The sequence below is a fragment of the Crassostrea angulata genome, chromosome 4 (genome assembly GCF_025612915.1).
Source record: "Crassostrea angulata isolate pt1a10 chromosome 4, ASM2561291v2, whole genome shotgun sequence".
In the NCBI taxonomy this organism is placed as follows: domain Eukaryota; kingdom Metazoa; phylum Mollusca; class Bivalvia; order Ostreida; family Ostreidae; genus Magallana; species Magallana angulata.
Window position 1 is genome coordinate 34,863,974 of NC_069114.1, and position 121,896 is coordinate 34,985,869.

The following is a 121,896-nucleotide window of genomic DNA, read 5'->3' on the forward strand; positions in this document are numbered from 1 at the left end:
GCTCAATTTTTGTGGTATTTGTGGGTAGCCCTCCCCCTGGAATTTACACCCTCAATGAAAGCAAATTTAGAAAGAGTTATCTTTGTTGCTGAAATTGAAAACCAACGCATCCACGAAATTATATATCCCCACGAATAAGCAAAAAACCAACAATCGATGAAAATTGGCCCACACAAATGATTCCACAGTACTCTAATTTAAAAAGAATGTCAAAGGGCAACTACTCTCAATAGTTTAAGAACTTACCATATGCAGCTTCTGTATTAAATGATATGAAATGTCGAAATAAGTAGGCAAAGCATCGGCCAATGACAACCATATTGCAGAATATTATTTCTCACCAATGCATATATGAGGCAGTCATGTGCTATGTTTAAACCAATGAAAGTGTGACATTTCAGTCCAATGGCAAATAAATGGTTAAAGCAAGTATTCATGAAAATTGAGGTAAAGATTTGCATTTTCAACTAGCAGAGTTTACCAAATTTAGAAAAGTACAAGAACTTAAAGAAATGTACCTGGTATATAAGATTTTTTGAAATATGCATTCAACTTTTAATTAAACTCCAGTACTGAGTATCTGTATATAAAGAGACAGTACAGCTGAAAACACGTGTGTGAATAACTTCAGATTTACCCATTGTATCGTTAGGAAATAAGAAATAACGTTTATTGTAATAGTTGAAATACATAAAAATCCCTTTTGCATACCTAATTATACCCCCGCAAACGAAGTTTAGGGGGGTATATTGGTTTCACCCTGTCCGTCTGTCCGTCTGTCTGTCCGTCTGTCTGTCCGTCTGTCCGTCTGTCTGTAGACGCAACTTTGTCCCCCCTATAGAATTTTTTATTACTGCATGGAACAGTTTGAAAATTTGTACATATGTTGAACACCATCTGAAGATGTGCACCTGCAATTTTTTTTAAGATCAGACAAGATTTAATGATTTTATGACAGTTTTCATTTTCCTTATTCTATATATTGTACACTAATGTTGAAAAGTAAGGGAGGTAATCCTTACAGATTTTATTAATTAATTAATAGAAAACACTCTAAAATATATTTATATAAATACATCCAGATGAAGTTTTTTGTCTTTATGTCTTAATTAATAAAAAAAAATTATTTTTTATTAGTATTCTATGAACTGACAATGCAAAGTTTTTGTTTGTCAATGATAAATTCTTAGGAGCTAATAAGAACATCAAAGACAAGTGTGGCTGAATTCATCTGTCCCAAGGGAGCCATTATCTGAGCCATGGTTCAGATGGAGCATGTGTTTAGGGGAAATTGATAATCTGTAAAGTGGGTGATGGTTTTGGGGCTATTTTAAAACTGTTTCATGTAAACCAAAAGGTCTATCATTATAAGGAAATAAATAATTTAATTATTAGTAAAGAAGTTAAACTATTTTTAGAGGTTGTTCAAATTTATTTGTCAAGTAAATTGATGAAGTGACCCTATTGGGCATTAATTTAAATGAAATTCAAAATTACTGATATGATTGTAGTGTTTTGGCAATTTTAAAATTGTTTGTAATATTAAATTTTCTTTTTTTTACATATTTTTACATAGTATGGTAATTATGGTAATGTTTTGGGAGTTTATTAAATTTAACAAGTTCATCAAAGAAAATCATAGTCCTATGGGATCAATTTTCTGATATGGAGTGCCATTGTGCCATAGGAGAAAGTGAGGAAAATTTGAAACAACTAATTGCATCTGTCAAGACTCTTATTAGTAAGATTAATTGAAAGTTTTATCAACAGAAGAGCATTGCTTGGCTACCGGTATTTCTATTCACTGCAAAGGGAGGGGTTATTGTCATTTTGTTGGTTTTTCTTTAAATCAATTAAATTAAGAAAATATATCATCAAATACACACATTTGTAAATGTATTACTGTTATAGATATGTATTTACAGTGAAATTCTGACAATTTTGATTTTATTTTTTCTTTGTTAACTAATTTTTTTTTTTTTTACAATTCTAGAAATTTTTTTTTGTATGTGTTCCAAACCTTTATTATTCAATTCAATTATTTGTCCCATTTGAAATTAGCCTAGCGGGGGTATTAGTCCCATTAGGACAGTTCTAGTTAACATAGTTATATGCTTACGGAAATTTAAGGGTTGTACAAACCGGAATAATATGAAATCGTTAACTTGTACCATGTGGACTTTGATTGACAGTAATTGACACGTGATGAAAACTACAAGATCTTCGTCCGACTACGGTCATCATGGTCTACGAGGTTAAAGGGACTTTCTAAACAGAACACATCATCAATTTCATGATAATTTATTGATGGTTTACCAATTTCGATTCATTTTAAAATGAACAGACATAGATATGTCAAATAACCTCTCAAGGGGCCTCATTTAATTACAATAAATACGCATGCGTATTAGTATAGAAGGCTGAACCCTGGAACACGTTGCGATGTAAATATGTGAAAGGTTATACGTAATTACTAAATTTAATGAAATTATTAGATTTATTTCATGGAGAACTTTGTAATTTTCTGAAAGTTTATACATTCATGAGTAGTACAAAAATACCGAACCCGATCGGAAAATTTTTTCAAGTCAGTTTTTTGATACGATGCACAGTACTGTCTCTTTAAGTGACATAAAGGAAAATCTATAAGGAAGGGTCTGATGTTTTGAAAACTATTGAAATACAACCTAGAAACAATTTATTAATATTTTCATCCTGTATGTTATTCACATTTGACAACCACATTCATCATAGGCGTCGGAACCGGGGGGGCTAGGGGGGGCTTAGCCCCCCCACTTTTTTTTGCAAAGTTATACCTAACCATTAGAAACATAGCATGATAGAGGGTTCAGCCCCCCCCCCCCCCACTTTTTCTCGCAGGAAAGATTATTGTTCCTAAAATTACCTTGAAAGTTTGAGAAGTTGGATTCAGAAGCATACTAGCGCCCCCCCCCCCCCCCCCCCCCCACACACACGGATTAGGAAATTCATGTTTGTGAAAAAAATTTGGGTAAGTAAGTTAATTGGAAGTATAGGTATACTTCCCCCACCCCCCCCCCCCCCCCCACCCCCCGCGGATTAGGATTTCCATAATTTTGGGAATTACTTTTTTCTCAATATTTCTGAGGATTAGTCTAGCCCCCCCACTTTCAATTTGCTTCCGACGCCAGTGTTCATGGAGTGATGCATTAGGCAGAATGTCCCCAGGGTCATATCTTTCCCTTACCCTAACTGCTCTTTATCTTGAATGATCAATCATCTTGATAACCTTGGTTATTTTCTTAGCTTGATTTTCGATCAAAATTCAATGAATGCATGTCTTCTCATGCACATCATTAAGAATAGAAACCATAAGAAAGAAATGATTCAGGCAAATTTGCTTATCCTCTTTTATAAGAATATTCAGTAAGAATGCAGTACTTCATTTTCTGCTATGTTCTTCTTCAATGTATACTCAAAGAGCATAAAAACGATACAATCATGATGTACTAGGTAATTAAAACACAGAAAAAATGGTTTTTATAAGGACAATACAAAAATTTTTTTGTGAAGGGTTAACTCCAATTCTTTAACTCCAATTCTTGAACCTAACAGTTGTTGTACCCCCGCTTAGAAGGAGAAGGGGAGTTTACTGTTTTACCCTTGTGTGTGTGTCTGTCTGTATCAAAAATTTCTGTTTCAATTTTCTCAGCAACTATTTCGCAAATGCTTGAAATTTTAACACTCTTTTTGTCTAGGTATGCCATATGGTGGGATATATTTTTAGCTTACCTGAACTGAAGGTTCAAGTGAGCTTTTCTGATCACCTGTTGTCTGTCCGTCCGTCTGTAAACTTTTCACATTTGAAATAAAGGGCACAGCCCTTTTGTAAAGGGAGATAATTGCGAAACAGTGAGTATAGGGTGCGCGTCTTTAAATTTTTTTTTCTCAAGAACCACTGCACCAGAAATGCCAATATTAACACAAAAGGTTGTATACATAGTGAAGATTCTAAATTGTGAAAATATTGACCCTCGGACCAAAACTGGGGCCCCAGGCGGAGTTCAAATTTTAACATAGAAATACATAGGAAAAATGTTTACATGACTTTTGTTCCATCTATTCAAATAAATTGCGCACCAAAAAAACCCAACTGTGTCTCCCTGATTATTGACAACTCATTGCATAAGTATATAAAGTTGTGAAATCAAGAAATGACGGATAAATACGAAAAGGTGTAAAATTCACTATATATTATTTTAGTTTATTGCTTAATACATTTTATTGGGATACCATGCCCGATAAAAATTAAATTTAATATGTAAATTTATATGTTATCAGACACGGTCTCCAAAATAAATGTAAGTGATAAATTTATCTTGTGATTTTGTTGCAATATTGCAGCTAGTTTGGTTGAGCATTATATACGGCAGATCAATGCACGTGTTACGGATTTATTTGTAAACAACCATACCATAGATAATCTTGTTTCACTCGGGAATTAAATTTAAAAAAGTATGTTTTATTATAATTAGGGAAACACTGTTAATGTGTTATCCTCGTATACAAATGATGAACCCGTGAAATTTGTACAAAGACTGTATAAAGCAGAAAGAAGATAATTATTTTTGAACTTTGAAATTTCTTTGATTTTTGTAACCATGATGAGTTATGATACATTGTATTACAAATGCATCACTACGTATTTTGTATTTGTATGTTGTCTGCTTGGCAATAAATACTATAATATGTACGAATTTAGTTACACAAAACATTTTTTTTCTGAATTAGATATTATTTGATATACGACTATTGGTACAGAAATTTAAATTAATGATACCTATATTAAAGAAAATGTCAGCTCGAGGCCTTTGTGGGCATTCTGGCCTTTGATATGTATAGTGAAGATTCTAAATTGTAGAAATCGTGTCCCTCGGACCAAACCTGGAGGCCCAGGCGGGGTTCAAAGTTGAACTTAGAAATACATAGGAAATTTTTTAAAAAATTTTCTTCTCAAGAACTACTGCACCAAAAATGCCAATATTTACACAAAAGGTTGTATATATAGTGAAGATTCTAAAGTCTAGATTCTTAAAATCTTCCTCTGGAGAACTACAATTCTTCAATTTGTCAGATAACTACGTAAGCATCCTCAAATAGTTTAGATTCGAAATAATAAAAGTCGTGACCCTCGATCTAATACTGGGGCCCTAAGAGGTGTTCAAAGTTTAACATAGAAATATAGAGGGAAAATGTTTAAAAACTTTTTCTAGAGAACTATAATGCTTAATTAGCTTGTGAGATTACTATGCAAGCATCCTTAAATATGTTGGATTCCAAATTAATAAAGTTTTGGCACTTGACTAATACTGGGGCCCCAAGAGAGGTTCAAAGTTTAACATAGAAAGATATATTGAAAGTGTTTTTAAGAAGTTTTCCTTGAGAACTATAATGCTACAGTTTGTGAGATTACTATGCAAGGATCCTCAAATTGTATAAACTCTAATGTAGTGGAACCAAGAGGTATCTTTCTTAATGTTGTTCTGTACAGTCTGAGAGTTATTCCTCTTGATGTGGAACTCTTCTACGTTCAGTTTTTCAGGCTATGTAGGTGCGGTCCTGCCGCAGTGCTACACATTTTCATTCCAGACCTATGCTACTATATATGTTGTTAAAGCCAACCAAAAACCTTAGACCAATACTTGGGCCCCAGAAAGGGGTTCAATGTTTAAAATAGAAAAAGCATATGCTACGAAATAGAATGTTACAAGGAACTGCTGTTCAGGTGAGCGATGTGGCCCATGGGCCTCTTGCTGTACATGCACTAATTGGATGTTAACTTCCTGTTCAATGAGGACTTTGTTTATTTTTAGCCTAAATTTTCATACAATTTTTTGTCAAAAATTTCTCAGCAACTATGTAATGCAGATGCTTGAAATTTTAACTTACTATTTGTTTAGGCATGCCATATGGTGGGATATGTTTTTGTACCAATCGAACTTCATCTTCCTGTTAAATGACGACTTTGTTTATTTGAAGCCTAAATTTTCATACAAATTTTCGTCAAAGATTTTCTCAGCAACTATTAAGGCTGTCACAGGTACCCGAAATAACCTACATGTAAAACAGCGGAACAATTTGTTCGGGTTCAGTTTCAGTTATGTTTTTCCGGATTTTGGTTCGGTTTTGATTTGTGTAATAGAATTCGTATTCTACTCAAAATCGGTTATACTGAATCATGCCTGCCGAGGCTTGCCTGGGAAAACACGCCTGCCGAAAGAAAACCACACGCCTGCTGTATACTTGATGGATTTTTAAAATATTTTCTTTGATATTTTATTTAACTTAATGAAAAATGGTTTCGAAATTGAAAGGCTCAGTAGTTTGGACTTGTCGTTTTTAATAAACATTGACATGTAACAACTGGCCATGTATACAGATGATATTTCACTCATCCTAAATAAAAGTATCACGCAATATTTACCTGTGTATAAAGGAGAAGTACTAGCTAGTTCAATAAACAAAGATGGCAGCTTATGATTCGGACATCGAACATGTTAATATTTGTTAATAGAAAGGTTTTGGGTAAGAGTTTTCTGGATTTAATAATAGTGAGATTGAATTAGGAAAGCCAGATGTCAAATCCATGCAAAATAGTGTGGGGAAAGGACTATATATATGGTTTGAGCCTAAAATGGCCCCCTTAAATGAACATCGTCATTTTACTGTAATTCTTTGTTTTATTTGTACAGATATACATTTGTAGTTTTTTCATAATTTTAATTTTGATTTTAATGCCGCCAATTTAAAAATATGACATCATAAAGTTTACCTTTTCCCGCTATTTTTAGTATAAAACAGCTTGTTTTGAAGCAGTTTTTCTTTAAGGAAACATTGAGCGACTGATTGAACAAGTACCTATAAGTGACCAAAAGTTTGTTCTTGTTCAAAGAGTCGCTCTGTATTTCCCATTCGAAAAAAGATAAGAAAAATGTCAATTTTGTACTGATTTTGATTGAATTATAAAAATAGCATCACTTCTGACGTCATATAATGCCAGTGAGTGCATATAAATCAAATGAATAGGTGAAAAACATATTTTATGTCAACTCTTTTATAAAATAACACAACAAATTGATGTATCTGAATCACTTTAAAAATAGCGAATTATGGGGGCCAAATTTGACTAATATCATATATAGTTCTTTGCGTGGTTACAAAAAACATAACACACGATATGCATTACCTGCAAGTCGAAAAATACACGAACATATCATTAAGTCTTTACTCTTTCAAAATCATAAATAATATATACTTTGTTTACTTAACATATTTGATTTATCAAATTTCCTGTAACCATTTTTTGAAAAAAGCATCTATATATATCTTTAAACGAAAGACATGTATTGAAAAATCGGTCACAGGTAAACTTATTTTTTATAACCGTCAAGAAAGGCACTTCATAATGAAAACATTAAGAAAAAATAAACTTTTGCAGTTACAAAAAATGAATTTAATTTGAAAGTTGACCCGAACCGAAAAACCTGAAACCAATCCGAAAATTTTATGACCCAACCTGACCCGAAAATTTTTGGAACTGTGACAGCCCTAGCAACTATTTATTGTAGATGCTTGAAATTTTAAAGCACTTATTATTTTAGCATGCCATATGGTGGGATATGTTTTTGTACCAATCGGACATCAACTTCCTGTTAAATGACAACCTTGTTTATTTTGCTTATTCATGTCAGAGCGGGGATATTACTAGTGAGCATAGGCTCACAGATATCTTGTTTTGCTTTGCAGTTATGTGTCTTAATCCAGTGGCAAAGAATAATTACTCTTTAAATGCAGAGAACACAATGGTGCCACCAAATGTAGAGGTATATAACAGTTTATTTACTGTATTTATTATTTTCATTATTATGATGATGATTTGAAGATAAATTGACTTTAGGTGTCCCACACCTCAATGTGGTAAACTTGTACTATCAAGAATTTTCTTTTAGAAGTATATCAATGAAATCTGTGCCCAAAACATACTTTAAAATACAGAGAAAAAGGATCACTCTCAGACCAGGTCAGCTTTCATCCCTTTGAGTTAGAGCACATTTTATTCGACCTTTCTGCACAAAAATGCAGTTTATATGTTATATTAACAATTGTTGCCTGTGTTTTTTTAGGTCACCGTTTGTGCATCATCCGTTGTGCATTAACAATTTTACATTTTTAACTACATGGCCAATTGTCACCATTTTTGGTGTAGAGCATTCTATGGTAAGAGGAATCTAAATTGTGAAATTCATTGCTCTACCAGCCCCAGGGCACCACAGGCAGGGCCAAATATGCTAAAAAAAAGCAAAATTTTTAAAGATCTGCTTCTCTTCTCCCACACGTGAGGAAGAAACTGAATGCAATAAATATGTTTATGATCTCCATGAAGCCTTCTACCAGTTCAGGCTCTAGGGTGGGGCCAATATGGCTATATAGTAAAAGTGTATTGACTCTTAGAAAATCTTCATCTCTACTCCCATATATATTTGACAAAAGCTGAATGCATGGCTAGGTGTCCATGAAGTTTTCTACCTTAATTGTGAAATTCATGACCCCTGGGTAAAGGGTTTAGGCCCTAGGGTGGGGCCAATATAGCCATATAGTGAAAATGTATTAAATCTTTGAAAATATTCTTCTTTACTCCCACAAATTTGTGGAAAAAAGTAAATGCATGGTTATGATGTCCACTAACTCTTCTACCTAAATTATGAAATTCATGTCCCCTGGGTCAGGGGTTTGCGCCAAAAGAGGGGGGGGGGGGGGGGTATGGCTCTATACTATTAATGAATATTATTTAAAGAAAAAAATTCTTCAGTCTCACACACCTATAAGTAAAACTGAATTCATAATTTTGTAGACCAGGAATCCCTCTACCAATATCAAATATTATAGATTTCATGTCCCCCGAGGTAGGGGTTATGACTCTAGGGCTGGGTCAAAATAGTCATTTAGTGTTATTGCATTTAAATTTAACGTTTAAAAAAATCACCCTCGTTAGATCTGCTAGCTGATACTGAATAAAAACTGACTGCATATAAAGAAAGATTATAAAGCCATCTATCAAAATTTTAAATTGCATGTATCCTAATGTAGGGATTTGAATCTAAGATGTGGCCAAAACACTCATGTAATGTAAAGGGTAAGGGTTCTTAATGCAGGGTGTGGCCAAAATGGTCATTTCGTGTTAATGTACAGTCAAAACTGCCGAAGCGGCCACCCCTATTAAGCAGTCATCTTTCGTATGCGGTCATTTTATTTCCTCCCAATGAAAAATCGTATATAATTGCCCTCTAAAGAGCGGTCATCTGTCTAATGCGGTCAGCGGTCATCATATTTTGATCTAAAACTGTACAGTCGACATGCATTAAGCGGCCATTTTGGCCAGTCACATGATTTAATCCCGGGGATTTTAAACATGGCTTCCGAACGGGTAATAAATGTAAACAATAATTATATGCTTGAGGCGAGAGAAACCAAATCAATCGATGTATTTATAATACATAATTGGCAGACCAGATACGAATGAGAATCAAGTGAATTGTTTAAACATGTAATAACAATGTTTGATTTATAAACATGAATGAAATTGGTGTCAAAAATGTCCGCGGCGAGGCAAGAGAAAATTGCTTGACTTTATAATACGATTTTGAGTTCAGATATGGTCAGTTAAAAACTTAATTGTTGATTTGTATTAAAAGTGTTTGTTTACTATATATACTTAACTCATGAAAATAGTTAGTGTTATAATTGTGAAAATGTCAGCGACAAGGTTTTACCACGTAATGACTTTTTTCAATAATTAAAAAAAAACCATAAAAATTACATGCACAATTATGCATTGTTATGTATTTGTAAATATGATAGATACTATAAAAACATTTGATCAATTACTTTATCTATCATTTTGATACATTATTGTGTTATTGTGATAATTGTTTTAATAAGGAATTTGATGTTGGCAAATTCACAAGTCTCTATTCAAAGGTCACCTCTGTTAAGAGGTCACTTTTGGTGCCTCCCGCAGGTGACTGCTTAATACAAGTTTGACTGTACTTTATGTTTAAACAACATCTACTGACACTATATATGGTTAGAGGAATCAAAATTGTGAAATTCATGGCTCTTCCACCCCCTGGGGGGCCACATGTGAGCAATATATGGAAATAAAGCCAAATTTTCAAAAATCTTCTTTTCTACTCCCACACATGTGAGGAAAAAACCGAATGCATGGTTATGATCTCCATGAAAGTCTCTTCTAAAATTGTAAAATTCATGGCCCCTGGGCCAGGGGTTCAGGCTATTGGGTGTGGCCACTTTGGCTGTATAGTGAAAACGTACAGTTGCACCTGTTTTAAGCGGCCACCTGTTGGACATTGACAAACTGGCTGCTAAAGACAGGTGGGCTCTTATTCCAGGTTTCAAATTAATGAAAATTTAAAAAAAAACACCGAGTATTTTCATTTTGGATCTATTGCACAGATTTATTAATGGCGGCGTACACAGAGATGGTGAATGCACAGCTTGGATTGCTAAATAAACAGTTTATATTAATTTTAAATGGCCGTTTTAATTCTATTTATCTATCCAGGGATTAAGAGCAAAACATTTTTGGCTAAATTCACCCAAATAATAATTTTTAAGTGATTAAATGGGGTAAACAAACAGAAGTAGAGTTTCTGTACAAAGGGTATATGCTGAACTACGATAGCCAATGTTTTACCTCTTGAAAAAAGTATCAAAATTCCATTGGGAAAAATAATAAGCACCCCTTTTATTATCTCAAAGAAATTTTCTAGAAAAAAGGTGCGTATAACCGGCTAATTGCTGTACATGTTAAGCTGTTTAGCGCAAGACTGGCCATTTAATAACTTTGTAATGAAGTATATAAGTACGTGTAGATATATATATATATAACACAATACAGGTGTTATGATAATCAATTATCGCATTAAATCTCAGCAGACTTCAAACTACACACCCAATTATTTGTCATTAACTCATTGTCAGCTTTCGAAGTTTGGCTTCTTTCGATACCGGGTCACATGTCAGAGTCAAAAGTCATGTGACAAAACAGACAAAATGGCTGTTGAAAACAGGCATGTTGAAACCACGATTCCTAAAACAGTGGCAGCTGGCCGCATTATACAGGTGGCCGCTTAAATCAGTTAAAATATAGTGAAAAATTAAACGGGCAGGATTGAAACTGGCCGCTCATGGCGAGTGGCCGCTGAATAAAGGTGGCCATAACAGCAGGTGCGACTGTATAAGGTAAAACTTGAAAACTCTTCTTCTCTACTCACATAATATATTTTTGAATAAAACTGAATGCTTGGTAATGATGTCCACAGACTCTTCTACCTAAATTGTGAAATTTATGACCCCTGGGACAAGGGTTTAGGCCCTAGGGTGGGGCCAGTTTAGCCATATACTGTATACAAGGAAACATTCGCCCCCGTTTTATTTTGCCCCTTTGTCCTTGTTGTCAGAGGGCAAATTTAAGATTGGGCGAACTCTGTATTACAAATAATATCTCTGCTAACACAACTGCATCTGGGCAAATTCAAGATGGGGCGAAACCGTTTGCAAGTGTAAAGGGGCGAAAATAACATGGAGCAAAAATAACCCTGTATCATACAGTAGTGAAAATGTATCAAATCTTAGAAAATATTCTTCTTTATTCTCACACATTTGGGAAAAAAACTGAATGATCAATGGTTATGATGTCCAAGAACTCCTCTACCTAAATTGTGAAATTCATGGCCCCTGGGTGAGGGGTTCAGGTCGTAGAGGTGAGGGTGGGGGTGGGGAACAATATGGCCATATAGTGTTGATGCATATAATGTTTAAAAATCTTCTTCTGTACAGACACAGAACACAGAATAAAAACTGACTGCAAACTTAGAAAAAAATTATCCTGTCATCTTTAATAAAATTTTATGTCATATCTGCTTGCAAGGCAAGGGTTATGGCTGGGAGGGGGGTATGTATTTGTCTTATTATTTTATTCTGCTTATGAATTTCATTGAAAGAAATGAGTTAATTTCCATGTTTAGAAAAGAAAAAAAATGAAGCTGTCTATCCAAGTTCTCGATAAGATATTGTGAAAGCATTTGAAAAAAGTTCTTGGAAGTTAATGGAGTTATCTTTCCTTGCTTCTTCATAATAGAATCAAGAAGTTGTATGATCAAAATGGTTTTGCAAGTATTTTTATCATTTGAAACAATTTTTTTTTTAAAGATAAACAAGTAGACTAGTTTAGTAAAGTAATTAGCAGTATACAAGCCACCTTGTTTTAGTTTATTTATGAAAACATATAAACACAAACCTACTTTGATAGGCAACATGCATGGAAAAAATATTTTCTGTGAAAGTGGTGCACCTTTTCAGTAGTAGGACGTACATTCTACTACGAGCTCTAAGTCTTTTGCTAACTTCTAGGATTAAGAGTCAGTTCAGGCAGGGAGGTGGTTGTCATTACAATATGATGTTCTACTCCAGAATGAAACTCATTTAAATGCATTTATGAGACTCCTTGACAATTTTGTATATGGGTATGGTACTCAGGTGACCGTTAAGGTGTATTGTCCTCTTGTTTGCAAAAGTTTAGAATTTTTATATACTGTAAAATTTGTTATTAACCGTGGTGGTTAAGTACACGTTTTCTATAGTTCAAACAATATGCATGGGTATTAAATACGCAAATGCTTGATTTACCACACTAAAGATTTGATTTTATTACCATAGGTGTGGGGGTATTTTATGCAGATTTAAGTATACAGTGTAACTAGTGTAAAATTTCCCCACGTGTAAATAACCACGTTTACAGTCAATTTCCATGGTTTTATGCTGAAAGTCAATCAAATTCTTAAGTACATGTATTGGTTTCTAGATGTAAAGCAGGGCCTGCAGAATATGTTTCAAACATATCACAAATTTAAAGCTAGCATGCAATTTGGTATACAGGATTATCATGATAATGTCTAGGTTAAGTACGATGTTGGGTATAATTGAGCAATTTTCGACAGAGTTATGCCCCTTGGACATAGAAAAATTCCAATTTTTTGTAGAATTCTGTTCATTTTCTTTGCAGAGGATGAAAGGACTAAGTGCGGTTTTATGCATTTTTTGCCCCCCAAAATCAAAGTTTTAGAAAGAGCTTTAAAATAAGGGGAAAGATAGTTAAAATCATATTAGAATTAGGGGTGTAAAAGGTTATCACCACAGTGACGTCATAATGTAGAAATGACGTCATGAATATTGCATTATTTTGATTAATTGGTGTTTTGTAACAAAATATGGGTGTTTTCCAATGGTTAATCGACTGGGAAACATCAAGCGCAGGCTTGCTCAAGTACCATTTTTTAGTATAATATGTATAACTATCTGAAGAAAAACATATGTTAAAATCGCACTTGAGCAGACCTGCGCTCTATACTTCCGAATGCAAAATATAGAGCAAAATTGAGAATATCTTCATTTGTTTGCAAATTTGTGGGAATTAGGTCATTTAAGTGACGTCATAGATAAACAGGGAGTGAGCAATGATGACTAAAATCAAGATTAAAGTTATAGGCATCCTCTTTACAATAATTTGTGAAGATTTCATTTTTATACGATACTATTTAAAAATTGGTTGAAATCGGGGGCAGATATTTGCCCATACCGCTGAAAGCTCAAGTGAGCTACCGGTATTCTGATCACATTTTGTCTGTTGTCCGTCTCTTCATCTGTCTGTCTGTTCGTCTGTCTGTCTGTCTGTAAACTTTTCACATTTTCAACATCTTTTCAAGAACCATTGGGCCAATTTCAACCAAACTTTGCACAAAGCATTCTTAGCCTAAGGGCATTCAAAGTTGTGAAAATTAAGGACCTCGCCTTTTTGCAAAGGGATATAATAAGGATTTATGAAAATTTTCGTGAAATTGTCAAAAATCTTTTTCTCACGAACCATAAGACCAGGTAAGCTGAAATTTGTGTGGAAGCATCCTCCAGTAGTGTATATTCAAAGTTGTGAAAATCATGACCCTCCGGGGTAGGGATGGGGCCACAATGGGGGGGGGGTCGAAGTTTTACATCGGAATATATAGAGTAAATATGAAAAAATCTTCTTCTCAAAAACTAATCAACCAGGAAAGCTGAAACTTGTGTGGAAGCATCCTTAGGTAGTGTAGATTTAAAGATGTGAAAATCATGATCTCCGGAGGTAGGTTAGAGCCACAATGGGGGGGGGGGGGGGTCAAAGTTTAACAAAGGATCTTTAAAAACCTCCTTCTCAGAAACTGATCAGCCAGGAAAGCTGAAACTTGTATGGAAGTATCCTCAGGTATTGTTGAGTCAAAATTGTGAAAATCATGATCCCCAGGGGTAGGGTGGGGTCACAATGGTGGGGGGGGGGGTCAAAGTTAAACATGGGAACATATAGAGAAAATCCTTAAAAATCTTCTTCTCAAAAACTAATCAGCCAGGAAAGCTGAAACTTGTGTTGAAGTATCCTCAAGTAGTGTAGATTGAAAGTTGTGAAAATCATGATCCCCGGGGGTAGGGTGGGGCCACAATTGGGGTCAAAGTTTAACAAAGGAATATATAGAGTAAATCTTTAAAATCTTCTTCTCAGAAACTAATCAGCCAGGAAAGCTGAAACTTGTGTGAAAGTATTCTCAGGTAGTGTAGATCAAAGTTGTGAAAATCATGATCCCCAGGGGTTGGGTGGGGCCACATTGGGGGGGGGGTCAAAGTTTAACATCGGAATATATAGAGTTAATCTTTAAAAATCTTCTTCTCAGAAAATGATCAGCCAGGAAAGCTAAAACTTGTGTGGAAGCATCCTCAGGTAGTGTAGATTCAAATTTGTTAAAATCATGATCCCCAGGGGTAGGGTGGGGCCACAGTGGGGGGGGGGGGATCAAAGTTAAAACAGGCATATATAGAGTAAATCTTTAAAAACCTTCTTCTCAGAAACTAATCAGCAAGGAAAGCTGAAACTTGTGTGGAAACATCCTCAGGTAATGTAAATTCAAATTGTGAAAATCATGATCCCTGGTAGTAAAGTGGGGCCACACTGGGGGGGGGGGTGTTAAAGTTTTACATAGGAACATATGGAGTAAATCTTTAAAAATTATCTTCTCAAAAACTAATCAGCCAGGAAAGCTGTAACTTGTGTTGAAGCATCCTCAGGTAGTGTAGATTCAAAGTTGTGAAAATTTTGACAACCCCGGGAGTAGGGTGGGGCCACAATGGATGGGGTGGGGGTCAAAGTTTTACATAGGAATATGTAGAGTAAATCTTTAAAAATCTTCTTCTAAGAAACTAATCAGCCAGATGATTCTTTATGATTGTTAAGACTTTGGCCCCAGGACAATTCTTCGGCCTCACAAGAAGGTTCAGAGTTTGATGTAGGTTTATATCCCATATATAAACAATTGTTAAGGATCTTTTTGAGAACTGCAATACTCAACATGTGATATGACTATAAAATCATCCTGGTAGAAAAGGGACTAATGATTATAAACATAAGAATATCCAGGGGGAAAAATGGATTTTATTTATACAGGATCTACATGTATTATTGTACATTGTCCAGATAGTTTGTATTATGATTCCATTAAGCTGATTTTATCATACCTATTGTTCCTCAGGTGAGCGATGTGGCCCATGGGCTTCTTGTCTTCACAGATGTTTCCAAAGGAGGGGGCATAAGTGTTTTGCAAATATCTCTTATTCTTTTTACACCATCTGATTTTTTGATACATTTGCCAATAATTTCTACCCCTTATAAATATACATTCATTCCCTTTGTAATGTAATTGCAAAATCATAACATTTTTTACAAGAGTGAAGAAGAGCAGAATCAAAACTGGATATTTCAAACCTTATGTAAAAGTTGCACCAAACTTGTAAAATTTGTATCGTTATATTAGAGATAAATATTATCAAATTAAAGAAATGGACAGGTTTGCAACTTTAATTGATTTTCTAGGTATTTTTCTGGTCAATTAAGGAGCACAAAATTTACTAATACATGTACATGTATTGATGTCAAATATAACTATCCCTTTATCTTGGGGCCTGAGTATGAATAATATATATATTATGACAACTACTTATAATATTTATTGTTTTGCATTGTAGCAGACCCTTGATGAAAGAGTGAAACATTTAGAAGATCTAAAAAAAGAGTTGGAGGAGAGATTGTACCTTGTTTTAGTAGGAGACAATTGGTTTCTTGATTACAAAGTTAGAAGCACAAAACAAAAAATGCAAAACATGAAAAGGAATTCTTGTGGAGGCATTCAAAAGCCTAACATTACACTTGCTCAATTAAAAAAAAACCGTGATAGCCATCGTAAAAAAGTTGGAATGTTAGAGGAAATTCTAAAGAAAATGTTTCAAGCAGCAGATGGTAAAGTTTGTTTTTTGCCTTTTAATATTTTTGGATTGAATTAGGCTTAAGGCACTAATAAACTTTCTATTAACCTTTCCCATTTTGAGCTCACCGAAACGACGTCGGGGGGAGCTTATGCTATACCCCCGGTGTTGACGTCGATGTCTGCGTCCAGACCTGGTTAAGGTTTTAGAGCAGGTATCTAAGCTATAACTTGTCCTATCTCAATCCAAATTTGCATGGATGGTGTATCTGGGTCTACTTATGGACCTGAAAGACTCGGGTGCTGAATCTAAGCCATGGATTTCAGATGATGAAGAAGGTAAGGGTGTTGTTTTGAGCAGGTTAAAGTCAATTGGGCAAGTGCCATTTGATGGCAATATCTAAGTTACTTCTGGTCCTATCTTCATCAAACTTGCATGAATGGAGTGTCTTATTAAACTTATGCATTTGTAAGCTTAAATGCTCAATCTGAGCCATGGTTTTCGGATGCTGGAGGAGGATAAGGTTTTTGGAACACCAGGTTTAAGTTTTTGGAGCAGGTGCCCTTTGAAAGACAAATCGTCATTATTTTTGGTTCAGTCTTTACCAAATTTGAATAGATGATGCATATTGTAATACTGATGCACTTCACAGGTTTGGATGCTGAATCTCAGCCATAAGTTTTGAATGTTGGAGGTGGTTAAGGTTTTTAGAACTGGTCATATGTTCATGTAAATAATAATACTTATTCAAACTTGCATGGTTGAATTAATTATGTAAATGAATCACAGATACTGAGAGTGATCTTGATTATCTAGATGCTAAGGAGGTTTAGAAATTTAGAATCACACAAAATTTTGTTAGGGTCTTGGAGCTGGTTGCAAAAGGAAGTAAATTTTGTTCATACCTAGTCAGACTTAGTTGATATGGTTGTGTAAATCGAGAAAGCTTCAGATACAGAGCTTGTTCTTGATTATCTTGCTGGGGCAGATGTAAGTTTTTGAGTTAATTAAATACAGGTTTGATTGTTGGAAAAAAGATTGTCTCGACTAACTTTCATGGTACATTTAACTTTGGTTTTGAAACAGAAGGCCAGCCCCAGATACATGGGCTGATCTCCAACATCAAGGATGCCATTGAGAAAACCTTGTCCTACGTTACTCAAACTAGCTTGATAGATGTGATTTTTGATATCTGATATATATTATCAAGAATCTATTCCTTTTGTACTAAATCATATGATATGATATTTTATCATATGTTAATATTGATATTTAATATGATATTGAATCATGTGATATGATATTGCGAAAAATATGATGCAATATGATATTGTATCATATTGGGTATAAAACCATGTGATCTGATATTGTATCAAATTAGGCCAGCATTTTTAGCTCACCGAGACGAAGTCAGAGGGAGCTTATGCTATATTCCTGGCATTGGTGTTGGCGTCTGGACCTGGTTAAAGTTTTTCTTGCATGTCCTGAATCTAAGTTGTTACTTGTCCTATCTTCACCAAACTTGCATTGGTGATGCATCTGGACCTACTAATGAACTTGAAGGACTTGGATCCTGAATCTAAATCCTGAATTTCAGATGCTGGAGGAGGTGAAGGTTTTTGGAGCAGGTTAAAGATTTTGTTGCAGGTGCCCTTTGATAGCAATTTCTAAGTTACTGCTGGTCCGTACTTCACCAAACTTGCATGGATGGTTTGTCTTATGATACTGATGCAGCTGACAGGCTTGAATGCTGAGTCTGGGCCATACGTTTCAGATGCTGGAGGAGGTTAAGGTTTTTAGAGCTGGTTAAAATTTTTGGAGCAAGTGCCCTCTGATGAATACTGTAGAAGCAGAAATATTCGTTGAGGATTTCATTTTGTTATTTTCGTTGGCAGTAGAAATCAATTAAATAAAATCCATGACAAATTTTGAACCAAAGTAATAATGAATTCAAAGATATTATGACGTGACGAAATTAAATGCCAACGAATTTTATTTGTTTCAAAAACAACAAAATTTTGACCTAACGAAAATATGTGCTTCTACAGTATATCTTAGTTATTACTGGTCCTTACGTCACCAAACTTGCATGAATGGTGCATCTTATGATACTGATGCACCTGACAGAATTGAATGCTGAATATGAGCCATAGGTTTTTGATGCTGAAGGAGGTTAAGGTTTTTAGAGCTGATTAAAGTTTTAGAAGCAGGTGCCCTCTAATAAATATTTTTTAGTTACTACTGGTCCTAACTTCACCAGACTTGCATGGAGGGTGTGTCTTATGATACTGATGCACCAGACAGGCTTGAATGCTGAATCTGAGCCATAGGTTTCAGATGCTGGAGGAGGTTAAGGTTTTAAGAGCTGGTTAACTTTTTTGAAATAGGTGCCCTCTGGTGTTGATATCTTAGTTAGGGCCCCGCAAGGATTTGCGGGTGCCCTATAGTAATCACTCTGTCCGTCCGTCCTTCTGTCCGTCCGTCCGTCTGTCACTCTTCCGTTCACAAATTTCCTGTTTTTTTCTAATAACTTTTTTTATGGTTGCCCAATCAAGTTCAAATTTGGTATGGTAGTTCAGTAGGCAGAAATACATATTTTGATGCTAAGTTTGGTTCTCTATGTCTTCTGGTTTGGAGCTGGGGTGGTGGCTATGCATAAGAAGAATGGGCAAAGAGAGATAACTGCTGAGAATGAATGGGCAAAGAGAGATAACTGCTGAGAATGTTACCATTGTATACATGGAAGGCTGTACAATATTTGTCCTTTGGGATTAATTAACCTTCCACAGGAAGAAAATCCTAAGCTTTATATTTATCTGTCACATTGAGATTAATAACTGCACTGCCTGTGTCTGCAAATGAACTTTGCTTTGAAGTTAAGGTCAATTTTGAATGATGTGTAGTATTGTGTACATTCTTTGAAATATGGATTTGAAATATAATATATTTTTTTTGGTTAAAATACCGTACACAATGATTTATGATAGTTTTATTGAATAGAGGCAAAGCCTAGGTATCATTGCATTGGTATCAATTCTTTGTTTTTTTAACAAATTTTATTTCATCCCATGTTAACCCACTTTTCCCGTGGATATGACTCATTGGATATTTTTTTGATATTCCACAGTTGTGACTTTCCAATGGGATTTCCCTAGGCATAATGAAGTAAAAATAATGTAGAGTTTTATAAACAGTGTAAACATTGATTGCGGTGTATAAAATATGGGATAAATAGAATCTCATGATTTGTAGTATAATATGATTTTTATCCAACTTGTGTGTTTTATCCCCTCACTAAGGCTCAAGAAAAAAACACTTTAATTGTTGGATGAAAATCATATCCAACTACAAATCACGAGATCCTATATATTCCAGTTCTTTACATCTTCTGCCGGGCATTTATTTTTCAGCATTGTTAATATAAAGAGGATGGAATTCAAAGTTTTTTTCACTTCTCTATATTAATTGTCATAGCGGGGCCCTTCCTGACTGGTCAGTTTTCTAGTTATTACTGGTTCTAACTTCACTAAACTTGCATGGATGATAAGTCTTATGATCCTTATGCACCTGACAGGCTTAAAAGCTGAATCTGAGCCATATGTTTTGGATGCTGGATAAGATTAAGTATTTTGAACAGGTCACATGTTTTATAGATAATAGGTTGCATAGCTGATTTAACTATAATATAAATGATTCGTAGAGGCTGCTTCAGATGCAGAACCTGATCTCCATTATCAAGGATGCTAAAAAAAATCTCAAACATCACTCAAACCTGCTTGATAGATGTGTTTGTTGTTAAATGATATAACATGATTCCTATGATATAGTATTGCATGATATGATACACTATTGTTTAATATGATACAATATTATATCATATGATATATTGTATAAAGTTATATGATACAATATGCTATTGTATCAATTTTTTAAATATTTTATGATATATTTTCATGATATTGTTATGTAGTATTGTATATTATGATACAATGTTGTATGATATGATATTGTATCATTTATATATTATTTTATCACGTGATACAGTTCCATGTGATATTGCAATGTATAAAATTGTATCATATGATATGGTTATTATATATCATATAATATTGTATCATACGATATTGTATAATATGTTATTGGTTTATATGATATAGTATTATATCACATGAAATTGTATTATATGATATTGAAATATATATTATTTTATCACATGATACAATATGTATAATTTGATATTGTATTATAATTTTTTTTGCTCTATCACATGATATTGTATCATATGATATGAAATATATATTCAAATAGAGTTATCCTCCGTAATTGCTATGAATGAGAGAACAAAATACTACACAGAGAATATTTAATTTGTGTTCTTTTCCATTAATTATTTAATAAATAAATAAAGTAGTGACTTGCCATTATGCAAAGAAGTTGCAATGCTAACAAACACAGTCAATACAATGAAGTGTAACGGTGTACACTACGTGCCCCCAGGCTGTGTCTAAGTCTAGGTTTCACACCTTTGTTTTTACACACAACACCAGAATACCATTATTTCATCAAACAGCAAATTGATTTAAAAAAACAGAACAAGGCATTTGATTAATTCTACACTCAAGACCATTGATTCCCACAAACGCAGCCATAAAAAATTCACAAAAATTCCATCATACGAAAATTACATTCTCATCTTCACAACGTCAAGGTATTGTGATTACGGAACTTGACGTTGTGAAGATGATTAGATTCTATACACGGTTTCGTTTTCTTTATTTCGTTTTTCATTTTTCTAAAGCAATAATAGTTATCAGGGCTCATACACGAACGCTTGGATTTTCTTTTGACTTGGATTGTAAAGAAAAACATCGTACATTTTATTACTCATGATATCATTTCAAAAATTATAAACAGGAAATAGTTCAAACAGGTGAAAAAAAATCAAACCTCATGATAAAGAGCTACAATGAATAAAAACAGTGGATTTTGTATTTTACTGTTTCATTTTTCAACTTTGAGCCTACGATAAGCTGATCACGGGAGATAATTAAGCTGAGGCTCGTGCATTGGAGAGAAAAAATACCGGCCTATGCCCCGAAAAATACTAGGTGTAGAAATAGGAAAAGGCAGTCTTTCCATTTATGCCCCCTCTAAGAGATAAAATTATAAAAAAAAAAAACAAAGAAATTCTTTATTTAAGGATTAAGGAAAATTAATATTCCAAAACAGTCAAATGACATGATACAAATAATTTAGTACTGTAAAAACTGTTTCATATTATGATACAGTTTAAATGTCTATTTCATATCATATGATGGATTAAATCATTGGAGCACATGTTCATGCATATAGTACATATTTTTACAATTTAATTGCATGAATCATTCCAGTACTTGATTCAAAGGTAATATTAATAAAATTGCTACTTTTAGAGTTAAAAGGGGCCTATGGCAATCTTGAAAACTTCATCACCAAACCTAAGCAAAAGAAATCAGCTATCAACTATAATGTCAAAGGTATACAGTTTTCATCTTTTTAAAGATATAAAGGTAACTTATTTTGGTGTGTCTCTGTGCATGGGAAAGTGAGTGCTGCATTCTTAAGGTAATTTCTATTTGCGTTGCAGGGATCAATTTTGTAAAGTATGTATTCTTGATGGATTATTAGAATTTAATTCCAAAGTAAGCAGGTACACATCTTGTTTTTTTTTTTTGAAATGAATAAAAATGCCATGTTTTTTTTCTCATATACCACAAACATGTTGTGCCTTCATGTTATATTCAAGTAATGTCAGAAGTAACAAATTTAACTTAAAGGTTAACCTATTTCATGCCATACAAGGCTAAATTTATTGCTCACTGAGACAAAGCCTGCACATTTAGACAAAAAAGCAATATTTAAAGCTCTTTAAAGGGACATGGTCACGATTTTGGTAAAATTTTATTTTTCTGTTTTTAATATTAACAATGATTGAGGAATGCATTTCTTATGATCAAATGAAATTTGGGTGCCAGTAGATGAGTTTTAAGGAAGATACAGGGCTCACAATTCTTCGTCATGTAAACAAGGCTTGTGCCCTGTTTTTGTTTACGTATGTTAAATATACTAGTAAAAATCTTTTTCAAGCTGATTTGTCTATCGTTTTATTCATTTTAGGCATAAATAAACAGTTACTAACGATTAACACATTCATTTAAGGTCTAAAACTGGAATTTTCACTTCAACATTCAAAATGTAAACAAAAGCTTTGTTTACATAGTGAAGAATTGTAAGCTCTGTAACTCGCTTATAACTCAAGAAATGACAATCAAATTTTGGTTGCCTATTAAAAATGCCTTACTGAAGCATTGTAAACATTAATATCGAAAAAATAATTTTTGACCAAAATTGTGACCTTGCTCCTTTAAATCAACTTTGATTAAAACAGCATCAAATTATGAAATTATTTTGGCAGTACATGTGTAGTATAATATTTCTCTAACTTTATTATATATTTAGCTCACAAAGTCTCATTATAGTGTATCGCGTAATATTTGTCTTCTTAAAATTTGTGGCATATTTTCAACTCATCATATGCAAAGAAAAAAAAATACTTTAAAAATCAAGTACACGTAAATGCATGATTTGCGTGACACATTGCTATGTTTTGGGCTCTTGGGGATCACTGCGATGACAATACCGCGACGCTGTATCGCGGAAAGGATTAAAACAGCATCACGGTGTCACGGGAAAATACGGGATCTGCGTTGGCCTTAGTGTAGGTTGTGTTTATCAATTCAGGGTTGACATGGATTATGGATACAATTCACATAAAAGAAAACCCAGTTTGCTGTCACATTGATAGATTTTCACTTGTTGGATAAAAAACATAAACCCTCGCAAAGCAAGAAGGATCCTATATCTCATTTATTGTATTCATTTTTGGAAGTAAACATTTAAAATTTAATTCTCTCCATTCTTATTTTTTTGTTAACAAAACTTGAGTTATTGCCTTCCAAAACTTCATGTACATGTTTTACTCCCGTTGACATCAGTTGATGTTTTATAAGTACTTGTAGATCAAGTCCCTGCGTTTTCATTTTAGTTTAACTATTAGTCAAAAAGAAAAAAAGAAGCTATTGAACCATTTCAGAAGTACAGTTTTTGTTTCAGCAGTTTCTTAGACTGATGTTATGTTTGATTGAGATTCTGACTAATTTCATATATATTCGCTGTGCCGCCTTGACGTCACAATTCAATATGCCAGCGTAGTCAGATATCTATTGCTTGGTAAATATACTTATACCGTATTTCAAACACAAGTACAATTTGCATAAAGGTTATTAACAATAAAGAGCAACATGAGCATATATTAGTTGATTTATTTTATTATCAACTTTAGTTCTACAGACACTTAAGTAGAAAATAAAGTTTCTTAATTTCCGATGTTATGTCCGCAAAAGGGAACCCCTATTATCAACTAGATTATATACCCTAAATTTGTTTTGTTTGCAACAGTTCTAAAAAATGAGTAAAGATAGAGGGCTGAAATTTTCAGCATTTATTGTATTCATTTTAGGAAGTAATCATTAACATTTTAATCATGTTAATTCTCTCCATTCTTATTTTTTGATGATAGAGGAAGTGTTTTCTGTTGCAACTCTGTCAAGAGAATTAATTTCTGCTGTTACTTTCCGGTCGTAACCGGACGGAAATTAAAAGACTGAAGATTCTTAATTGCAAAGGCAGTAACCTCAGACCAACACTAGGGTCCCAGAAAGAGCTCAAAGTTTTACATAGCAGTATATAGGGAAATTGTTTAAAATTTTCTCTTCCAAAAAAATAAAAAGGCAACAGTTTGTAAGATTACTATGCAGATATCCTCAAATTATGAAGATTCTAAATTTTAGGTCATCCATATGTTTAGGCAGCCATTAAAATATTTTAAAATTTTTGTTATACCAAGCCCAATTTTCTTCCCAAATTTTTTTGTTGTTATACCAAGCCCAATTTTTTTTCCCAAATTTTTTTTTGTTATACCAAGCCCAATTTTTTTTCCCCAATTTTTTTTCCACACAATTTTTTGGGTAAGATTAGATAAAATGCATTTGGACAGGCCATTTTCAGAGGGGTGGGCAGGGATGAGAATATATAAATTAATTATATGTTGCGTAAAGCTTTTTTTTACTGTCAGCCTAATTGTGTACAAACATATGGAAAAGACAAAAGACCCGTTATACATTAATTTAGAAAACTCCTGTGAAAATAAGAAGTTTCTACAACATTAGGCTAGTACTTCAAAAGTAAAAATGTATGAAAATTTTAAGGTTTTCCGATAGCAAGCGAGAGCCATATTACATGTGTGACCCATGTTGAACTTATGTATGAAATAAATTATTTCAAACAATCATGTGGGTTCTATACAGGTAGACGTTTGTCAAATGTCCTCACTGTATAACACTGGCACGTTTCATTTAAATCGTTTTTTATCGATCGACTATGTATGATCAGTAATGTTTGTTTGATCACTATGCTAATATGCAACTTCAAATTTTTATTCGATTTTTTTCCAGACATGAAATAACGCATAAAGTATAATTCAGCAAACGCACCAATTGATCCAGAATAATGGTTCAGTACAATTTTTCCGGATTTAGATATCTATAGGCATTTTAAAATACTCAATTGTTTAAAATGTAAGCTTATTTGGTGAAGTTAAGCATGCATTTAAATCATAAGTATCCATCAGTGCTTAAATATTACTGAACAAGGCTATTTGATGAATATTTTCTACAAAAAAAACGACACTGAAAAACAGCCCATCTTTATAGCTTAAGTGCACTCTTATTATTACTTTACATATTACCGATTCTTCATTTATTAACAATTTTTCAATCCTGTTGAAATAAAGCAGTGAAACATAACATAAAATGACATGAACAAAATCTATAAGCTGAAATTTCTTCTAAAATCGATCCTCGCTTTCTTATGATTTTAAGCTTTAAAGTCATGAAGTGAGAGTCCAAGTAGCTCAATCGTTATAGTCTTGGACATGTGCGCAGGCAACCCAGGTTCAAACATTGAGTGCCAAATATTTTTCCTTCTTAATTGTCTTCGGATTAATGAGTACATCTTTGAAATGATAGATTTTACCTATTTTATCCTTGAAATAATGGATTTTGCTGATATCCCATTTTATTTTATCAAAAATTACAAAAATAGTGCCTTAAGATTTTTGATTGATTAGTGTAATGATTTGTTTATTGTAATCCTAATAGAGGGTAAACTGGAATTTAATGAAGTGTATAAAAAAATGATAGAAAAGAACAATTTTCCTGATATCCTATTTAATGGTGAATTCAAACAGAAGACCTCTCGAGATCGCATCTAGTTTTATAAGATTTTATTGTTGAACTCTTGAATAAGAAATTGTTGAAATTTGTAATTCACAGATAAAGAAAATGCAGTAAAATCTGAAAACAAGTTGGCTGCAAGTAATGTAATTAATTGGATTGACAATGATGCTCAAGGTGACACTGAACACCAGAAAGGCAAGTTTAGTTTGATATTTGTACCTTAACCAGAGTAAGTAAAATAAAGGGCTAACTACACTGTAAGTTATGAGGTTTTTAGCTCACCTGAGCTTTTCCGATTACATTTTGTCTGTCTTCCGTTTGTCTGTCTGTCTGTCCGTCTGAAAACTTTTCAATCACATTTTCAACATCCTCTCCAGAACTACTACGACCATTTCAACCAAATTTGGCACAAAGCACCATTAGGGGATTCAAAGTTATAAAAATTAAGATCCACCTCCTTTTTCAAGGGGAGATAATTTGGAATTTTCAAAAATCTTCTCAAAAACCATTCGGCCAGGAAAGCATCCTTAGGAGGTGTAAATTCAAAGTTGTGGAAATTAGTGCTGAAACGAATGTTCGAATATTCGCTAATGAATAGTTAATTTGAATGCATATTTAGCATTCTGGTCACATGATTAACACCCATATTAAGCGTTATAAACTATGCAGCATCGTGTTATTTCGTTACAATGGAAAAGAGAAGCTGAATGAAAGTTAAGACAAAGCCATTTGCAAACTCTGATCTTTTAACACTCTTTACAAGCAAAAAATCAAAATTTTTATGTATTTTCAAATGTTTCATACCCAGGGTAGTGACCAAGGTAATATTTGATTAAATAATTGCCTCTAATACTCTATACATGTATATACGGTATATTCAGTGTATATTTCCCCTTATGTTTGCATTGGAAATCTGCGATGTTCAATTTTCTATGAAAACACTTTGTTTATTCATGCGCCATTAGCAGATATATAAACATCTTCACGTGTTTTGAGTATATTTTTTTTGTAAGATTGAATGAAACTTTCAATCTTACATAACCAATTTGATATGTACTTTTGAAAAACTATCATTAATACCGGTATATATCTACTCCTTAATAAAAAAGAATTTTCCTCAGAAAGTTTCTGGCACTATATTTTTTGTCACGGAAGCTAACTAAATAACATGTTAATATGGCTGTTCTATGTATGTTTCATATCCCTGACTAAGAGCGTAAAATAGCTTTTTAGTGGCGATATACAATGTTTCATACAAAAAGACAGCAGTATGAAAATGTAAATACAGTAAAACTTGTTTAGTATGAACACAGATATAGCGAAATCTTGGATATAGCGAAGTTTTTTGGAGTCCCTGGTAAATTTTTTAACCTATCTTTGCAAAGTTTAATGGCAGTAACAAATTCGGATATCACGAATTTTTGGATATAGCGAACTGATTTTGAGGCCTTAAAGGTAAATAATGATGAAATTTAACACTTTTAGAACGAATTTCCTTAGAGTTTAAAAAGTTTATTCTTCAAATTAACACAATAGTTTCAATGAATTTACTTTCTAATGAATTGTTCAATTTACAATCTAATTATTGAAGTTTTAAAAGAAATTATTTTCATTCTTTTAAAGCCTCAAATAACAAAATTTGTAGTCAGGTGAAAGAAAACATGTATATACATGTACATATAGTGAATTCGCTATAGATATTATTACAAATTTGTTGTACGGATATAACGAATTATGGATATAACAAAGTAAATACATTGATCCCTAGGACTTCGTTATAACCAAGTTTTACGGTATAAGCATTGAATGCTTATCTTTGGATGTCGTCGGTCCTATGACACACCAAGCGGTGCAGACAAATTATCAAAGCGCGGTATTTAATTTGTCTGCACTGCTTGGTGTGTCATAGGACCGACGACATCCAAAAATAAGCATTCAATGCTTGAATACATGTAGCTAGTGTACTTAATCTTTTTAGGTCCTTCTGCTTGATTAAAGTTCATACTGTTTTCTGTTCATGCATTCTTAAAGATTACAATACTCATGCGAAAGAAGAAGAAATGCCCATAAGGATGCCATTATTTCAACCACCCATGAATCCAAATAAAAAGGCAAAAGAAACTGTCTTCCGGATGCCAGATGATGACAATGGAGCCTCTGTTGTAAAAGAAAACCTATCTGCAAAAGATGTACTATTTTTTTTTAAATGTTTATTGACCTGAATTTTTTTTTTTTTTTTTTATTAAAGATTTCCTTTCTGTAATTTGCATAACTGTTTTACCTTATAATTTTGTGGAGCAATTTTAAGACACCATTTATCATATATTCCTGAAAGATCTTTTAAAACCGACCTAATCTAAATGTTAGTGGATTAAAGCTGACATGAAGTCATATGACAACTTTAGTTTTTTTTTTTAGCCTAAATTTTCAAACGAATTTTACTCATTCATTTCTCAGCAACTATGTATTGCGGATATTTGAAATTTTAACACACTCTTTGTTTAGGCTTGCAATTTGGTGGGATCCATTTTTGTACTTATCAGATGTTAACTTCCTGTAAAATGACGACTTTGTTTATTTATAACCTAAATTTTCAATCAAATTTTTGTCGAAGATTTCTCAGCAACTAACAATCCCAGGTGCTTGAAATTTTAACACACTCTTTGTTTAGACATGTCATATGGTTTGATTTATTTTTAACCAATCGGATGTCAATCCTGTTATATGACGACTTTGTTCATTTTAACCCTAAAGGGCTATGTGCAGTATTATGCATTTTTTGCACCAAAAATATAAGTTTTATTAAGAGCTTAAAAAATAAGTGGAAGATATTTAAAATCATGTTGAAAATAAGGGTGTAAAAGGTTATCACCACAGTGACATCATAATGTAGAAATGACGCCATGAAGATTACCTTATTTTGATAAGTTAATTTTTTATTGCAAAATATTGGTGTTTCCCAACGGTTTTTGACTTGGAAACACCGAGGACAGGCTTGCCATTTTTTAGTATAATGTGTATAACTCTCTGAAGAAAAACATGTTAAAATCATACTTGAGCAGACCTGCGCTCTATATTTCCGAATGCAAAATATAAAGCAAAAATGAGAAAGTTTTCATTTGAATGCAATTAAGTGATTTAAGTGACGTCATAGATAAACAGCGAACAAGCAATAATTACTAAAATCAAGAGTAAAGTGTTAGTCGTCCACTATACAATGATTTATGAAGATTTCATTTTTATTAATATACAATTCTATTTAAAAATTGGTTAAAATCGGGGGCATATATTTGACCATACCGCTTAAGTCCTTTTCAAACAAATTTTAGCTAAACATTTCTCAGCTTATTGCAGATGTTTGAAATTTTAACACACTCTTTGTTAGGCATGCAATTTGGTGGGATCTATTTTTATACTATCGGACGCCAACTTTCTGTCAAGTGTCAACTTTGCATACTTTGTACATTCACAATAGAGCATGGGTATTACTAGTGAGCATTGGCTCACAGATATCTTGTTTCTAGCTTATTTACATTAAACACAAAGTGTACTTTTGTCTATGCAACCTGAATGCCCCAGTCGGAAAGCAACTAGCTGCCCATAACGTTCTCGAACAGAATATATACACTAGCAACACCAGCAGCACTTGAGGGAGGAACGAAAAACATGTGGCGACCAATGCTTCTATGATTTCATGTCAGCTTTAACACATTGTAATAAAAGCTAAGAGATGATGATTATTTATATAATTGATTTTAGCTTCATATAGTAGAATTGTTAAAAATGTCCTTTTTAGGTTCTTCACAGTCCAAACCTTTTGGGAGAATTCTGCATACAAGCTTGAACTTTTAAAATTTTACCGCTATTCATGAAAACAAAAGTTGCTGCATAACTGCGAATCTACACTCATTAAGCTACTGAGCACTAAAATCTATAAGCTGTTTATAATGGCTTTAAAATCGCCATGTTGTAACTTACTTTTATAAAAAAAAAAATAGAAGTTTTAAAGTGTTGAGGATCCATAAAGAACAATTTTAGAATTATTGGAGTGAAAAATTGAACTCTTTCTTTAAAAAATTGTCATGTCATTGTTCTTTATTTGTTTATTAGTTTTTTTATGAAAAAAAAGAAATTTTGATATAAAAGCTTAATTATTATATCAAAGGAATGTATAAATTTGATAACATGTCTATCGGTATTTTTTTCTTCAGAGAACTAGGGAATTGATGATAAATTTTGAAAATTGGAGATCGGCAATTCAAGAGGGTCGCTCTGGAATAGATAACATGGAGGAGACGTTGTTGGAGATTGAAGCTGATATTGTTATTCTTAACAGGTTATTTGAATTTGAAATTCCTGGACTTGAAAATAAAACTGAAGAAGAAGGTCAACAGAAGGCGAGTAATGTAAATAACATGGAACAAACATTTGAAGAATTAAATGAAATGTTTGATGAATTGGAAAAAAATTACAAATGAATGAAGTCAGAGGATCTGATGAACTGATCGATATTTTAAGTGTATATCAGTATGGTAGTACAACGTACATGTACATAAGCATCTTCGGATTGTGAAGAAGCAGAGTGGATCATAAACCCTTGGCTTATAGCAAAGATGCGTGAGAAATAGCTTGAGCTTGTGTTCAATATTTTCTCAGTTTTACAGCTGGAGAGAGTATTTAATTTATTAAGAAGTATTATTTTTTAATCATAATTATATTATCTTTCATGAAATGTTGGAATGTTGAATAAGTATTTTGTTTCTTTGCTTGATACATTTTACCTAATCTTAATTTGATTTCTAATATACATAAAACAAAAGTGGAATATCTAATATTAACATTTGCAAAAATTAATTTTTGAAACAGCATATGAACCTTCTTGTTAAATTGAACCATAAATGTAATTATATGTAAACATGTATTATGTTTTCAAACATAATACATGGTGTCTATTTTTGATCAAACTGTGTTTTTTCTAAATCTATATTTCTTGTACTTTTAACATGCATATGTAATTATCAACTTTCATTGATAAAATATTATTTTATTATTCTTACAATAATAAAACTACCATATACAAGATTATCCCCCCCCCCCAGGTAATTTTTGGTTTTTTAGCTCACCTGAGCTGAATGCTCAAATGAGCAATTGTGATCACCTTTTGTATGGCATCCGTCTGTAAACTTTTTTTTAGGTCACCTGAGCTGAAAGCTCAAGTGAGCTATTCTGATCACCTTTTGTCCGTCGTCCGTCTGTCTGTCCGTTTGTAAACTTTTCACATTTTGAACTACTTCTCTAAAACCACTTAACCAAATTCAACCAAATTTGACTCAAAGCATTCTTATGGAAAGATTAATATAAATTGCATAAATGAAAGAAAAATTTTCATTGAAAGCGGAGAAAACCTCAAAACTGTAAAAAAAGGGGGGTGCATTTTAAAAAATCTTCTTCTCAAGAACTACTGAGGCAAATTCAACGTAATTCAGCATGAATAATCCTTATGGGAAGGAAAATATAAATTGCAAAAATTATGGGCTAATTCTCTTTCAAATCTGAGTTATTACGAAAATAATAAGAAAGAAAAGGCGTGTTTCAAGCAATTTATAGCATCCATGAGTCTTGGTAAAATGGGTAGTCATGACCGGGCCAGGGCAAAACAAAAGATTGACATTTATTAATCTGCCAATTTCATTAAAATTTCAAGATATTTACTGACCAGTTTATTTGTATTCGCTGTAAATATTGCTGCAAAATAATGCGTAATTGGAATTGACGATTGCCCATATGTCCCGGCTTTTGTTTTGCCCCGGCCCGGGTTTGCTTACCCATTTTACCAAGACTCGTATTCCATAATTCTAAAACGAGGTTCTTTGTTTAAAGTAGCCATGACACTATATGATAAACGGGTCGATCTGGCAATGATGAATTTGTTTGTTGTGCAACAGTTCGTGTACGAAGGGAATCTTTGAAACATGCAAAATACATTGGTGCCGATTTTGTGAAGTAAATTGAGGCTAAATATTTCAATGCGTTGACAGTTTTCACATATGACGGTGTTGTTAGCTTGTTGTGATTTTCGTTTCGTTTTCATTTATGCTTTGCGTTAACCTGGTCACTGTCGCTTGTATTTCCTGATTTTTTACGTATCAAATCAAACAGACACTTTGGTAAATCAAACAGTTTACTGTTTACCTTAAGCAACATCTGATGTATTAAGAAAGAACTAAAATGCAATTCATTCAGGCTATCGGTAATTCGGTATCATCTTTTGCGTAATGGTAGAATAATGCAATATGTTTTGTTGAGATGCTCGGCATTTTCTCGAGTCTATTCAGTTTAAATAGAGTTTAATATCGCTGACGGAAATATGTAGGTATATACATGTATATGATTCATTTTGAAAAATAAATTGTGTTCTTTTTTTGTTATAGTGCATGTTTCTTGTGTTTAATTGTTTACAATTTCTATTTACTAACTATATTTGAGTGTTCGGCTTCGAATTATAAGCAAGATACAGAGATTTGCTAACAACTCTATGTTTGTACACAGATTTGAGGCCATTCATTTTTGTCCAATTTAAATGCCGAATAGGAAATACCAAGTTAAAAATCTTAAGCTGAATGTAATAAACTCATGTGAACAAAATATGACTAAAACCTAGCAAAATTTTGAGCTCATCTTGCTTAATATAATTCTACGATTGACGCTGAAATTTTGGAAATTCTATATGAAGTTATTTAGAGTAAGTTAAATACTTGTACACAAACAAAATTAAAGAATGATATGCTGTATATAACTACTTTCTTGGGCCCCCTCTTTATACAATGAATAATGTAAAATGTGAGTAAATAAAAACGACATCGTTAAAACAGTTTCCATAGTTCTGACACATTTCTGTTGCGGGGATAAAAGAATTATCGCTATTCCTAAGAAAATATTACAGCGGAAAATTATCCTGGTTTGTAGCCATTTGTTATTTTTGAATAAAAATGAAAATAATGGGTGGGCCATAGTAAATTAGAGTGATGTGCCTGTCAATACGGTAAGCTCTTTAACATGTCACGTGACAACATTTTTCATTCCAGTGTATTCATCAATCAAGTGTGAGTAAAGTTATAAAAGTCCCGAGTTTACGCGAGGTAAACAACAGTAATTTAACTATAATGGAGAAAACAAATTAAATTGTTGAATATTTTAAATTTGAGAAATTGAGCGCATTGAGATGCACGTTTCTTCTTCACATATATACATGTAGGATTTTTTTTGATAAAATACAATAACTATTATATTTTTTAAAAAAATACAATAACTAGTAAGTAGTTGAGGAATAAAATGTACCTATATGCTCTCATATATTTTGATCGCTTTTTTAAGTGGGGGAGGGGGACAGAACGAAAATACAGGGAATTAGAAGTTATATTACAGTGTACCCCTACCAAATATTGAGTTCTATATCTTGCGTAGGATTTTCTTATTCTGTGTAAAAACAGTATTTCATGAAGGTACAATGTCAAAGATTTCGTGTATGCAAAAATAAGTGTAAAATTCGAATACTTTACAATATTTACATATTTACACATTTTGTCCGTCCGTCTGTCCGTAAACTTTTCACATTTTCAACATCTTCTCAAGAACTACTAGGCCAATTTCAACCAAACTTGGCACAAATCATCCTTAGACAAAGGGGATTCAAAGTTGTGAAAATTAGGGGCACACCCGTTTTCAAGGGGAGATAATTAGAAATTAATGAAAAATTTCGAGAAATTTTCAGAATCTTCTTCTCAAGAACCAGAAAGCCAGGAAAGCTGAAACTTGTGTGGAAGCATCCTCAGGTAGTGTAGATTCAAAGTTGTGAAATACATGACCCCCGGGGTAGGGTGGGGTCACAATGGGGGGTCGAAGTTTTACATAGGAATATATAGAGTAAATCTTTAAAAATCTTCTGCCCAGAAACTAAACAGCCAGGAAAGCTGAAACTTGTGTGGAAGCATCCTCAGGTAGTGTAGATTCAAAGTTGTGAAATTCATGACCCCTGCGGTAGGGTGGGGTCACAATGGGGGGTCGAAGTTTTACATAGGAATATATAGAGTAAATCTTTAAAAATCTTCTGCCCAGATACTAAACAGCCAGGAAAGCTGAAACTTGTGTGGAAGCATCCTCAGGTAGTGTAGATTCAAAGTTGTGAAATTCATGACCCCTGCGGTAGGGTGGGGTCACAATGGGGGGTCGAAGTTTTACATAGGAATATATAGAGTAAATCTTTAAAAATTTTCTGCTCAGAAACTAAACAGCCAGGAAAGCTGAAACTTGTGGGGAGGCATCCTCAGGTAGTGTAGATTCAAAGTTGTGAAAATCATGATCCCTGGTGGTAGGGTGGGGCGCAATGGGGGGTCGAAGTTTTACATAGGAATATAAAGAGTAAATCTTCAAAAATCTTCTTCTCAGAAACTAATCAGCCAGGAGAGCTGAAACTTGTGTGGAAGTATCCTCAGGTAGTGTAGATTCAAAGTTGTGAAAATCATGATCCCTGGTGGTAGGGTGAGGCCACATGGGAGGGGGGTGTTAAAGTTTTACATAGGAATATATAAAGTTAATCTTTAAAAATCTTCCTCTCAGAAACTAATCAGCAAGATGATTCTTTATAATTGTTAAAACTTTGGCTCCAGGACAATTCTTTGGCCTCACAAGAAGGTTCAGAGTTTGATGTAGCTAAATACCCCATATATAAACAATTGTAAAGGATCTTTTTGAGAACTGCAATACTCAACATGTGATATGACTATAAAATTGAAGCAGGCAGCTATTTTTTCATTAGAATCTTTTGTATTACTGTATTGAGTTATTGCCCTTGATTTATTGATTCTTGATTATTTTAATTAATGCATCCACTGTTAACCAATTATTGTGATGATTATTTTTATACAATAATAAATATTCAATGTATATAAGTTGTTCTGCATAAAAAGTTTTGGGGTAAGCCGGATTAGTGTGTTTATTTTTGATTTCCAATTTTTAGATACTATGAATTATTTTAGGCCGGCACATATATAGGGACAGTGTCTATTGCATATGAAAAAGCAACTGTCTGGGGTTAAACTTGAACAGGTATGGAATGATTGAGTGTGTGAACATTCCTGCTCTATCTAATCTACGTGTTTTCTAACCTTTGATACAAAGTGTGCGGTCATTCCTGCCTTGTATTGCATTAAAACAAGTGTGCAGTCATACCTGCTTGTATTGGTGGTGGTTGCGGCGGAGCACTAATGTATGGTCATCCCTGCTGGTGTTCAGGCCTCTCTAGCGCATGTGTGCGACACTCCCTGCTTGCGTTAGGTTGAGCTGTTGGCGCAAGTGTGCGGTCATCCCTGCTTGCGTAAACGTTGGTACCTGTTGAGTTGCGTAGGTGTGCGGTCATCCCTGCCTGCGTAATGTTGAGTCCATATATATGTGCAGGAGCGGTGATTAAAGTCTGCTCTTGTAAATATTGGCAGCAATCAGGGCTATCCGAGTTACAAGGGGGAAAAAGGGATTTTATTAATACAGGATCTACATGTATTATTGTACATTGTTCAGATTGTTTGTATTATGACTCCATTAAGCTGACTTTATCATACCTATTGTTCCTCAGGTGAGCGATGTGGCCCATGGGCCTCTTGTTTGTTATTCTACCGAGGGCCATATGGCACAATATCTTTTGAACGCCCATTGTTGCTCAGGTGAGCGATGTGGCCCCATGGGCCTCTTGTTTGTATTTTGAAAGTCACAATTTGTTGTTTTCTCTTAAATATATAGATCATGGTTTGCCATGTAAAATAAGTCAGAAATAAAATTTGATGGAAGTACCTTTGCGATTTTTAAATGTAGTAAATGTTAATAGCTTTATCACAATTTTTATGCCCCTTCAAAGAAGAAGGGAGGGCATATTGCGTTCCTGATGTCTGTTGGTTGGTCCACCGACAGTTTTGGTTCATTTTCTTTGCAGAGGTTGCACGTACTCCAATGAAATTTGATAAACATATTTAATGTCATAATAATATCTAGGTCAAGTTCAATTTTGTGTTCGATCGAGCAATTTTTGACAAAGTTAAATTATTTAACAATTTTATCCAAATGATTGCTCTCTCTCTCCCTCTCTCTCTCTCTCTCTCTCTCTCTCTCTCTCTCTCTCTCTCTCTCTGTTCATGAGCATAGCTATTTATTTTAGATAGACTCACATAAAGTGTTTGAATGTGTTGGTCCGATCTTTTTAATGAAAAAACATGATTTTTTTTACAAATAAAATCCACTGTCAATATAATGGTCCATTAGTGAGGAGATACGTATTCCCTGTAACTAATACCGGTATGTTAACAATATAAGCCAATAACAATAATCATAAATTACATGTACCTCTATAGTCTTTACGATAAATTGTTACGCAAGTCATGAAGTGGTGAAAAAAGTGTTGCATATTAAGAACAAACAAAATATACAGACTCATGTTACAGACTGTGAGATGAATTAAAATTTACGATGTATTTTTATAAGTTTTACTTAAATGAATTAATTAAGTACCTAAAGATGAAAAATTTACTATCTTTTCCTGTGGATTATCTTATGGATTAATATATCAAATATTATATAGTTCTCACTGGCTTAAGCCATAGAACCAAAGAGTTATATATATAAGGGGTCAACAAAGAGACACTGAAATCCATTTTGTAAAACGATTGAAAAGCATTGTATTTCAAATAGCGTGCAAAAATGTATCCATATTAAAAAAAATAAACTGGTCTGTTGCTATAAAATGGAGATTTAAAAATACAAAACTTTTGTGCCTGTAATACTAATGTCAGGTTAAAACAACTGATTGTAGATGAATTTGTATTGGCAGAAATTAAAAAAAAAAGAATTGAGTGTGCAAAATTGAGGGTTTGTTATGAATTTAAGTATGTCTAAGAGTGTACATAATTTTCAGATGAGGAAAAATAAAACGGAACCCCCTTCGCTGCTAAAAAAGACACGAAATCTTAATTGATATGAGTTACCTATTAAAAGAAATATTCTGAATTCCCCAGTATTATTAGTATTTCCTATCAGAAAATTTATTAAATTAAATTGATCGTCAAATTGATATTTTACACACTTGTATCAGAAATTTACATGAAATTTTAGAAATATGTATTCGTTACCAATAAAAGCATCGTTTTCCTCACATGTGTAAAGTGTTATTTCCCGCGTTTGTGCGAGATATGATCTAGTTGTCCATATAACCAACAGTTTACGGTTTTTGTGCTCAGTTACCATCTGATTCTCATTCACTGAAACAATCATGACAAACATAAAGGTGATAATCATGTCCATATAAATATATTAAATAACAAGTATATACTTATTTTAAAATAACAGTTTGTGATCAAATTATAACATGTTGCTCATGCTTTTATATTGCTGTTCTATAATAGTAGATATTTACATTTTCCAGTGTCTTTGCCTGTGATAACACTACATATCAATTTTGTACTATATAACCCATAACTCTTGCCAAATTGAGGCCCCAGCGGGGTTGGCTTATTTATGTTTAAATATTAAATCGTACGATGGCTTAAAATTATATAAATATAAGGAATCATTCTTCATAATATTCAAAGAATGATTCCTTATTCCTTAAATATGTACTGTTTTGGCGACCAATGTCATAACCAAAACGTCAGTCAATAAAGGTTTATTAATATATGGCTTTACTTTATCTATCATGCTTTAAAATATGTTATTATACTTTCATGTTAAATACTGAAATCTGATTGGACAAGACGCAGTTGATAACCCGTTCTATTACCCTCAGCGTTAGCAACAGACCTGACAACGGGTAACACAACGAATTGTTACATGCGCGTACGGGTTGACGTAGAAATCACGTCATTTCTACATAAAAGCAACTGAGTTTTCTTTTAAAATAAGGACCTACGCTTCGCGTCAGTTGACAACGGTTTTCTCGGGGTGTCAGATTCAACTGTTACCCTTCCAAACAGGCACTATTTTAATGTTTCTTGTATGACCCTTTCGAATGTGTTGCATTTTGAGCAGCATGAACTATAGTTCATTTTTGACACAGGCGTCGGAACTGGGGGCTAGAGGAGTTGCTCCTCCCCCCCCCACTTCTTTTGCAGAGTAGACATAACCTTATCATAATCTTTTAAAAAAAATATTTTTTGCTTGTCAAGATTTCTAATGTCTAGCCGCCCTTTCCATTCGACGCCACTGTTTTATATCTTATGCCTGCAACTTGCAAGTCGTTTCAACTAAACACACATATCAATGAAATTGAATATCATATTCTTGTGCACTTTTTTATACCCATTCATATGATAAATGTACAAAAACAGTAAAATAAATTTTACAAAATTAATTCATGTTGAGATTGCTAGTCCAGTCTAGATTAAACTACTTTTAATTCATTATCATAAATAAATGTAGCTACATATATATCGAGTGCCAGATCTACATGTAGTATATGACCTATAACTCAATTTTTTTTCCAAAAGATCTATTGGTAGTAGTTAATGCTGTGTTGTTTTTTTTTGGGGGGGGGGGGGGGGGGGGAGAGAGACTGTAGGCATTCGGGTACATTTTATTAGTGAAAAGTTGACAAAACTCCGAAATTTGTTTCTTATTTCCTTCATATTTCTTTGAAAAGAAGTTTAAAACATGATTTTACCTTTGGTTCACCAACATTTTTAGCCCTGTTTCACCATACCAAACAAAGTTATTGTTATGAGGCATCGTTGAAAGGATTTATATCTTAAAGAAGATGGGTGGATAAGGCTTGTAAAATGCCCATACGCGGTCGGACAGGCTACTAAAAAATTAAAGTATCAACAAATCTGATAGGTTTTTTTTAAAATCATTTAAAACAATATGTATTTAACGAATCATTGATTTGTAACCTGTAGGTATGTTCAATACTTGGAATATGTTGACTCAAACAGGCGTATACGTATCAAAACCTGCAAATATTGTCATTTTTTAGAATTTCAAGTCATTTTCTTTTATAGAGTGGGTCTGTGCTCCATATTTTTCTCATAGTATAATTAAGGTCCAACGGAAAACAAACCGATTTCAATCAACAAAAACGTGGAGAGATGACCCACTATACATTAAAAATATCCCAACAACTGAACGTATTGAAGAAATAATACAAGTCCGGTAATTCGTGACCTTAGTCACACATAATATTTAAAAATCCGCGTTTGTTGTGTCTGAAATGGCTCAGTGGTTAGAGTACCTGACATAAGCTAACCGTATATATCTAGGGTTTTTATGTTACGGGTTCGATACCACCAACATTTTCGACAATATTTTTTTTTCTTATTATTTGTTAAATATATTAAAAACTGACATTTAGAAATTTTGCTTTTGCAAAGTTGTATTATAATATATTTGAATAGATTTAATTGAGGAAAAATAAATTTAAAATTGTATTTCACTACTAAACCGAATGGGCATTTGCGCCATCTTATTCCCCCATCTTCTTTTATAAATCTGCAGGCACCTTTCATTTACTAGATCTTGACCTTAAAAGAAAAGACATTTAGGTTCTAAAAAGTGGCACTATTTTGAGTTTTGATATGCATACGCCAGTTTAGATCATTCGGCGTAACACGCCAAGCGGTGCAGACAAATTGAATACTGAGCGTTAGATGGTTATTTTTCAAAAGTACATATTAAATTGGTTAAGTAAGATTGAAATTTTCATTTAATCTTACAAAAATGAACATACTCAAAACACATGAAGACGTTTATATTTGTGCTCATGAATTAACAAAGTGTATTCATAGAAAAATATTTACGTCTATCAAGTATCATTCCCTCTATTTCTTACGAAAACTTATAGTTAATTCATAGCTCTATAGAAACAGCCAAACTGAAATCTACACACCCCATTTATTGATTGGTCGACCCTCACTGCTCAATGCCCCCCCCCCCTCCCCCCCCCCCCAAATGCCAAGTTTTGGTCTCCAAGTGTTGGCGTCTCCATATGAGTGAAAATGTTTGAGAGGGTTATTAAAGAATAAACAAACAACAATAAACTATAAAAATCATTAGCCCCTCATCCTAACACTGGAACTCCTGACCCAGGGGCCATGAAATTTATACTTTTAGATGAAGCATCCTTGCTCATCAAAACTATGAACGTATTTCATCTTCATAAGTCTCAGGAGCAGAGGAGAAGACTTTCAAAGTATCAATGCATTTATTTTGAAACCATTAGAGCCCCGGACCCAGGGGACATGAACTTCACAATTTTGGAAAGGCACCTGTGCCCATCATAACTATGCATTTATAGTTTGATTGCTATATAACCAGATGCAGAGATTTTCCAAGAATTAATACATGTTTACTACATAATCAGTGGAAGCATGCCCTGATATTAGAAACAATGACCCAGGGGCCTGAATTTCACAATTTTGGAAGAGGACTCAGTGCTTATTACAATCTTTCCAACAGTCTGACTGCTTGATATCCAGGAGTAAAAAAGAAAGATTTTTAAAGATTGCATTAAGGTGGCTCTATACACCACTTTTTGATGACGCAGTACGCAAAAAGTAAATCTGGAAGCATGCAATGCCGGTACTGTCTAATTTAAACTGAGGCGAATTGTATGGGGACCGCTCTTTTGAATAATTTGTTAAATGAATAGATTTAATTTGTTAATTGGAAAATTCATAACTTACAAGTAATGTGGTATGTGACACCTTCACATTGTGTGGTATTATTTATCAAAATAAACAATAAAATTAAGTATGAATTTTTAAATAGTTTCCTTCCCATTACCAATATGTTACACCGTAGCGCAGTGGGTTCACTACAAACCTGTAGGTCATGAGTTCGATTCCCGTTGAGAACCATACATTTTTTAACTTTCCTAAATTTTCTAAAACGTATTTTTTGGTTCAATACTGTGAAAGAAAATTCTAGACCAGTGAAAGTGTTTCAATTATAATATACTTTAATGCACATTAATATCGAAAGATGTTCCTTACCACCTTAAGGGGATGGGAGGGTTGCTTTGAATTTCTCTCAGGTTGGGATACATAAATCCTATTAGCCTTGTCAATTTTCCCCTTTATTTAGTTGACTTAGTTTTGCATTAAAGGGAATATATTTACTTTTACAGGCCTTTAATGAAATACGTATGTATTTATCATTCCAACATTATATTTAGGAAATTTTCTTCAACTCAAAAATGAAAAGTCCGCAAGGTGTTTGGGCCTTGGAACTTAGGAACGATAATCCTTACCTAAGGAACTTTCATACCAAATAAAATATAAAATATTTTTTGTGTTTATTTGCAATGATTTTCATTCAATTTTTTATGTCACAGTTATCAAAATACATTTTCTTACAACATCAAGCAATTTTTTTCAGATGATTTGTCAACAGAGTAAGAAAATATGAAAAATTATGTTTTGGGGAAATACTAAAAAAAATTGTAATAATAACATTTTTAAATGTTAAGTAGTGTTATATTTTTTTAAGTGTCCGAAGGAAATAACCATTATATGACAAAAAAATTCTCTCAATATGTCAATAGCTATCTTTTTAAAAAATATTTTACAAAAACAAAAAAAAACATTTAAAAATTCATTAAAAATACCTAGAGTATCCCTATCATCACTTTAATATTTGATAAATATATGTTTTGTGGTCTTCTATTGAAAATTGGAATAAACTGTGGGTGTATAGAGCCACTTTAATATAGATGATAATAGCACAGAAAAAAAGCTTAAAATGTTAACGCACTACACACAATAACATACAAAAGCAGATTGTAGTAGATCACCTGAGTTTACTCTGGTGACCTAATAAAATGTATAACAAAACATTTATTGATTCTTTGAGAAGTTTTATTCATTGAGCATAGTGATACATGTATGAATAAGTATTCAGAGATTCAAACTCTGCTATATATCTTTTTTTTGCTTTCCTACATTTTTAGCTCACCGAGACGAAGTCAGGGGGAGCTTATGCTATACCCTCGGCGTCGGCGTCGGCGTCCGGACCTGGTTAAAGTTTTTGTTGCATGTCCTGTATCTAAGCTATTACTTGTCCTATCTTCACCAAACTTGCATGGATGATGCATCTGGACCTACTTATGGACTTGAAAGACTAGGATGCTGAATCTGAGTCCTAAATTTCAGATGCTGGAGGAGGTTAAGGTTGTTGGACCAGGTTAAAGTTTTTGTTGCAGGTGCCCTTTGATAGCAATATCTAAGTTACTGCAGGTCCGTACTTCACCAAACTTGCATGGATGGTGTGTCTTATGATACTGATGCACCAGACAGGCTTGAGTGCTGAATCTGAGCTATAGGTTTCGGATGCTGGAGGAGGTTAAGGTTTTTCGAGCAGGTTAAAGTTTTTGTTGCAGGTGCCCTTTGATAGCAATATCTAAGTTACTGCTGGTCCGTACTTCACCAAACTTGCATGGATGGTGTGTCTTATGATACTGATGCACCAGGCAGGCTTGGGTGCTGAATCTGAGCTATAGGTTACAGATGCTGAAGGAGGTTAAGGTTTTTAGAGCAGGTTAAAGTTTTTGTTGCAGGTGCCCTCTGATGATGATATCTTAGTTACTACTGGTCCTAACTTCACCAGACTGCTATGGATGGTGCGTCTTATGATACTGATGCACCAGACAGGCTTGAATGCTGAATCTGAGCTATAGGTTACAGATGCTGAAGGAGGTTAAGGTTTTTAGAGCTGGTTAAAGTTTTTGTTGCAGGTGCCCTCTGATGATGATATCTTAGTTACTACTGGTCCTAACTTCACCAGACTGCTATGGATGGTGCGTCTTATGATACTGATGCACCTGACAGGCTTGAATGCTGAGTCTGAGCCATAGGTTTCAGATGCTGGATATGGTTAAGTTTTTTGGAACAGGTCACATGTTTAATTGATGATAGTACTATTTCAACTTGCATAGTGTAATATGAATGAATCACAGAGGAAGCTTCAGATGCAGAGCTTGATCTCCATTATCAAGGATGCTAAAAAATATATCTTAGTTATTACAGGTCCTAACTTCACCAAACTTGAATGGATTGTGTGTCTTATGATACAGATGCACCTGACAGGCATGGATGTTGAGTCTGAGCCATAGGTTGCGGATGCTGGAGCAGGTTAAGTTTTAATTGCTAGTGCCCTCTGATGATGATATCTTAGTTATTACTGGTCTGAACTTCACCAAACTTGCATGGAGATGCATCTTATGTATACTGATGCACCTGACAGGCTTGAATGCTGAATCTGAGCCTTAGGTTTCGGATGCTGGATGAGGTTTAGATTTTTTTGAACAGGTCACATGTTTTATAGATGATAGCTTGCATAGTTGATTTAACTATATTATAAATGAAACGCAGAGGTTGCTTCAGATGCAGAGCCTGATCTCCATTATCAAGGATGCTAAAGAAATCTCCTACCTCACTTAAACCTGCTTGATAGAAAGATGAGGTTGTTGTTAAATGATATAACATGATTCCTATGATAAAGTATTGTATGATATGAAACACTTTTGTTTAATATGATACATTATAATATCAAATGTTATATTGTAAAAAGTTATATGATACGATATGATATTGTATCAATTTTTTTAATATTTTATGATATTGTATCATGATATTGTTTTGTATAGTATTGTATATTATGATCCAATATTATATTATATCATACGATATTGTATAATATGATATTGGTTTCTGTAATTTACAATTATATCACGCGAAACTGTATTATATGATATTGTAATATTATATATTATCGTATCATACAATATTATATAATATGATATTGGTTTATATGATATATTATTGTATCATATGATACAATATGTATCTATGATATTGTATTATATAATATTTTACTTTATCACATAATATTGTATCATTTGATATGATACAATGTTATATCAAATTATATTGTATCATATAATACAATATCATATTATGTATCAAATATTATACAATATCATACAATACAATATATCATACTATATTATACAATATAATATCATGTGTTTCAATGTTATGATGTATTATGTAATATGATATTGTATCATATAATACAATATTGTATTATATATAATAATGTTTTATTATGTGATCAAATACAATAAGGTTTAACACAATACAATGTCATTTCATATTAACAATATCATCTTTGTTTATTGCAGTATTTTATTGTATTATATGATATATATTGTTAGTATGATAGGATGCAATATTTAATTTTATATATTATTATATTGATTAATATATGAACATATGATTATCATACAATTTTTTAACAGATGATATATGATTTTGTGTCAAAACAGAATCCATGAATATCCAAGATCATAAAGTATGATTTTCATACAATATGATAAAGGTGGTCTCATAGGGGTGATGCCTCGTCTCGGTGAGCTTTGTAATCTGTGATTACCTATGTTTATTAAAGGGGTGGGAATGAGGGGATGTTCCAAGTATAACCCCGTAGAGCTCAGTAGATCTAAGGAAATAAGGCTGACAGTGCTTTAATTCAGCTACTGTTTTCTCAAGATGGAATTCTGAATGAAAATGTCACCTAATACATCACAAGTAAGTCTGCCCAATCCTTCATTTTGTAAAAGTTTGCATTTTAAAAGTCATCTGACTCAAAGTCTAGTGTTTTGCCACACTGAATTAATTCACTTATTGGCCACTTTTTTACTGAAGGGAAAGCAGGAGCACAGCTCTTTAAGGATTTTGAATAGATATCCCATTTACTTGCAACAAGTTGCCTAAAATTTGATTTACATCTTTCAAGTAAATAAGGCTTTGCCTTATTTAATCCAGTACAAAATATTCTGTAGTGTAAAACCTTCCAAATAATAACAACAGTCTCATCAATGAGAGTTCTATTTTCTCGGAGGTCTAAATTGAATAAAAGAATTGGATTGCTGCAGAGTAAAACATAATTATCTGCATCATACATCATAATTTCAAGCTTATCAGGGGAAATAACAATATTTGAAATCATGTGGTGTAAAACATCAGGGTGTTTCTGCTTTCGAACTAGGGAAAACACAATTGTTTTTGCTATAACTGCTTGTGACAGAGTATATGTTCTGGTAATGCTTGCTTGACCTCTTCTATTGTTTTAATCTTGTCTGGAGAATTATCATTGTTTGTTTCTGAAATTTCAAAGAGAGGAAAGTATTTCATTGAAATAAAAGTACACACCTAACAAATGGTTACAGAGAGGACACCAATGAACCCCCTTCATATTTTTAGATCTTCAAAATAAGTCAGTAGCTGAGCAGTTCAACAGCTGTTTGAAGTGATTAAAAAGGCATTGTCCTGTTCTTGTATGCATAATTTGCATACAAAATAACATATGGAATCTCATATTAATTGCTTTTATATCTTTTGGCAACAGTTTTTTTCAGTTTCGAGCAGAAAGAAGCCATTTCAAGAAATGTTTACATTCATATTCTCAAATGTACAAGATGGCAGCACATCCCACTAAAAAAGTTAAACGAAATTTTTTTTTACTATCCAATTTTTATTGAGCCATCTAACCATTATGTGGGCCAGTAAAGCTTGAAAAGGCAAGGCGTACATGGCCCTTAAGGTGTTAACTGTTAACCACGACCCTGTACCACAGACATCTTCAATGAATTAGGTAATACCTGTCCTTTAGGAGCAATTAATTATCAACCTTGATCAACCCCAGATAATATTTGTAAAGTTTTGCATACATGTACATGATTTGTTTCTTGTGTTTTTGTCAATGTGTAAGACAAAAAAAATTGAAATGGAATTAAAAATTTTTTTATGATCCTTACCATCCTGTACATCAATTTTTCTTTTTTGAAATATTTTCTTCAATATCCAACGCAGTATTTGCCATGGCAGGAATTCTCAGATGTGAGGAGAAGACAATATCAATAAATCCATGCCAAACTTGTTCATGACCTAAAAGTGATTGCAATTATTTAGTTTTGTATAACAGGTGGCCGAAGGACCTAACAGTCACCTGTGTATAACACAATTCTGTACAGAAACCATGGGAAGGTAAATAAATTTATTATCTACCCATCAATTTTCCCTTTTCTTGTTGCTGTTGAATTTGCAGAGTGTGATCCAATTTTTCAGATCATCACAACGTGGTTTTCTGAATTCATGTCATGCTATGTGAAACAGATGACATATTACAAAAAAATTTCTTTTGTATCAAAAAGTCCCTTTAAAATGCTTTGTTTAATAAATGAAGGGTATATACTTGATCATAAAACTTTTCTTTCATTAGATTTGCTAATTGCAGATGGTTATATAATAAATGTATCATCATAACGGTAACTTGATCCAAAGAGCTGTCCGTATCATGTCCCGATGACTTGAGCGGATCATCAGCTCTAACTTGCTCTGCATCTGCTTTGATCTGATTATCCATGCCTGACAACAAGACACGATATGGTTCTTCCGATCACGTGACTGTTATAATAACAAAAACTATCACAAAAAGCTGCATGGTTTACACGAAAGGCTGCATAAAATGCTTTTGACATGTTTCTCACATGCTTTGTACATGATTCTCCTAGTATTCAGAGCCTCATAGACATTTTTTAAAGTCAATACAGATTATCGATAGGTTACAGTAGTTAAGAAAGAAATCTTTCAAAATAAATTTAATAAAAACTTGCTGCAACGTAAAGTATTATAACAATAGGCCCAAGGGCCACATCCCTAACCTGAGCACACTGGCTAGTAAAATGTAAAAATGAGTTTAGTTTTAAAAAGGTTGGTTATGTATGCAATCACACCTACCCCCTCCCCCTGTGACAGAGGGGCCAAACAATGTTTTCCTGAAAAAATGTCCATACATGAGGAATTTTGTTGAATGGGCAGCACGAGGCATGCTTCCCATCATTTAAGCTACTTATATTTTTTTTTATCTAAATTTATACTGAAATTAAAACTATGATGAGTTATAGTAATTCAGTTATTTTTAAGCATTGAGCACAACCCAAAGCGCTTACTGTCAGCATAAAACTACTTCTGTTCACAATTCAGCACCACTAAGGGAAGTAGATAACTCTACCGTATCGATCTTCTTAAAATATGCAACTGGAAATCCCTGATTCTCTTTCGGCGCAGTTCTATCAATTGGAGAATAGTTTGTTTCTTTAACACCCAGGAGCAGAGGAGGAGATTTTCAAAGAATAAATGTTATTTTCACAATGTAATCATTAGAACCACTCCTTAACACCAAAACCCAACCCGCTTTGGTGATTTAGTTCCTCCAGTAAACATTCCAGCTGTACAAATATATAGTTGTTTTAATCCAAACTGATGACTCTCTTGTAATAATGATAATCCAACACCAACTATTACTTTGTTGAATCGAAATAGGCAATATGTTACAACTTATTGCGATGACCCCCTCCCCCCTTTTTCACCGTTCAAATATGGTGGAATGCTGATCTGTTTTTAAATCAGGATTATACACGTGCACAGCATGGTGAACATCTCTTTTACTTGAAAACTCTTGCTCGCTGTTGTTATATTACATCCAATATAACATTTTCATCAATTGTGAATGTAAATGCTGACACATTAAACATGCAACGGTTAATCTTTTTTTGTGGAATATTATGATATTGCTTGATCCCATTGTCTGCACTTTTTCGGAGAATGTAACTTTTAAACCTTAGATATGCCCGACGTCATGACGCCTGTAATAACAGCATACTTTTAAAAACCCGTTAGTAATAAAGCATTTACGTTTTAACATGTTATAGATGTATTCTAAATCTATGTGATAACAATTCAATAGTAACAACATTCCGTCATATGAAAATCTTTGTTTTATACCCAAATGTGTTTGATTATTTCAAAAGTGCTTCAAAATTTTGTTTAATGTTATCAGAAATTTCAAAAATCAACCTACAACCTGTTTATATTTTGTTCTAAGTTCTTCCAGATATTTTGAATTTATTTTTTTTAAGTATTTAGAAATTCTGTTTTAATATTTACAATAGAATAAGATTCCAGAGCTGCTAGATCATTATATAAACAAATCACAAGACTATGAAACAGGTTTTAAATCAAATAAAACAATTGAAAATGGCACGAGGAAATAAAACCTTTAATCCAAGGATGAGATCACATAGTAGCTAACACGGACTGGCCAAACCTCAGATTACTCCCTTTTTGATATTGGCACATCATATATAAATAAATATACTTTTACTTTTTTCGCTGTAATCCGGATAGTGGTAAAACCGTGATTACGGGCTATTTTTTTTACAGTTTTGAACTAGTGGCATTATAGTTTTTTAAAAAGAATCCGTAATCTACTAAATAACAGTTATATCAGGAACAAAGATTTTTTTTAAAAATTTCCTGAAAATCATGTTATTGAAAAAGATATTCGTATCCAAGCCATCTTCTAATCAGGAAAAATGAAATCGAGCAAAGCTTTTTCTTGCATTCAGTAGTGTCAAAGAAAAATTGTTTAAGAGAAAACTCCTATTATTGTGTAAATATCTGATTGAGTCGTCTCCCTTACAGATTTGGCACTTTTGGTTTTCCAGACATGAGCAATAAAAGAAACGTAGTACTTCTTTTCACTTTTGTGTAATTTTGGACGACCATAGTGTTATTCGCCAAACCTTTATTTTTCATATTTTTTGAAAGGGGAGAGTCTGTTAAGATAATGCTGTATTTATAATGGATTTCAAAGCTTCACAAATATCCTTCCAAACAAAGTTAAAATTATATAGCAGAATCCAGTAAATATGCTACCAAGCCTCTTTCTTTACTCTTTGCTGAAATTCTTACAGTAGTGAAGGAGAACTTCAAGAGCACTGTACAACAATATATTCCAAAAACGTTATGAATCAGATGTAAATACAATAAATATACTGGTTAATTCGGTAAATCCCAGTGAGCTTGAAAGAAAAGGTACCACAGATTCTGAGACATCTGTTTCATATTTGAATATTTTACAAGAAAAAGACCTTAATGGTAACCTAACAACAAAATTATATAAAAACGTGATGATTTTAATTTTTCCATCGTCAAATTCCCTTACTTATGCAGCAATATATCATCATCAACTGCTTATGGGGTTTCTGTCTCTCAGCTTATTCGTTGTGCAAGAGCATGCTCTACGTACGAACAATTTCATAAAAGAGGCCATCTACTATCAAAATATTGGAAAAAGAATATAAAAAACCTCAATTAAAATCATCTTTATGCAATTTCTATGGTCGATACAATGACTTTGTCAGCAAGTACAATGTTTCATTAGGACGCATGCTGACTGACGTTTTTCATACTTAATAGACCATGATTATTTATACACCAAACTGACTACGGTTTCTTCCATTTTTCATGATCTTAACACACAGCGGGTGCGATTGGTCGGCAGTAGATGCTTACTCCTCCTAGGCACCTGATCTCACCTGTATCTTAATAGAGGTCCGTGTTCCTCTATTCGCTATATGGATTTTTGTGATGATAGTTTTTGTTTTGTCATTTTTAATTTCATCAAATAAACATAGTAGAATATATGTGAGAGAGCTTGGTTTAATCATTTATTTTTTCAACAGAAAAGGTAAATGAATTTGCAAAAGAAAACCATGAGCTTGGGATTTGCAATTGCACTTCAGAATAAGATAAAAAAGTTAAAACAATTAGTTATGCAACATAAACTTATAATGTGAACTATTCAAAGTGTGTTAGGTTTGAAAAGTTTCTTTTATGGCTGTCTACATGCGTTTGGTAGTAGTTCTCTTTTACTCAGTTACTTTCTCTCTGTTTGTGTCAGACATTTCAGCCGAAATCGGGTACCTGTTGCCATGTTGAGAAAATACATTAGGTCATAGGAACATATGTAGCCGATGAGAACTCGGCCCCAGGATCACAGCAGGTGCTATTCGTCGGTGAAGCAACAACCTCAATGTACTTTGGCCATGTTTTGTTCTGTTCCGATCCCTCTTCCGCCTGTAAATTAACGTTGATGTTTGATTGACACGGATGTGGATCAATTAGTTTGTTAGAGGCATGAACATGATAATTATCAACAACAGTATAAAGAGAATCCGTGTTTCGAAGATTGATGTTTACCTGAGGCAAAATTTCTGACTCCAACGATTGGTCTGCATTGTAAAGGTTATACGGTTTTAAATATACTCCATAACTGCTTTGAGATGTTGAATTGTTTCTCTTAAAGCATTTGTTTCGAATCTGTGTTCCAACAAAAACAGCAAACAATACGACGAACAAACCACAGAGCATCAATATTCCAACCAATATTGAAGTATCTATGTAGGAGGTATCATTATGTAAATTACTGGTTTCCATGAACTTCTGATTTTGCAGACTTGAGGTAAAGATTATGTCAATGGCTACATTTGCTGTAACTGTTGTTTCTCTTGTAACAAACGCTGCTTTAATTCCAGATTTTGTTGTTCCGGTATTTCTTGTATTTTCTATGTTTTCTAATAAATGATAAAGCATTAAATGTAAGTAAAATCTAAGAATTTTCTAAGAATTGTTTGAAACAGTCCATGTATAGACTTCGTAGAACTTCTACACGACATGTGTGCATCACTAGTGTACATAGTTACCTTCAATTGTTGTTTTAACAGAGGTAGCTGTTGTTGATAATCTTATTGTTGTTGTCGGTAAGACGCAACCGAATGATGGGTGACATGTTTCAGCTCCTTTGCAAGTACATGTAAACTGACATCTTTTTCCGTAATGTGGAGGACTACACACTTTGGCGCATTTTGGACCCAAATATCCTATTTGGCAACCTGGATTTTTCAAAATCAGAATGTACTAGCAGTAAGTGGCTGGAAATTGGCCTTATTTAAAATTAGATTCAACATTCTGTATACCAAATATTTTGTTGTTATCATGCAAATTGATCTCAAAACTCTATTTCAATGAGTTTAAAGTTTTGAAACGGCATTTCAAAATATTGCGATTTTTGCTAGACAAGTGTTCACATAGAAATAGTTTGTACCCACCGACACACTTGTTTTGCTCATTGTCCCAAACAGAATCTGGACAACACCTTAAGCGGGGGTAACTGAAAAAGTTATGAAACATAGATGATAAGAGAAAGAAAGTTGGTCAAGTAATTGACCTGGGTTTTTATTTCCACAATAAATTGTTTGCGATTCTGGTTTTCATCTGTTTTTCATTTCTAGGTTGATATCAAAAGAATTTGAAACCGACATTTGATCTCTAGATGTATACTTAAGACTTTAATTTGTATACCATAAATTTGCTACTAGTATCACGTATAACTATACACACATATTTACATAAATCACGAAATGCGTTCTCTGGAGGCTCACTGATGGATATTTAAGAAATAAAGTACGAGTTTTCGTGAATGTTGCAGAATAACCTCCGAGGTCGAGATATGTTGTTTTGAAATATAAAAGCCGAGGCGTTAGCCGAGGCTTTTATATTTCAAACAACATTTCGAGACCGAGGAGGTTATCCTGCAACATTCACGATAACAAGAACTTTATTTCTATTCTACTAACAGCCCAGTATTTCTACAGATCGTTTCTCCTATAGAGAGACAATCTAGGTCATTTTGACGGCTGTTCCGTGTAACCCCAACGGTTTTGTTAGTAATGTTTACATGTGTATCGATCAAAGGAATCACATGCAGACGACAGAATTTTTCTTTGGATTTTTAATGCTCTTCACTTATTTATAAAATATCTTTGAATCATGTTCCTAATATTTTAAGGGCAATTTAATAGGATTATTACTACTACACGTTCTATATTTTATGTAAAAACACGCAGTGAAAATGTGGTGGGGAGGTCCTAGAAACAGCCGCATTGATCTCTTAAAAATAAACAGTTGAGGCAATACACATCGTTTTGACTGGAACTAACACGTGAAATTGACACGGTTTAAAAAAAATTACGGTTTGAAGTTGTACTTTCATGATCAGTGCGAAACAAACAGGTATTTCTGATTTGATAATTTACTGATGACGTTCGTGGTATATTGGAGAATAATGTCCGCGGCATCTCTTTGATCTCGGCAATAACTGTAGTAGAATGATTTATAAAAATAATGTAGAACATATTTTTGATAGCGCCAGTGGATTATATTTTGCAATTTTTACTTCTTTTATATCCTGATTGATTGATATAGACTGAGAAAAAATATACTGTTTATGTTTACATCTCTCTCAAAATCGTTTTCTATGTATTAAGTTATTTTATTTAAACTGAGAAAAAGGACGATAAACGTCGTTATTGTCAACAAGTACGTTATACTGAGGAAATGCCAGCTCTAGATCTTTTATATAAGGAAGGTTGCTACACCTTTTTGGGGCTGATGTTAATCCAGTCCGTGTGTGCTTTAAAAATAGCTTAAAAAATTATCAATTATTAAATCGTCCACGCATATATAGTCAACCGCAATACAAAATCGGACACTCTTTAATAAAATATACATTATTAACCATAGATTTAGATTTCTTATAAGATTTCCACGAATGAGTTGGACACTTTTGATAATGTTTCGAAGGCAGTTAAAAAATGCTAAGATTCATAGACAGATAATTATATTTATTTGAACTGGAAACAGGAGCTATACAAAACATAACGAATTTTAAAAAGAAATGTGAAATAAAATGGGAATGTAAAATTTCTGAGTCGGCTTGCTCAATCATTGCATTAAATCCCCCAAAACTTAAAAAAAAAACATCTACAGTACCATTCTCGGCAAAGGACAAAGACATACTTGTACAGCCACAACTCATGTCGTAACACGTTTAGTAATGTTATACACTTACCTTTGGCATAGGGAGTTTACAAGGCGGATTTGGAGCAAAATCACAAGAAGATAGATACAATGGTTCTTAACAAGTTCATGGCAATTTCTCATGATTATCATTATGTAACAATATTTTTCCTTTTATGAGCCTATTTTGTCGACGGCTATAATACTATTATATACCCGATTAGATAATGTCATCAGAATGTTATAAAAAATATTAAATACACTATCTTAATCCAAATTCCAGGAAATAAAACGAAACGCAAAAAATTAAATATACTTATAATATTGATATAAATTTAAATATATTAATTATTAAAGCATGCCTCCTATTTTTGAACGTTGTTCACAATCTCACAGTTGTTTCTACTTGATTATAAAGCAACAAACTGATCTTAGATAAACGGATATTAAAAACTTTTCAAGATCTTATATCCAGAAAGTCAAGTATGTTCGGTTAGAGGAGCACACGTATTTTTTAAATGAAGCTACACTATATAGAATATACGAATTTCTTATAGGATGAGATACGATACTCCAATTCAACTTCAACATTACTGAAAGAAAGGTAAATCCCTTCAGATCAATACTAGATGAAGACGCTGGAAACCATATTATTAGAACATAATTTTGCTATTTTGTTTATAAAAAAGAATAGGAGGAATGTTCTTAAAAGTTACAGAATTACCCATGGGCACTTTTAATATCTATGTCATTATTATCTATGAGACTCTTCTCATAGTTTTGATTTAGAACAAACTGATGTTGATCATGGTGATATATTAAATCCATTGTTAAAGCCCCTTTCACAATTGGCGCACGAGAAGAAACGACCAAATATTCGTGCGACCGAGAAAATTGGATATGAATCGTTAATTGTTGCTGAAATAATCGCATATGAAAAAAGTATTCGTACGAATTTCGCACGATCTAAGCAAGCGTTGTACGATGTAAACGCATTGAATCTTACGATATATCTTGCGTCTGTATGCGACTGTTGTACAATGAAAGCAACTGTTGAAAGATAATACGATAGGAACGCGCGAGAGACTAGATGATCGGACGATTGAACGTGCGCCAATGGGATTGGACGTGCGATTATGCGTTCCATGGAACGAATGATCGTGCGAGTCAGAGGGGGTATATACACCGCTCATATTCAGTAGACATAAATGATGCCGCCCAAGAAGATACAGGTACACTGTATGCAGCAGCATTTATTATTAAACCTCAATACGAATATTATATTATATCTGATTGGTCTAGAAAGTCACGTGACAGGGCGATGTCATAGGAATGAAAAAGCCGATATGAGCATACGATGTAGACAAATATGATTAAATCAAAAACATTAAATCATTATGATTCTCCTTATGTCTCAGAACCAACTTGACTATCTATGATTTATGAAAGAAAAGTGAGACAGTTACATGGGAAATCAAACAATCACGACGTTAATGTTGCGACTGTTGAAAAGTCAAACATTATTAGAAATCAACGTGTTTTGTGTAATCATATGTTGCTTGGTATAATAAAACGTTTATTGCATTAATGTTCAGGGAATATGAAGATTTATTCCATAGAAAAAACAAATTTCACTCGGGAAATATGATTTTTCTTGAGAGAATAAATCTTCATTCTTGTATTTCCTCACCATCATGCAATAAATGTATTTGTTATACTTTCATGTTAAATACTGAAATCTGATTGGTTAAGAAGCAGTTAATAATATTTACTATTACCCTCAGCGTTAGCAACGCACTTGGCAACGGGTAACATTAAAAAATGTTACATGCGCGAAAATTATGCGCGTACGGTTCGCTGTAGAATTCACGTTATTCCTATATAAAAGCAGTAAAATTTTCTTAAAAATTTTAAAAAAGACATTCAGTATAACAAAATAAATAGTGCCTGTTTGGGAGGATAACAGTTGAAATTGACACCCCTCGAAAACCATTGTCAACCTCCGCTTCGCGTCGGTTGACAATGGTTTTCTCGGGGTGTCAATTTCAACTGTTACCCTCCCAAACAGGCACTATTTATATAATTGTAAATTTTGTTCTGAAACAGAGATACTTGTACAGGGTATATATACTAGTAGCAAAGCATGGCATATGAGGCTGATAATTCGTGCAATGATAGTAAAACGTTGCAAGATTACATGAGACACGTTGAGCAACAGTCTCACGGTCGCAAAACAGACGCATAAACAACAGCGATTTATCTTACGCTCTTTATAAATCGTGTATCACTCTTGCGAGTACACAAAACGTTGTAAAACGTTCGTACTAATGTTCGTGCGTTGCACTGCGATAATTTGGATCGCATTCGGTCGCGTCTGAATAGTGTGCATGTCCACTATTCAGAGGAGACTTGATGCGACCAGTAAAACGTATGAAACGATTGCGAGAGCTCGTGCAGCGTAAGCGAGGGCTTGTGCAACGTATGCGAGATCTCGTGTGAATCTCAAAAATTTCGATCGCAAAGTGGTGTAAAGTGGTCGTGCGCCAATTGTGAAAGGGGCTTAAGAAACATCGAAATTAATTTACTTCATATACAACATTAAAAAAATACGAAGTTCTCTTGGCAAATAATTAAATGCGTTATCACCAAAAAAGGAGCACCACTAAGTACTTCACGTATAATAAATTATATCTGACACCTGAAATTTATTTATTTTACAACAATTAATAAACAAGTTCTACAACTTATATTGATATACATGTATCTCGTTTGCACGGATGTTAGCGCGGGGGGGGGGGGGGGGGGTCATTGATGTGGGAGGAAGCCGGAGTACCCACAGAAATCCCACGTGTCCATCAAATGAAAGACGCAATACTAGTAGTCTAGACAAGGCCAGGTCGTTTGTGGTCTGCCATGACATCAATAAATCAAGAAGGGAGCATGCTAGAGTTAAGAGACATATTCGGCAGCAAATTCACAGGCAGCAAACGAGTTGGAGTGTCAGACCTTTAGCAGTGGGCAAAGACTGACAAGACAGAGAGATAGAGTATGGTTCAAAGATAGATAAGAAGAGAGGTTTAAGAAGTCAGAAGATCACAGGCCGCAGAACATGGCGAGCAGGCAGCCCAGCTTCTACAAAGCATTATTTCATGGCCGAAACTATGGAAAAGTACCAATACAGGACTGTATTTCTTTTACAATCAGCATTTCTTTTACGACTATTGTATAATACCCTGCAATCAACAGTTAATCTTCAACAGTGAGGGTTAACCGATGAGCCTGCGTGTAAGCTGTGTGGAAAAACGGCGCCAAGACGAATATCTTATATTGGTAACACAATGACGATACAGGTTAATACACTACAAAAGGAGAGCTGGCACACGGAGTGGCAATAGACAAAAATTGCAAGAAAGAAGAATTCAAATAGCAGTAAGAAAACAAATGGTATCTACTTTAAGGAGAACAGGAAACCTTAAAATAGGAAGAAATACAAAAGGAAGAGTTAAACACATTGGTGACCAGGAACTGAGGGTGGACTTAGACAAAAACCCCGTCTTTCAGACCTCGTAGAAAAAACCTGGTGATCAAATATAGTTCTGTGGTCCTAATACGCACCAAAAGCACGCGGACCTGATCGCAGATGAAGCGGGATGATGTGTTGAAATACAAAAAATAACTACCGGTACATTATTTTCTATATTAATGTAAACATTGTAAATATTAGGTTTTTAGTTATTGAAGTATTACATATTTTGTCACTTTAAGAATTTGAATATACAGAGGGCTCAATTGGCTTACATTGGACAAGATGTGACTAAAAACTGATGTGACGGTTTATAATCAGAAGTAATACCAGAAGCTTCCAAAAACAAAAGTATTATTGAACTTGAATTAATCTTATTTTGATGTTTTCTGTCACTCTAGGGCTATCAAAACAAAGGGAAATACTCCCAAATATGGGCTTATCTTTCACTCCACATTCATTGGTCGGCCTGGAGCCAAAAATAAGGGAAGGATATCTAGATACCTAGCCAATAAGTGTTTCATTGCCTCTCGTATTGACTGCTTCTCAGGTAGTTTTGCTTAATTCAATGATTTATCACAGTGACTGTAACCCTATTTTTAATAAAAGTATTCACACGGTCATTGCGTTATTATGTCTCCCTTTTCCTATTCGAGGGCATATTGCTTTGCTGCTGTCTGTCAGTCGGTCGGTCTGTCCACCAATAGTTTCCGTTCATTTTCTTCGCAGAGGATGAACATATTGAAATGAAATTTGGTATACAGGTTTATCATGATAATATCAGGTCAAGGTCGATATTGGGCACTGGCGTCGGAAGCAAATTGAAAGGGGGGGGTGCTAGACTTATCCTCAGAAATATTGAGAGAGAAAAACCTAATTCCCAAAATCAAAAAAATCCTAATTCATAGGGGGGGGGGGGGGGGATAATCCTATACTTCTAAAACAAAAAATCTTTCTGGCCATAACTTTTTTCTAAAATCCTAATCCGCGGGGGGGGGGGGGGGGGGGGGGGAATATATATAGTTCCAATAATCAAAAAATCTTACCTACCAAATTTTCTTCTTTTCAAAAATAACGAAATTCCTAACCGGGGGGGGGGGGGGGGGGGGGGGGGTAGTATGCCTTTAACTCCAACTTCTCAATCTTTTTAACGTACATTACGGAACTGCGAAAAAAATGGAGGGGTGGGGGGGGCTGAACCTTCTATTATGCTATGTGCTTAATGGTTAGGTTTAACTTCTCAAAAAAAGTGGGGGAGGGGGGCTACTTAGCCCCCTAGCCCCCCCCCCCCCCCCCCTCCTGGTTCCAACGCCTATGTTGGGTACAATCGAGCAATTTTCGATAGAGTGATGGCCCTTGGACGTAGAAAAATTCCAGCTATTTGCAGTTTCTGCTCATTTTCTTTGCAGAGAGTGCACATATTGAAATGAAATTTGGTATACAGGTTTATCATGATAATATCCAGTCCAGTTCAATATAATGGGTATGATGGAGCAATTTTCGACAGAGTTATGGCTCTTGGACTTGGACAAATTCTAGTAATTTGCTCATTTTCTTGGCAGAGGATGAACATATAGAAATGAAATTTGGTTTACAGGTTTATCATGATAATATTTAGGTCAAGGTAAATATTGGGAACGATCAAGCAATTTTCGACAGAGTTATGGCCGTTGGACGTAGAAATATTCCAATTATTTGCAGTTTCTGCTCATTTTCTTGGCAGAGGATGAACATATTGAAATGAAATTTGGTATACAGATTTATCATGATAATATCTAGGTCAAGTTCGATATTGGGTACGATCAAGCAATTTTCGAAAGAGTTATGGCTCTTGGACGCAGAAAAATTCCAGTTATTTGCGGTTTCTACGCAGAGGGTACACATTTTGAAATGAAATTTGGTATACAGGTTTATGTAAATTATATCTAAGTCGAGTTCGATTTTAGGTATGATAAAGCAATTTTCGACAGAGTTATGCCCCTTGGACTTAGAAAAATTCCAAATATTTGCAGTTTCGTTCATTTTCTGTGTGGATGTTTCCAAGGGAGGGGGCATAATGTTTCACAAACATCTCTTGTTTTCTTTCGGCATTTTTCCCTGGTATTTATATACATGCAACAGTCTTGCTTAGATTGAGTGTTATTCTTATACATGTATCAATTGCTATATTTAGTTTAAACAAAATGTCATACTTAATATATCAATTGCTGTATAAATTAAATATTTAAGATAAATGATATTATTTGAAAACAATTCCGTGTAGAAACTACATATACTGTTGATGAATACAAAAAGAAATGTATATGGGGTCATAAAGGTAGTTGCAAACAGTGTATGATTCATATATTTTATATTGTGAAGAAATTCCAACAAGAAGTGTTTGGGGACCATCTGAAACAACAAGTGGAGGACCGTCTGAAATTCCTTGACACGTACTGGGGAAGTACCACAGAAAAATATTGATGTCATGAAGGAGGCAGTGCAGGAGGCAAGTATTAGACAGGGTTGATCAAAAAAAAAATTGAGGTTTTCACCATCTCAACAGCATTTGGTTATTAATTGAAATACAGGCCGCAGACATGGATGAACATTTGATTTTGATGTACATTTGACTTTGATGAATATTTGTTTTGTCAATCGACTCAACAATGAAATCCATGAAAATTGGTGCTATTAGTGAGTACATGTATAAATGATGAAAACGCTGTTACTTCAAATAATGTTTAGTGAAGACATATTTGTTTTATTTTATTACAGGCAACTGTTGTTCAAGCCAAAGTGGCCAAGAAAGAGAAAAAGAAGAAGAAGAAAGAAAAGAAAATTTCCTCTGCCAATGATGATACCCTGGATACTACACAGGAAGCAGACACCACTCAAGAAATGGATGTCTCACAGACAGAGGAGCCAAAGAAGAAGAAGAAGAAAGCGAAGAGAAAATCAGAGGGAGAGGGTATGGACACCACCCAGGAGATGGATACCACCCAGGAAGAGGAGCCTCCCAAGAAGAAGAAGAAGAAGACTAAGGTGGAGGCTGAGGAGGTTGATGAACCTGAAGAAGACCTGTCAAAGAAGAAGAAAAAGAAGAAGAAGAATAAGGAGTAATGGTTGAAGGGGAATGCAAAATTATCTGAAAATTTGCCACATACAATAAGAATCCCCCACACACATGTACAGTGTACAAGTATTTACTAGTGTTTCATTTATAACAAATTTTAATGTAATTCGTAAATAAGTGAACAACTGGTATCAATTCTCAGTTTATTGCAAAATATTTTACACAAACATGGAATTCTCTTCTGTTAAAATGCTGGAATGAAAAACAGATACATTTATTGCATATAATAGAGTAATATTTTAATAAAACTGACAGAAAATCATCAGTAGAGTTTTGTTTGTCTTATTGTAATGTTAAAAGATGTGTTCTTTTAACTGTCTGGTGTCTTCCATACAGAGTAAGCATTGATTTATCACTGCATGCTGGTCTGATTAAGGTTTTGTATATTCGAGTTTTAGTTGAAATTCATTTATTCCCCAAAGCCATTGTATGACATACTAGTATATAAATGGATTCACACACACACACACATACACAGAGGGAGATATAGATATATATATATATATATATATATATATATATATATATATATATATATATATATATATATATATATATATATATATATATATATATTTATCTCTGAGAAGAGACATGATAATTTTCAAAATATATATAGTTATCTCTGAGAAGAGACATGATAATTTTCAAAATTTTCCAAAATGTCAAAGTGATCAGAAGTTGCAAGAATATCAGGTCATAAAATGCTTACTTTTTGTTTTTCAAAGATAGAAATTGATAAATTGAAAATTTGTGTTTGAATTCAAACTAAATCGGGTGAAAGTTGCATTCCAGTCTGCTTTCCGTCTGATTTTGACAGACTACCGTTACAATTTCATTATGAGATAACTATAAATATAAATAAATATAGATAAATATAAATAAATCTAAAATGGAGCAATTCCTATCTAGCAATTTTTGGGAGTTGATTTTAATCAACTCCCCTATGCAGTCACTCTGGCAAACCGAAAGTGAAACAGTGTTTGGACCTAAGCACAAATCATCACCGCTGACAAGACTTAGTTCTTGAAAATAATAGAAAAAATCAAATTAATGTATGCTGAAGCATTGTTTTTCAAGGAAACTTATCAATAAACACTTTGAAAATAGTCAGATTTTATAAAATACGAACAACTAAGATATATCTCATGTATTCCTACGCCAGAGTTTAATATAGCCTCGTTCAACCAGACGCTCGGCTGTCTCTGTAAATCTCCGACAAGCAGAAAGGCTCTCTTGCTTGTCGGAGATTAACGGAGACAGTCGAGCGTCTGGTTGAACGAGACTAGAGTTCGATATCAATTAGTGCTTGGATCCATAAAATTTTTAGAATTGCTTAGATTACTTAATATACATAGTTTGTAATCTAGCTTTAAATATTACACAACATGATTCATATGATGATTCTCGGAATTCTTGTCGAAAAAGTCTAAAATTCATATAATAAAAAAGTGCGTAATTCAAATACAGACTAGAATCTAATTGCCATGCAAAATAAGTTGATTTCAAAATAAATGATAATCGATAAAATCAACTTCCGTCAGTACTTCAGTACTTTGATTCATATTTGAAATAGATCGAAATTAATGATTAGCATTTTTAGTGACAAAGTCTATTGTGATATTTTTCTAACAGGAAATTGTAACTACATGTAATTTCATTCCTAAAGTCAATAGGAAATTAAAATAAGCACTTGAAACTTTTCGGATTATCAAGCTATCTTCTAATCAGGAAACACTCATTTAGGGAGTGTTGGTTAAGTAGAAAATGCATCATTTTTGTCTATATTGAGAAACATTTCGGATAAATATGTACCGTGGATAAAGCCAAAAATGTACTCACGAGATGATACAAGTATAAAAAAAACCTTTACACGAAAATAGTTTGCTCTTTAGAAATTGTTTTAGGAACTTTATCTTTTAAGATGGTATATGGAACACCTTGAGATATCAATATGGATGAACGTTTATCAGTCATCATATTAAAAAATATGATATAGTATTGCACACGAGCATATCTCTCTCTCTCTCTCTCTCTCTCTCTCTCTCTCTCTCTTTCTCTCTCTCTCTCTCTCTCTCTCTCTCTCTCTCTCAAACTGCTGACAGGTACAGCTGCTTGGAATAAGTACGTTCACTCATCGTTAAAAACTCATTCCCAGGGTCTTGTGTACTATTCTTGGGGGATCCAACAATCTCAACGTACTTTGGCAGGGTTCTGTCCTGTGTCATCGCATCTTCCGCCTGTAAATGAACGTTGATGTTTGATTGACACGGAAGTGGATCATTGTTTTTCATGTGGATATGTTCAGTATAATTATCAATTTCAGTGTAATGGGAATCTCTCTGTCCAGGTTTTGTGTTTACCTGAGACAAGTCGTCTACCCCCGGGGGCTGGTCTGCATTGATGACGTCATATGAATTCAAATTTACTCCCGTGGTGCTTTGGGTTCTAAGTGTGTTTTTGTTGAAACATTTCGATCGAATCTGTGTTCCAACAAAGACAGCGAACAATACAATGAACAAACCACAGAGCACAAATATTCCGATCAGCGTGATCTTTTGTAAGGTGGCCGTGTCATTTTGTGAATCACTGTTTGCAAGGGACTTCCGATTTCCCGTACTTGTTGGTAAGGTTACGCCAACAGCTACGTTTTCTGTTTTGGTTGTTACGCTTGAACCAAATTTTGTAACGTCAATTTCTGTTGTCCTGATACCACCTGCATTAGTTGAAATTGAATGGGTTAACTTACAACATAGAAAATTTATAAATGAACGAGGTTTTTGGATGTATATAACAATTATCTACGTATCAAAGTAACAAAACCTTCAGTTGTTGACATTTTTGTTGTTATTTCTATTGTTGTTGTTGTTGTCAGTAGGACACAACCAAAAGATGGGTGACAGGTTTCACCTCCTTTGCAAGCACATGTTAACTGACATTCTTTTCCGTAGTAAGGAGGAACACAAGATACAGCACAGTTTGGACCCTGAGAGCCTGCTGGGCAACCTGAAAGTATTGAATTACCAGTATAATCTGTAACTTAAATAAACAATGGTTAATATTATTTTTGATTAGGTGAATATTTTCTTAAAACATTGAGATAAATTTCAGTCTTCATTCAAGGCTGAATTTGAGTCTCTTATAGAATCAATTGTACGCATTAATATTTCTGCCGAGGTTCACCGTTCAAACATGAACCTCTCTGGTTAAGTCCTGTAACTTGTACTTAACTTGTACTTACCGACGCAACTGTTCTGTTCATCGTTCCATACAGAGTCTGGACAACAAATTAAGCTGGGGAAACTGAAGAACAGCGAAGAACAATGAGAGACAAAGAGACGAGGTGGGGGAGGGGTGTCAAGGCATAACAATTCTTTGAAATAACAATCTTTGCATAAATTGGCAATGTTTAAAATGAAAACCGACATAGTTGATTATCTTTTTCCGTGGTTACGACGTATTATTGCGTTCAGTTTCAATTTTAAGATGACGAAGGACCACTAGTACATGTAGTGTATTTAAGTTTAGTTTAGCTAGCTTACTTTATAGTTTTGCTTTTGCTATGAGTTTGCTTTTTACTTGTCATGTTTTTGTGCATATGTTGGGGTTGAAATACATTAATTGTAATATTGTAAGAAGACGCGATCAATGCCATACTTAAAAACAAGACATTTCGGGAAACAATGTCAAGTTTTATCCGTTTAACGATCTGAATTTTTTAACACATTCCCATCATATCTTGGCCCCGTTTCACATATTCTTCTTTAATGCATTCAGCATAAACAGTTCATTTTCATGGCTGGTCTGCATTTCTTTGTTTCAATACAAGTTTCATTTTATAAACAAACATTTGAACATACATTGTCATCAGTAGTTTCCACCGAGACAAAGCTCTAATGAGAACAAGAAAATTTATATACTTATTAATTATATGATACATGTATTATTATGCAATTTACTGAAGGACAAACACAACTCTGGTCTGCTCCCCTCGGTTGATTTTAAAACAGAATTAGATTCTGTGTCATGGTCTTTTATTCAGAAATCATGTACCAACACATTTTAATTTGGGTGAATCCATTAGAAAGTGGGTTAGTTTATTTCATTTAAACATAACATCAGCTGTGAATCAGGAAGGAAACACATCAGCAACTTTTTGCTTGTATTGTGGATGTCGCCAAGATGATCTATTATCAGTTATCACCGTATCTGTTTTAATCTGTGCTGAAATCCTGGCTATTAAAAAATTGTAAAAACACGGATGTCAAAGGTATCATTTTATTGATGGCATAAAAATCTCAGTGCTTGCTGATGAAACCTCAGTGATATTGGATAGCAGTGAAAAATCTTTACAATCAAGTTTGAATATTTGAGATTTTGCAAAAACATCAGACCTATCAGCCTTCATATAAACTAATATAAAACAAAAGTTTTGTTTGGATAGAATGCAAAAAACATTGTTATGATATTAAATGTACAAATGAAGCTCTGGAGTGGGGCAAAAACACTTTTAAAATTGCTTGGCGTAGATAATATGACAATAATCTGCAAAATATTTTTGATCTGAATTTTAGATTAAAGTTCGACAATATTAAAAAAAAAACCACAATGAGACATTGGAAACGTAGAAACCGCACACCATTGGGTTGTTTAACATTTTTGAAAACTGCCAACCTTAAACCACATTTTTGCATGCCACACTTTCTAATCCGTCTGATTCATAGCTGAAAGATTTAGATTTTAAATTCTATCCATTCGTAATGGGAAGTAACCACATTCGATCAAAAAAAGGGTATCTTTCCTAAGGATTTTAAAGAATAATGATAGTTTTAAGATTATTAGCATCAAAGCATGTATTGAGTCATCGAAACTAAAAACTTCTGCACTTACCTTGGGCATTCTGTGTTAACTCCATAGGTAAAAATTAAAAATATTAAACCGTTTATACAAGATTTATCAATCATTTTAGTCTGGATTCTTATTATTCTTCCGCATTTCAACATCCCATTGTTGGGTGGATACATGTATTAAGCCAAGCGACCGTCGATTTTAAAGAATTTGAAGTGATTTCAAGTTCGAAGTGCATGCAAATTGATAGGCCAAATCCAGGAAATATAAACACCGGAATATATAAATTAAAAATAATTGATTTAAAAAGTGTTACTACATGTACTGGAAATACATAGTTCGTAAAGCCAAACAAAATTAATTTTCAAACTCTTTTCCAGGAATTGTATTCTGTCACCTTAACAAAGCATGCGTCAAGCTTAACAAATAAAGAAAATGCACTTTTACCTGCTCCCATAGGCGATTTGGCTGTTTCTTTTAGCTAAAGTACTGATGTACTTTAACAGTATTTTAATGAATTTTACTCACTTTGTACAATCAATACATTAATTTGCGAACATTGAAGAAAAAATTACACAATTGTATTTTTCTGCAATGTCGCCACCTTCATATCCCGCATGAACCACCAAAGAAAGCATTTTATTGTTTAAATATTTACATCCTCCAAGTATTATTCCCTCTATTTCTTGCGGAAACTTATAGTTAGTTCATAGCTCTATAGAAACAGCCAGACTGAAATCTACACGCCCTCTTCGTCGATCTACAGCGGCTGAAACTGACAAGAAACTAACAGGACTGAAATTGGCACACCTTGTTTATGGTCAAAATTAAACCTACAGCGACCTAAGAAAAATCATGGACTGCACGAAATAATCATGATTATGTCAGACTCAGAGTATCCCAGGAGACGATTTGGCTGTTTCTTTTAGCTAACGTACTTAATTACGCACATTAACAGTTATTAAGTGGATTTTATTTACTTTTTAAATTCAACTTATTAATTAGTTAAAAGAAAGATGTTAATGTAAACAATAAAATGCTTTCTAAAGTCTGATTGTTTAAGTCTGTACCGTTTTTGAGATCTCATGGAAACAAGAGTTTTTTTTGTCACGGGACAGGAAATGGAAAAACGGAAGTGCTCAATGAAAAGAAAGTTAGTATTTACTTTAAATTTGCCAAGCTAAATAAAAATGTCAAAGAATAGCAGTTAAACTCATTAACAATTTGATTTATTTGAACTCTTCCAGTGAGGACCAGAAGTAACGGTCGACAAAATGAAGCTGTTGAACACATCTTCATTCCAATGTCTATCATCCATGAAAGTTTCGTGTTTTAATCACTTATAATTTTTGAGATCTCATGGGAACAAAATTTGTTAAAAAAGCTATCTGAGATAATTGAGATATCCCACCGGATGTAGAATGTTTTAGTTTATTTAACATCGCATATATAGATAACATATGTCAGGATTTATACTATCATATTCATTTTATGTAAAATAAATTAGATACTTAAATAAATAATTTTGAAGTACTTCCGGTAACGACGGAAGTTACGACGAACAAAACAGAATAGTTTAAACACATCTACAACTATAGGTCTATCATCTATAGTGTGGATGTCCAAGTGTTTGTCGTTTCTGAGATCTCGACCTGCCCCCCCCCCCCCCCCCCCCCCCCCCCGATGCTACGTGCCTGTAAACAGATGCTGTACAATGATAATTTCTACATTATCCTGTTTACAATGACAATCTGTGCAATAACATATATTAACCTTCAATAAACTTATAAATATGGCACGCCAAATTCACAAAAATGAACAAAACGTAGTTTCACATTTGAATAAATTAGGTTTATCGACCGTTAACCGCAAACCATAGTAAACGATTTGTTAACTATAGCTTTCATCTGTAAAACTATATTTAACGGTTGTAAACTATAGTTTACGAATGATACAATCTATTAGATTTTGCTGGTAAATATAGATTCACATCTGTAAACTATAATTTACATTCGTTTAGTATAGTTAAGGGCATCGTCGGTGACCCACGTGTGATTCACATCGATTCTCTCCATCATCACAGGAAACTTGTGGAATCAAAACCGTGGTTTGCGACGATGAGTTAAGAGTTTTTCATCCTAGTTTCACAATCGTAAAACTATATTTATCAGGTAAACGTTGAAAACGAAAGACCTTAATGAGACGCATGTTCTCAAGAACCACTTGGCTAATTTCAACCAAACTTGGCACAAAGCATCATTAGGCAAGCAATCTAATTAAAATTAGACTCTTTAGGGGATTCAAATTTGTGAAAATTAAGGATCACGCCCTTTTACAAGGGGAAATAATTAGGAATTATTGAAAATTTTTGAGAATTTTTCAAAACTTTTCTTCTCAAGAACCACAAGACAAGGAAAGCTTAAACTTGTGAGGAAGCATCCTCAGGTAGTGTAGATTCAAAATCATGACCCTCGGGGGTAGTATGGGGCCACAATGGGGGGTCGAATTTATACCTAGGAATATATAGGGTAAATCTTTAAAAAATCTTCTTCTCAGACTCTGTTAGGCCAGGAAAGCTGAAACTTATGTGGAAGCATCTTCAGGTAGAGTAGATTTAAAGTTGGGAAAATCCTGACCCTCGGGGGAAGGTTGGGGCCACAATGGGGGTCGATTTTTACATAGAAATATATAGGGTAAATCTTTAAAAATCTTCTCAAGAACCATTTGGCTAGGAAAGCTGAAACTTATGTGAAAGCATTCTCAGGTAGTGTAGATTCAAAGTTGGGAAAATCATGACCCCTGGGGTTAGGATGGGGCCACAATGGGGGATTGAGTTTTAACATAGTTATATATAGAGTAAATCTTCAAAAATCTTCTTCTCAGAAACCTTTAGGCCAGGAAAACTGAAACTTGTCTGGAAGCATCCTCAGGTACTGTAGATTCAAAGTTGTGAAAACCATGACCCCCGGGGGTAGGGTGGGGCCACAATGGGGGTCGAGTTTTTACATAGGAATATATAGAGTAAATCTTTAATACCCTTTAATTTAAAAAAAAATTGTGTAGAAAAGCTGTAACTTTAGTGAAAGCAACTTCAAAAAGTGTAGATTTAAATTTGTTCAAATCAAAATATTTAGGAGTAGGGTGGGGCCACATTGGGGATCCAGTTGTACAAAGGAAAACATTTCAATTATTCACAAAAACTGAAATGTTATTATATATGCTTTTACTTATATGCAAGCATTTTTACATATTGTCGATTCTTTAAAATGGTTTAAACTTTGGCCCTAGACGATTATTGGGCCTCACAAGGGGTTCAGAGTTTGATTTAACGTTAAAATATAAGAATTTTTGTTAAGAAGCGTTACCGTCGGGATTTTTTAAATTTCTAGACACCCGTGACGTACATGTAACAATAAAGTAAAAGCACGAGCTACTAAAAACGAATTTACCAAAACAGCAGCATTTTTGAAAGGTCGTAACATTTGTTATATAAAGTTTTTATCTAAATGCATATATTCGATCATCGATCATAACACACACACAGAACACACACAGATAGATATATATATATATATATATATATATATATATATATATATATATATATATATATATATATATATATATATATATATATATATATATATATATATATAATACAATGCCTGTTACCTGCTTTATTTCACAAAGATACAAATAAGTTATTTCTTTCAGGCACGAACATCGTTTTTGAAACGGGCAAACTCATCTAAAAAAATCTTGAGAAGCCAAAAAAAAAATGTTAAACCCCCAAAATCTTGAAAATTCTAATCCGTGGGTTGGAGGTTGGAGGGCTGGGGGCTGGGGGCTGGGGGAGGTATATATGCAGTATTCCTTTACCTACCTTTAATTTCTCTCTTGATTTCTTTAATATTTTCTCTTCCATTTCTTATATGCTCCCCAAAAACTTCACTCTGATTCAATTCTTTAAAAAAAAAAAAAGTTTGCTGCGATAAAAGGGGGAAGGCTCCCCTCCCCACACGATGCTACATTCATGTCTTAATCGGCAGAGTGTTTTTCATTTTCTATATAGGAAAAAACAAATTTTGGTAATAATTTCTTGTACAATGATTTATAAGCAATTTATTATACATGAGTTTATTGATATTGAACGAAATATTTGGTCAGGGTGTATGTGCGGATCTAGAGGAGAGGGGGATGGGTCCGGATCCCACCTGAAAAATTAAATTTGCATAATAAATTTATCTATCGAAAATAGGCCTGGAACCCCCCCCCCCCCCAGCAAACATAGATATCTCCAGGACCCTCCCCCATCCTCCAAAAAAGTTCTGGACCCGCTCATGTTCGTTTTAAATGTAATGAAGACTAATCCAGTAATAATTGAGATTGAAAACGTCATATAAATTCGTCTGTAATATTTGCATTCCTAAAGGGTAAATTCTATAATATGAATATTCGTAAAGCAGTAAAGTGAACCTGATTTAATTAAACAGGAATTTCTTATTTTTCTCGAAGGTACTTTATACAGTGGAAATACAACCGCCGATATCGGGAAGAAAAATTGTAAATTTGAAATTAAAATTTTTCTGCAATGATCGCTACATGTACCTTCAGAACCCGCATGAATCATCAAAAAAAGCATTTTATTGTTTATATTTAAAACATCTTTCTTTTAACTAATTAATAAATGAATTATGAAAAGTTAGTAAAATTCGCTTAATTACTGCCAATGTACATAGGTACGTTAGCTAAAAGAAACAGCCAAATCGTCTCCTGTGAGACTGAGTCTTACATCATGATTATTTCGTGCAGTGGTCTGGCTGTTTCAGTAGAGCTATGAATTAACTATAAATTTCCGTAAGAAATAGATCGAGGGAATAATACTTGGTAGATGTAAATATAGAAAATTGAACGTCGCAGATTTCCAATGCAAATATAATGGGAAATAAACACTGAATGTAAATATTTTCGAATTAATCTTTTAAATGTTTAATTAACAAACTGAACGATATCCTTTAAATTCAAAGATATTTCAGGCTGCCTAATCAGGCATATATGTACATGAATTCGCTTTTAAGAGGCAAGCATATATTTATCAAATTAAAGTATTATCATTAAAAGACTTTGAAATGGGAATTTAAAAAGTGTCGATATAAGCGCCTCAATTTCCATGCGTGCTGCACCTTCACTATTTTTGCAGTTTTATCATGATCAAAATCCTTGCTTGTCAAGGTTTTATTAATAAACGTCTTTATAATTTGAAATTTATATATTGATGGGATAAAGCACTGCTTTTATAAGATTAACATCCGTTACTGTGATTTCAACCCCCCCCCCCCCCCATGCAAAGAATCTGCGGTAGATTTGTAAATACAAAAGGTATGTGGGAATAATTTTCATGAAAAGTATCTTAAATGATGTTCTTTTGGAAAACCAAATTATTAAAACAATCTGGCAAACTTAATTTTTTAACAACGTAACCAGTGTAATGGAGTAGGAGATCTGAAAATGACCGAGAATCATTAGCCTATATATGATACAGGAAGTCTGTACTTTCGTTTTTGATATTTTTTTCTGCCATCAGCATGGTCTCATGATGATGATCGTGATGATGGTCGCTGTGGCCTGGAATATCTTACTCCCGCTTTTGTTAATGTTCGTAATTATCTGGCCAAAGGTATGTTATGCAATCATAATATTAATAAATAACAATTATTTTTATTGGGTTTAATTTAAACAAACTGATCGCCGAAATGGCGATGTAGATCTATACTCTGTCCCGAGTTTTTGCTTCCTCCACTTTTTGCTTGATATTTCAATAATAGTAAATACCTTTGTGCTCAAACTAAGTTCATCCACTAATATAAAAATGTCCAGATTATCTGTTTTGAAACGCCCCCTCTACCACTTCAGGTTTCAATACACATCCCGAAATTGAAAGTCTACGGAGATTTTGTATTGCAACAGCCATTAATAAGCCCGGATGATAATGCTAAAAAATTGTGCGATGTATTCCGAGTGTATTCCGAATGGAGAAAAGATGTAAACATTCCCCATTATAAATCTCCGTAAGGAATCGATCTGTTTTCGTTCCTGTGAATTTTTCTGAGTGGAAAGGGATAATTGTTCAATGAAGATATCTTAGACGTACATGTGGAAAAAGGTCGATAACTTGTGTTGTGTATAAGCTATCACCATTCAGTTTTATGAATATAGGGTAGGGCTATCAAAATATATAAAAAATATATTTGATAATGAAATGTTTTATATGCAAAACCTTTGCCAGAATAAGCTATGGTCATAAAAATCAGGTGCCGGAATGAGGTAGTCATCTTCATAAAACGCTTTTTTAAAAATATCTCAAAAAGTTTTTAACCTTTTTTCATTCAGACAGATTCTTTTAAATTTAACATACTGACATTGTTGGTGGTTTTCAAAATTAATAAAGTCAAAATATCATTCAATATAATCAATTATCTAAAATTGCTTTGTCTAAGTTAGTAGGACAGTACCAATATTCAAAGGGCAACTACTCTAATCTAAAGAATTTTAAAGGGTAACTACTCCAAATATTTTAAGAACTTACGGCATGCGATTTCTGTGTTAGATAATACAAAATGTTGAAATGAGTAGAAAAAACATCGCCCAATGACGTCCATATTGCCTAATATTAATTCTCACTGTACAAACATAGACAATACTAGAATATATGTTCCTCTGTGACAGGAAGGCCATGGAGTGTTACGTTGCCCTCTGCCTTCGGGTGACTTAAAACACTTCAGAGCTTTCCTGTCACCTTGGGGCAAATTTTCTGGTTTGTCACTCTCAATGCCATTATTTACAGTACCAACCAGACCCAACCTAACACCAAAGCAGAACCCAACTAAACCCTGGATTTGGGTCAACTCGGGATTTACTTTGGTATTTTTTTGGGGTCCACTCTATGCATTGAAGTGTGAAGCAGACCCTCTTTTATCTTACCATCTTACTGCCGGTAAGTCCCTCCCCTTGTATATTCAAAATACACATGTCGTGTCTGCTTTCATGTGTATACTTCTGATCAGGGTTACTCTCTGTGTCCACTCTGGGTCTACTCTGCGCTTACTTTGAGCAAACCTGGAGTAAACCCTGAGAAGACCCCAAAAGTAAACCCAGGGTTTAGTTGGGGTCTAACTTTCTGTTAGGTTGGGTCTGATCAGTACTGTTTGTATAATTTTAATGTATTGCTTCAATATAATACACAGGTGCCTATAATCAAAATATGTACTCCCACTTTCAGGGACTTTCAAATGCCCAAATTTGTTCAAAGTCAGCAGAGACAGTATGTCGTGTTCAAAAATGTCCAGCAAACCAAATAGAGTGGGATAAGGCAGCACGAAGAAAGGACTGTTCAGAGATACAGAAGTATAACAACTGTGCAAAAGTGGAATACCATTGTTTGGTGAATGAATTTAGGAATGAAACCATTGAGGTGTGCACAGTATTGAGGCATTTACAAGGTATATACAGTCAAAACAAATTATACAAATTAAATCCGCAATGTTCAATTTCCCGTGAATACACTTAGCCAGTTCATGCGCCATGAGCACAAATATAAACATCATCAAGTGTTTTGAGTATATTTATTATTGTAAGATAAAACATTCAAACTTTCATTACCAATTTAATATGTACATGTACTTATAAATAATAATCGTTAAATTATATTTTTGCGTTAATAAAAAAAATGATTTTTCTCTGCAAAGCTTTAGGGACTATATTTTTGGTTCCGAAAGTGAACTAAATATAATGTTAATATGGCTGTTCCATGTATGTTTCTTATCACTGACTAAGAGTCTGTATAATGGCTTTAAAGCGATGATGCACAAATACTTCATACAAATAAAATAAACAGCAATGTGAATATAAATATGAATATAAACATGCAACGAATGTTTATGAGGGCCCTGCTCTGCAGGCGCCTTATAGTGATCAGTCTGTCCATCTGTCTGTTCATTAGCCCCTCCATCTTTCTATCCCTCTGCCCATCTATCCATCCAAGATGTCTTGTCCAGAGCATATTTTCTCACCCCTTGGTTTAATCTTGCTCATTTTCACCCACAGAGTGCCATTGGGTGAGGGATGTGCAGTGACCTTGAACCATGTTTTTTGGTCTAAGGTTAACGTCATAGCAGAATTATATATAAAATCCTTGTCCAGGGCATATCTTTTCTCCCCTTGGCCCAATCTGGCTTATACTTCACTCACAGAGTGTCTATGGTTAAAGGGTGAGCAGTGATCTTGAATGAAGTTTGTAGGTCAGGGGTCAAGGTAATATCGGTACACGCAATTATCCTTATTTTCATAGCATATATACTTTCCACTTAGCCCTGTTTGGCTTATACTTCACATAAACAGAGCTTTTGAGTGAAAGGTGTGTTGTGATTTTGAACCAATTTTCAAGGTCAAATGTGAAGGTCATAGCAGAATTAAATGAAAAATCCTTGTCCTGAGCATATCTTCTCTCCCTTTGCACCCACATAGTGCCTTTGATCAAAGGTTATGCAGTGACCTTGAATGATGTTTGTATGTCAAGTGTCAAGGTCATATCAGATTACTAAAAAATCAGAGCATATATATATATATATATATATATATATATATATATATATATATATATATATATATATATATATATATATATATATAATATACACACAAACACACATACACACACACACACACACACTCTCCACTATTCCTTATTTGGCTAATACTTTACTAAAACAGAGATTTTTGGTTAATGACATGCAGTGACCTTGAACCAAGCCAATGTGAATGTCTTAGTAGATCTCTTTATAATCAGTTCCAACAGTAGATTATTTCCCATTTGCTTAATCTTGCTCAGATTGAACAAAAATGCCTGTATGTGAGGGGTAATGAGATTGAATAACTGTAAAAGTGGTTATTTATGCATGGGGGAATTTACACTATTTACGTGGTGACTTTAAAAACGCGTAAAATACCCCCCGTGTGTATGGTAAAAAAAAATAAATTTTAGAGTTGAAATAATGCAAACACTTATTTAATACCCACGCTTATTGTATGAGTATTGAAAATTAAAAATGTGTACTTTACCACCAGTGGAAATATCCATCTTTATAGTAGAAGTTCTATGCCAGCTGGAAAATTTCTAAGTATTAGGTCAAGGTCAAAGCAAAATTCTCTGAAATTCTTTTCATCCTACTGTCCACTATTTAAGTGGGGCCCTTTGAGATGGTCACCATCTCAATGTTGTATACTGGCACTGTACCAGTTATCGGCTAAAATTTAACGTTTTCTTTTCATATTCCTTATTTCTTAATATTTTTTAATAAAACTTGAATACTTTAAATAGTGAACTCCTTATTTATCAATTTATTAGATTATATCATTATGTAGAACCCAAAACATCTTGTTTTGTGCGTTTTAGCACGCCACAAATTTGCCTAGTTTTCACGATTTACTGTACCAGTGATCGGCTTCGTGATAATAACATATTAATCCCTGTACATGTTGATTTTATACTCTTTGAAATGTAATTTGAATTATACCCCTTGTGGGGTCAGACTAAAGTCGTCGGGGTTATGATACATTATAAACAAAACTCATTAACTTATATGTTTATTATCATACGGTAATACACAAAATCGTAGACTATTCAATATACTCAATTGTGCAATCAGGCGTTCAACTGCGCTACGAATCTCTTCGAAATAAGTGAATTCCTTTTGTTTATACATGTTATATGAATTGATATTATATGTCAAGTCAAAGAAGGGATATACCCCGGTAATAACGTATCACAAAGAGGTAATGTTCTTTTTTAGCTCACCTGTCGTCCGTCCGTCTGTCCGTCCGTCCGTCTGTCCGTCTGTCTGTAAACTTTTCACATTTTCAACATCTTCTCAAGAACCACTGGGCCAATTTCAACCAAACTTGGCACAAAGCATTCTTAGCCTAAGGGGATTTAAAGTTGTGAAAATAAAGGACCACGCCCTTTTGCAAAGGGAGATAATTAGGAATTTATGAAAATTTTCGAGAAATTTTCAAAAATCTTCTTCTCATGAACCATAAGACCAGGAAAGCTGAAACTTGTGTGGAAGCATCTTCAGGTAGTGTAGATTCTAATTTGTGAAATTCATGACCCACGGGGGTAGGGTGGGGCCACAATAGGGGGGGTCAAATTTTTACATAGGAATATACAGAGTAAATCTTTAAAAATCTTCTTCTCATGAACCATAAGACCAGGAAAGCTGAAACTTGTGTGGAAGCATCTTCAGGTAGTGTAGATTCTAATTTGTGAAATTCATGACCCCCGGGGGTAGGGTGGGGCCACAATAGGGGGGGTCAAATTTTTACATAGGAATATACAGAGTAAATCTTTAAAAATCTTCTTCTCATGAACCATAAGACCAGGAAAGCTGAAACTTGTGTGGAAGCATCTTCAGGTAGTGTAGATTCTAATTTGTGAAATTCATGACCCCCGGGGGTAGGGTGGGGCCACAATAGGGGGGGTCAAATTTTTACATAGGAATATACAGAGTAAATCTTTAAAAATCTTCTTCTCATGAACCATAAGACCAGGAAAGCTGAAACTTGTGTGGAAGCATCCTCAGGTAGTGTAGATTCTAATTTGTGAAATTCATGACCCCCGGGGGTAGGGTGGGGCCACAATGGGGGGTCGAAATTTAACATAGGAATATATAGAGTAAATCTTTAAAAATCTTCTTCTCATGAACCATAAGACCAGGAAATCTGAAACTTGTGTGGCAGCATCCTCAGGTAGTGTAAATTCTAATTTGTGAAATTCATGACTCCCGGGGGTAGGGTGGGGCCACAATGGAAGGTCGAAGTTTTACATAGGAATATACAGAGTAAATCTTTAAAAATCTTCTTCTCATGAACCATAAGACCAGGAAAGCTGAAACTTGTGTGGAAGCATCCTCAGGTAGTGTAGATTCATTGTTGTGGAAATCATGACCCCGGGGGGTAGGGTGGGGCCACAATTGGGGGTCGAAATTTAACATAGGAATATATAGAGTAATCTTTAAAAATCTCCTTCTCATGAACCATAAGACCAGGAAAGCTGAAACTTGTGTGGAAGCATCCTCAGGTAGTGTAGATTCTAATTTGTGAAATTCATGACCCCCGGGGGTAGGGTGGGGCCACAATGGGGGGTCGAAATTTAACATAGGAATATATAGAGTAAATCTTTAAAAATCTTCTTCTCATGAACCATAAGACCAGGAAATCTGAAACTTGTGTGGCAGCATCCTCAGGTAGTGTAAATTCTAATTTGTGAAATTCATGACTCCCGGGGGTAGGGTGGGGCCACAATGGAAGGTCGAAGTTTTACATAGGAATATACAGAGTAAATCTTTAAAAATCTTCTTCTCATGAACCATAAGACCAGGAAAGCTGAAACTTGTGTGGAAGCATCCTCAGGTAGTGTAGATTCATTGTTGTGGAAATCATGACCCCGGGGGGTAGGGTGGGGCCACAATTGGGGGTCGAAATTTAACATAGGAATATATAGAGTAATCTTTAAAAATCTCCTTCTCATGAACCATAAGACCAGGAAAGCTGAAACTTGTGTGGAAGCATCCTCAGGTAGTGTAGATTCATAGTTGTGAAAATCATGATCCCTGGGAGTAGGGTTGGGCCACAATGGGGTGTCAAAGTTTAACATAGGAATATATAAAGTAAATCTTTAAAAATCTTCTTCTCAGAAACTAATCAGCCAGGAAAGCTGAAACTTGTGTGGAAGCATCATCAGGTAGTGTAGATTCATTGTTGTGAAAATCATGATCCCCGGGGGTAGGGTGGGGCCACAATGGAAGGTCGAAGTTTTACGTAGGAATATATAGAGTAAATCTTTAAAAATCTTCTTCTCAGAAACTAATCAGCCAGATGATTCTTTATAATTGTTAAGACTTTGGCCCCAGGACAATTCTTTGGCCTCACAAGAAGGTTCAGAGTTTGATGTACGTTTATATCCCATATATAAACAATTGTTAAGGATCTTTTTGAGAACTGCAATACTCAACATATGATATGACTATAAAATCATCCTGTTAGAAAAGGGACTAATGATTATAAACATAAGAATATCCAGGGGAAAAATGGATTTTATTTATACAGGATCAACATGTATTATTGTACATTGTCCAGATAGTTTGTATTATGACTCCATTAATCTGATTTTATCATACCTATTGTTCCTCATGTGAGCGATGTGGCCCATGGGCCTCTTGTTTAACTTATTACGTCACTTCCCCCACAGCTGAAAGTGCAAAGATGTAAATTAGCGGTAAACAATGATCGTTAAAGCTCATGTTTAAAACATATTTAAGAAAGTTTCAAGCAAACTTACTTTTCTTTATTCGAAAAAGATGACTGAATTAAAAACTCTTGGGTTGCCGCGTGCTATAAACCCGAACTCTCAGTTTAGCCGATAACTGGTCTTAGCCGATAATTGGTACAGTACCAGTAGTATTTAGATATTGTTGCAGGTCCTTTAACATACCAAGGCTGTGCAGACAAATTATCATACCCTGCTAATGTGTGGTATTCAATTTGTCTGCTTACAGGACCAACAACATCCAAAATAAGCATTCAATGCTTCAGTGAATTCAATGTAGATCTATTGATGATTTAAAACACTGTCATATAAGGACATACCATTTTTACAGGTCATTCTATTAGTTAAGCTTTCTGAATGATGAAACTGTTCCTGGGGTCAGTATTGTTGTCTTTAAATAATACTAGACTTTGACCCGTGCATGAATGCCCGGGTTGACATTGCGTATGATATCGGAAGTTTACGAAGTAGACACACCGATACACCGTATTATTGACATGTACAAAACCAAGCTTTAAGCCTACAATAATGCTATTGATTTCACTACACTCTGCTTAGTTAGAATATTCTAATTGTGTATGGGACAGGCCTTCACCACATTTAAAATGCCTCCCATATACCCGTAATGTAACAAAAAATTGCAGAACAGTCAAATTATTCATAACAAACCATTTTGAGGTTCTAAATACCTTTCATCTAAAAATTTAATTCATATTGATGAAGAATTAAACACTTTTCAGCAACATTTTTTGCTCGCTTCAAATTTACACACCATGTTGACATTCGGAACTCTCAGGATTTTTGATATTAAATGCAATGAGTTAGAGTTATCTCTCGTATTTTCTTTGATGAACAGAATATATAGCAAATTTTTAATGAAAATTTACAAGTATTTATATTATCCTTTCTGAGTTTATCCATGCAAATGTGATATTGTGGAAACAAACTAAAGAGTCTCCCGTGATTTAGTGTGAATGTAATGCGCAAGCGCAAGATTGTAAAATAAAAAAACCCCAGATGATTTCTAGATTTTTAAAAGAAATATTCATTGATTATTAATTAGTGGAGCTTGATTGAGAAAAAATAAAAACAAATCGGTAATAATGTTTAAAATACATGTATATATAAAAAAGACAGTATTCTTCCGATTTCTTGGTGTTAAAGCCCAAAAATTCGAGTCTATTATTTTCATATAGTATAGATAAAGTCAATTATATGGATGTGACACCTTGGATAGTAAATATGCATGATGTCTGACATTGCTGTAAAATAGTTTTTCAATCTAATTAAAATTAGACATTCTAAATTTTAAATTAGATTGATAGTTTTTTGGCTTAAATGAAAGAACAATTTATATTCATTTTGTAACTGTATACATAAAGACAGTTTGTCTGACATTTTGATGAACATGCAGAAAATACATGGAGGAATATTTATAAGAGCATACTGACAATACCTTACTGTAGATTGTGGCTTAGTGCATGATTATGTTTTATTTTGATATTAAAAGGTTCATGCATTCTTCTTTTTTAGGATATTGCCCAATATATGCAGAGAATAAAGCAAAAAACGACTATAAAAAGAAATGTGCGAATCAAACACCTTGCAATTGCTCAAGTGGATATCTTTCAACAGAAGCCTATAAATGTTAGAATTTGCTGACTAGTTTGTAAATGATATATATTTACATGCAATTTTTTTATATAAAGCATTTGAAATATATGATTCTGTAAAACTGATAAAGTACTGTAATTATATATTTGAGTTTGAAATAGATGAATTAAAGGAACCCATTTAAAATCAATTTAGTTTCAATATTTCAAGAATATTTTTTGTCTTATGATTGATGTTTTACTAAATCTTTAACGTAATTTTGTTTTGATGCTTATATAAGTAAACCAATTTGATTTTTTCTTAATACCCTGAAACTAACTTTAAATTTGTATACATCTAATTATGTTTTAGGGCAGTGCTGTTATAGCGGAATAAATAATGATCAAGACGTCAAGCTCTTCCCTAACAATTATTGCAGAGGGAAAACGATTACCGCACACTCGGACAAGGACCAGAGCAAGTAATGCCTATGAGTTTTAAAGTAGTCCGAGCATCGCAGTTTGTCACAATCTGGATTTTACAATATTAATTTGACTTTTACATAGCGTTTAATATATCCAGAGTTGATTTTGCGCTATATCACTCTTGTAAACAATGTCAATGATAAGTAATTAGAATGGCGTATGCACTAAATGAGAAATAGAAATGATTGAAGTTAAGAAACTCAATTATGAAAACAGAAAAATGAAAAAAGACATTTCTTGGGATTAAAAAGCACTGAAATCAGAAATCAGAACAATTCTATTGTTATATACAAGTGTACCTTTTTCCCATTTACTGTGGAATCATTAGATTTCGTGGTGGCTCAATTTTCGTGGAATTCATGGGTATCTCTCATCCATAAATTAACATCCTCCATGAATTAATAAATTAGGGTTTTAAAGTCATACTTCTGTTCGTAGGTAAAAGAATATACAGGAAATTACGTCTTCAGTGGGGACTCCCCACGAACCTGTAAATTTTAAGCAATCCTCGAAAATTGACCCCCACAAATTTTAATGATTTCACAGTATGCATGTTGGCTTGTCTCGAAATGACTTACGAGTCTATAGATATTTTTTTTTTTTTTAATTTGAATTGTAGCAATTTACGTGTAGAAGTATGGTTACCACCACTGTTAATAGCAGCACTTGTAGTATTGGTGGGCTGCAGCTGTGTGTGCTATAGAATGAAGCGTCAGAACAAAACTTTTCTTGAAGGTAGACCATAGTAAGAACTGGGTACGCTAAGTATAACATATCGGCCCTGTCAAAATGTGAAAAATCAAACACATGATATCTTTAAAATGTTCGCCGGGATAATTCATGTAGGACACCCCATGCATGAAAGTAACTTTCGTTTGCTAAAATTCATGTGCGTTTGGTAATTGTAAACTCCGAAACCGGACCTTGTTTACGGATTTTGTAAAATATATGGGTTGTTGTAATGTTTGATCTGATATTTCTATAAGGCCGCATTCGAGTACATTCACCAATATTTCAGAATAGCACAATTTTAGACTGCTTATTAACATAGAAACGGAAAAAAATATGTACAAGACTGCGGCCACTTTCGTTTTTTATTTTTTTCTATTTTCAAGATGCACAAAAAATGAATGTTTTCATTGGTTAGCTAAGACGTAAGATGAGTTTCTTTTTTATGACAATGCCTAAATAAATACTTAACTGTAAAAATAGACTTATGTTGACAATTGACTTAATTATAAAAGAAAAATAAAACCGTTCCATGAAAAAATTGGAGTATTTTTATTAGTTTATTAGTCCTTAGACACAGTGTATTTGAATTACAATTACATACCGTGTATTGCAGATAAAATCATTTTTATGGTCAATATTGTTGTGTAGTAAAAACAAATATACAATATTGATTTCAGGATTGATATAAGAAGAAATATTTTTTTTAAAAAACCTCAACATTTCTTATAATTTGCTATTTAATGAATATATTGTTATCAAAGTTATCTGTGTGTCGTTGTACTCTACATAAATGACGTAACAAGTGTAAACAAATGACGTCATAAAGTAGCTGAGAAAGAAAGAAAGAGAGAGAGAGAGAGAGAAAAGTTTTTACAGATATATTTAAAATTTCAAAACAGTTTTATCATCAAATTAGAAGTCAGATTCAAAACATTATATTTGTGTAGATTTATATATTTGGTACAAAGTTCTAGTAAATCAGACACTGAATGTTTGCCGATCCTGTTGAAGTAATTAAATCAAACTTAAAAAAAATATTTTCACAAGAAAATATAATAGTGATCATATTCCTATATGATTGCACTTTAAGCGCCCAGTATATTTACTAGTACATGGATGTCATTAGTCTCTGTAACGGGACATGTGTCTAGGTGTTAGTCGCGTACATATTCTACATTTTGCGTAAGAATGTAGGAATTCAAAACTAATGATGGATCTAGCTGTGTTTAGCTCTTTAAATGACAACTTTAATTCTAGAAAATACATTGAATACTTTTTTTACATCGTTCACGGATGTCTTGCGTTAATTATTTCTTGATCGATCTAAACTATCTATTACGGTAGAATGTTGGTAATAATTGGTGTTGGGTTATCATTATTAACAAAAAATAATCAGTTCAGATTAAAACATTGTCAAATATATATTCATGTCGCTGGAATATTTACTGGAGGAATTAAATCGCCGAACAGGGGTATGTCCCGATTTTTGATCAATTGATCGATTTCATTCATCTTGAAAATATATAACTTCCGTGTCTTACTAAATGTACATTAATCAATTAGTAGTCAAGTGTGCATAGTGTTTCTTCGATAAATTTCTTTTAAACATTCAATCTAAAGTATAATATATATAGTTGTTACAAAACAAATGTAAAAAAAAAAATCATTTGACCCCCTCCCAATGGATTTATTCAAAACATTGGAGATCTAAACCTTTGAGTGTTAGGTAATTTAAAAGCAGGTCTTCGCGCGATAACTTCACATGAATTCATAATGTTTGCGTGCCGATTAGTGGACGGGATCATGAGAGTACCCCAGAGCTCACTGTGTGTACACATGCAGCTTTATAAATATTTGAATAACAAAAACTGTTTCTATTACTTTCCTATCGTTGGAAATGTGAAAAAGGCCTTTGATTTTCCATCTTAATATAATTATAACAAAATAATACAATTTAACTGCTTTATCTTTCAAGCTTATATGCAATTATTTGATACATGTACACTTCAAAACAATTTGAAATAATGAAATAAATTAATTTCAAATAATATACATGTACATGCTCCAGCTATTATGGTGTTCCGATGGGGCCACTTCGACTTTCGCCTTGAGGGCGAAGATGCGAGAGTGTGAAGTTGCGAAGGCGAAATTGCGAAGGTGCGAAGGCGAAAGTGCGAAGATGCGAAGGCGAAGGAGCGATACTACTATCGCTCTTTCGCCCATGCAACTTCGCACTCTCGCCTTCGCAACTTCGCACTTTCGCCTTCGTCTTTTTTTTCATTGCATTCGGCATGAGGTATCGGTCGATTCCAATGGAATCAAATTTGTTGCAGGCACCGTATTCGCCCGAGGTTTGCCGATTAATCTCAGATGTTATTGATACCCATGCGCTATAGGCCATCGTGCTTACTATGAAAATTTATTAATATTTTACTGTGTTATGTGACATATATGTTTACCGGTGCTCACTATGCCTAATTATTATATACTCCTCATAAAATGTAATGTCCGCAATAATGTGTACATAAGCACTTCCAGACTCCCGTCACTTATCAGCTGTCTGTTTACCTTAAACCAACATCGTGGTTCAAACACATTACCATTTTAATTTAATTATGCGACATTCCTTTTTCATGCACGGATGAGCTGGAGAGGGGCCCGGACCCCCCCCCCCCTTTCCCCCACGGAAAATTAATTTCACACAGTAATGGAGAGAGGGTCGGACACCTCCCCCCTCCACCCCTGGAAAATTTAGTATTATTGATTTCACATAGTAAAATTACCAAAAATATGCCTCGGAGCTCCCCCCCCCCCCCCCCCCCCCCCCCGACTAGTACAATAGTACAATAATCCCTCGGACCCCCCCCCCCCCCCTCCCCACTAGAAATAATGAAAATATTGATCTGCGCAGGGTGTTGAAAACAAATTCTTAAAAGTTAATCTTTTGCAAAAGATGTTATTTTAAACGATAGAGAGCTCCAAAAAATAAAAAGGTGAAGGCAAAAGTGCGAAGGCGAGAATGCGAAGTTGCGAGGGCGAAAGAGTGATAGTAGTATCGCTCCTTTGCCCTTGCAACTTCGCACTTTCGCCTTCGCATCTACGCGCTTCGCCGTCGCATCTTCGCACTTTCGCCTTCGCAACCTCGCATCTTCGCCCGAAATTGCAAAGGTCGAAGTGGACCTATCGGAACACCATAAGCTATATATCGAAGAAAAAGACTGAATTTTCTACTTCCGTTTATGAATTTATGAACAACAGCGAAAATTAAAATTCATGTCATAAGATACGGTAGCCCTTGAATTATTTTGTTTAGTCGAGCAAGCTTTTTGGAAGGCTATTACTTGTACAGCTTACACTTCTGTCAACACTGGAGAAATAGTATGTCACATGCTCAAAACAAGGATAACAGGCACGTGTTATTGCTGTTTTCATTCTCTTGTCTAATCATCTTAAAGAGAGGAAAAGCATTGTGGGCAAGTTTATAAGATTATAGGAGTTGACACTGCTGCTGATTTCTATAGAACCAGCGATCAATCTGGAGCGGGCAAAACCTGCCCTTTCAATTTTTAAAAAATCCGTCAAACTAGATAATGTAATCATGCAGTTTTTAATTTTTACCTCGGCTAAAAAGCTCTTACAGTAACTTTGAAAGAAAGATGTTCACATGCATTAGACATTTAAATTGATTTTAGATTAAAAAAAAAAAACTGCATTGATTTTAAATACATTTTGCCCATCGTCTCAATTTGTACATTAATCTTGTACATTGGGCGTTGTCAGAGGTGCAAGCGAAAGTTGCGTAACACGACCTCTGGTGAGAGAATGCAAACTATTATGATGATGCTGTATAAATTTATATAACATGAAACATAATTAATTCCTTACTGCAAAAGGCAAAGAAATAATGGATTAAATGTGTCTTTTTTTACATTATATACCAGAACATCCTTTCTATAATTATTATTTGAAGAACGTTGTCAATACATTTCATGACGTCATGACGTTTTTGGTTAACTGAATAGCTATAAACAATGCTATGTTTAGATAACTATTATATGGAAACCGTTAAAGATATTTTCAAAAATCAAACTGTTTTGAAACCGGTTAATTCTCCAAATATTTCACTCAAAATTTCATTAACTTTGAAAACAGGGCCGATTTTGCTGCTTACCGTACCCAGTTCTTTTTGTTAATTGTTTTTTAGTTGAATTTGAATGCATGTATATACAAGTACAAACAAAATGTTATGTACAATCTTGTATTAATTTGTAAAGAATGATAATAAGTGCCCCACTCTGTGGGAGCCCAATTATCTTACTCGTACTTTACCCACATAGTGTCTTTTGCAGTGACATAGAAAAATTATTATAGGTCAAAGGAGAAGGTTATATCAGACTTAAAATGTTAAAAAAAATCCTTGTCCAATTCCTTCCCAACTTTAGGAGGCCGATTTGGGTTTTTTTTGCGGAAAAACTACAATAGCATAACTCTTTATTTTTTAACCATATGTAATTTAAGCCAACTCTAGTTTATTTGCAAAGGTTCATGAAAATCGACCGTCTGGTTCTTTTTAGGGACCATATCAAAATAGAGGTACATTTACAATGTACTATTAATAGGAATATATAGGAAACTGTCATTTTCCGCACATCAAAGCAGTTTAAAAAAAATACTACAATAGCTTTTTTTCCCAAATTGTTATATATGATTAGTAATATCATTTCCTACCTTACATGTAAAAAATACAAAATTCTACCGTCTGGTTTTTAGTGGGGGCCATCTCAAAATATTAAAATGCACCAAATTTTGCTATATATTTGGATTATCACCAATGATGATTGGTATAATGGATTCATTCCAAAAATGAGGAAAATGTCCTCGAGGAGAGCATCATTCTTTATATAAAATTTCAACAGCGTACAATTTTTACTTTTTCTTTTATGTTATTTCTTATAACATACTCCTACAAAGCTTCATTTTATCATAACGTCATAAAAGCGCAATGGCAATGCTCCCCTACCGCACAACGTAAAAATCGTGTTAAAAATGAAAATTTCCTTTAAAAATCTAAATATTTTTATCTGCATTTTGTTTATTGTGTTCAATTTTATAAATGATATCGAAAAAAATTCATAAGAAGTATAAATCAACTGTATTATGTTAGAATGCGCAAAAACATGCGTAATGCAAACTAAAGTCGGCCTCCTTAAATTTCACATACAGCATGCTTTTGGGTCTAGCTCATGCACTAGGTAACAAACCCTGATTACTATTTAGGCATAGTACATGCACAACACAACTCATCTTCTCTTGCCAATGGATTACAATCTGCTCCGCACCAACCCTTGGTGGATAATACTGTAGACTTAGAATACAATACAGTGTTTTTCATTTCACTATGTTCGCAATAAGTCAATTTTCCAGGAATATTTAACATCACGATTTTTGTGCATTAATTAGTATAAGAATAATTTTCCTCTTTGATGTTAGTAGAGTATTTGACCATACAAAACTCCTCTGCTAAAAAAAACTTCTATACTATGCATTTAGTAAAGAGTGTGATTTTAGAGATATAATATAACCAAAATAAGGAATGATGGACAAATAAAACTGCTCATGTCAATGTTTTAATATACAGTATCATATTGATATGCTAAACGCTGATGGGAATTGCAAATTTCAAAATCCTTCAAGAATAACTTTGACTGAAACAAAATATATTGATACGAATTTCTAGATATACAAAACAAAATATATGAATATGAATTTGTAAATGTACAATATTAATAAATAACTACATAAATACGTCAAAACAACAGCCATATATATAACTATATAGCCATTAGCCATACAGTGAAAATGTATTACTGGTAAATCTTAGAAAATATTCTTCTTTACTACCACACATGTTGGAAAAAAACTGAGTGCATGATTAATATGTCCACAAACTCCTCTACTTAAAGTGTGAAATTCATGGCCCCTTGGTCAGGGGTTCAGATCATAAGGGGGAGGAGTCAATATGGCTATATAGTGTTAATGCATATAATGTTTAAAAATCTTCTTTATATGCTCTCACACATCTGTAAGAAAAACTGGCTTCATAATTATGTTAACAAGGAAGTCTTTTACTAAAATTGTAAATTTCATGTCCCCTGGAGTATGGGTTTTGACTCTAGGTTGGGGACCAAAATGGATGTATAGTGTTAAGGTGGCTCTATACACCACTTTTTGATGACGCAGTACGCAAAAATGTAAATCTGGAAGAATGCAATTCTGGTACTGGCTGATTTAAACTGAGGCAAATTATATGGGGACCGCTCATTTGAAAATTTGTTTAATGAATAGATTTAATTTAATTGGAAAATTCATTACTTAACAAGTAATGTGGTATGTGACACCTTCATGTTGTGTCGTATTATTTATCGAAATAACAATAAAATCAAGTATAGTTTTTAAAATAGTAATTTCTTTCCCATCACCAACATCTAACTGCGTAGCGCAGTGTTGTAGTGGGTTAACTACAAATCTGGAGGTCATGAGTTCGAATCCCGTTGAGGACAATAAAATTTTAACTTTCCAAAATTTTATAAAACGCATTTTTTGGTTGAATACTGTGAAAGAAAATTCTAACCGGTGAAAGTATTTCAATTATAATATACTTTAATCCACATTAATATCGACAGATGTTCCTTAACACCTTAAGGGGATGGGAGGGTGGCTTTGAATTTCTCTCAGGTTGGGATACATAACTCCTATTATAGTCTGTCCCAAGATATTTTTGCCGCATATTTTCTTAAATTATTCAATATTTATAAATACCTCTTGGTTCAGACGATGTTCATTCAATAGTATGAAAAAATCCCAAGATTTCCCCTTTGAAACGCCCCCTCTAGCTTGTCGGGTATCAGTACACGGCTAAAAATAAAAAGTCTACGAGGTTTTTCCATTGCAAAGGAGATGAAGACGCCCGGATGATAACGTTGAAAAATTGCGCGAGGGGTCCGGAGTATTTCCGAATGGAGAAAAGATGTCGACATTCCCCATTATAAATCTCCTAAGGGAATCTGTTTTCGTTCCTGTTAATTTTTACGAGGGAAAAATGATAATGTGTGAATGAAGTTATCTTGGGAATTTTCCCTTCCATCAATTTTAATTGCACTTCAGTCACAGGTATGTGTATTTTATTAAAAATCGTTCAAATATGCAGCAAAAATAACTTGGGACAGACTATAGTTAATTTTCCCCTTTATTTATTTGACTTAGTTTTGCATTAAAGCGAATATATTCACTTATATAGGCTTATATAATGAAATATGTATGTATTTATTATTCCAACATGGTATTTAGGAAATTTTTCTTCAACTCAGAAATGAAAAGTCCCCAAGGTGTTTGGGCCTTGGGACTTAGGAAGGATAACTCTTTCCTGAGGAACATTCCCACCAAATAAAATTTAAAATATATTTGGTGGTTATTTGGAATTATTTTCATTCAATTTTTTGGTCACATTTATTAAAATACATTTTCTTATAACATCAAACAACTTTTTCAGATGATTTGTCAACAGAGTAAGAAAATATGAAAAATTATTTTTTGGGGAAATACTAAAAAAAATTGCATTTATAACATTTTTGAATGTTAAGAAGTGTTATATTTTTTTTAGCTGTCCGAAGGAAATATCCATCATCTGACAAAAGAAAATTCTCTCAATGTGTTAATAGTTAAGTTTTTAAAAATTATTTAAAAAAAACACGAAAAAACATTTAAAAATTCTTTAAAAATACCTATAGTATCCCTATCATCATTTTAATATTTGATAAGTATATGTTATGTGGTCTTCTATTGAAAATTGGAATAAACTGTGGGTGTATAGAGCCACCTTAATGCATATCATGTTTAAAAACTATCTTCTCTACTCCCACACACCTGCAAAGAAAACTGAATTCATAATTTTGTAGACCAAGAAGCTTTTTACCAAAATTATGAATTTCATGTCCCCTGAGGTAGGGGTTCTGACTCTACGGTAGGGTGGGGTCAAAATAATCAAAATTTTTTATAGTGTTAATGCATTTAATGTTTAAAAAATCATCTTCTTTACTTCTTCTGAATCCGAATAAAACTGCATGCATATAAAGAAAGAAAGTAATGCCATCTATCAATATTTTTAATTTCATGTCTCACAATGTAGGGATTTGAATCTAGGGTAGGGCCAAAACACTCATATAGTGTACAGGGTAGCTAGGGGTTCTTAATGCAGGGTGTGGCCAAAGTGGTCATTTAGTGTTACATTTTGTAATGTATATAATGTTTAAACAATGTCTACTGACACAGAAAAAACCTGACTGCATATTTAGAAAAAATCATTAAACTGTCATCTTTAATAATATTTCATGTTACCTACATGTAAGGCAAGGATTATGGTGGGGGGGGGGGTATATATTTTTCTTATTATTTTATTCTGCTCAGGAATTTCAATGAAAAAAATGAGTAAATTCATATACATGTTTTTAGAAAAGAGAAAAATTTGTTTGTTCATGTTTAGTACAAATGTAATTAATCATTGAATATAATGTACATGTAATTAAGGTGCCTCACTACACCTTGAAATAGTTTCTCAAATCAGCAGAAAATTACTTTATTATGATAGAAAGCATGATGGATATGAAGTATATATGTCAATGAGGCAAAAAAATGTGCAATTTAAGCTAAAATTTATATTTTCAAAAATTTCATTCAGTAAACATAAACAAAAGTCCCAGGTGGATTCGAACTCATGACCTGTGGTTAACAAGCCTGATACTTTAACCACTGAGCTATGACGATATAGATCTGAATTGATTGATACAAACAGTTTAACAAAACATTTAAATCGCCATCTTGTGACGTAGTGTCTTAAAAAGTATAAGTCTCGGTGTAGTGAAGTACCTTAAGAAGTTGTATGATGAAAAGAGTTATTCAAGCATTTTTATCATTTGAAACAAAAACAGTTTTTGAACTTTCTAAATAAACTAATAGACTTGTTGATAGTAAAGTAATACAACTTTCTCCACTTATATTGATATCGCTTATTTTGAAATTCCACTTATTTTGAAATAGAAATAGATCCCCAGTTTTTGCCTCTCATTTTCTTTGCATTGATTTAATAGATATAATGAAATCGGCTATTTTGAAATATCGCTTATATTGAAGCCACTGATCGGTCCCCATTGGTGATAATTAATTGTTTTTATAACGGTTATATTGAAGTACTCCCTGACGGCTGTGGTCAGGGTTGGTGACAATAATTATGCCAGACTGACCGGTTAATATGCAAAGGTGTGAATTGATAAGTTCTCATCACGTGTGTGTTTATACTTCTTTTAAATAGTAAAATTTATTCACTGTTGATTGTTTTGTTTTTACATATACGGATGTATTGAGGCTAGACATAATATGGAAATCCCACGGAAAAGAAAAAAAAACTTATCTGCGGACACTAAATACGAACTAGTTATGGCTATTGATAAAAGGACAAAGCCTAAATTCGAAATAGCTAAGGATTTTGAGATTATCGCGAGTACACTTACGCTGATATACAAGCAGCATTCAGCAGTGTTTGAAGCATTTGAGTCTGGTGATTTTTTTCTCTAAAACGTAAAAGAATTCGACCGGATATTATGATGAGGTTTATGATAGTAACAAAATGAAACTTACAGGACTTACGGATATAATTTTATTCAAACTTTCAAGGACTAAAATTCCATGTAATCTGTTCACTGTTATGAATAAATGATGACCAAATAATTTGTTCGGGTTCGGTTTTCTATGCTTAAATCGGGATTGAACTTTCAAAAATGGCGGCTTCACGTCAGTCAACTTCGCTTATATTGAAATACGGATATATTGAAATAATTTGCATGGTCCCCTGAATTTCAATATATCCAGAGTAGGCTTAATCTGCTAACAAAAATCACTCAATGTAAGCAGTACATGCATGTAAACTGATTTTGGTATAAGTCTGCCTCTGGGGATGTGGAAGGATGTTGTTTTAAATAAAACATGTATACTAAGCCATCTTGTTTTAGTTTATCTATGAAAACATTATGCATATAAAAAACTATCTTGAAAGTTGACAAACATGCATATGGGAAATTTATTCTCTATTGAGTCTTGCACCTTTTCAATATAAGGTCATGCACTAAATCTTTTAAATTTTTTGCTAAAATTATAGATTTCAGGGTCCTTTTTGAAATATTATAGGCAGGGAGGTGGTCATCATTACAATAAAATTATATTATAATTTTTCTACTCCAGGCCAGAATGAAACTTAACTAAATGCATATATGAGACTCCTCGACAAGTTTGTGCATGGTTATGGTGCTCAGGTGACCGTTAAGGCCTATTGGCCTCTTGTATCGATAAAAATTTATCATGGAAACCATCTTTATCAATGATTTATTTTGCTAGCTATGGGTTCCTTGATATCATGATAGTTGTATTATTTTGTCCAAAAATCTTTGAAAACTGAAGTATAACAAAACTTTGTTGTTTTGGTGTGTATTCTTTTGTTTTGACATTTATTTCTATTAAAATTGTTGATTTTCCTTCACATGTTATATGTGAGAACCTCCAAAAAAGTTGCACATCTGTTTACTGTTATCATCTATGAAACCATTGTTGTCTTCAATGGTATAATAAGTTTTCACGCATAAGAAACTAATATAGTGTAACTGTACTGTGATTCCTTCTTCAATGCAATTCCACTTTATTACTGTGGTTTCATCAATATTCGTTGAATACTAATTTTGATGGATTTCATTGTTAAGTTTATTCATGAAATTAAATGTTCATTGAAGTGCAATTTCTGCTAATAATTTGTATTGATAGGATCATTAACCACAAATTTACGTATCCTTGAAACTGTTATTTTCACTTTATCCACGAAAATTGATTCCCTTGAATATTAATGAAACCACAGTAGCTGACCTGAGCTGAAGGTTCAAGTGAGCTTTTCTGATTAAAACTGTCCTTTGTCATTGTAGCTGTAATTGTTAATGTTGCTGTCATTGTTGTAAACTTTTTAAACTTTCATCATCCTCTTCAGAATAACTGGGCTAAATTCAACCAAACTTGGCACAAACCATCCTTGGGGGAGTGCTTTCATGATTGGGCAAAGGAAGGGCCAGGTCCCATTTAAAAGGAAGATAATTAAAAATCATGAAGAATTTGTTGGTATTTTTCAAAAATCATTAACAAAACTAGTTGGCCAGATTTTTAAAGCTGTTACTTTTGTTGAAGCATCCTCAGATACTGTGGTATCATCATTGTTCGTGGGGGACCAATGTTCGTGGCTTTCATGGGTAACCCTTGCCCATGAATTTACATCCCCACCAATGTATATACAAGCATTTGTATAAATAGAACTTGCTACCAGCAAAATTATGTCCCAACCAACAAGAAATCTTTAGCTAGTCCCACGAATATTGACCCGCACAAATATATATGATTCCACAGAAGTGTAGATTCAAGTTTGTTAAAATCATGATCCCCATGGGTAGGGTGGAGGGGGGCTTTTTTATGGGGGTTGCATTTTAACAAAAAAGAATAAAAGAGAGATTTTTTTTAAATCCTCTGCTTAAAAAGCATTTGGCAAGAAAATCTGTAACTTGTGGGGACGTAGCATGGGGCCACAAAGGATGTGTGTGGAATTTTTACATTGAAATAAATCGAAAATTCTCAAAAACTGAAACATAAAAAAGAGCTCAATGTTAAACTTAAGAAAATGTGAGGAAAATTTGAAAATCTTTTCATAAACTAGATATAAGCTAATAAATTGTCTAGATAATTTGTATTCTAAACTGGGTCTGCAGATTTTTAGGTCACCTGAGTCACTCAGGTGACCTATTGCAATTGGTCTTCGTCCGTCGTCGTGCGTTGTGCTCCGTGCGTCGTGCGTTAACAATTTTACATTTTTAACTTCTTCTTGAAAACTACCAGGCCAATCATTACCATTTTTGGTGTGAAGCATCTCTATGGTAAGAAGAATCTAAATTGTGAAATTTATGGCTCTACCACCCCTGGGGTGCCACGGGCGGGGCCAAATATGCAAAAAAAGCCAAATTTTCAAAAATCTTCTTCTCTACTTCCACACAAGTGAGGAAAAAAATGAATGCATGGTTATGATGTCCATGAGGCCCTCTACCAAAATTGTGAAATTTATGGCCCCTGGGTCAGGGGTTCTGGCTCTAGGGTGGGGCCAATATGGCCATATAGTAAAAATGTATTAAATCTTAGAAAATCTTCTTCTCTACTCTCATATATATTTGTTAAATACTAAATGCATGATTATGATGTCCATGAAGCCCTCTACATAAATTGTGAAATTCATGACCCCTGGGTCAGGGGTTCAGGCTCTAGGGTGGGGCCAATATGGCCAAATAGTAAAAAGGTATTAAATCTTAGAAAATCTTCTTCTCTACTCCCATATATATTTGTTAAAAACTAAATGCATGGTTATGATGTCCATGAAGCCCTCTACTTTAATTGTGAAATTCATGACCCCTCGGTCAGGGGTTCAGGCTCTAGGGTGGGGCCGATATGGCCAAATAGTAAAAAGGTATTAAATCTTAGAAAATCTTCTTCTCTACTCCCATATATATTTGTTAAAAACTAAATGCATGATTATGATGTCCATGAGGCTCTCTACTAAAATTGTGAAATTCATGACCCCTTTGTTAGGTGTCCATGCTCTGGGGTGGGGCCAATATGGCCAAATAGTAAAAATGTATTAAATCTTAGAAAATCTTCTTCTCTACTCCCATATATATTTGTTAAAAACTAAATGCATGGTTATGATGTCCATGAAGCCCTCTACTTTAATTGTGAAATTCATGACCCCTCGGTCAGGGGTTCAGGCTCTAGGGTGGGGCCGATATGGCCAAATAGTAAAAAGGTATTAAATCTTAGAAAATCTTCTTCTCTACTCCCATATATATTTGTTAAAAACTAAATGCATGATTATGATGTCCATGAGGCTCTCTACTAAAATTGTGAAATTCATGACCCCTTTGTTAGGTGTCCATGCTCTGGGGTGGGGCCAATATGGCCATATAGTAAAAATGATTTAAATCTTAAAAAATCTTCTTCTCTACTCCCACACATGTGGGCAAAAAACTGAATACATGGTTATGATATCCACAATCTCCTTTACCTAAATTGTGAAATTCAGGGCCCCTGGGTCAGGGGTTCAGGACATGAGGGGGGGGGGGGGCAATATGGCGATAAAGTGTTAATGCATATAATGTTTAAAAATCTTCTTCTCTATTCTCACACATCTGTATAAAAAAAACGACTAATAATTATGTTTACCAGGAAGTCCTCTACTGAAATTTTAATTTTCATGTCCCCTGGGGTATGGGTTTTGACTCTAGGGCAGGGCCAAAATGGATGTATAGATGCTAATGCATATAACGTTAAAAAATTATCTTCTTTACTCCCACACACCTGAAAGGAAAACTAAATTCATTATTTTGTAGACCAGATCTTTTAGTTTTTCACCAAAATTATAGGTTTCACAGTTCTTTTTGAATTAAATGTGGTTGTCATTACGAATTTATAATTTTTCTACTCCAGTATGAAACCTAATTAATTAGATGCATATATGAGACTCCATGACAAGTTTGTGTATTGGATATATGCTACTCAGGTGACCGTTAAGGCCAATTGGCCTCTTGTTTAATAAGTTATGGCTATTGTTGCTCAGGTGGGAAATATGGGCCCTGGTCCTCTTGTTTACTTTGTAAATTTTAATTGATAATCAAAGATCATGAAATCTTAAAAATGTTAACACTATGATTAAATACCAAATTTTAATGTATAACAGTACATTATTGTTAACTTTATGAATAAAATTGTTAAATCATAATGTTTGAATTGCCATTTAACATATGTTTATGTATAATTTAACTCTTTGAAAATAATTGCACTTAAATTCAATGTTTAAATTTTGCAGCGTTGAAAATTTGGGAGAATATTCCTTGTACATCTTTGAGGTCCTTGCAATTGGGTATGGCTTTGAATTTGTTCACATTTGTTAACTCTAATATTACTTATAGAGCTGTTTTAAAGTAAAATAATATTAACGTCTATTAAAACTTTTATTCATAGAACGTTTTTCAATTAGATTATAGGAAAAAAGATAGGACAGATGCGTTAGAAAGGACTCCACTACAAATAGAAGGGAAACATACTCCATTTACTGGAACAACAGAGGTAGATGGTTCAAAACCAGAAATACAAGAAGCACTAACTCCAGATGGAGACAGTTCAAATCAAGGAATGTCAACATCAATGACACAAGAGGAAATTATGAGTTTGAATTCAGAAACACATGTCTTAGGTGCATCATCAGAAAAAGAAGTTGCAAAATCATTAATGTCTGCATTGCCAAACGAAGACGGCTTTAAACAAGGAATGCCAGCATCAGACACTAAAAATAAGATCAAAACACCATCTGTATTCGAAACATCAGCAAAAAAAGATTCAAAATTGTCAACACCTGAATCACCAAACAGAGACAGTTCAAATCAAGGTATGTCAGCATCAGACACACTAGAAAAGATTGTAACACCTGTATTAGAAACATCAGCGAAAGAGGATTCAAAATCATCAACGTCTGAATCACCAAACAAAGACAGTTCAAATCAAGGAATGTCAGCATCAGACACACCTAATGAAAATGGCCCAAAACTTAGAACATCTGCATCAAAAACAACAGGGGGAGACATCTCTAAATCAGGTACACTTGTGTTATAAGGATTAGTAGTAGAACTAGACACGATCTCGTTGCGAGCAATGAGTGGGTCTTTTGTTTGATATTAAATTAATGATAGGGTTGTATTAAAATTTTGACATTTGGTACAAGTTACTATATTAACTTCCTTTTAAACTAATATTTGGACCTACACTGCAGAATTAAAATTTCCGGAAAAGGTTATTTTAAAACTTCAATATCACTGCAATGCATTGTTTGATTTTAAAATGGTTTTTAGTTTTGTATTCAGTACAAAAATGTCTACGAAACATGTATGCTTTAAAATTCCAAAAATCGAAATTTTGTAATCACTTCCGATGACGACCAGAAGTGACGGACGACCTTGCTCATATTAAAATTTGATAAGTTTAAAACATATTCTGATGGGAAAAAATTGTAAATTTTTTTATTAGAAAAATTTTTAAAACACAATTTTCCAAAAATGCTGCGTGAGCGGAAATTTGATGTATGTTTTGATTTTATATATTGATGACTTTATACATTTTATTTTTACAGAGACTTCTACAATTGTAAGTTTATATTTATATCTACTGCAAGTCTGCAAATCATGTAATGAAAATATCGTACTTATGCACTGCCATTGCTTAATTAAATGACATAATATTAAAGGAAATATTTAAATATATTGAATGTGGTAGAAGAGCTGATGTTGCAATACTATTAATATTGGAATGATTTTAGAATGCACCCAGAATAATATCTCCATATTTATTGTCTCAATGTGACTAAGGGTAACCAAAAATTTTTGTAGCTGGAGTTGAGTTATATGTAAATTTTTCACCATAAGGCCACATAAAATTAATTTTTAGATTTTGGTCCCTGTCCGTCCCTCTAAAAGTGGCCTGCTCTGATGTATTTTATTATACCCGCACTTTCTAAAGAAAGTTCGGGTATATTGTTGTTACCCTGTTCCGTCCGTCCGTCCGTCTGTCTGTCACATTTTACTTTCTCAAACTGCTCTTACATCTTATAAACCAGCAAACTGAACTCTTGGAGTTTGATTTGGGGTATCATGTTGTTTTGTAAAAAGGTTTCAAAAATTCTCTGTTAATCCTGGGGGTCAAATAATTGGTAAAAAATGACGTTTCCACAAAAAACCTTCTCCCTCGAACTCCTCCTACATTTTCAACAGTAGGCAAATCATCTTTTGGAATATGTTTTAGAGTATCCTATAGATGCGCAATAAGGTTTTGGAATTTTCAATTTTGTCCTGGGGGTCATTTAATGGCTGAAAAATGACATTTTTTTTACAAAATAATTGGTTTCAAAAACGTCATTTTTTTTGGCAGTAGTCAAATGATCTTCTAAAATATGATTGGGGGTGTCATATTGAGGTGTGATCAGGTTCCAGAATTTTTTTGTTTATTAAGGGGATCAGTGGGCAACAAAAAATGACGTTTTTTTGCAAAAAAAAGTATGGTTCCCAGAACTCCTCTTACAACTTTTGGAGTAGCTACGTCATCTTTTGGGATAAAATTGGGGCTGTCCTATAGATGTGCAATAAGGTTTTAAAAATTTAAATTTCATCCAGGGAGTCAAATAGTAGCAGAAAATGGACGTTTATCACTTTTAAAAAAAACATAGATCCAAGAGCTCCTATTATGATTAAATGGATAGACACATCATATCTTGGGATATGATAGGGACTGTTCTATAGATGTGCATTACGGTTTTGAAAAATTAAATTTAACCCTGAGGCCCATTACCTACATACCTTTTGATGCCCTTTAAAGATCAAGAATATATATGGTGAAAGGGGTGGGGATCTCAACCGTTTTCAATATATTCATGCACTTCCTGTTTGATGGGGGGTCATGACCACCCCCGGGGCCCATGACCTACATACCATTTGATGCCCCTTGACACAAGTAACAAGAATATATATGGTTTAAGGGTGGGGATCTGAACTGTTTTGAAGATATTAAGGGACTTGCTGTTTGAGGGGGTCAGGACCACCCACAGGGTCCATGACCTACATAACATTTGATGCCCCTCGACATCAGAAACATGAATATATATGGTTTAGGGGTCATGATTATAACAGTTTCTGAGATATATGGTAATTTCAATTTCCTGGGGGGTGGGGATGACCCAAGGGTTCAGATCTAATAAACCCTATATATTGCCAGTAACAGTCAATATATGATTATGAAAACCCTATATTGTTATCTTTGTCCGTTTTCAAGTTACCATTTACAATAGAGTCTACGATTCTTCCTACAAGGTTCAATGTTAAACCCCACACCCTTTTGACACCCCTCTCCCCCCTGAAAAGTGGTTGTCTAACCCAAAATGAGAAAAAATCAAACCAGGGTGCACAACTAGATATGCAGGCCTATCATATCCTAGAGTTTTGTACAATTCTGTTCAGACATCTCTGAGAAACAAGTTCAGAGCGGGAAAGAAGAAAAAGAAGAAGACGAAGAACTAGATACGATCTCGTTACAAGCAACGAGGAGGTCTTCCGTCTGATTTTTAGAACAAGGAATGACCCTACTCTTGATCTTTGTCAAGGAAACCAGAAAAGAAAAGATCCAGAAAAGGAGGCGGAATCTATGAGTGTAATGGTGAAAGACTATCTATCCCTTGGGTGTCCCTTATTTGAGGGATTAGCTCCTTTTCATTCATTTTAGTGGAAAGGTATTTTTGTGTACCGCTAATAAGTATTAAGAAATTGGTTACCGTTTTTGAGATATCTGGTAAAAATCGTTTTGATATCTGGTCCTAAAACTCCTTTTAGGGTCCAGATAACAAATAATTTATGGTTGTACATTGTTAAGCACAAATTTTTGAACATCTTTTGTTCAATATTGCTTTTCAAAATTTTCCTCTATTTTGAAATATTGAGCATCAAAGTTTTAGACTTCTGGCTCCTTTAAAACCCTTAATTACGTAACATAGTAGTAAATGATTGCCATGTATAGGTAAATAACCTGAGAATGAACATAATTGCCTCTATAACGCATCACAAAATATTTCACAGTTAAAAGTTATCATTTAAAGACTTTAGAGCCCCCTCAGCCCCTTATTTGAAGGGCTAGCCCCTTTTTCCTGATGTCATAAGAATGTTTTTGTCAATTCAAACACATTTTATTCAACAAGTGTTTACAAATTCTGTACCGTTCTCGAGATATTTTGAGAGAGTTATTTAGGGGCCGACACTGTGACTCCTTTTAGGGACTGCATAACAAAGAAATTATAGTTGCAGATTGTTAAGCTAATATTTTGAGCATCTTTTGTTCAATATTGCTTCTCAAAATTTTCCTCCATTTTGAGATATTGAGCATCACATTTTTGGACTTCTGGCCCCTTAAAACCCTTAATTACATAACATAGAAGTAAGGACCGCATAACAAAGAAATTATGGTTTATTATTGTTAAGCTCAATATTTTGAGCATCGTCTGTTCAATATTGCTTATCAAAATTTTCCCCCATTTTGAGATATTGAGCATCAATGTTTTGGATTTCTGGCCCCTTAAAATCCCTAATTACGTAACATAGTAGTAAATGATTGCCATGCGTAGGTGGATAACGTTAAATTAAACATAATTGCTTCTATAATGTATTACAAAATATTTCACAGTGAAAAGTTATCATTAAAAGACTTTAGAGCCCTTTCAGCCCCTTATTTGAAGGACCAGCCCCTTTTTCTTGATGTCACATAAAAGCTCTTGACTTTATAAAGATCTTTTGTTCTACATGTTATAACAAAATACAATCGAGGAAAGAGATATTGAAAGAAAACCAAGAAAAATCACGACGCTTTTTTAACTGTAATTTTCGAGCTCGGGCGAGCTTCGGCACTTTTGGTCACAGGAAAATATATATACCACATGTCAGATCTACAACCTTTTGTCTACAATCCCTGCAATTTTGAACTCAATATCTTAAATCGTTTAGGAGTTTACCCCTGGACAAGCCGACGCTCTGAAAATCGTTAAATTGTGAATAACTCAAAACCGGAAGTGACGTCATCATAAAAAAAAATTTCCAATAAGGTTCAGATCATTATCTATCAGACCTGAAAGTTTCATGTAAATCGGTCGAGCAGCTTTAGAGAAATGCGTACACAAAATTGGTTGGAAAAAAAAAGAAAAAAATGATAATAATAGGGAAAAAGAAACCGAACGAAAACAATAAGGTCTTCCATTGAAAACGGAAGACCTTAATAATAATACATGTATTAAGAACTGTACAAAAACAATAAGTCTCCAAATTTCATTCGGGAGACTTAATAATAAAAATTAAATAGAGATAGGATCATTAAACATCAATAATTTAAAGATAATTGACAATTTCTGATTCTAATGGGGTCAGGATGACCCCTTAGGGTCATGACTTACATGCCATAATGATCTGATGTGCCATGACCTAAGGAGGAATAATATCTTTGGATTAAGGTGGGGATCTCAATGGTTTTTATGATATTTGATAATTTCAGGAAGAGCACTTTGGGTCATGACCTACATACCATCTGAAATGCCTTGAACAAAGAAACAATAATATAATATGTACATGATATATGATTCAATTTAAGAACCCAGATATAGATCAATCATCTATGTTTTGTAATACTTCCTATACATATATATACATGTATTACTTTGTGTTTTGTTCTATACTATTCATGTTCATGACTGTGGTATGGCTTAGTCTTATTTTAAATTACATTAAAAAATTGTCAAATATATGACTTGGAACCCCCACCCCCAAACAAACTCAAATATAAACTGCCCCCCCCCCCCCCCCCCCTTAATTGTCGAATGATCTATTAAAATCAAAATATAATTTGGGTGTCTAAAAACTTGTATAAACTGGTAAAAAATGTTATTCTTAAAAAAAATTACATTACACCTTGCATATTTGACAAATGATCTATTGAGATATGATCAGAGGTCATATTTCTACCTTGTGATCAATAACTAGTATTCATTGACAAGTTAAAATTAATAACAATAAATGATTCAAATTATAAATGTTTATACTCCACATTCACCCCCCCCCCCAATCTAACCTGGTTCTAAAGATTCAGTCTTACATGTATACAGTAGCAAATTTTAAATCATTTCTTGATTGCTTTTTGTCCCTGATGCACATTAATATTTTGGAAATTGCTTAAATTCACCTATTTGGGGCAATTGTAAAGTCTCCTAAACAAAGCAGTGACACAGTGACACAGTGTAGGCTAGGAATTACCCACATGGATCAAACACTACTGTAACATATGAATAAGATAAAATACTTTATTATTTCTAGTTCTAGAATGTCAGGGTGTCTCCAAGGGGGCATAATCTATATACAATTTTACGCGCAATGACACAAAGAGCAAGTGACATAAAGAGCAAGGGGCATAATCTATATACAATTTTACGCGCAATGACACAAAGAGCAAGAATAAATTAAATGGTTTAGGGATGAGGATCTCAGATCTCAGAAGTTAACAAAATATACAGTGTATCATCATTTCCTATTTCATAAAGGCAGAGGGGGGGATTGGGGGGGGGAGTTAAAGACAACACCTGGGGGTCATTAATGTACTTTAAGGAAATACTCCTTCCTTCCTATTATAACTCATATAAAAATGATAAGTGTATACACTTACTTACATGTAATACACAAATTTAATAAGAAATTGTTTATACACGGTCAATATGGGGTCAACTCAATAGTGCAAGTCTGACAAATGAAAAAAATAACTTTTGCAACTAAAATGACAGAAACTTTATAAATGCGATAGGATAGGTAACGATGATAAGCTTATTTAAATATTAAAAGATGATGATAGAGTATGCTGTCAAAGGGAGATTTAAAGTAGAACTTAAGTATGCTGGCATCTCATTATATTGTGCTACTGCTACTACATGTATTATGCTTACCTAAATTGGTCAACATCATAATGATAATCCAATTAAAACACAATAATGAATTCCTTTAGCTGACCTTAACTAATCCTTTTCTGCATATGGAAAACACAGACATGTATGTATACACGTGAACCCATCTAATCGAAGAGCTGGGTAAAACTAATACCCACTAATGAGACCTGCAGACCTGTGTAATTGTGTACGTAACTTAATCAGACAAAGATCAGTTATTTGTAACATGCATGTATTTTTATGACCTATTCCTCAAATCCACTTGCACTATTTTATTAGGTAAATAACAGCTTTAAGGTGGTGCAGGACACCTGCATATTGTGATGTCGACTTCCTATTGAGATAACAAATAAAGTATATTAATTAAAATATTAATGAAATATTTACCCCCCAAATAATGTTACCTAACATTGAAGCGCAATGAGTTAAAGCGTTTACATGTCTGTAAGAGCATTGGGGTCCAAGGTGTGTATTTGGTAATTTTACAATTGATAAACATGTAAATGAATTTTCATGGGGAGGGGAGGGGAGGGGGGGGGGGGGGGTCTGGACCCCTCACTCACACCCCTTCTCTAAATCTGTGCATAAGATGATGTACATGTAGGCACACAGAAGCAAATCTAAAACCGGCAACCGCCACGGGGAGGGGGCATAATTTAATTTTTAATTTTGTTTGTAATAATTATATAGACCATTTTATTTTCTATGACATGAAATGTTAAGATTATTAATTAACTGAAAATTCACTGCAAACAGTTCAACCCCAAATTGCACATAAAGTGCTGCTCATGTGTATTATCATATATGGGAAGGGATCTCATCCTTCAGTTATGAAAATTATAATTTTTAAATGTATTACCGGAGCTTGCATGTGGCCTTCATTTTTAATTAAACTGGTACAAAACAGTGTTATTTAGGGGCAAACACTTGGTGCGGGTATTACTGTCTAATGACAGCATCTAGTTTTATTGTGTTGAAAAAATGTTTGGGGAAAAAAATAGGGCTTGGTATGAAAAAAATTCAAAACATTTTCATTTTAATGGCTGTCTGACATATGGATTACCATAAGGGTACACATGTCTTTATGCATTAATAGTTACATGTAAGTTCAAATAAAATGGAATTAAATTGGTTGATGTACTCATATTAGCATTAACAATAAAAAAAAAATAGAGCAGTTGTTATTTCTAGAACATGATCGGTGACATAGATATTTTATTTAAAATAAAAAACAAAAAATAAAATCCACCACCCGCCCCATATTTTTTGCAAATCAGGATGACAATCTTAAAGAGACAGTACAGCTGAAAACACGTGTGAATAACTTCAGATTTATTCATTGTTTCGTTAGGAAATAGGAAATAATGATGATTGTAACAGTTGAAATAGATAAAAATCCCTTTCACGTACCTAATTAATGTAATTATGAGCTTCCGGAAATTTAAGAGTCGTACAAACTGGAATAATCTTATATCGTTTATTTGTACCATGTGGATTTTGATTTACAGTAATTGACACGTGCTGAAAACTACAAGATATTCGCCCGAGTCCTATCATCATGGTATACGAGGTAAAAAGGACTCTCTAAACGGAACACATGATCACTTTCTCGATAATCTATTAATGGTTTTCCAATTTCGGTTCATTTTAAAATGAACAGATATAATGAGTCAAATAACCCCTCAAGGGGCCTCACTTACAAAAATAATACTAGCTTGTAGTCAACTCCTATGATAAGCATGCTAATTACATGCTTACAAAATAATAATTGTGGTTATTTTAAAAACTTTGAACAACTATTACCTTGGAGAAGTAGAAAAGACATATTCTTATCAACAAACATGTACAGGAGAATCTTCGCGAGCCCTGCATGTGTTTTGTTTACCTTAAATACGCATGCGTAATAGTATAGATGGCTGACCCCGTAACAAGTGTGATCTATTTATGTGATAGGTTATACGTAATTATTAATTTTAATGAAATAATTAGATTAATTTAATGGAGAACTTTGTAATTTTCTGAAAGTTTATACATTCATGAGTAATACAAAAATACCGAACCTGATCGGAAATTTGTTTCAAGTCGGTTTTTTGATAAGATGCGCCGTACTGTCTCTTTAATATATTAATTTTATGTGGCCTAGCTAATGCAATATCAAAAATGGAGCTCTATTATACATATACCTAAGGTGAATTTTCGATTGGAAAAAGGGGGCGCTTTGTTGGTCTTTTAGTAAATAAACACTAGCTTTTGAGCTCACCAAAGCTGAAAGCTTAAGTGAGCTTTTCTGGTCACATTTTGTCTGTCACTTTCTGTCTGTAAACTTTTCACATTTTCCACATCTTCTCCAGAACCACTGGACCAATTTCAATTGGAATCATCCTCAGGTAGTGTAGGTTCAAGTTTGTTCATTCCATGATCCCCAGGGGTAGGGTGGGGCTGCAATAGGATGGGGTGATTTTTTAGATAGGAATATACAGAGAAAAATCTTCTTCTCCAAAACTGAAACTTGTGTGGAAGCATCCGCAGCAGTAGGGACTCGGTAAATTCAAGTTTGTTCAAATCATGATCCTCAGGAGTAGGATGGGATCACAATGGGGGGAAGGGGGGGGGGATAGAAAATCTTCCAAAAAAAACCAATTTCCTTAGAAAAGCTGTAACTTTATTGAAAGCAACCTTAGGTAGTGTAAGATTCAAATTCCTAAAAATCAAAATGTTGAGGAGTAGGGTGGGACCCCATTTCGGATCCAATTTTACAAAGAAAACATTTTAATTCGCAAAAACTGAAATGTTATAAATAGGGATTACAATAGATTGTATAATTGCTAATCGGTTAATCACAATTCGTTGCTTGTTTATTATCAATATTAATAATTGTTTTAAATAACACAAAAAACACGATAGGAATATTTTGTTTTTGTGTAAATCAAAATATAATGTAAAAATTATATCTCATGATAATTTATTAAACAAAAAATCTTGAACAAGGATCCATGAAGTAGTTTCACTGACCATAATATTGCAATTCTGCAGTCTGATCCAATTCTCAAAACAAAGTCTGTCCATGACAAGTTATAGATCTCCATTTGAAATGATTATCCCTTTGGATAGTAGGAACATGTGTGTGCCCTTAGAAATTGTATGTCCAAGTAATAATTATACTAGATTGATGTTGTATTAAAGAAAAAAGTAAGATAACCACATTGAACGTATTTACAATAATTATCATTAATGGTAATCAACGATATTACTTGTATTAGTATCATTTATTAATAATCTTTGAAAAGCTGAAGAGACAAGGCAGTGACTTGTTGTTTTACTTAACACCTACTGATCAAATTTCCACAAGACCTCAGCCCGGAGGTCTTAACGGTTTCTAATTAAACTTGATTACATAATAGTCTCGAGAGACCAAAAAATGAAATTTTTTTGAAATTGTGTTAATATACACTTTTTTAATGTATACAACTAACCGATACTGATTTTGCAACCAGTTACCATCATTCCGACCAATTAATTTGCCATCCCTAGTTATAATGTATGGGTTTACTTATATGCAAGCATTTTGACAAATTGGTGATTCTTTAAAATTGTTTAGACTTTGGCCCCTGGTCAACTCTTGGGCCGCAAAAGGGGTTCAGAGTTTGATGTGGGTTAATATCCAAAATATAAACAATTGTTTAAGATCTTTTTGAGAACTGCGATGCTCAACATGTGATATGACTATAAAATCATCCTGTTAGAAAAGGGACTTGATTATAAACATAAGAATATCCAAGGGAAAATGGATTTTCATTTATACAGGATCTACATGTATTATGCTACATTGTCCAGATTGTTTTTATTATGACTCCATTAAGCTGATTTATCATGCCTATTGTTGCTCAGTTGAGCAATGTGGCCCATGGGCCTCTTGTTTATACCTATTTACTGGCTTTGCAAAATTCGGAAAAGTTCAATTTCTTACATCTATAATTGTTCTAAACACACAAAATAAGAATGTTTAAAGTAATATTGATGTCGATATCCATGTTTTGTTTATTTGAGGAAGATATGCCACGACAAACATAAATTTATACTGAAGCAGAGGAAATTTGTACTAAATTTATCTTTATCTCTTTTTTAGCCCACCTGAGCTGAAAGCTCAAGTGAGCTATTCTGATCACATTTTGTCAGTTATCCGTCTGTCCGTCTGTCTGTCCATCCGTCTGTCCATCTGTCCGTCTGTCTGTGCAATCGTGTCCGGTCCATATCTTTCTTATGGAGAAACATTGGAAGTTCTTACTTCACACAAAGATTGCGTGTTACCTAAGGGTGTGTCATGACCTTGACCCAAGGTCATTCAGGCAAGGTCAAGGTCACTGGCAGAAAAAGTGCAAAATTCGTGTCCGGTCCATATCTTTCTTATGGGGAAACATTGGAAGTTCTTACTTCACACAAAGATTGCTTATGACCTTAGGGTGTGTCATGACCTTGACCCAAGGTCATTTGGGCAAGGTCACTGGCAGAAAAAATGCAAAATTCGTGTCTGGTCCATATCTTTCTTATGGAGAAACATTGGAAGTTCTTACTTCACACAAAGATTGCTTTTGATTAAAGGGTGTGTCATGACCTTGAACAAAGGTCAATTGAGAAAGTTCAAGGTCATTGTTTCAAAAAAGCTAAGTTCTGTCTGTGTCATGTCTTGTATTAATGGAAATATTAGAAGCTAAAAATTAACAGTTTTCAAAAATAAAGCAGTTGTTATTTATAGAAAATGGACAGTGAAATAGATTCATCCAATATTTTCTATAATAGCAAAAATACATGCGTTATGATTTTTTTCTTAGCGGGGGGTATCAATTGTGAGCTTGCTCACAGTACCTCTAGTTTTATATGAATTTTTTTGTATTTTTTTTTATAGAAATCGGAAACATCGTTTTAGCTGCGAAAAAGATATATTAGAGCTAAAAATTTGTTATCAATTAATGCACAATATAATTATCTATAAATACATATCAAAAACGGCCAGATAAACTTTGAAATATATTTGTAAAAAAAATATTTATGAAAATGAAAAAAAAGGATTGTAGATATTTTTTAAATCTATGGATAAAAACTGCAGATAAACTGTTACTCGCATTTAACAATTGCTGTACAATCATATTTCAACAAGAAATTGAAACCAAATAGTGAAATTAAAGTATAAATGGAAAATTTTAAAATCGAACCGATCCCGATTGTAATTAAACTGATCCCGAACGAAATCACATAAAGTTAGAATGAATCAGAATTTTGCAAAAATTTCAGATTGTTTAGCTGTAAAATAGTTTCGTCATTTACTAACTTTATAATTTATATCAATTACTTAGAAAAAAACTGCAGTTTATTTGTAAAATTTCAATTTTAAAATAATTCTGATCGGGATCAGTTTTTTTTCAATCAGGATCGGTTCAAATTTGATAAATAGCAATTTTTCCAAAATTTTGCATTTTCATTTCTATTTCTTTGTAAAATATCATTGTTTAGTAAATAGTTTATGTGACTATATGTTATTTTAGAAATTTTATCCATAGAATAAAAAGATATTAAAGAATTAAAATTTTGATTTTCAGAAATATTTTTTTAATTAAAAAATTAAACACTTGACCAAACGATCTTTGGCATGAATTTATTTATAATTATATTACACATTAATTGACAACAAGTTTTAAGCTCTAATATATTCTGTTTGTCTGCAGAACAGTTTTTCCTATTTCACTGAAAAAATACAAAAAAATTCTTATAAAATAACTGAAAGCCGATATTGATCTCTGTTTTGTGGAATCATGTTTCAAAAAAGATTCTCTATCGATCAATAAAATAAAATTTTGGTGTGTCGAGGAACCTTAACTTGTTTTGATTTTTGTTTAGCATGTTTAGTTTCTTTTTATTTTAACTTGAGAGAAACCGTCATTTTTATTTTCGAATTCAAAATTTTTACGTGTATACCGGTAAATCAAACAGCTGATTGCTTACATGTACCTGCGCTAAATCTGATGCACTAATAACATATTATAGAATACTATTCATTATGTTGGTACATGTAATTTGGTATGATCTCTACATAATGGTTGATTAATGCAACATGTTTTATTAAGATACTCAGCAATTTCAATCTAAACGGAGATCATTCTCGCTGCTAGAAATATATTAGTATATATATATATGATGAAAAATAAATTGTGTTTTTTCTTTGTTTTAGTGCACGTTTCTCTTTTTTAAATTCTTTACAAATTTCTATTTACTAACCTAAGAGTCAAGCTTCGAGTTATAAGCAAGATACAGAGCTTTGCGCACAGTGCTACTGTATGTTTGTACACAAAGCTGAGGTCATGCTTTAGTTTGTTTACATTTTAAATGCAGCTATGCTGAATAGGAAATACCAAGTGTAAAAATCGTAAGTTGAATGTAATATACTCATGTGAACAAAAGCATGACTCAAACCAAGCTATGTATCTTTCTTATAATTCTACGATTAGCGCTGAAATTTCGGTTGATCAGTAGAAATGTCTTGCTTAAAGGATGATATGCTGTAACTACTTTCTGGTGCCCCTTCTTCAACAGGTCGAGACCACTATATTTTGTGACGTCGGCATAAATTTGCATACTAAATTAGCCATCTGTTTACTATTATCGACAAACCAATCAGGTGAATGAGTTGCAAGGCATTGTGGGCTACTACAAGTTTCAGTGTATACAAAGCGTATTGAAAATATATACCATTTTGAAATGTCCTTTGGAAACTCATTTTGAATGATTTTTCAGAATTTATGAAATTAATATGGACAATTATGTCTGAACTTTAATTTCTATGCTCACATTTAAAAAATATTGCATATGAGGACTTATATCAACCTATTTAAATACCCCATTTTCAATGTTCAAAAGAGAGGTACGTCCTATAGAATTAGAAGCAGCGAGTACCGTTTTTCACGTGATATCCCATATATAAGACAACATTATTAGAATGCTCGTTGATATTTTCTTCAGGGACATTCATCAGAATGCTTAATTAATGGACAAAGTACTAAATGCTGCACAGCTTGCGCTTCTGCGTTTGTATATTTGTGCATTTCTACTACCGTGGCTATTCACGTATGTTAAAAATGTACAGTTACCTGTATTTATTTCTAGTGCACAATGATAAAGTCACCAATACACAACTGTGCAGTTTTTTCATATCAAAACCTGTTTGTTCTTGTATGCGTATGTTTGTCAGTCGTTTGATACTGATCATTTTTGAAGCAACAATTGATCAACTAAAACAACAGTATTTTTCAATGTGAGCATGGAACAAAGTTAATGGTACGTAATCTTTCCTTTTTTACCTTCTAAAGTAAAAATCAAGATGTACAAACTTTCCGGCAAGCAATTAAATATTGTGAATAAAACAGACAAAAACCACGTGCGTCTGTTGAATCGTAAACACGTTGTAGACCGTTATGCATTGCAACTCATTCACTGGATTGGAGAATCTGTTTGACGAAAATACTACCACGTGTTAAATAATGCTATCCATATAAGGTAGTGTACCCGACCTGTTCAATGATGAATCGTGTAAAATCTACACAAATTTTTGATAGTTTTTCGAACACAAGTAAATAAAAATGACGTCTTTTAAACAGTTTCCATAGTCCTGACACATTATTATTATGAGGATAAAAGCATTATCGATGTTCTTAAAAAATTATTGCAACAGAAAATCTTCTTTGTATGTAGACATTTGTTGTTTTAATAAAGATTAAAATAATGGGTTGGCCTTGGTACAATAGAGCGAAATGCCTGCCAATATATAAATTTGAATTATAGCTATTTAACTTATGTGACAACATTTTTAAGTTTAGTTTATTCATCAATCAAGTGAGTAAGGATATGAAACGTCATACGAAATGAATTCATGCCTGGTAAATGACAATTGTTTATATTTGCAAATCCATTGTTCTTTCCCACTGTAAGTCAATACGGAGGAACTGCAATTATTTTTCTATAATCGCAATTGCTCTGTCTGTATACTATGACGTCATAAAGGTGTGACATCATATACTTTTCCATGACGTTATAGATTTAAACCACTATATGATACATCATGTGTTTTTCTCCAACTCCATAAAATTGATGTATTTAATTAAAACATGTCTTATACATTAACATTTTAAAGGAAGTACTGTTAAAATTAACATATCATTGATTCTGTTAACAAATCTATGTGAATTAAAAAGATACATTACAGTCTGAATGTTTATTTTTGATGCATTAGCTAAATGTCAAGGTCTAGGCTTATACGGGGTATTTGCAAGTGGTAAAATGCAAATATAAGTAATAAATAACGATTATTTAGTGAACATGGCGTTATAAATAGCAACTGCTCTGCTGGCATATTTTCCATGATGCGCTAGCGGGCATCATGGAATATGCCAAGAGTGCAATTGCTATTCATAACGCCATGTTCACTAAATAACGTTGTTTATTTCTTAAATAATGGAGAAAGCCAATTCAATTTTTCAATGTTTTTAATTTGAGGAATTGAGTGCATTCATTCTGGTGCATTAAGGTACACTTTTCTTCTTTCACATATATGATTTTTAAAAATAAAAATACAATAATTAGTGAGTATTGGAGGGAGAAAATGTACCTTTACGCTCTAATGTATTTTAATCGTATTAAAAAGTAATGGGGGTGGGGGGGGGGGGGGGGCTGAAATAAGGGGAACTTGAAGTAAACCGTGAACACCAACTGAAAATTTTAGTTATTTATATTGCATATGATCTTATTTTCGGTAAAAGTGGTATTGCAGAAAGGTAAATATGTCAAAGATTAAGTATGTGCAACAATAAGTGTAAGATTTGGATATTTATTTTTGGTTAATATACCAAGTGGGCACATGGCACAATATCCTTTGAACGCTCATATAGAGCCAGTGTTGCTCAGGTGAGCGATGTGGCCCATTGGACCTCTTGTCTTTGGCTTAAAATATTTTTGTAGCAATATTATTCATTTCTATAAAAAAGTTTTTAAGAGTTTTTCAGTATCATTTTGCATTTGTATGATCTCATATATTTTCAGATAACTGACTGATATACAATAAAAAAATCTGAAAAACCCCCACAAAATTGATTCCATCTTGTCTGATTGAGAAAATTTCCATGGGTCTCTTTATACTTTCTAGGTTCTGAGTGAAAGAGTTGAAAATATACGGAGGGAAATGAGTCATCTAAAGGCAGAAATTGACTTAATTTTTGGAAGAGGCATTTGGGATTTGAATTATAAACTAAGAAGTGCAAACCTGAAAATCAAATCCACGGAGCGGTCAATTTATGGCCTTAATGAATGTGCAGATACAGCTCAGCTTGAGATGAAAGCATCAGAAGTTGAAAAAAAATTGCATCGACTACGTCTGATTATACAACCGATGAGTAATATCATTTTTATATTGATTGTATTATTAATTATCTAACACAGTATATCACAAATTTAGAGTGCAATAATTATACCCCACAAACAAAGTTTAGGGGGTTATATTGGAATCACCCTATCCATCTGTCTGTAGACATGATTTTGTCCCCATGTAGACTTTTTAACAACCATGGAATAATCTCAAAATTTGTACATATGTTGAACACCATCTGAAGATGTGCACCTGCAATTTTTATCAAGATCAGACAAGATTTAATGATTTTATAACACTTTTCATTTTTCTTACCCTATGTATTGTACACTGACCGTAAGGGAGATAATCCTTACAATTTTTTTAAAATTATTAGCTCACACTATAAAAATATTTATATAAATACTTCGATATTGAGTTTTTTGTCCTTATTACATAACCAGATATATGTTTAAAAAGTATTTTATTGGCACACAATGCATAATTTTTATTTGGCAATGATAAATTCTTAGGAGCTAATAAGAACATCAAAGACAATTAAGTAGCTGAATTTATTTGTCCGAAGGGGGTCATTATCTGAGTCATGGTTTAGATGGAGCATGTGAATAGGGAAAATCTGTGATAATCTGTAAAATGGGCAGTGGTTTGTGGGTTATACTGTTTCATATAAATCAAAAGTTTCTATCAATTACAAAGAAATGAGTTATTTTGCAAAATGATACTTAGGAGCTGTAAAAATAAACTTAGTAGTGAAATAAATTGATGAAGTGACCATATAGGACATTAATGTAACTGAAATTAAAAATCATTGATATGATTGTAGTATTTGTGCAATTTTAAAGTTGTTTATAATATTATATTCTCCTTGAGCATTTAAATAATGCAAATTCTGATAATTTTTTGCAAGTTTCTCCAAGTCAACCAGCTCATTAAAGAAAATCATAGTCCTATGGTATCAATTTTTTTTTAGAGATAAAGTTGTATTAAAGGAGAAAGTGAGGAAAATTTTGAAAAGACAAATTGCATCTGTCAAGACTCAGATTAGAAACATTTTCAAGGTTTTAATCACAGAAGAGCTAAACATGGCTATTTTCATTTACTGCAAAGGGAGGGGCTATTGTCAGATTTCTTTTTTATTTCTCTTAAACAAATGTAAAAAAAAATATCATTGGATACAGAATTTGTAAAGGACTCTATATGATATTAGTCAAATTTGGCCCCCATATAAATTAGCATTCTTTAAAGTGTTTCAGGTACATTAAATTGTATTATCTTTTAGAAGAGTTGATATGAAATATATTTTTTACCTATTTATTTGATTTTTTGATCTCACTTGCAGTATATGACATCAGAAGTGATACTACTTTTTTAATTCAATCAAAATCAGTCATTAATTGACATTTTTCTTATCTTATTTTGAATTGGAAATATAGAGTGATGCTTTGAACAAGAACAAACTTTTTGTCACTTATAAGTACTGGATAGATACATCTTTGGTGAAAATATATTGTGGGCCTCTTGTTGAATAATCCAGAAGCACTGGGCCAATTTCAATTAAAATAAGCACAAAGCATCCTTAGGTATACGGCATTCAAGTTGGTTAAATGAAGAACCACATTCTCTTTCAAGGGGATAATTTAACATTATTGAAAATCTGTGGATATTTTTTTAAAAATCTTCTCAAAAACAATTGGACCAGAAAAACTGAAACTTGTTTGGAAGCATCCTTATGCAGGTAGGGTAGTTTGTTTAAATCATTATCCAGGTTGTAGGATGGGGGCTACTATTGGGGGTTAATTGTTTACTAGAAATAGATAGAGAAAATCTTGAAAACTCTCTCTTTTAAAACCATCAGACCAGAAAAGCTGAAACTTGAGTGGAAGCATCCTTAGGTAGTGAAGATTCAAGTTTGTTCAAATAAAGATCCCCAGGGGTAGGTTGGGACGACAGTGGGGTTTGAATTTTTACATAGGAATAAATATTGAAATATATTTGAAAATTTTCTTCTCAATAACTGATACAACAATAGAGGCTTGATTTTTTAACATGAGAATGTGGGGTGAAAAAAAAATAAAATCTTTTAAAACAAGATCTTTGTACCTCTTCTAAGTTGTCTAGATTTTGTATTTGATACCATAAAGCTGAGTTGATATTGTTGCTCAGGTGGGCAATGTGGCCCCTGGGCCTCTTGTTAAACATGAGAGAAAGAGAGAGAGAGCAAGAGCGAACATGGCCATTTACAATAAAGTTATAACTTTTTCACACTCTCTCCGGTTTTCCTTTCCCTTATTCCTGTCAAATAGAATTTTAGAGAATTTTTATAAGGGAAGACAAACAGACAAAGTAAAATGGGAGAGTGAAAGAAAAATAAATAAAAGGCATTAATTAAACCAATTACTATTAATATACACTTGAACCTCGATATCTCAAACACTGATAGGTCGAAGTGATTTGTAAGTCCCAACCACTTATTTTTTAGGTATTTTATCCTCGATATCGCAAATACTAGAAATATCTCGAAGTTTTTAAACAGTCCCATCTAGTTCGAGATAACGAAGTTTGACTGTATTAATCAAATATCTTACTATTTCAGATTTAAGTAAGAAATGAAACTAAAATGTTAAATGGCAGATTTATTTACTGTGATACAGTACTTTAGTTTTAATTATTTAAAAGTAAGTTGGCAGTACTTATACCATTCAAAGTACTTGAGACAGGGGTGACAAAAAAATAAGCAAAGCCAATATAACAGACTTCTATGTTTATGGTCAATTTAGCAGCATAGTAAAACTTTGAAACATCATGCCTCAACTGTGTATATTCTCCTCTTTGCTCACAATGGCGTACATCATTTACCTCCCCTTACATTAACCATGGTACCAGTTATATACTTCACTACTCTCTGTTTATCTTTGCATGCTACATATAATTTTTTTTATTATATATACATGTATATATGAAATGAATTATCTAATTTTAAAGTATTTAAACTGGGATAAGAATTTTACACTTTTAGGCAAAGGTTTCAACCAAACGAATGACAAATTAATATATCCCATGTCTGAATTAGAATACAAACAAGTTGAAGATGAAGATGAAGATGAAGCCAAAGGTATGCAGTATTTGAATAGTTTGATTGTGGGTAAGGCTGTACAAAGTTAATTCTAGGTTTAACGTTGCCTTTAAAATACCAAACCTACAAGGGAGGGCGAGAAAATTATATGGCCAAAAATTTTCAAACAAGTAAATCTTATTAATTTATAGAAATACAAATGCAGTGAGCGTTCAAGCTTGATGTTAACTAAGTGTTTAATGATCTTTCCTGTCAGTTTTAAAGACAGTCCCATTAAATATCTGATGTATAATCCATAATGTGCCCTAACAGTTCGTGTTTCTACAGATTGCAGTATTTTATTTGCAAAAAGTAAATCTAACTGGAGAAAATAAATTTATAGATTGAAAATTGGAGTTTGTATGGTTTTTTTAAAAAGACAATTTCTCTGAAATCTACGAGCACAGGTTAGGTTAAACGTAGAAATATGTTAATTTGGACAGCCTCAGTTTGAAACTATTTTAGTGTGTACTAGTCTGTCCAAAGTCTTTGTAATTTTATGATGTGAATTTAAGACATTTGATATTTCCAGGTGTGGGAGGGGAGGGTGTCCGGACTTCACCTTATCTACATTACATAACAAAGACTTTTAAGCTCTGTATTTTGTTTGTCGATCACTAACTTGACTTACCGTACAAAGTTTGGTCAAGCATATAAAGCATCAATTTACCATTCTAGACATATATATTAATATATTTGAGAAATTAATTAAATGCAATACTTAACTAATAATATTGTATTATAGCTTTCCTCTTCATATACATTTATAAGATAACAATTATAAAAACGTTCATAGGTTGTTAAAATATTCAAAGGACATAAGTTCGAAGTCTACTAGACAATAATTTCTTGATTTGAATTGGAAGATTAACAATTATTTTTTGCACCAATATTTTCTTTGGAGACAATGAAGCACACAAAGCAGAAGATGGTAACCTAACCTATAAAATGCAACTACTTACGAAGTACATGAAGAGAAAAAAAGATGATGTTGTTTTGCTAGATGTCGACGATTCAGAAGGAGCGTCTTCAGATGCCATCAATAGTATGCTTTATATATATATATATATATATATATATATATATATATATATATATATATATATATATATATATATATATATATATATATATATATAATTTCCCAATACAACAAAAAATAAATCGGCACAGTTTTAAATAATTTAAAAATGATAAATATCCAGAATAAAATCACAAATTGATCCTATTAACCGCAAACGTTTTCGCCATTCCTGGCTCTTCAGGCAGTTATGTACAAAATTTTTGTACATAACTGCCTGAAGAGCCAGGAATGGCGAAAACGTTTGCGGTTAATAGGATCAATTTGTGATTTTATTCTGGATATTTATCATTTTTAAATTATATATATATATATATATATATATATATATATATATATATATATATATATATAATTTAATTCTGGTTGTAACGCGCTTTCTGATTGGCTAAAAAATTATTTTATATCGTATAAAGAATGTTGCCTACGTCATAGTAAGACTAACGTAAAAAACGTATCAATACGCCTGAGGTTACGTTTGAATTTTGTACAATTTTACGTCATTTTAAAGGTCAAATGACCGTTTTTATCTACAATTAAGAGTAAAAAATTAAATTATAAGCGATGAATTCAATATTTATTAGTTTTATACGATATAAAATGGTTTGAAACAGTTTACGCTTTTTTATAAACCGCTTCACTTTTTATAAAGGGTAAACTGCCCCAAACCATTTTATATCGTATAAAACAAATGAATATTGAATTCATTCCTTAAAAAAAAAAAATATATATAAATATATATATATATATATATATATATATAATCTGACTAATGTAAAATAATTTAATTAATGTGTCAGTTAAACATTTGAATATTACTTTCTTTGCTATTATTTTTTGTAGAAAAAAAAGAAGTTGCTTTTGCAGATAAGGTACTACATTCTTTTGTTTCTGAGAAGTAGGTCAATATATTATGTATCCCAAAATTAAAGATTTGTTTTCATAGAATGCATTGAATATATTAAAGAAGAGGCCTATGGTCAACATCATTTACACATTTACTTCTTAGAACCACTCGGCCAATTTTAATGACATTAAAAGACATAAGCACACTGAGAAGAAAAGGAATAAAAGAATTTATATTAACAGAAAAGTATTGAAACTAGAATGGGTGATATTTTAGCTCACCTGAGCTTAAAGCTTAAGTGAGCTTTTCTGATCAACTATTGTCTGTCATCCGTCTGTCCATCCGTCTGTAAACATTTTACATTTTGATCTTCTCTAACACCACTTGACCAAATTCAACCAAATATGACCCGAAGCATCTTTATAAGAAGATGAATATAAATTGCACAAATAAAAAGCCAGATTGCATTCAAGTGGAGAAAACCTCGAAACTGTAAAAAAGGGGTGCATTTTAAAATTTTTTCTCAAGAACTACTGAGTTAATCTTAACGTAGTTTAGCATAAACTATCCTTATGGAAAATATGAATTTCGAAAATTAGGGGCTAATTATGTTCCAAATTTGAGCTAATTACGAAAATAATAATAAAGCGGGATCGTATTCCATATCTCGTAGACTGGCAATTTCGTACGATATAGACTGGTCCGTTGATAGGCATTGCCAGTCTTTCCGAACGAAAACGAGTTCCTTTGTTGTCAATCTTACAAAGTTGTGCAACAGTTCACGTGCGAATATAATCTATGAAACATGGAAGCTGATATTGTAAAGTAAATTGAGGTCAAATATTTCAACGCATTGTCATTTTCACTTGTGATGGTGGTTTTAGCTTGTTTTGACTTACGTTTCGTTTGCGGAACGATTGCCTGTATTCGGTATTCTCGTATTTGGAATTTTTACGCAACAAATCAAACATATACTTCGGTAAATAGGCAGTTGGTTGTTTACCTGCGAAACTTATAAAATCTGATGCATTAACAACGTACTGTAATCTGGTAATTCGGTATGATCTCTAAGCGTTGGGGTCGCAATGGTGGTTAATTCAATGTGTTTTGTTAACATGCCTAGCATTTTCTATAGAGTCTATTCATTTTAAACAGACATTATTTTCGTTGATTGAGATATATACTAGGTACTATATGTATGATTTAAAAAAAATGTGCTCTTTCTGATCATGATTAAGTGCATTTTCCCTCTGTTTTTGTTGTTTATTAATCTAATTGAGTGTTAACAAAGACCAAACAAGGGGACGGCTTTGGTTGAAATAATCGATTTTTGATCGGTAACTTCGCCGGAATTTCCTCCGATAGAGAATTTGCAAAAGCCATGTATTCCGAGTTCATAATTGTTAAATTAACTCAAAAGACAATGAGACAATGTTTATGTAATTGAAAAAACGTTTTTACAGCGTCAGTTAAACCCTGTTGTGATTAATCACCAGCGACTGTCTTAAGGACGTTGGATCCTGCAATCAAGTCTTCAAGTTTTTTTCTAAAGTATTTTTTTTTTTAAATCTACAAACATAGCTTAATCAAAATTCAAAACAAAATTTTGGGATCTGTGTGCTTCATTGGCGCTACGGTGTATTTAAAATGACCTTTCTGCACTGAAAGTGCAGATAACACATAAATTGCTTTTCCCTCTATATTTTATTATCGGAATGAACCATGGCATCAAATACAAATTAATACTATTTAAAATAAATAAATTAACATTATCATAAAGAAAAATGTTACAATTTCTTCACCTAATTGATATTTTGACCTTTTTGCACTGATAAAACGCTATTTTTATCCATTACCAATTCAACATGTAATGAAATTATTTAAAAGTCTCAAACTTTTTCTAAAATTATGATAAACTTGTCAGAAAAAGCTTAAAATTTCAGAAAGTAGAACAAAATGAATAGGTCTATTATGTAAAATTAGAGATATGGCATGAAATAAGCTGATTATAGACTAAAATTGGAATTCATTTTTCTTTGACTTTTATGAATTATAAGTTAAATTTGCCAATGTATGTCGATAGAAATATTGAAAAAATGTAAAATTATGTTTTTCGTAGCAAAATGAAGATATCCTAATGCACAAACTATCTGGAAATTTTGTTTGAACTGAAATAAGGAAGCTAAAGTGATCTAAAACAACTGAGTTGTGAAAAATGTTCATTTTCTTCTTAAAAACCTTCCGCCACAACATATAGTCCCATACTAAACTCTGTAAATATGTATTTTTTCCTTTACTACTTCTTTAAGATACTTTAATTGGCATTATAAAATTTGAATTTATGAGTATAATAATTATATATGATACATATTTTCTAGAATAGAGGTGAACCAAAATGGCTACCAAAAAACACAGGAACGAACCTCTTTAAGGCCCTGTCACACCAAGTGCTCATGACGTGCTAGGAGTTTTTACCGCGAGTCCACGGCGTGCTCTGCGCGCTGACTGCGTACACAAGACGTTCTTTACTACTTTGTAGGTTAATATTAATTTGTACAATTGTATGGGAAACAAACGAGAATTTACAAGTAGTAAATAAATGATTAAAAAATTGTTTTGATGTTATAAAAAGGTACATTGTAATTGAAACATAACTGCATGTACTTGTAACCAATTTGTGAAGGACTAGAACAAAACTCTTAGTAGTCAGATCTACAAATGATCCATTATTAGTTGTTAGAAAACAGGGAAAAGATGTGAAAACATCAGAACCAAATGGCATGAATTCCATCTACGTCCATTGATAGTTCCTGGAATATTAGCAAATGCTACTTTTTACATAGTCATCTACATCCAGTTTAATAATTATTACATCGTTTGCTATTGTACAACAGTCATTGTTCGGTTTTTCGTGGTCTTGATGACAACGCACTAGAAACGCCGTGGGAGCGCGGTATAAACGCAGAGGAAACGTCACGAGAGCGCGATGAACGCAGCAACAGCTCTTTCGGGTCGCTGTGAAATGAAAAACAACTTGTTCAAACGCTGTGGATGCGCAGTGAGATAAGGAATAAGGAACCATTCTTTGAATATTGTGAGGTGATAATTTCGGTCGGGGCGTGATATAGGTCTCCATGCAAGCGCAATTGCCTTATTGCTGCGTCTACACTGCGATTAGCTGCGTTTCTTGAGCGCGCCGACGGAGCATTTTGTCTAAATGCTATAATTTTTCTTATCCCAACAATTTTAAAATGTGTTTATAGTTTTACTTTTCTGACACAGTTGACAATGAAATTAAAAAAGATAAACGACGTTCCGCCTACAAAAATTCTACTTTTAACAAAAAAGTACGGTTTTCTGATGCTGAATTATGCTTTAGTTCATGTTTATCTGACATCTAAAAAAGTGTGATGACATGTATATATTTCTAATAATTGATGAAATTTAAGTCTATTAAATTAAAATATATATAAGTTCTGTTTTTCAACTTTCATCAGTGAGTTTTACGAGTATGGAGTTACCATAAGGTAGTACGAAATTATTTATTTGAAATATTTTCTAAAATACACAAAATCAAAATAATGACTCAATATTATGTAAAACTTAATTTCAGTCCATTATCTTAAATTAAGAAAAAAATGTAAATCATACCTATAAATTACTCAAGACTAAATAAATTTAGGATACAACGTATTTCGAATATTTCGAAACATACATTTGGATGGTGTTCATATGATTTTTGTGCAATTTAGTCTTAAATCGTTTAAAATGCGTAACTTGTGTTCTTTTCAATGTAAAGACCTGAAGTTTGGACACAACCACCACCAGTGTTTAGGCTTTATGTCAAATAAATTTCAAGGTCATATCAACAGGTCAAAGGTCAAATACGATGACGTCATTTAGTATTTTTATCAATTTATACTTCCGTCAAACATATTTAAACCTTAATTAATCTAAAACCAGTGGTTAAATTTTCTTTATTTTAATATATTTTAATTACAGGGTCATGACAATCATACTGTTAAATTTTATTCAAATTTGAATTATACATTTTCTTTTTAGATACCGTAAATGCTGCTAATTTTCGTCTTAAAAGAGTATTCACAAACACTAGTTTTACATTATATCGCATGGGGAATTATGTTAAGTTACTAGTTAGAATTTATTTCAGTATCTTTAAGTAACAAGAAAGTCTCTTGTTTAAATAGCAGCACAGATATTTGTAATATCTTGAAAAATAACTTAATGGCATGGAAAATTATAACTATGACTATTTCATTTTACACTCCACTGAAAGGAGATTCCAATAGTAGGTTTTAGGCGATGTGGGCAAAAATTGTGAGGTCGGATTTTTTTCAAATTTAAAGTATTAAAAAGATTTCATTCCAAAGAAGAAAATATAAAAATATCAGAAAAATTGAATTATGGGAATAATTTAGCTTATCTGTTTTGCACTACCTTAAGATGTTTACACATACCGTGCATTGAAAATTACAACCGATATTTATTACATTTCGTGTTGATATTACAATTACTTGGTAACTTGTAATTAGTTAATAACTCTGCCAAATGAATGCAAAACCATTTGTTTACAGTTATCTTCAAAATTAAAAAGATCCTCTACCTAACTGTTGTAATTGGGTCATTGGGTAGGACTAATGCCTCCAAAATATACAGAAGTGTATAAACTGTTTTTGTGACATTTGGCTGACTCAATTACAAAACATTTTATCTATATAATGTATGAATACATTGAAAAAAAAATGAAATTAAACAAATTAGATAAGTTTTGAAATGTTGCTTATACTTCTAAGACTGACGCTGAAATGTTTGTTGATCATTAACTATTTTTGGACAGAGAAATCAAAAGGATGATATACTATAACTACTTTGTGGAGTCCCTTCTCATTTGATGAATTATAATAATATGAAATCTGCAACAATTTCGGTAGTTATCTAACGAGTAAATAAAAACAACGTCTTTTAAACAGTTCTGACACATTATAATTATGAGGATATCTGAACTATCATTATTTTAAAGAAAATATTGCAGAAGAATATTATCTTGGTTTGTAGCCATTTGTTGTTTTTGAGGAAAGATGAAAGTAATTGATGGGCCTTAGTACAAACGTGATACGTGTATGCCTGACAATAAATTAATTATATAGCTCTTTAACATATCACGTGAAAACATTTTCCAGTCGAATGATTTCATTGATCAAGTGAGTAAGGTTATAAAACGTCACACAAGTTTACACTAGGTAAACAATTATTTAAAAGAAGACAATCGAGTTTTTGCCTGTAGCCTTAGCAACTTTTGCCACAGAGTTCGAACAGTGCGTACTCGCTTCCAGACAATCTGGCGACCCTCTGTCCGTCAATCTTTGTTAACTTTCACATATGAGATAAAAGTTGTGAAAATGAAATGTATCGGCATGGTATATTCATAGAGCTTAGCATCTTAAATAAACACAAAAAATATTGATTTAGTTGTGGAGAATGAAAATTACATTAATTTAATTAGTTTAAAAAATACCAATACACCAAACAAAAAATATTGCAGGTATAGTCATTTCATGCATATCTTGTACAAGTTTATGCTATGCTAAGTTATGCGATTTTAATGATATGCTATGAGATTTCAATGCAATGCTATGACATTTGTATGCTACGCTATGAGAAATTGAAATGAAGGGCTTAATGATATGGTATGCTATGAGATTTGAGCAAAAACGCCTTCATACACAGAAGAGTTCCAAACATTCCGAAGTAAAATGATAAGATGCCAGCGCTTCACACTAGTCTGCAATGTCGAAATGTATTCTACATTTAAGACCGAGTATATATATATATATATATATATATATATATATATATATATATATATATATATATATATATATATATATATATATGTTTTAAAATCAAATTAAAAAGGATGAGACCACAAGGGGAGGGGTTCGAATTTTTACATCGGAAATACATTTGACCAATTTATATATATATATATATATATATATATATATATATATATATATATATATATATATATTTATATATATATTACTAATATGCAAGCATATTGACATTCTCTGTTGTTTAGACTGTTGCCCTGGATTATTCTTACACAAAGGGTTCAAAGTTTTATGTAGGTTTATATTTATACTAACACTTGTTTAAGATCTTTTTGAGAATGGCAATGCTCAATATGTGATACCACAATGAAATCATCTAGTTACAAAAGGGGCTCAACATAAGAACACATGGAGAAAATTTTTAAAATCCTTTAATACAGGATCTCTTTTACTCATTCATTGTTCTAATATTTTGGATATGATTTCAAAAGGTTGAATTTATTATGTCTACTGTTGCTCAAGTGAGCGATGTGGCCAATGGGCCTCTTGATAAGATCAACTGAATCACATATAGTAAAAATGTATTAATTAATCTTTGAAAATCTTCTAATCTACAATAGAGGTATCCTATATGCAATATTATGCGAAAATATTACAAAGTGAAACAGCTGCTAAGTTCAACAGCTGGTATTTTTTCAAAAATTATTAAAAATCAAAGTAACATGCATATTTCCTATATATGTACAGTTGATCTGCAAAACAACAACTTATCTTGAAATCTATAGGAGAAGTTATTCATGCCATAGGGATACCCTATATGCAATATTATGGGGAAAATGACCAAATTCATCAGCAGTAACATGTTTTGTCATTTTGATATCTTCTGTTTTCTCTTTCCAGCCTTTTCTGGAAAAATTAGACCATCTTAAAATTCGAACTGAGAAATTACTGGGGGATGTTGAGACATTGAAGAACGCTGTGTATGCCCGTCTCCGTCTTGGAATTGCCGACACAATCCTAGAAAGATTAAAAGAAGTTGAAGATGACATCGAAATTCTTTCAGAATCTTATAATCTCAATGCTTCGTCTCCTAACCATCAAGCTATTTCTAGAGATAAACAATTAGAGGAATTGTACAAATTATATGAAACGCTCAAGAAAAACTTTGATGAATTAAGACCTAAAGTTGGGTGAAAATTGACATGTCTTTGTTTATTACATAACCCCAAAAAAAACCAAAATAAATTGTTTTGCAGTTTCAAAAAACAATTTTTAATGATATTTTCACTATGCTTAATTTGCCAATAAATTAAATGGATTCAAATTGTTATCAAAAGAGGACACAAATGGTTCATTATTTTTCATCAAACTTTGCATAGACAAGATGCTGTGGATAAGTTGCTAAATATGTGTGCTAATTACTTGCTTATTAAAGATGAACACGACTCGTAAAAGGCATTGTCTGCTATATTTATGTCTCCCCTTTCAAAGGGGAGACATATTGTTTTTGTCGACTTTCTTATTCTTCTTCTTCTTATTCTTCTTATTCTTCTTCATCCAAATTTGTCCAAGCCGTAACTTAAATACCCTTTGACATTAAGACTTCAAACTTAGAACATAGGTAGAAGGTATTGAGAAGGAGTGCACGCCACCAAAATTTTTGACCTTGACCTATTTTCTTTTTCAAGGTCAAGCGTTTTATAAAA

The 121,896-nt window shown here is 33.3% G+C and overlaps 5 protein-coding genes and 1 pseudogene across 7 annotated transcripts in view; 3 read left to right on the top strand and 3 right to left on the bottom strand.

Moving 5' to 3' along the window:
- The window catches only part of LOC128180414 (uncharacterized), a 68,953-nt gene extending 35,324 nt beyond the window's left edge, over positions 1-33,629 (top strand). Inside the window, exons 9-14 of one of the 2 annotated variants that reach the window (XM_052848522.1) lie at positions 7,786-7,862; positions 16,162-16,432; positions 21,831-21,914; positions 25,830-25,928; positions 27,765-27,922; positions 29,945-33,629. In XM_052848522.1, coding sequence (XP_052704482.1) covers positions 7,786-7,862; positions 16,162-16,432; positions 21,831-21,914; positions 25,830-25,928; positions 27,765-27,922; positions 29,945-30,211 — 956 coding nt within the window. In that variant the 3' untranslated portion in view covers positions 30,212-33,629. The remainder of the gene's footprint in view (positions 1-7,785; positions 7,863-16,161; positions 16,433-21,830; positions 21,915-25,829; positions 25,929-27,764; positions 27,923-29,944) is intronic. The other variant, XM_052848523.1, reaches the window with a different exon arrangement.
- A 10,761-nt stretch (positions 33,630-44,390) lies between these two features.
- LOC128182240 (uncharacterized) lies at positions 44,391-46,661 on the bottom strand (annotated as a pseudogene).
- Positions 46,662-49,615: 2,954 nt separating this feature from the next.
- LOC128180417 (uncharacterized) lies at positions 49,616-52,678 on the bottom strand. The gene is made up of 4 exons (XM_052848527.1): positions 52,578-52,678; positions 50,776-50,837; positions 50,371-50,559; positions 49,616-50,241 (listed from the first exon to the last, which is right to left on the bottom strand). Exons 1-4 carry the CDS (start codon positions 52,676-52,678, stop codon positions 49,616-49,618), a joined length of 978 nt encoding a protein of 325 aa, XP_052704487.1.
- A 5,727-nt stretch (positions 52,679-58,405) lies between these two features.
- Positions 58,406-59,431, top strand: LOC128180418 (uncharacterized). The gene is made up of 2 exons (XM_052848528.1): positions 58,406-58,536; positions 58,806-59,431. Exons 1-2 carry the CDS (start codon positions 58,516-58,518, stop codon positions 59,148-59,150), a joined length of 366 nt encoding a protein of 121 aa, XP_052704488.1. The 5' UTR covers positions 58,406-58,515; the 3' UTR covers positions 59,151-59,431.
- On the bottom strand, positions 59,293-65,412 carry LOC128180416 (platelet endothelial aggregation receptor 1-like). Of its 2 annotated transcripts, XM_052848525.1 has the most exons (5): positions 64,054-65,412; positions 62,405-62,466; positions 61,987-62,169; positions 61,527-61,879; positions 59,293-61,403 (listed from the first exon to the last, which is right to left on the bottom strand). In XM_052848525.1, the coding sequence occupies exons 1-5, from the start codon at positions 64,185-64,187 to the stop codon at positions 61,254-61,256; spliced, it is 882 nt and encodes a 293-aa protein (XP_052704485.1). In that variant the 5' UTR covers positions 64,188-65,412; the 3' UTR covers positions 59,293-61,253. The 2 variants fall into 2 exon arrangements, with proteins under 2 accessions (XP_052704485.1, XP_052704484.1); XM_052848524.1 differs by having other exon boundaries at positions 59,293-61,879; positions 64,054-65,410.
- A 4,170-nt stretch (positions 65,413-69,582) lies between these two features.
- On the top strand, positions 69,583-121,661 carry LOC128180413 (uncharacterized). The gene is made up of 13 exons (XM_052848520.1): positions 69,583-69,688; positions 71,291-71,510; positions 77,927-78,040; positions 78,359-78,467; positions 79,091-79,206; positions 93,191-93,244; positions 93,362-93,976; positions 94,508-94,521; positions 109,077-109,323; positions 112,312-112,407; positions 113,312-113,452; positions 114,332-114,360; positions 121,091-121,661. The coding sequence occupies exons 1-13, from the start codon at positions 69,605-69,607 to the stop codon at positions 121,382-121,384; spliced, it is 2,133 nt and encodes a 710-aa protein (XP_052704480.1). The 5' UTR covers positions 69,583-69,604; the 3' UTR covers positions 121,385-121,661.
- The last annotated feature ends 235 nt before the right edge of the window (positions 121,662-121,896 follow it).

Excerpts from the sequence above, each read along its gene's own strand:
- LOC128180417 (XM_052848527.1), bottom strand. The coding sequence starts at position 52,678 with ATGATAATCATGAGAAATTGCCATGAACTTGTTAAGAACCATTGTATC. Across the intron at positions 50,560-50,775 it reads TGAGCAAAACAAGTGTGTCG|GTTGCCAAATAGGATATTTG; the intron begins GTGGGTACAAAC and ends TGAAAAATCCAG. Across the intron at positions 50,242-50,370 it reads TGTTAAAACAACAATTGAAG|AAAACATAGAAAATACAAGA; the intron begins GTAACTATGTAC and ends ATCATTTATTAG.
- LOC128180418 (XM_052848528.1), top strand. The coding sequence starts at position 58,516 with ATGAAGGAGGCAGTGCAGGAG. Across the intron at positions 58,537-58,805 it reads TGAAGGAGGCAGTGCAGGAG|GCAACTGTTGTTCAAGCCAA; the intron begins GCAAGTATTAGA and ends ATTTTATTACAG.
- LOC128180416 (XM_052848524.1), bottom strand. The coding sequence starts at position 64,187 with ATGTATCCACCCAACAATGGGATGTTGAAATGCGGAAGAATAATAAGA. Across the intron at positions 62,467-64,053 it reads GTTAACACAGAATGCCCAAG|TTTCCCCAGCTTAATTTGTT; the intron begins GTAAGTGCAGAA and ends GCTGTTCTTCAG. Across the intron at positions 61,880-61,986 it reads AAAAATGTCAACAACTGAAG|GTGGTATCAGGACAACAGAA; the intron begins GTTTTGTTACTT and ends CAACTAATGCAG.
- LOC128180413 (XM_052848520.1), top strand. The coding sequence starts at position 69,605 with ATGATGATGATCGTGATGATGGTCGCTGTGGCCTGGAATATCTTACTC. Across the intron at positions 78,468-79,090 it reads TCGGACAAGGACCAGAGCAA|CAATTTACGTGTAGAAGTAT; the intron begins GTAATGCCTATG and ends TTTGAATTGTAG. Across the intron at positions 114,361-121,090 it reads AAGTTGCTTTTGCAGATAAG|CCTTTTCTGGAAAAATTAGA; the intron begins GTACTACATTCT and ends TTCTCTTTCCAG.